Raw genomic sequence first — 144,179 nt, 5'->3', positions numbered from 1 at the left:
CCACTTTCTTTTTGTTATTTACAAAAGTATCAAGCAGTGAAACTCTCACTGTACCAAGCCTTTCTATAACTAGTATGTATGCCAGCTGAGCAACATTGAATAACAGCCTATGCTACCTTAATTATGCAAAATACAGTGCTGGGTACTGTGACCTGAAAGTGAGAATCATAATTACATAGGTCTTCATATAGGATGATGATATTATGCATTGTAAGACAAGGTTTTTATAAATCTTATTCATCACAAAGCATTCTGTTTCGACTGCAAAAGCTGAACTGTTCTCATTAACCATTTGTGCTAGATAGTTATTACTGTATGTTATTACCCTACCAGCTCTTCAAGGCAGAAATGGCACAGATGCTTTATTCTGTATTATAATAATCTTATCCTTCCAGACATCAAAATCAATCATTCATGTGTACTCTGGATGATTGCAACTGATTGACTCAGGCAGAGATTTTGAAAATGCACTCAGAAGCTCAGTCAAAAATAGATTTTGATGATATGTTGCTGTGTTATAAAGTACTTTTCACAGCTTTCAGGATGCAGTGCAAATACCTTAGAATAATACATATTCAAATCAACCATAAATACTCAAGCAATATTTACATTTCACCCTACAGATATGAAGCTGATTTATTTGAAAAAGTAAATAAATTACAAATTATCACTAGAAGAAGACCAAAATCCTTAACCAGAATTCACTCTGGCATTTATTATGGAATAGAATTTTACAGGATTGATTCACTGCAGTATGAATTACTATATGTATTAGGCCGAATTTGTTGGCTGATGCTGAAGACTGAACAGCATCTTGAGAATAGCTGGTATAGGGTTTCCATTCCCCACCCTCGTTGGCACATTCTGGCTTAAGAGCATGTGCTGCTTTTCATCCACTCTGCACTTTTGTATATGTAATGCAAATTCTGGTCCAAGTCTGATACAAATTTTCTGCCTCCTGTCCAGCCACTCTGATCTGCATTCTCTCAGTTGGCAAAAGGATTGGAAACAGTCTGTAGCACTCCAATCCTTGGGCTTCCCTAAAAGATGGTTTGGGGATTTATGTTTCTGAATGAAATAATATAGATTTTCTCCTGTGGTTCATGAAACAATTTTATTAGGATAATAGCATGAGCAGTGAATTTGCAAGAAGTAAGGTTTGCAAAAGTCTCATGTAACATAATACAGCAATGTACACCAAAAAACCACAGCACTAACACTGAAGATGTTAAGTGAGGTGAAACAATAAATCTCATTAAACATAAACACAAATGTTATATCTGTGGTCTTGTAGAAAACCATCTTTTCCCTTCTCCCTTTGGACCCCTGTCTAGCAATAGATACTATGCAAAGCTTGTGATACAAGATACCATACAAAGATCACGCTAAAACTACAGCTCCAGTGAAGCACAAGAATTTTAACATTACTGAACAACGTGAAGTGAATCAATTGGAAAACAAATGAAAACAAATTATTTCAGTACACTGATGGGATTATACATTTCCTTCCAGACTGATGCTGAGAAATGTTGACCTGTAAATTCTATTTGCCTTCACATTTAGATTTGTTTATGGTTTCACTGTACATAAAGTTTTTCACAAAGAGAAAGAAATACTGCAACTGCATCTTTTAAGAGTTTAAAGAGAAAACAGATTGCTGTGACATGGCTCTGAGCTGCCTTATTGCATTAGAGGGTTAGAATTTTGTACCCAAGGCCATGTGGGCAGAGCTGTGTTCATTTTAGGCTCCCTGTGGGCACTGGGTTTGTTACCTAATTATCCAGCCTCAGCAAGATCAGGAACAATGAAATGTACAATGAGATCAACTGTAAGGTCTTTAGGCAGGTAAACTCCCACCTGAAAGTCCCTTCAGATATAGGGCTATATTAATCTTCCATTGTTGTATATAGACAAAGATTAATATTTCTGCAGTATTTTTTCCTATCCCACACTCCCCTTGGTAATAGCATGTAATAACCTGTTTAAACTAGGAAAGGGCATCTTTTTAGTGTGGTTGTCTGAGGAAAAGAGCTTGTGTGTTTCGTGTCTCATTAAGGGGTGGTTTTGCTCTCCATTAGACATAAAAAAATTCCCCTAGTAGGGGTGAGGAAGCAGGGAAGAGATGAAGAGAAACAGAGACTGGAAACTGAGCTACTTCAGTTCTGTTGTGCACAGAATTACTTGCTTCTTGTGTTGTCATTGACAGATGGTCTTGATAGACACAGTTTTCATCCTGAATGAAATGACTGTAACACTTGTGCCTTTGAAGAGTTTATTAGAACTACATAACTGAAAAATACCTTTTCCTATGCCCCTCTGGGAGCTGAATTACTAAGGCTGTCATTGGACCATGTCCCTGGGTTTCTGCCCCTGAGACTTTCTACACCTCCAAATTGTACTGAAGCTCCTATGTTCTCCCCTTGGAGCTGTCAACACGCTCGAGGGCAGAGAGGTCCTGCAGAGGTACCTGGACAAACTGGAGAACTGGGCAATCACCAAGCGCATGAAGTTCAACAAGGGCAAGTGCCGGATTTTGCACATGGGACACGGCAACCCTGGCTGTACATACAGGCTGGGGGACGAGATGCTGGAAAGCAGCTCTGCGGAGAGGGATCTGGTGGTTCTGGTCCATGACAAGTTGAAAATGAGCCAGCAGTGTGCCCTGGCAGCCAGGAGGGCCACCCGTGTCCTGGGTGCATCCAGCCCAGCATGGCAAGCCGGGCAGGGAGGGGATTGTCCCGCTCTGCTCTGCACTGGTGCGGCCTCACCTGGAGCGCTGTGTGCAGTTCTGGGTGCCACGGGATAAAAGGGATATAAAGCTACTGGAGAGTGTCCAGAATAGGGACACGAAGCCGATGAAGGGTTTGGAGGGGAAGCCGTATGAGGAGTGGCTAAAGTCACTTGGTTTGTTCAGCCTGGAGGAGACTGAGGGGAGACCTCATGGCGGCTCCAGCTGCCTCACAAGGGGAGGAGGAGGGACAGGCACTGATCTCTTCTCTTTAGTGACCAATGGCAGAACCCGAGGGAATGTCAGGAAGATGTGCCAAGGGAAGTTTAGGTTGGACATTAGGAAAAGGTTCTTCCCCCAGAGGGTGGTGGACACTGGAACAGGCTCCCCAGGGAGGTGTCACGGCCCCAGGCCTGACAGTGTTCAAGAAGAGACTGGACAAGGCCTCAGACACATGGTGTGAACTGTGGGGTTGTCCTGTGCAGGGACAGGAGTTGGGCTCGATGATCCTCATGGGTCCCTTCCAACTCAGGACATTCTATGATTCTATGATTCCTCAGAAATTACAAGCTGAGGTGAAAGAAGAGTCACCACAGCATAAGTCAAAGCAAGATTATCTAGACCCCTAAGTCGATTTCTTACACCTCAGGGAAACAAACTGTTATGTGCAATTTGGGGGACAAGTGTCTACCTTTCTATCTGGCTGTGTCCCCACAATCTGCCTGGAATGGTTGATGTCCTATGAAACCCTGAGCCTCCTGTAAGAGAATTATTCAAACTTCACGTCTCATTTATGTACTCATCTTTTTACACAGCTTGCTTATTCAAGCAGTCACTAGGATTATGCAAAGTATAGTTCACTGAAGAAAGACACAGTCTTTAATCCTCTCTTATCATCTGTCATGGTCCAAGCCCTCTGGAGTTTCCTCAAAGTACTGTGTGACAACTGTTCTATGTGTCACCTCACAACCTATGCTTATCTGTCCCTGTGCAGTAAAAGCATATTTAGCACAGTCTGTAACAGTCACACCTTTCTGTAATGCTTACCACTGACATGCCAGGGCTCCCTATTCACAGCAGCTTTGCTGCTGCCAGTCACTGGCAGAAATATCACACTCGGGGAGAAAATACTTATTTCATTGCAAGGCAGCATGGAGAGATTATTTCTTGCTGGTTTGTATGACAATTCTCACTGCCTAAAACACTGTTACAACAGTGTTGGCTGTCTGAAAGGGACCTGTATGTCTTGCTTTAGCAATGTCCCTTATGAGTGACTGCGGAGACACAAAAGGTACTTAATTCAAAAACGATGACTGCTTGCACAACTCGCCCCATTCATTCCCAGCAAGGAGACCTCTGTGTTGTGGGCACTGCGCAGAGCATCTATGGCACTAAAGACACTTTCTTGTGCCACTCTGCAGACATTATGAAGAGGGGCCCCCAGGCACACCATGCCTGTCAAGATTCCTGCAGAGCAGGGTCCAGACAGGCTTTTCCCTCTTCTGCCCCACAGAGAGATAGGTCTGCTATGGCAGGCACTGCAGTGCTGCCGACTGTTCTGCTGTTACCTGGCATGCCACGTACAGCTAGTCAGTGGGTGCTTAGATCTGTCCCCTCACTTGGCATCATTCACCAGACATGGTCCCCACCTCCTGAGCAGACGCAGTGGTGTCTCCTGTTAGAGGAAAAACCTGGGAGGCCTTCAAATGGATGTTTTTAGACTACAAGAGACCTACACAAGCAGCATCTTTGAGTGAAAGAGACAGTTTCATAAGATGGTGACTCAAAAGTAGTTCTCCTCATTCCTCTGCTCTACAAGTACTCTGTCTCCCTCAGAAAAATAGCGTTATTAATGATACAAACTCATTATAGTCCACTTAGAAACATAGCAAGGCAGCCTTCCAACAATGCCACGAACAGTCGTCAGCTTTCAGTTGCATAGCAGGTCTGGCAAACCCCAATGATCCCCCACTCAAAAACACGGGAATTACTCAGTTCTTATTTGGGATACCATTCCCATGCAGTAATTCCCTGTCTGCAAGTACAAGATCTGTACAGAATACACAGAAAGGCAAATGGGACAGAATCAGTATGGGAAAAGTCATATACTACCTATAAAGAAGCAATAAATTACACTCTCGTCTTTATGGTAACTTTGGCTCAGTTCCTTGCCCATTGCAATGAAAGAAAACATCCCTTCAGCACATTACCACTCAGCCCCATTTTCTCTCTTACTTGTCTTCCCTTTTGACTGCGGATGCCATTAGGTTTGGTAGAGGTCCAAAGTACAGGACGGAACTCAAAGCTACCTCCACCTCCCAAGCTCAGCTGGGCCAGTGTTGTCTTTCTGGTGGAGGGAATGACGTGTCTAGTGACATGTATTGCGTTATAAGGAACACACAGTTTACTTACCAAACCCTCCAGTCAGTCCAGAGTGTGAGAGAGGGAAGCAATTAAATTGAATTGACTGCTCCATTAATTTCTTGTTATCCTAGCTCTGTTGAATGAAATGTGGGTGCTGATATTTGCTAACAAATGCACACTCAAAAATTATTTTTGCCAATATTTGCTAAAAATGTACATTCAAGAAATATCCTACCGCTATTAATTTATAGGTACCAGATAAAGCATTCATTTGTTCACAATGTAGATTATGAGAGCAAAGGTGTATATATAGATATGTTTGTGGTTTTTACAGGCATATAAGTAAATACAATATGTAAACGAACTACATTGCCCAACTTACTTATTGAATTGGATTTGTTTCATTTCACAAAAAAATGCAAATTGATAAGATTAGAACACAGGAGACAATTAACAATGGTAACAATTCAGAATAATAGCTAAGCCTTCTGCATATCTTCACAACACTGATGCCAGAGTGAGCATTTGATCGCTTTCAAATAGAACTGGCTCAAACCCACCAATCACTTGCACTCCAAGAAGATTAGCAGTCATATGTATTAAAAACAAACAAACAAACAAAAATTGTAAAAAAAAGTATATTAGGTTATGATTTAGATTTAGATTTAGATTTAGGTTTAGATTAGTCCAAGGAGCAAAGGTGTATACATAGGAAAAGCCAGAGGTGACCTCATGAAAACAAAATGCAAATTCTGCTCTTCATAAAATAACACAAAAATACTGTGTTAGCCAGCTAATTACCATTTCATTTTTTCCTGAAGTGTTTTCTCACTCAGATTGTCCATTTGTTCTCTTTAAGCTACTACTTCAAATCCATTCAATTATATGATTGCATTTGTAAGACATATAGTAGTGCAGTTGGCATTAAAGGGAAAATCATGTTCAGAACACAAGTTTTAATTAGATCTAAATATAGCATTATAGTGCCACTACTTATTTCAAAAGGCTTTTGAAAGGTTAATTGTCAACATAACACTGACGTGATTAAAGGGAATAAATATGTCACGTTGACTTGGCTCAGCAATAAACAGCTAAGTAAATCCTAAATTATTGCACTCACTCTAAATCAGCTTGGTTATAGAAAGCAGGTTCTTGAAACACTATGATGAAATTATCTGCTTCTGTGCCAGAGATCATGGTAATGTTGTCCTAGATAACTGGAATGCTATATGTCTGAACAAGCTGTCACTATATGAAGGTATTGCACTGATGTAACTAACAAAGCACTTGCTAGATCAAGAAATCCCAATAGTTTTGAGTTCTTTCTGAGGCATTTTGCTTACATGAGGACAAGTTACTCAATCTGCCACAGAGCTGAGCCCCAAAACTCTTGACAGTGTTTAATTCGGATGTGGGTGTTTTCTCACTGAACTCAACTAATTTTTCAAAGTAATGCTGGAATTATGCCTGGTGCTGCTGTGATGAGAGAAGCTGCTGTTTCCAAACACTCACATTAGCATCTGATTCTCTTCCCAGAAAGGAAGGGTTCTGGCAGTTCCAGATAGCTGGGATGTGACAGGTCTCAGGCTCTTGAGCTGGCACCGTGCTGGCTGCTGTGCCTAAACTGAGCACCCAAAACAAGGGAATGTGACTGTGGGTATACAGCCACCACCTCAGTAATAACAGGATTGTCCTAAGCATCTCTAGAATAAGGTTGATTTAAAGTATTGGTTCCCCTCAACTTAATGAGTGTGAAAATTTCTCCCGCCATTGGGACTGGTAGGAATTTCTGAAGCATGGAAGGCAGTCCTTCAGGTCCCCTTTGTGCAAGTGGAAGGAAAGAGGCACTTGCAGGTGGAACGCATTCCCAGCTGGAGGTGATGATCTCGTTCCCTGGACTACAAGGGGAACTTGGAAAAAAGACTAGATATTTCACTTGTGGATTGCTAAAGTCAGCTGAGATTACTGCCTTGTGGGTCTAACCGGGTCTAATGGGATTCTTCTAACTCATCTCATGAGCAGGCTGGTGTCAGATCAGCACACTCAGTTAGAGGTAGGCAATGCTCTCTGGTGTTCCTGTTGTTCCTCGCCGGTGCTCAGGAGGAGAGCAGGCACTCAGTAAGGCAACAGACTGACTACTGCTGCCACCCCAACATCTGCACTCGGGGATGCAGGTTCTCATTTCCCCAAGGGCCAAACGATGGCATGGACAAAAGCTCTCTTTCAAAAAACTCTGCACATGCTCTATATGGATTTGTAGCCGGAGTTTTTAACTTGGTCCTGCACTAAAAATAGTGAGGGCTTTGTGGGTTTTTTTAGGGTTTTTGTTTGTTTGTTTTCTGCATTCCAACGCAGCAGAAGGGAAGAGTTTTCTTCTAACTTCAGCACATTTCTAAATTCCTGGAGCAGGGGCCCCAGCATGTCTGAAAATACACTCCCCTCTTTCAAGGTATTGCTGCAAGACCAATCTAAAACTTGCAAAACAACTTCAACGATATCAGGTGCAACCTGTGTGGCACTGGGCTGTACCAGTACCTGAATGTGCTGTGACTGATACCAACATAAAACCGCTACATAAAAAGCTGCAACTTTTGCATATATAAATAAACACAAAGGCTCCAGAGCATCTGAGGGAAAAAATGGTTTTAAGAAATTTAAAAGTGGCCACACAGTACAAAATTAAAAGTTATGCTGTCTGCTGCTAAATGTAGGCCACCTTCTCCTGTCCAAGGAATATCTCCTCCCTAAAGGAATTATGTTTATCTGCTTCTAAAGATGCAAAGGAATGGGAATTTTCCTAGGGATACTCTGAAGGATGGAAAGGGAGTAAAAAAACCACTAGCTCACTTTGTGAGGAAGCACAAGCTTAGAGGGCTGGAGCTGCAGCTGATGACCACCAGCAGAGTCCACTGCTATCAGGGCAACCAGGGCATCTGCAGGACAGTGAAGGTGTCTGAGGTGGTCCTGGCTGATGAGAAGGAGATGCCCGAGACTGGATAAGAGGAGGCTGAGCAGGTACAAAACCTTACAAACTATCACTCCACATCCCACATTTTGCATTTGTCTTCTGGCCATTTGTCCAGCCCTTCCCTGAACCCACATGAAGTTTTAACACCTAATTACACTGTCTGATAATCTAAAAAGATAGTATGGGAAGGAGATTGAAGCAAAATCAGTACAAAAGGTCTAAGAACAAACTTTTACACAAACTGTAGCCATTTATGAGTAACATAAACAAAAACCAGTCAAGGGCAGAGATGAAGGCTTGCTGCAGCTTTACTTCAAGCATGTTAGCATTTAATAACATTTCCTGAATTATGCTTTTGTTATGCTTTTGCTATACTGTAATATGTAATGTGTCAAGCTCCATGAGTAATCCGCTGAGAGCCTCTTGTAATAATGTTCCCAAAGAATTTTTGAACATCGACTATTGCAAAACCTGATAGAAATGTAAGTCAAGGGAAGAAGGTAATTTATAAGCAAGCGGATTCGTCATTTCGTGCCACTCCACTTAACGGGGAAATGGGCATTTCAAAGACATAAAAGTGATAAGCAAAACCTTCCAGGAAGGATAAAAATAAAAAATAGAAAGTGACAAATTGCATTTAGACAGCACATGTAAACTGGAAACTGGAGAACTTGTTCAGGCCACTGGTTTGTTTCCAAGAACAAATCAGAAAAAAACATGTCCTATTATGGCAAGGAGCTAGTGTATATATTAATTTTAAAACATGAAAAAAAGAAACAAAGAGGTATGTAAAAGATGCAACTAAGGAAATTGAAATACTTCATCGAAAGTAAAGAATCAGAGGCAATGTCTACTTTAGCAAGCACTAGAGTGTAAGAGAAGTGGCCCAGCATGGCAGCAATCAATGCTTGTCTGATATAGCTGTACAAGATGGTACAGGGCTTTTACTTCAGATCAGATTTTATCCATCCCCCTGGCTGTGGACTGAAGTTGGCCAAAGGATCATCGCTTATTCAGACCCCGAGGTCTGTTAGGGGTATGGGTGCACTTGATGTGCAGTAGGAGCACAGCTTCTGGTTTAATATTCTTCAAAAGAATATTGGGTTTGCACACATCCTACCGTTCTACAAGCCAAATAAATCAACTCACAGCTGGGGCCAGCTGGAGGAATTCCCTGTATAACTTCAATGCTGTAACAAAGCAAAGTACAACATAGATGCAGCTATAGATGCCCATAACATGCTCCAGTAAATATTAAGTAATGTCTTGTATGACCTGCTTGTCTTTAAATCAGTCATTGTTCTCCTGGTTGAAAAGATTTAAAGGTTATTTACTGTGCATATCATCAGTTTTGTCTGTCACATTAAACTTTTTCCAGGCTGAAATTCCTGTCTCCACAATGTGTCATCAGCTTGGAAACAAAATCTGAAATGTGATCCATTTTTCCTGTTACTGATTCCACAAAGCAGATTCTTGTTTAACTTCCCCTGGGACACACCTGGAAAGCTGTTCTGCATTATCAAGATAATGAATGAACAAAATACAAAAATCTCAAATTCTAAGTAGAGCTCACAGAATTTCAGTTTCTTTGTTGGAGACAGTATTTCAAAGTGCAAATTTATGAGCTCCTTGTTCTTTTTTATGAATTTGGGATCAGAGTGTATTATTAGACTTGTGGAGTCAGGTTGCCTTTATTGTTCAATATATAGCTTTTGGGCTATTTTAGGTTTGTTGTAGTTTAGCCCCAGCCAACAACTAGGACCATGCAGCCACGTGCTCATCCTGCCCCACACCCACCTCCTGCAAGCGGAGTGGGGGAGACAATCAAAAGGGAAGGGGTAAACTCGTGGGTTGAGATAAGAAGAGGTAAGAGAGAGAGCAAAATGAGAGGATTATGGTGATTATAATAATAATAATAATGCACAGTGAAATGGCTCATGAACACTGGACCTGTACAGCCATTCCCAAAAGAGGGGAGATCTGGACAACAGTTCTCATTCAAACACAATCATGCTGAACAGCCAGTCCCAGAAGAAAATCACCCCAGTCTTGAACAGCTGATCCCAGAAAGAGGGCAAAAAGGCAAAAGGCAAAAAGGAGAACTGACAAGCTGGAAAAGTCAGCTCCAGCTACATCCAGAGCATGTGGGTACTCCCAGTGTAACCTTAAATGATTCATCAGGATGGGAAACCAAAAAATTCAGCTAGGGTTTTATTTGAATCAAGGAGCCTTGCTTATACAGGAAAATATGCCATGAGGAACCTGTGGGTACCTCTGAGGTAATCTTAGATCTTTTATTTTTAGTATTGTTTTGATTTGTTAATTTTCTTTTAATTCCTACATAGGTTGAAAAGCCCTAAAAATAACCACATTGGCATGAAATAATAGAAAACAAAGTTGAAGGTTCTCAAGAAGTCATTCAGTTCACAGAATCCAGTAGACACATACTACTTATACAGTTCTACCATGTTCTTTTAGTTTTCAGTGGTGCAGTTTCATAATGGAGTTTAAAAGAGACACAATAAACCCCAAAGTATACAGCATCTGAACAATGTGGATGTTCTGTATCATGAGAAGCCTTTTCCTTGACAAATATTCCCCTTCCTGCTGTTGTGAGAGAAGTATCTTAGATTCTGGTAAATTCCAGAGCCTCAAAACTAAATGCTACAAGACCTGTATTTGTTGACATGTGTACTACATATCCTGTCAGTTATGGCTGGGAAGGAGAAGACATCTACTGTGTTAAGTGCCTCATGGAGAAGAGGCGGTGGACAATCTGTAAAAGGATGTGGCTATTCAACATTTGAATACTATCCTCTCCATCATTTTTGACTGGCCTTGTCCATTCGCTCATGCTAAAATTTGGAAAGTTTTGAAAAATGCAGAGCTGCAACCTGTGACACAGACATATGCTTCCCTGTGCTGGTAAAATTTGTTAAAAAATAACCTTTGTTCACTTTTTAAACAAATAGTAAATGCCTCTGGTAGAGAAATTGTAAGATCAAAATCATAAAAAAATTGATGTACAGCACACATTGTGAAAATGACAAGAAACTCAAGTGCCGCCCAGCTGTGACTCTTTCTCCAGACTGTAATGCTTGGACAAAGTTAGTAAATAAGGAATAATTGCCAAGCTGCACTATATGCAACAGCTGCCTGTGTTCTGGACATCTTAAAGAGCAGGCTCAGGTGAGGGCAGAAAGGAGTCATGGTGTGCTAGGTCATTTTATTCCATGGTCCTGGAGATCTTTGTGTCCACCTTGCTGGGCCTCTCAGCAACTGAGTAATTCTTAGCAGTTGGGTATTCCTAACTTGCCCATAAAACAGAGCATGAAGAGAGGACCCAGCAACAGCTTTCAAGCCTTTCTCTGCAGCAGAACTCTAATGGGTTTGGAAGAGAACAGTTCCTCCTCTCTGAAATTCATGCCCGTAGAGACTTGTAGGGCTTGTGTCGTGGTTTAACCCCAGCTAGCAATACAACCACGATAGCTGCTCGCTCACCCTCTCCCACCCCATCCCCCCTCCCAAACAGGGGAGAAAATCAAAAGGGAAGGGAGAATCTTGGATTGAGATAAACGCAGTTTAATAAAATAACAAAATACTAATACACTACTAGTAAATATATATATATATATAAAATAGAAGTTCTGTCCACATCAGAGCAGCCAGTCCCAGCAAGCCGCACCTGGTCCTAAAGCGAATCCCAGAGAGACAAAAGAGAGGAAAAAGGCAGAAAGGACCAGAGGCCTCTGCAAAATGGCAAAGGGCCAGGCTAAGCGTCCCGACCAAAACTCCCCCGGCTGTGCCCCAGAGAGAGAGCCAGAAAAAATGGAAGAGCAAACCGGAAGGTCCCAGCTCTCCTTAAATACGAAGAATGATGCTAATGGGATGGAATACTCTTATTGATCAGCCTGGATGTCAGTCAAGCTCTGCCCCATCCATGCCCCGCTTCCTCGATGCCTCACATCTGTGGGCAGAGCACTCAGAGTGTCCTTGGCTCTCAGACCAGAGTAATTAAAAACATTAACTCTGTCCCAGGGTGTTATCTCTTGTTCTCAAACTAAGTCCAAATAATGAGCGTGCTAGCTATGAAAAAGAAAGGTTTCTAACTGCATGAAGAAAATTAACCCATTTTCAGTCAAACCAGCACAGTCTGTTACTTTTGCTGCTTCTTTCCAAAAGCATAAGAGACAAGATACTGTGAGCTTAGCTATGCTGTTCTATAGTGGCTCCTTCTCTGCTGCTGGAATCACTGCCATTCCTGAAGCTTCTGGATCCTTCCTCCCCAAAAAAACAATCTTGGATGGAAAGCAGCTGGTTCCAGGGAAACAGTGGTTGTCCTGACATTATCTGGTCTAGAAATAAAAAGTGTTTTGAATAACCAAATGTACTGGAGATACAGATTTACCCTTCCATTGAAGGAATGGGATGAGTGCAGTGCTTCATTAGGTTGCCTAAGGGCTCAAAGAGTCCCCATCAACTGCTTGGCCAATAATTCCCAGGAATGCAGGGTAGAGGCAGTGAGCAGATGAATCCTGAAGGCTCCTTCCAGCCCCTTTACCACACTATTCTCATGGCAACCAAGCATTCTCCACAGTGGAGTAGACCTGAAGATTTTGGTAATCTTTAGCAGATTATTCTTTGCTATTTGATTGTCACCAGAACTGTTGGTGCCACCATTAACACTGCTTCAGAACTTGCTGCTATTCCAAAATTTTCATCTGCTCCTATGCCAGAACTCTGGAATGCTTCAGAAACTCTCGGCAAAAGGTGTCATCATCAACATCACAGTGGCAACAGGAATCAGCATACTCAATTAGCCTGAATGTCCTGTATTTGTGTTCCTAATTTAATTGCCTTGCCACCTTTCCTGCAGCAGCTGTTAGCTGCAGCGAGGTCATCAGCTCTTTCATTAGTGCTGAATGGCAGCGAGAACTGGCAACATGCAAAGTCTACTCAGAACACCCAGTTTCCCAAGCGTCATTAATGCTTATTGGTATAGGTAGCACTGCTTTCCTACAGAGTCAGGCTGCCCTTCGGTGTGATTGGAACTGGGTTAGTAAATGACAATTCTTCAAACTACACTGATTCCAAATATGGGAAATTCAGTGAAAGACTACAGATACATAAAAAAACCTAGGGAGTTTAATGATATGCAACTTACTTTCTCAGCAACAGGAAAAAAAAGTCAGAGAAGATGTGCAAATCTGCAAAATGTCAAAGGTATTGGTAGTGGTCACTTCCGAAGCTTCTAATTAGCAATGTTAGAATTCAGTTGCCCATAAGGAATCCCTGAAAGAAGTGTAAAATGAACTAGTCAGCTCAATTAAAACATCTAAAGCAGCAGCATAGGCATGATAATTTAGAAGAAAACACTTATCTTCTCCAGACCAACTGAGCATTAATTGTCTAAATTGAGGTTTGCCATGGTTAGCAGGTGATTTATGAATTCTAATTGTTCCATATATAGACACAGAAACATATGCAGGATTAGAAAGATGGAACCATGGAAGTTCACAATTCTGATGCCCCCACAGGTTTTAGATATTTTATAAATATAGACTTTGCTGAAATGCTATATAGAAGAATAAGAATAGAAAGCAGATAAATCAGCATAACTGGTGCTGATCTGGTTGTGGCTATCCCTGGAAGATGTTACCGAATCCTGAAATTGCGGCCATAGTTTAACTGGTAAAGCCTGCATAAGGCAGCCCCTCCAGCAAAATAATCACCCCAGCTGCCTGCCAATCTCCAGATTTCATAACACGCTAAAGAACAAACAGTGTGCTTTCAACTAGATCAGCTTTCAGTCTAGTTCACCGCAGCTGCGAGAAAGGCAAGATTGCTTCTTTCAGCCCATGTATGCTGCCTCAGAGTATACAACAAAAATAAAACAGCTCAGCTCTCCAAAGCTATGTCAGACACTTCCAGCCGTGTTCTGCCTCCGTTTCTTAAGCCGAGTATCTGATGACTCATTGGGGAGAACCCTCATGGAAGGAAATACTCACTAACCTTCACAGAGAAGTAAGCTGTGGCCATCTTTGTCCTTTTTGCTTCAGTCCCCTACCCATTCCCTACTCCGTGGGGCTTACTCTAGGTTGCCAGTGTCTGTGGGGCATTCAGCGTCTGAGGCAGCTTGTAAAATCATTGGCAAAAGTGCAAAATGAGTGTAGCCAAGCTTGACGCCTTGATAAAGAGAAGCATGCAGGACAAACTTGAATAAAGATTTGGATATTGTTTTAACAGAAACACTGCTACTCCGCAATCAACCCAAAGGAGGTGCCTACTTACATTGATTTCTGTGCATTCTAGCTCTAGGTAGGGATCTTTACAGTTAGTAGCTACCTGGAAAAAAAAAAGCCAAAAAACCCCACAAAACCCCACAAAAACAGATTTTGTTTTCGTTTAAGAACATTTTTAGCCAGCACAAGTCACATTCCAAAACACATATCCTGTGTCATAAGGATGCTCAGGAATAAAGTTGAATTCCCCACCTAGTAAAATGCAAACACACACCACCACCACAAAACACCAAATTTTCCCAGGGTTAAAGTACTACTAATTTTTCTTTCTGTGACCATGAAAAAAACCCCAGTCTCATGGGTTCTCCAAGGAGAACACGAAACCTAACAGCAGTAATTATCTACTCAGTATTCAAGAACACTCTCAGAGACACTTGAGCTCTGGATACAGTGGCTTCCTAGCTGTTGTGTATGCCATGTTTACTCATCTCAGCTCCATTATTTTGATTGCGTATATATTTACCAGAAAGGGTGGCTATGAAAGAAGCTACCAATTTCTGCTCTTGATCTTTCTGTACTTCAAATAGAAGTAGCTCATGATTCTTGAAGACAAGTTGGCATGATTTATGGAGGGGAGGGCTAAATTATAGTGAGGTTGATGGTCTGAAAGATGTCCTCTGGGTGGTGGGGAGGAAGCATTTAAGTTTTAAATATTTGGGTTGTAAAAACGAAATACTTTCAGGAATTGTTTTCCCTTAGAGTCTCAATGGAGACCTAGCCAGGGCTATGATATGGAGCATACCAAGGAACTCAGACTGATCAAGTAAGCAAATGAGATCATTATTCACACTGTTTGCAACACGTCAGTTGTGCAATTTGTTGTTGTTTGATTAGTTTACATCCATTTAATTAAACTATCTGCAAGAAATACTGTCTGTGTGAATCACTCAACACTTTTGCTCCTTAACTAAATGCTGAATGAATCTTTCAGCAAAGGTATAACAGACAAGATTTCTGTTCCTGATATTTCTAACATTAGAAAGTGAAGCAGGAAAAAAGTCCAGGAAGTGCAGCTCACTCTCCAGCCATGAGGTCTTCCCTGTTTTGCACTTTGTTCTCTTAGGTTTTTGTTTGTTTGTTTGTTTTTAAAGACAACTGATAAACATTATTCTTCTTTGCAGATCATCTGTAGTGAAATAGCAGGTACATGCTGATCCAACTCCAGCTGAATCTGGACTGAGACCAGAGCACTACATTACTTTCTCTCTGGATAGCCACAAAGAATGGTATTTGGCATGACAAGACCAAGTGCCACATGCCAATTTTGTTGATTAACCTTTCCAAAGTAATTGATACACCAGTTCTTTCCAGCTATTTGATAAAAATGTTTTACTGTGTTTAGGTCAAGTTAAAGCCATGGGGTTTTAAAAATCACTTGGTTTCCTTAATCTCCAATACATTTAATTTCTGTGACAAAGGAGAGGAGAGGAGAGGAGGGGAGGGGAGGGGAGGGGAGTGGAGGGGAAGGGAGAAGGGAAGGGAAAGGAAGGGAAAAGGGAAGGGAAAAGGAAAGGAATGGAAAGGAACGAAAATGAAAATGAAAATGAAAATGAAAATGAAAATGAAAAGGAAAAGGAAAAGGAAAAGGAAGAGGAAGAGGAAGAGGAAAAGGAAGGGAAAGGAAGGGAAAGGAAAGGAAAGGGAAAAGAGAAAAGAGAAAAGAGAAAAGAGAAGAAAAGAGAAAAGAGAAGAAAAAAGAGAAGAGAAGAGAGAAAAGAAAAGTAAAGTAAAGTAAAGTAAAGTAAAGTAAAGAAAAGAAAAGAAAAGAGAAGAAAAGAAAAGAAAAGAAAAGAAAAGAAAAGAAAAGAAAAGAAAAGAAAAGAAAAGAAAAGAAAAGAAAAGAAAAGAAAAGAAAAGAAAAGAAAAGAAAAGAAAAGAAAAGAAAAGAAAAGAAAAAGACTGTGGGTAAAGGAAATACCAGGAGTTTTCTTCAGGGATCATGCTTATCAACTGTTCTTTGCCATCTGTTAATACTCTGCAAAGCAACTACACAAGTAATAGCCCCAGTGTTTGTAATACATTCAATGAACATGCAGGGAAACTAAATGCTGATACTGCTAGTCCTCCAAACCCTGTTATTACCAGGCTTGTACTTCTTTGCTGATTTTTTTCATGCATTTCTGTTCCACCTCTATGATGCCAAGAGAGAATGTAGGCTGCCAGAAGATGACATCAATCTTCTGGTAAGCTGTGGTATGACACCAGTAAAACATATGAAGAGGGGAAAATATACTTACAATGGCATTTTAATGTTTAGCAGCCAAAAAACAGAGGCAAAGAGGCAGGGAAGTCATCTCACTGTACTACAAAGCACTTGCTAGTTGCCAGACTAAATTCCTTAATGACATTCTTATTAAGTTCTTGCTGCCAAATGCTATTTGCTTTCACTGTCAGAACTGTCTGCATTAATAACGAGCAACTGCTTGGAAGCTACTTACATAAAGCATTGTTTTCATGTCACTGCCATAAACAGCATGTCTGGGTGAGGAGAAAGCACCTTGTGAATGAGTTCGTTGAACAGTCCCTTTTAAAGCACTGAGGCTGGGTTGGGGTTTCTATGGACACAGTCAGGCTGATCTGCACTACAGCATCTCAAGGATGAAGACCTCTAGACCTAATGTGCTCTTAATTTGAGCAATCTGATATCTTACTTTCATTATGTTTGCAACCGAGTTAACTCTGCTGTGAAGACAGGCTATCAGAAGTAGCTATGAGAGCAGTGAGCTGAGGCAGTCGCAGTGAGCTGAGGCAGTCACAGGAGACCCTCCACACAAATGTAAACACACTGAGTAAGCCAATGCCCTACTGTAATATGGTCCAAGAGGTCCCCTCTTGGCAGATGGGGAAGGGCTGCAATACATAAGTGAGCTTTCTGGGTAGTCTTGCAAAATCTTGCAAAATTTTCAGTACAGAACAAATAAACCAAAAGAAGATGTCTCTTTGCTTCCACACACTGCAGTTTCCATCTTTTTGCTTTTGTCTCAAATGTCTTGCTGCTTTTATCACCCCTGATCAACGCCAGCTCTATATACAGAACATATGAAAAATACATAATTTAGAGTGAATGTCTGACAGTAGTTTCTACTGTGGAGTTGATTTGCTTGCAGTAATCTGTTACTGTGATGGCGTGGTCTGTGTGAGCTCTGGATATTGCTGGGAAGTTGCTATCAGTAAAACTCTCTCTTTGTGAATAATCTTTTGTGTAAATGCAATCCACCAACTGTCAATGGATCACTAGTATCTCTTTTCCAGATACAGATTTAACTCTATGAGGCACTGTTTTTGAAAATGGCAATCTAGGCTTTTAAGAGTGACCAGCACATAGCATGTGTTAGAGTCCTTCTCAGCTGTACCAAGCTATTACTAAGAGCAAGTTTTAAGAAGTGGGAAAACCATGTAGTGGTAATGAGAATTTATAGGAGAGAAAAGCTATAGGAGAAGTCTGCAAACTTCTAAAAGGAGAGAACGGCAATCCCAACATGTGGTAGTCAAGGTCATACAGCAGTTGTGCAAATGGGTAGAAAAGAGCCTCGCTGGCTGAAATAAAGCCACAACTATTTACTTATCCACAGATATATAACCCACACTTGGCCTCCCAGCACATTGACTCCCATGTAGTTGTATCACCTGCCTGTTGTATTCACAAAGCGTAAAGAGAAGTCTGACTGAAAACTGCTTAGAGAAAAACACAGAGAAGAGATCTTGCATGAACTTCCAAACATCTTTGCATAGTGTATATGGGACAAACTTTCACACCTCCCAGGATTTGAGTTTACTGGAAAGGGGCACAATAACATTGCTTTGGTAAATCCAATAGCAGCAAAAATGCATCAATATTACAAATTGGAGCTTAACGTACATTTAAAGTTTTACTACTTTTAAGTATGGTGGTGAGAAGATGTACGATTTTTTTTCCAGGTTAGTTACTTATAGGTTCTGTGTATTTCATACAGTCCAGAATACATGCCTGAGCTTTTCATAATAAGTCAAATAGTAACATCACTGTACCACTGTGAGTACATCTCTGTGAGTGAGTGATAGGGAAAAACAGTAACTTTATTTCTGCCACAATTACAAAAGGAAAAATTGTCATGTATAGACAAGGTCTTAGCATGACTATTCTTTATCCTGCAAGGGGGCCCTCTTCACCTGTTAAACAGCTTTTCTTTCTTCAGGCAGTCATTGCACAGTATGATACTCAGGCTACAGCTAACAAACCATGCCTGCTGCCATGAATCTCCCTGTCAGGGAGCAGCAAGGTCCAGCTGCTCCATAAGGAAAAGGCAGCAGGGAGCCAAGCATGATGAAGCAGCTGGCAGACAGAGGCCATGCCAGCAAGGGCTGAGTTCCACAGTGTCCTGGTTTTGTTCAAAAACAAGTTTCTTTTAGTGAATTTCCCTGTCAGCTAAAGCCTTTTAAATAACTGCAGCGTTCCTGAAAGCTAGATACATGTTTTTGTAGACATAGCAATGGAATGTGAGGTCATTGATAAGGATGGATGCTCATCTCGCGAGAGCAGTGAACTGAAACAGGTGGCCAACTAAATATTCCATCCCATTCACGTGATACTTCATATAAAAGTGGGAGATCACGAGGATCTCGTCCCTTTTTCCTTATGGCCAACATTGGGAGAGGAGCTGGCGAGTTGTCCCCGCGAACTGAGGCCTAGTGACAGGCTGACTCCAGCTCCGGTTGGCTGCAGAGTCCAGTCCAGGACTTCAGGTGCCGGCCCTACATCTGCCGGAGCAGTTGCCAGGAGTTTCAAGATTGGTTTTGTATATTTTGTATTATTTTCTCTATTTTATTAGTAGCATTAGTAAAACATTTTTAATTTTTTCCAACTCTCTTCTCTCTGTCCTTCTTTCCCTCCCAATCGCCTGTCCTTAGTGGGAAGGGGGGAGAGGGAGGGGCAAACGGGTGAGGCAGGAGGAGAGGGGGTTAACAATACATCTGTCACGGTTTTATTGTCACCCCGCAATCAAACCACGACACGCAGTATCTGAGTGAGGTGACCTGAGAAAGTCCAGTGGCAGCAGTCAGCTTAGGTTGAGAGTCCAGATCACCAGACAAGACCATAGAGATAAAGCAGGACTGAGATCAAGTCATGGAGTCAAGCCAACAAGTCAGGATCAGGCTCTCGATCAAGTGTCCATGGTCGGGGATGGGCATGACTGTGGCACGACTGCAAGATAGCTCAGGTGGGGACAAGGGCAGGAGCCTCAACTTAAAAGCAACTTTGAAGGGAAGGAGTGTAGATCCCAAGGCATCTTCCAGCTCTTTCTTCACAAGAGCTCTTCTCACTGAGCTGACCTTGACTGCAGACAGCTAAGCTCTTGTCCCTAAGCCCAGGCAGGCAAACTCCCAGGAGAGGAGGAGGGATGTAGAGATGTGCTGATTCCCTCTGGACTTCCAACATCAGCACTCAATATGATGATGGTGGTGATGAGCTCTTGCAAGAAATGAGAGAAGAGCTGGAATTATATAGTATAACCCCCACGGGGGCTAATCCTTAGACGTCTGACCCCAAAGTTGAAGCTATTCCCCCATGCCTTGAGTTCTTACCGTAATATATGAGGAGAATCAGCTAACTCACAGTAAAATCTATTTGAACAATGAACTATAAAGTGTCTTCTGTGGTCCTGGTATTGGGTAAGCCATGTTTCCAGCAGATTCAGGACTTTCAAGGGGTCCTCCTACATCATACTAACTGTTTTGATATAATGCCGTAGGGCGGGTGAAGATTCCACTCACATTTTTCAGTTTATTAGATGCCACTCAATCCTGCAACACAAACAGTTATAGCTAAAGTGGGGTCACAACTAATATAACAGCTTTAAGACATGCTTACCTATGAAATGCAGATACAGCTTTTAGAAAATAAGATACAACTAGCATTCTGCAAATGAATTTTTCAGTGGAAAGTGCAAAAGACAAGGGCTTTCCAAAATTCGTGTTTGGTCATGGGATTACTGTCTGGAATTAATGTTTTAATGTTTAAACAACCAGAAAAAAATTTGCACAAAAGAGATGCATTTTCCCTTAAAACAGCCAAACAAATTCTGCTTCAGCGTTCATTGACCCTTTGTTATCAACCCCCAATCCACAGTTTAGTTTGGGACCTACACCAGTTCATCTGATCATTAAACATGTGGCTTAACACTGTGTTTATAACAAATCACTCTTATTGGTTCACTCTTTTGAAATTTATTTTCCTTAGTTTCTTTACTTTTAACTTGTACCTCAAGAAATTCAGCTGATTACTTGTATCAGGCTCTTTACTTGGCAGTGACTCACATTCATAAAAAACATGGTTTGTATGTGCAGCTCCCATCAAATTCACAGGGAGTAGTACAAAGATGGTTAAAAAGTGTATTCTGGAAGAGGGGCAACATATTAAATATCGATGTGTCTGACTGAATAGCAGCCCTTTAGCCACTGTCTTCCCTCTCCCTGGGTTCGCTTGCTCCTGCAGGACTGGAGGGAAACAGTGCTAACATAAATAAAAAATTATTTCTCTATCCAAACCAAACAGTTGGTAGGTAGATTATAAATAAGACCTTTCTTAATTTTATCAGATTGAAGTCAATTTATATAAACTACATAATCACTTCTGCTGATGGAAGAGATTTTACATAGCATTTATCCAGGTCTTATTTGGAAAACTGGATAGCCAGATGCTAATTACCCTATTTCCATTTCTAAATTATTGCCAAAGGAGGCTCAGCTATTGCAATCTAGCAGAGATCAACACCTCATCAGGCACAAGAGGCAATTAAACTACTGAAGTCTAAAAAAATGCAGGCATGAACGCTTTTACAGTGACTTGTATTCAATGTTCTAAAGGCTTTACTTACGTTCTTGAAATTGTCTGATCTGAAAACCGCGAAGATCCTCTCCTGCATGATGCTAATGGGAGTCCTGTATACATCAAAAGGATGAAAAAATTCCCCTAACACCCTCATTTCTAGTGATTGATTTCAAATAATAAACCTGAGAAGGTTCAAGGCAAAGTATTCAATAGGTAAATCAACAATCCGAGCTGTAGAGCAAGTGTGTGCCCTGGCTTCACTGCAGGGATGTATAAATTCTGCACTGGTTACTTTGTTATATTCAGAGCTCTACCTTTCCACACTGTCCACACTGTAATAAACCCATGTTCCCCTGAGGAGACACAGAGAATCACAAGGAGTCAGACTAGGAAAAAGGAACAGTCAGAAAGAGGGCTATATCCTTTAAGGGAAATAGTTATGGGAGGTCCACAGCCTGGCACGGGGTTTGTGTCAGTACCCCTGAACTCAGGGGACGTAAGAGAATTTAAGAAAGAGATGGGGAACCTGTTAGAGGATCCTCTAGGAGTATCTGAAAGGTTGGATCAATTTTTAGGTCCTAATGTATACACCTGGGAAGAATTGCAGGCAATTTTAAGCATACTCTTTACAGTGGAAGAAAGGGAGATGATTCGAAGAGCAAGGATGAGAGTTTGAGATCAGCAGCACCAGCAGGGTCCAGGCGCAGACATTAAGTGGCCGCTACAGCGACCCAATTGGGATAACCAAAATGTCGAACACAGAGCCCATATGGCTGACTTGCGGACTATGATTGTCCAGGGCATCAAGGAATCTGTCCCCCGAGGACAGAATATTAATAAAGCATTTAGAGAACACCAAAAGAAAGATGAAACCCCTACTGAGTGGTTAGAAAGGTTACGAAAAAACCTGCAGCTTTACTCGGGGCTAGATCCTGCTTCTCAGGTAGGGCAAGCCTTGTTAAAAACGCAGTTTGTAGCAAAATCATGGATAGATATAAGAAAGAAATTGGAAAAGTTAGAAGACTGGCAAGAATGAGGGTTAGATGAATTGTTAAGGGAAGCTCAGAAGGTGTACGTGAGGAGGGAAGAAGAAACTCAGAAGAGACAAGCCAAGATTTTGTCCGGGAGGAGCAGGGGGGTGCACTGCCCCGCACAGGGGGATGTGGTGCCGAGAGGCGAAGGGAAAGAACACAGGAAAGACCCCAGAGGGACCAGGGCGGCAGAAGAGATTTAAGACAAGTCGAGTGCTTTTACTGTCAAAAGAAGGGGCACATGAGGAGAAATTGTAGACAGCATATGCGAGATGAGCAAATGTTTAAAGAAGATTAGTGGGGTCAGGGGCCCTACTTGCTGGGGACTACTAAGAAAAAAGAGCCCTTGATAAAATTAAAACTAGGTCCCCAGCATCAAGAGATAGAGTTCCTTGTGGACTCTGGGGCAGAAAGACCCACTGTCCAAAGGGTGCCCCGAGGATGTCAACCGTCCTCGGAGAAATTACAAGTAATAGGAGCAAAAGGAGAACCCTTCCAAGTTCCAATAATAAAGGGGGTAGAAATAGAAACTCCATCTTGATTTGCAGTAGGATCCTTTTTATTAGTGCCTGAAGCAGAATACAATTTGCTTGGAAGAGATCTAATGATCGAATTAGGAATTAATTTAGAAATAAAGGAAAAAGAAATAGCGGTAAAATTGTGTGTTTTGACCACGGAAGATGAAACTAAAATTAATCCTGAAGTTTGGTATGTTCCGGAGTCAGTGGGACGATTAGACATTGCCCCTTTCAAGGTCACTATTAGAAATCCGGAAATTCCAATTAGAGTGAAGCAATATCCTATGTCACAAGAAGGCAGAAACGGATTGCAACCGATAATTGAAAGGTTGTTGCGACAAGGGTTATTAGAACCTTGCATGTCAGCCCATAACACCCCTATTCTACCCGTTAAAAAGCCAGACGGATCATACCGATTGGTACAGGACCTAAGAGAAGTAAATAAAAGAACCCTTACCCGATTCCCTGTTGTAGCTAACCCCTATGTATTATTAAGTCAGCTATCTCCCAACTCAAAATGGTATAGCGTGATAGATCTAAAAGATGCATTTTGGGCTTGCCCTTTAAAGGAAGAATGTAGAGATTATTTTGCTTTTGAATGGGAGAATCCTGACACCCATTGTAAGCAGCAACTAAGGTGGACGGTACTCCCACAGGGATTCACAGAATCACCGAATTTGTTTGGGCAGGCTTTAGAGCAAGTGTTAGAGGCTTTCGAATCAGATCCGGGGGTAACCCTATTACAGTATGTAGATGACTTGTTGTTAGCAGGGGAAAGTCAAGAAGTGGTCCGAAATGAGAGTATTAGGTTATTGAACTTTTTGAGTCTCAAGGGATTAAAGGTTTCAAAATCCAAGTTGCAATTTACGGAAGAAGAAGTAAAATATCTAGGACATTGGTTGAGCAAAGGGACAAAAAAATTAGATCCTGAGCGAGTGAAGGGTATCCTCTCGCTCCAAACACCTGAAAATAAAAGACAAGTAAGACAGTTATTAGGACTCGTAGGTTATTGCAGACACTGGATCGAGGACTATAGTAATAAAGTGAAGTTTTTGTATCAAAAGTTAGTGGGAGAAGGGCTAATGAAATGGAGTCCAGACGATGAGCAAAACTTAGAAAACTTAAAAACTGACCTGGTGAACACCCCAGTATTAAGTCTACCTGATATCAAAAGACCTTTCTATCTATTTGTAAATACTGAAGGGGGAACAGCATTCGGTATATTAACTCAGGATTGGGCAGGAAGGAAAAAACCTATAGGTTATCTGTTGAAACTACTAGACCCAGTTAGAAGGGGATGGCCCACTTGCTTGCAAGCTATAGTAGCCACAGCTCTCTTAGTCGAAGAAGCTAGAAAAATAACTTTGGGAGGAGAATTGAAGGTATATACGCCCCGTAATATACGGGGGGTCTTGCAACAAAAAGCAGACAAGTGGATTATGGATGCAAGACTACTGAAATATGAGGGCATCCTTATACATTCCCCCAAGTTAGAACTTGAGACTACAAGTTTGCAAAACCCGGCCCAATTCCTGTATGGGGAACCGAGTGAAAACCTAACCCATAATTGTGTACAATTAATAGAATATCAAACCAAAATTAGAGAAGATTTAGAGGAAGAAGAACTGCAGGATGGGGAAAAACTATTTGTAGATGGGTCATCTCAAGTAGTACATGGGAAGCGAAAATCAGGATATGCTATAATAGATGGCAAGACCCTAAAAGTAAGGGAATCAGGTCCTCTTAATGTGACCTGGTCAGCTCAGGCTTGTGAACTATATGCTGTATTGCGGGCTTTACAAATACTAAAAGATAAAATAGGAACTGTCTTTACCGATTCCAAATATGCCTATGGAGTAGTTCATACGTTTGGAAAAATCTGGGACGAACAAGGTTTAGTGAACTCCCAAGGGAAAGGACTCATACACGAAGCATTGATCAGGCAGACCTTAGAGGCTCTGAAAGGACCTATACAAATTGCGGTAGTACACATAAGGGGTCACCAAAAGGGGGTGTCGCCTCGAATAAGGGGAAACAACATAGCAGACGAAGAGGCAAAGAAGGCTGCTTTACTAGTACTAAAAGAGGCAGAACAAACGCAAATTAAAGTGAATCATACCATGATCTTTACCATCCAAGAAAAAGAAAAACTCAAGCAATTAGGGGTCACTGAAAAGGAAGGAAAATGGTTGTTATCGGATGGAAGGGAAGTTCTCCCGAAGGAGGCTGCATGGAGAATAATGAGAGAATTTCACAGGCAAACCCACTGAGGGGTACAGGCATTAGTGGACCAATTTGCGGCTAAATATATGTGTATAGGAATATATGATATAGCTAAGAAAATTGTTGGAGAGTGCCTCACATGCCAGAAAGTGAATAAGCAACAACTTAGAGAAAGAGTACATGGAGGGCGTGAGTTAGCAAAAAGACCCTTTGAGAAAATACAGATTGATTTTACTGAGCTTCCAAAAGCTGGGCGATATAAATACCTTCTAGTTCTGGTGGACCACTTGACTCATTTTGTAGAAGCCTTCCCAGTAGCTCGAGCCACAGCAAAAACTGTGGCCAAAACATTATTAGAAAATATTGTACCACGGTACAGAAACATAGCAGTAATTGACTCTGACAGGGGGCTCCATTTCACTTCAAAAGTTATTAAGGAGATTCTAGGTCCCTTAGGAACTAAGTGGGAATATCATATACCATGGCATCCTCAAAGCTCAGGGAGGGTAGAAAGAATGAATGGCGAAATTAAGAGACAGTTAACCAAATTAATAATTGAAACAAAAATGAGTTGGGTAAAATGTCTACCTTTGGCCCTATTAAATGTGAGAACACAACCCAGAACAGACACCGGAATTTCCCCTTTTGAGATGTTATATGGAATGCCGTATGACCTAGAAACACCTATCGAACACCTGAAGGCAGAGGAAAAAGTATTGCAGGAATATATTGTGGAACTTATGAAGAGAAGGCGGGAATTAATACAAAAAGGACTGATAGTACAAAGACCGCCTCTAGACATTGCAACACATAACATTAAACCGGGAGATAAAGTATTAATTAAAACTTGGAAAGAATGTTCTCTAACCCCCCGCTGGGAGGGGCCTTTTCTTGTCTTGCTTACCACAGATACTGCAGTCCGGACCGCTGAAAGGGGGTGGACTCACGCTGATCGAATTAAAGGATCTGTTCGGACCTCCGAGTGGCAAGTGACCAACAGCACTGATAACCTGAAGTTAACCCTGAAGAGGAGAACTGAGTAGATATGTAGTGATCGCAAAATTCATTGCGCTAATATGAAATGTGATTGTAACCCCTTTGTATGTTGTAAGTGTAAGGTCTGTGGGGAAAAGTGGTAGCAACACTGTCGGTACCAAAATACACCTAGTGGGGTGTGTGAAGGGTGTTATAGGAAAGAATGGAATCTAACCGAACAAGCCCTGGTCTTATTAGTAAAACTGGAAAAATTGAATATCAGTCCCTCGAGTAGTGGAAAATCTCCTCCCAAGGCCTACACCCAGAACTACAGTGTGTATATTCGAATGAACCTACCCAACCTGTTGCAGAAATTATCAAAATAGGGTGTAGGAAGAAGACTTTAGGAATAAACTGTAACGTGTGGTCTGTAAACGATAAGAACTGGGAGCAATTCAAAAGGAGGCAGTTAAAACGCCTAAATTTGAGAACCCCTGAAGAATACCCCTGCTGTCGAGAAGATGGTACACCCCGTTGCTCGCCGCAACCGAGTACACGGAGGAGACAGAGGAGTAAAATTGTGGGGAATGCTCATCTGGTGCCTCCTCAATTTGAGGTATGGGATTGCAAATCCATGCTCGAGGTGTTACCAAAGTGTTAGAATTGGCTCCCGCATAGAGCAAACCTTTAGAGTCCATACGCATGTAAACTCTCCATGTTATGATCAAAGGACTTTGCAAATATGTAAATTCGGTGGCAAAGAATATTGGGTAGGGAACAACCTAGGAAAAGGAGGAATTAAAAATGGCCTCCTCTGCCCGAGGTGGGAAGACGTACTATGTTTTACTAAAACCGGCATGTGGGGATATTCTGACTTTGGAGGTATGCAGAGCAGAACCAGAGAAGAGTTAGTCAAGAATGTCACGAAGGGAATAATCCCACAGAGCAAGGGACAAAAACCAGTAGGAAACTTGTACAAAGATATACAACAACTCTTACAAGACCACCCTATGCAGGAAATCAAGACTAATCTATTTTTAAATTTAATGGAAGAAATAGCTCAGGAATTAAATGTAACCTCCTGTTGGGTTTGCGGAGGAGTTGAGATGACAGAGCAATGGCCTTTGAGAGGAGAGTCACTAACTCCAGATCAACTACTCGAATGGAATAATACATATACTTCCAAAATAATGCGACCAGAGGGTTGGGCATTAACTAATGAAGTCATAGGGCAGTACTGTATCTCTCGGAAAAGTGAAAAATTCCTGAAATGGGCGGGAGAAACAGTTTGTAAAAATATACTGTATTGGAATGGTACCCGCAGTTGGTGGCCACACAAACTTCAAGGATATTGGTCCAAAAATTGTACAGATAATCGTCGTGTATGTTTTGTAAACGAAACCACCGACAACCCATATCGGGATGTAAATGACCTTAAAACGTTTTGGGAAGACCCAGGCCAAAATGACTCTGTTTGGAGTGCTCCTGACGGGTTATTTTGGATCTGTGGAAGGAAAGCCTATTCTAAGTTACCTAAAGATTGGAAGGGGACATGTTCTATTGGAATTATACAACCAGCCTTCTTCTTGCTCCCAAAAGAAAAAGGGAATAAAATATTGGGTAAACCTCTATACGAAACCTTGCAAAGAGCTAAGAGAGAATTCACAATTGGAGGTCAGCAAAATTGGAAAGATGAAGAGTGGCCAGCAGAACGGATAATTAACTATTACGACCCTGCCACTTGGGCCCAAGACGGTAGCTGGGGATATAGAACCCCCGTATATATGCTGAATCGAATAATAAGGCTACAAGCTGTAGTAGAGGCTATCACTAATTGCACTTCAAATGCTTTAAAGTTAATAGCCAGGGAATTATCTCAGACTCGAGCAGCAGTTTATCAAAACTGACTTGCTATTGATTACTTACTAGCAGAAGAAGGAGGGTTTTGTGGAAAATTTAATTCGTCTGAATGCTGTCTGGAAATTGATGATAATGGGGCTGCGATAATGGAAATCGCAGAAGACATAAAAAGAATAGCACATGTCCCAGTCCAGAAATGGAATTCTATTCTGAAAGATGATTGATGGAATACGATTTTTGGTGGAGCCTGGTGGAAACGGATAGGGTTTATGATCCTATGTGCAGCACTAGGGCTAATATTCTTACCCTGTATGATTCCATGCTTTATACGATTAATTCATTCAGTACTCCAAGGAATGCGAATTACTGCAATGCCTATAGATCCAGAGATGGTGAAAAACGGTAAAACCCATAAACTAATGGTAGTGACAGAAAACACACCAATAATCAACGGGGTTGCCGAAAAGGAAACCCCCATACTTTCTCTAGCCCGGGAGGCTATTGCACGGTTTGATCAACAAAATGATAAAAACAGAAAGGGGGGATTGTAATAAACCCATGTTGTAAATTTGTTAATCAAACCCGTACGTTATCTTGTGCAAACATTTATGAAACAGTACAATTGGGGATATGTATTGGAGTTGTGTGGGTGAGGTGAGCTGCGCGTGTGGGGCGTGGGGTCGCTGCCTGCGGTGTGGGGGGAAAATGTTGCCTCTGTCCCGCAACCACCAGAGAGCCTGAGGAGACCCCCCCCTGGCAACCAGACCCGAAGGCGCAGAGGACCTAGGGCTAAATTGTATCCACTTGGAAATCTACCTGGAGACCGGAAAGTTATAAAAGAGGGACTCTGGTGGGGTGGGGTGCGCGCCGTTGGTGGAGCTGAGAGTCCCTGGCCACCCAGCGCTGTTTTGCCTGTTTACTGCTTGCTTAATAAATTTTAATTGGATAATTAAAATTGGCACATGATTTGCGATCCTCGTTTATAACACACACTGTCCAGGGGCATAAAAAGGAAATGCATTTGAAGAAGGGAGTGTCCATGTGTTTGGGGAAAAATGAGCTTCTGAAAAGCTGAAGAGTAAAAAAATAAAAATCATCTCAAGCATACCCAAGGACAGGCTCAGTGATGAAAGTAGCATTTTGCAGGCAAAGTCATTGAAAATACAAATTAGAGGGTATAGAAAGCCATTATATCAAAAGACCTCCTAGCGCCTTCTCCCTCTCCTTTCAGCCTGAAATTCTCTTATTTGACTAATGAATAAGAATGGCCGCCTGAGTTTCCGAGACAAGTGGATCAACAGATGGGAAGGAAGCATTCGCAGGAGCAGTGAGCCATTTCATCCAAGCGTACAGAAAGCCTGACCAGACCCCTACCTCTAGCCAGACGTTGTATCCATGTCTGCAGTGCATGTCTGCGTACAAGCTCCAGCTGGAAAGCCCCATTCAAGACCACAGCACATGCTTTTGCAGCTCCTTTCTCTCAGTGGTCTAGTCACACCTACACACAGCGTGAAACATGCTGGGCTGTGATGCCTACACTAAAAAAAACAATCAATATCCCACACCCTTACAGGGCCCTTCTCCCCTCACTTGTTTTCACACATGTACTGGTTTTGGCTGGGACTGAGTCAGTTTTCTTCATAGTAGCTCATATGGTGCTGTGTTTCAGATTTGTGACCAAAACAGTGTTGATAACACAAGGATGCTTTAGTTATTGCTGAGCAGGGCTTGCGCAGCATCTAAGGCTTTTCTATTTCTCACGCTGCCCCACCAGTGAGTAGGCTGGGGGTACACAAGAAGTTCAGAGGGGACATAGACGGGACAGTTGACCCCAACTGATGAAAGGGATGTTGCAGACCATATGGCATTATGCTCAGCAATAAAAGCTGCAGGAAGAAGGAGAAAGGGGGTATATTTAGAGTGATGGCATTTGTCTTCCCAAGTAACTGTTATGAATGATGGAGCCTGACTTTGCTGGAGATGGTTGAATACCTGCCTGCTGATGGGAAGTAGTGAATGAATTCCTTATTTCTATTTGCTTATGTGCAACTTTTGCTTTACCTAATAAAGTGTCTTTATCTCAACCTATTAGTTTTTTCATTCTTACCTTTATGATCCTCTTCCCTGTCCCACAGGAGACGGAGTGAGCTAGTGGCTGCATGGCGCTGAGCTGCCTGACAGGGTTAACACACGACAATACACCAGATCTACATTTCTCTCTTACATAAACAGCCTTCCTTTTTACTCAATTTGCCCAACATCTTAGCTTAGTTGTATGTGGGGAAGATGAAAATTTAGGCCAGGTGTCCAAATCTCCTGACTATTGCCACTCCCTACTGCTTGACCACGGTGTCTCCAGGACCTGCACTTCATAGTCTCCAGCTGGAGCTGTGAGTGTTTGAACCCATAGGAGTCATCAAGACTGGCAGTGGGATGTACTCGATGGCATGTGATAGCTGCGAAATACAAAGATTTTTATGCCGTTGTATCAGCTGTTGCACTCTAATGGTGCTTTTATGTGTGGCCTGAGATCAAAACAGGAATTTGGTATTAGCGTGCCCTTCAGCTCCCAGTGAATGACATTGGTCCTAGAGATAGCATCTTAACTAATTGCAGGATGCAATATAGATAGCAACTCCTCCTAAAAAGAGAGGTTTATTTGTCCCTGGTAATAAACTGTGACTACTTCCCAGAGTGCATGGCCATGTTGAAGGGCATCAGAGGTCCTTAATAGCCGGGATTTTAATACAGTTCTTGTTCAAGCATAGCTATTTCTGTTTGGCGACCACACAGAGTACCTCAGCCCATAAACATAGGAGCACAGCCTTTCCTAAAGCTAGACGAATATGAAGGGTGCCACCTGTAAGAGTATTACAGACTTTATAGCCTCAGAAGATTAATTTAGGTGCTATAAACCATAAGCCTATATGGCTGTAAACATTGAAATAAATAATAAAGGTAGTCAGGAATGTGTTGTTGCAACTTCCTGTAGAAGTGCACACTAATCTCTAGAGAAAACTTGCTGATGTAGTCTTCAGTATGGTCATTTTCTTTGAAAACAAAACAAAACAAAACAAAAACCTAACCAACCAAACAAACAAAACCAGAAAACAATGCCTTTCAAACACTTTTTTTTTTAAGCGTCCATTGACATGTGAGAAAACCATACAAAAGACAGAGGAATGGCCTGACAGATGGTGTACAAAACTGTTTTTACTTGCACTACCTCTCCAGTTGGCTGGATTTGGCAGATGAAGGCTGCATGAGATGCATAAGTAATCGGGGTCTCTACATCCGAGTTCATTTTGGGTGAGAGTGGGTGGGCTGAGCCAAGGCACACTGCTCAAGTGCCATTCACGTGGATGACACCCTTCCTCCTTCTCTCCTCATACAGACAACCTCTTCTTTTCATTAACACCATGGAGTACTGGATGAGGGGAGAAAAAGGGATCAGAAATCTACCTTTTTGTCATCACCTGGTGTTGTTCTCAAACTTCTTTAGAGACACATGGATAATTACAGCTTCTGCTTCAAGATGTTTGGGCACAGCTTAGTTTCAACAGACTACTTTGTTTTCCTTTCTCCTTTCCATACTACTTTCCATCTTCTTCTGCAGATTTCTCTGTTACTGGGGCCCCATCCCCTTCTCCCAGGCAGCTGGCACTGAAGGCTTTCCTCTTGAGTTTTACTACTTTTTTACTACTCAAGAGTACTACTACTCTTGAGTTTTACTCCTCTTGAGTTTTAGTAACTTCAGGAACAAGAGCTAATTAAGCCTGGTTTCCAAAGAATTTTTGTCTTGTGATTGGACTGTTTCATATCTAATATATTGTGAGCTCTGATTGAAATTCCCATGGTCACAGTGTTCATATGTCTTCCTCCTGCATGGACTCTTTGCTGCTTAATAACACTTAAGCATTTTCCATCTGCCTACCACTAATAAATGTATAGGGAAATTAACATCTCTACGCTATTTCAGATGAAACGAGCAGGTGACTAAAAAATTACTGAGGGACCAGAGAGACAGGAGCAGAGGGAGAGACACAGAGAGACACAGGAATGTACACACACATTTATACAGGTATGTACCCCAGCTAAAAAAATCACAGCCATCCCCAGCACAGACATTAGGGCAAAATGTCTAGCAACAACTCATCTTACTGATATTCTTTTCAGGATACTAGTTTAAGCTAGCCTGGCATGAGACTAATTTTTCCATATCATCTATGTGGGCACATTTGCACTATTTGGAAGTGAATCCAGTACAAAAAGGTGGGGAAATGCTTCTGTATGTACTGTAGGCAAGCTCCTGAGCCATGTATTTGTTGAAATTACCAATAACTTAAATCAACATAATTATTTTCCTTTTAACAGGCACTAGAGTTTGAGAGCCTGTTCCTACCTAGTCAGCCTATAACAGGTGCACAAAAGGTTTCCAAACCTTTCTGATCTACAGCCTTCCCCAGACTTCAGATGTAAGTTTCCTGGTAATAGGATTACTTTTTTTTTTTTTTCAGAACCTTTTGCAGAATGCTTCAAAGCAGTCCACGTATTGAAACTTCAGGATCTAGGAATACCTCCCAGATGTAATTCAGGTGAATGTTCCAGCTTTATCTTCATTGCATTCCTTCCTCAATTCACCATTCACTTTGAAGTATTGTTTCTGTAGCTAAAAAGCTAGCAGTTACCAGCTAAAAAGCTGGTCGCATGAGCCAGTAAGGTCACACAGTATTGTCCAGGCTTGGCCTAATCAATTTAACTTAACTGCCTAGTTTGAAGCCTGTGATAAATGCAAATTTGCTCATTTGTAAAACCTTCCAATGGAAGCATTGGCATAACATGAAAAGATAAATTTCCAATAATTATTTTTGATCTAATAGTGCAAATGCTGTTCACGTTAGACCTTCATTCTCTTTTGTTGGTTGCTTTTAATAAGTACTGCAGCAATAAATCTTCAGTGCCAATGAGCGGCACAAGGTAAAAGTGTGCACATAAGAACTTTCATAATTTTTTCTATGAATAAGTTTCATACTCAAATGTTCACAGTGCTTTTACATGATTTGGAAATCTACAAGGTATCAGTTTCACCAGTAGAGAATTTATACTCTGCATAACAAGAATATTCAAGGGTTATTTTGTAAGATTTGGTTGGTTGGTTGTTGGGCTGCAACACAATTTCCAAACTCATTTAACTGGTATTCACTAGGGGAATTTAGAGTTTATGTAAGACCATAATTTAACTTTGGAACGCAGCAATGAAAGTTTATTTGGTTAAATCTCATTAGCTACTGGGAAACTTATCTGGAAATTCCTAATCCTCCTTACTTCAAAGCAGAAATTTGATACTGTAAATTACCTTGACCATAGGCTGTAATTCTAAAGCCTGTAATTGCAAAAGAGAGTAAGGTTACATAGAAGACTGTTCATTAGTGTCTTTACTCACGTGAATATTTCTATTGAGATAACTAAAGGCAATTTATACAAAGGCGGGCATGCGCCTGGTTTTGTATCTATTCGGCTGTATCCAGGAAAAGAACAAAAGCCCACAGCTAAGTAAAATATGTGGAACTGTGCTTTTGTTTGCCTTTTAAACACCAAATCACAGAATGTTTGAGGTTGGCAGGCACCCCTGGAGGTCATCTGGTTCAAACCTCCTGCTGAAGTTGGGCCACCTTGAGCCAGTTGCCTGGCACCATGACCACACTGCTTTTGAATATCTCCAAAGCTGGTGACTCCACAGCCTCCCCAGATGACCTGTGCCAGTGCCCTGCCACTCTCACCTTAAAAAAAAAGTGTTTCCTGATGTTCAGAGGGAACCTCCTGTGTTTTACTTCGTGCCCACTGTCTTGGGTCCTCTCACTGGGCACCACTGGAAAGAGCCTGGCTCCATCCTCTTTATACCTTTCCTTCAGGTATTTACACAAATGCATGAGATCCCTCCTGAGCCTTCTCTTCTCCAGGCTGAACAGTCCCAGCTCTTTCTCTTTTTCCTCATATGACAGATGTTCCCTTAATCATCTTAGCTGCCATTCACCATACTCTCTCCAGTATGTCCGTGTCGCTCTTGTACTGGTGAGCCCAGAACTGGACCCGGCACTCGCCAGTGCTGAGTAGAGAGGAAGGATCATTTCCCTCAACCTGCTGGCTGCACTCCTCCTAATGCAGTCCAAGATACCATTAGCCTTCTTCGCCACAGGGGTACATGGCTGGGTTTTGTTCAGCTTGGTGTCCAGGACTTCCAAGTCCTTTCCATCTGCTTGGCCCCCAGCATGTACTGGTGCCTGGGTTGTTCCTCCCCAGGTGCAGGACTTTGCACTACTCCTTGCTGAACTTAATGAGGGTCCTGTCAGGCCATTTCTCCAGCTTGTTGAGAGCTGGATGGCAGTACAACACTCTTGCATATCAAACACTCCTCCCACTTTGGTGTCATCTGCAAACTTGCTGAGGGTACACTCCACCCCATCATTCAGATGAGCCTACTACATGAGGCTCTTCTGTTTTCAGCTGTCCTAGATCCCTCTTCTTATCATAAGGTCATGGGCCATCACAGCTATGGACCACATAAATTTACTATTGCTTCTGTGTTGCATTTCCAGAAATGTGTGAGTGTACATGTTGTCTCTGTCATCCATCTAACTCTCTGACACTACAGCTAGGGAAATTTGTGGAAGAGGAATAACACCAAAGATCAGTAGGAATTTGTCCACTCTAAATACATTTCAACTGGGCTGTGATACAGACACTTCTCAGTAGTATCTTTCTATAAATTCAACTGTACAAGTTCTCTAACACCTTTAATGACTTTGTTTACTTTCTCCTTTATTGACAGCAGTAGAGCAGCTGAAGAGCACTAAGTCTTTTCTGCCTCAGAGGACAAATACACCAATAGATATATCTAGACTGCAGAGCAGATGTGCTCTCCAGCACCTTGGAGTCCTGCTCCTCTAGTTACCTAGCATCAGCCCCTTATTCTCCATTAAACTGATAATCCTCACATTCGCATAACACAGAGACATTATCACTGAGATGGCTTGCAAACCATCTGCCTGGGGCTTTCATGAGGAAAGGAGAAGCAGACCACAGCATACTGCTAAAATGGCTGAAGTCACATCTAGCAAGCATTACTGCAAGTAAAGACACAGACGAAAACAAGCTTTCCTGTTCCTAGTGCTGCAGTGGCTAGCACAGACTTCCAGCATAAGCCCCAAGTGGCTTTTTTTTCAACAAAGTGCAGTCCTCTCCCACTAATCACACGCATATTACATGCATATGCATCCCTGGCCCACCTTAAGATAGGTTTATTCCTTTTCACTTTTTGGGCCAATGATGTACAAGGAAACAGAAGCATATAGTTACAAATTCTTTGTATCATAATACAAAGAAGCCATGGGCTTCTTTGGTACTAATTCCAGCACAATCCAGACTGAATCCAACCCAAAGTAGATCCGAGTGCTCTAGGATAGAATGATGCCAATTAAAATATTCAAAGGGTTTGGGCAAACTATGAAATGTAAAACAGCAGCGAAAGAATAACTTACTTGCTGACCTAGCCTAATAAACTAGCGTCTTTGACGGATGGTAAAAAAAGTTTGAGGAACAGTGTTTTTAACTGCTCACAAGTTTTTATAATCTGTCATTTACCCACTATCTCTGCTATTTCATTCTGACCCAGTTACCAGAGAATCTTGCATCTGGCCTTCTGCACTTCTGGAATAGATGTGGCATCTTAAAGTCTTTTTCCAACTTTGAAAATGTACAGGGTTGTTCTCAGTTATCTCAGAGGAAAAATGCATCATGAAGGACAAGTACTTTATGTAGGTAATGCTAGCAGTCAATTTAGAAATATTGTTTGACTTTTTTTTTTAATCTAGTCAGCATATCAGTTGCAAGCCTGGAGCCTGAAGCAGCTTTTCTGAGTAGCATTGTGTTTTGAGTTTCTGCATGCTTGATGTAAAAAGGAGCCTCAACTTTTACATAATGAAATCTTGACACTGCTCCCACATGATACCTGCTGAAACTGGTTAACAAAATAGATGGACTGCACTGTAGTTTGAAATACAATTATTTCCTTATGTGTTATAATTTATTCTTTGCAAATAGCTAAATCGTTAAATGATTCACTGAATTTCTGCAAATCCGTATTTAAGTAGTCATTTTCGTATTATGCTTTGACACCTACTTGTTTGTTTGTTCACATTCACTGGATAATCTGTCTCTTAATTTGTATGTTTTCAAGGTCTGGGATTGTCTCAATTCTGCATTCATGTAATACGTAGGATAGTCATGACCCAGTTGTATTTGAAACTGTTTATTGCCATCACCATCCAAATAATAAATAATAACTGTCTGAAGAACTTAGCAGCTTTCTTTTTCATGTGAGATGTTGATATCAAGAGATTTGACTCTGTTCCCAGAACTGCATGTTCTCTTTTGTCTTATAAAAACACACTCAAACCCTCAAATTTCTAACTTGCCCTGAAAAGAAAGGCTGCTAGTTTTCACTTTGTGTGTGTGTGTGTGTGTGTGTGTGAGTTCCCTTCCCCACTCTAATCTGCTATAGAGTTCACAAAAAAAAAAAGATTCACATTCCAATATTTTTTGAAAACAAAACAAAACAAAACCAATCCACAACTATTTTCACACTTTGGCTATCTGTGCATACATGAATGGTATTAGTTTTTCAAGATGATCTAGGGCTTTTTATGACAGGATAGTTGTGCTTATGCAGTACAAGAGTGTTACTCAACAGAATCAACTGTAGATTTACTAGAGGAGGATCAAGCGACCAGAACAATTCCTCCCAGGTAAATATCACCAGCTATAGGATGCAGCTGAACAGCGAGGAAGGGCACGCATAGCTGCACAACTCTGTGTTCCTTTCTTGGCTACATTCAGCATTAACTAACTTAGACACCAAAGTTACAAGAGATGATAGTAGTGTGGTGGTAATGGCTTTTTAAAAATTATTTTCACATATTTTCAGTGCTTCGCAACTCATTTCCTTATACATCAGTTCTCTCTGCTCAGGTCTCAGTGCCCAAGGTCCGCTTCAGTCTCACAGCTCATATGGTGGTATGTCATCTTTTGCAGAAACATGACTAGGACAGAAAGATAAGATCTTCTCCACATAGCAGAAGAACCTCTCTCATGTAGCATCATGTGGAAACAGTGCAAATTATGGCAGTTTTTATTTTTCTTGATTCTGGAACTACAGCTGGGTAATTGCATTGTTCTGATCTGGTATCAAGGAAACATACATCATGGGGATGCTGTGACCTCTAACTTCATACTGGTAATTCAGGTAGATACACCTGCACATTTACATTTTTAATTATTAAAAAGTAATTTTTTAAAAGTACATCACTTAAACCCCACCATTGTTTTACAGGCTGTGGTTTAATTAAAAAAATCAAAATGCTTACATAAAGCACTTTGAGAACTGAAGTTGAAAACTGCAGTATGGAGGACAGGGCATATTGCCTGCAAACCAGCCCAGAGAGCATTGCCGTTAGCTAAAGTCACGCTCTCAGCCTGGCTAAAATAATTATCTGAAGGCAGATGGATGTCTGCTTCCTGATGTGTAGAGCATCCCAAAGAGTCAGCACTCAAAACTGTATCATCCTTCAGTCTTTTTGTTGGCACACTTAGCAGCCACTATGTACGAGAACCTCTGCTATTGGTGCCAGTCCTTGCCACACGGTTGTGAATGTGACCAGCTGTAGCCTGAATCATAGAATCATAGAATGTCCTGAGTTGGAAGGACTCACAAGGATCACTGGGTCCTGCTCTGCTCTGCACTGATGCGGCGTCACCTGGAGCACTGCGTGCAGTTCTGGGCGCCACGGGATAAAAAATGATATTAAGCTACTAGAGAATGTCCAGAAGAGGGCTACAAAGTTGGTGAAGGGTTTGGAGGGGAAGCCATATGAGGAGCAGCTAAAGCCACTTGTTTTGTTCAGCTTGGAGAACAGGAGACTAAAAGGAGACCTCGTCATGGTCTACAGCTTCCTCACAAGGGGAGGAGGAGGGGCAGGCGCCAAACTCTTCTCTTTAGTGACCAACAACAGAACCCGAGGGAATGGCAGGAAGATGTGCCAGGGGAGGTTTAGGTTGGACATTAGGAAAAGGTTCTTCCCCCAGAGGGTGGTGGACACTGGAACAGGCTCCCCAGGGAGGTGTCACGGCCCCAAGCCTGACAGTGTTCAAGCAGAGACTGGACAAGGCCCTCAGACACATGGTGTGAAATAAATGTCCCTGCTGTTGGCCATCATGTGCCTGGAGAACTTTGTAGAACTTATAAGGTACATGCCTGTACTTACAGTTGAGATATGAGGAACTCACACTCACCCCCCTGCAGTTAAGTTTGATGTTTTCTGGCTCACCTGGTGAGCGACATGGTCACAGCTGGCCCTGGTGTCATGCACAACAAACAGCTGGCCCTGCAGGGAGCACAGTTGTGCATGGGGCTTGAGTCTCCTCCACCATGAAGCTCCATAAAGCGTCCTGCTCCCTTGCCCTCCTTTTCCCACCTTCACGGATTGCAGCCTGTCTCAACATGTTTCTGCAGCAAAATTGGCCTGAACAGTGAGCGTGGTGCCAAGCAAGGTGCCTTATGCAGGCAGCTTGATCAAGTCACGGGTTGTGCAGCCTCGCTCAGGGCAGGGCAACAGTTAAGAATGCCTTGCCTGCCCCTAAAGGCTCGTGGAGTTGGAATTGTGCATGTGGATACCATTATGGAAAATCCTGATTGAAAACAATGGGAGTTTGAGGTGCAGGGAGGGAGTGTGCTTCTGTAATATTTTATAGCTTTCATGCAGCTCTGTTCAGCTATAGCTTTTTGACTGCCAAATTTACTCCGAGTATAAAACTCTGTTACTATTTGAATGATTACTCTGCAGACGAATTTGGTGCTAGATTGTGTTTTAAATTGTGATGTTTTTATTCCCTTTTCTCCGCATAGCTAAAAGCAGCAGAATAAACAGGCAAGTAAGGCATATCAAATACAAATCAAAGGAAACAGAAGTCAAGAGGAAAGGAGTGGCCTTAGAATCAAAGCACAGGGTTAGGAGTTAGGAAATTTCAATTCTCAAGGCTTCCTGAATAAAGTCACTTTGCCTCTCTTGGCCACAGAAGGATATTCTTAATGACTCTGAACAGCATCTTACTGCACTTATCCTTCCTAGACTCACACATTTGACTGACTTTAGTCCTTGTAATAAGGAGGAGTTGACTCCCATTAACTGTGTGGGCGTCTGTGTGACTGAGGTCCTAGCTTCTTCAGTGTAAACAAGCTGTATTTCTCTACTGAAATTAAACAATCGAATCTCATCATTTAATTCGGGAACACTTGTTCTCAAAGTCTGCTGTGGGAGACGAGTGTGAGAAAGAATATCCCTTAGAAACTATGTGAACACCATGCTACTCAGGGGGAAGGTTGGGTTGTGGAGGGAGATTTCACATTCAGTGAGTGGATTTTGCTGGTAGGAGAACATGTTTTCACACGTGAGGAAGGTGCCTACCATTCCGAGCAAATATCTATCTGCAGTTTGCAACAGCTGGCAAGGACTTCAGATGGAAGTTGCAGTAGAAGTGTAAACCATTTTAAAGCAGCTGCGAACTTGTTACCCTGAACAAATTCATAAACTATTACTTTGGGCAGAAAAAAAAAAAATCCCCAAATTTTTTATTTACTATTGCAAAGAGGTGTAGGCAGATAAGGAAAGCACATTTGGGACGAGGCAAACGGTGCTTTCAAAATACCAGACACTGAAGCACACAGCGTGACATGCATTTCGTCTGCGCGTGTGCCCATGTCCACCCGTCCATCCCACCAGGTCACCACCGAAGGGCCACCACGGCGGGAGGTGACAGGTGGCCACCGACACTGAAGCACCCTGAAAGACCAGCCCAGGGGCACGGCGAGGCTCCGGGCGCCCTTCCTTCCCCTCAGGCGGGCTGTGTGGAGCGTCCAGCCAAGAGCCCTTCGCTTATTGCGAGCAGAGGACGGACAGACCCCGCGGCAACACCGCCCCGCCTCGCCCCGCCGCCCGGCCCGGGCGCCGGGAGAGCACCCAGCCGCCAGGGGGCAGCGGCCCGCGCATGCGCCGCCGCCGCCCGCGTCTACGGCGGGAGACGGGAAGGGAAGGAAGGGAGGGAGGGAGGGAGGGGGAGCGGGCGCTGCTGCGCCTGCGCGGCCGTTCCCGGGCAGCCCGGGCGGGGGGAGCTGAGCCTGTTCGAGCGGCGGGTGCGCGGTGGCGTGGCCGTGCAGGCGCCCGGCGCTGCGTGCCGCTCCGCGCCGCTGGGCATGGTGAGCAAGGGGCCGCTGCTGCGCCTGCTGACCGCCATCAACCGGAGGAGGATGAAGCTGCTCATGGGGCTCGCTTTCGTCGCCTATGTCGCCTGTAAGTGAGCGGGGGTGGGGGCGGGTCTGGCCCGGCCATTCATTGCCCGCTGACCGGGCGCCCCCGGCCCCCCGTGCCCTCCGCCGGCCGGGAGAGGACGGGGCGGCGGCTCCTCCCGCGCCCCGTTGTGCTGCCCGGTTGCGAGGCGCCGCAGCGCGGCAGCTGCCGCCCCGGCGGGGAAGGGGGCTCCCCGCGTCTCTGGGCGGGGGGCCGAGGGGTTCCCTCCTTTCCCCGCGTCCCCGAAACTTTCCCAAGTCCGGCGGGCAGCCGGCTAAGCCGTGCCGGAGGGCGCCCGCGGGGCCGCCGGGCGGGCCGTGCTGTGGCGGGGACGCCTGTCAGGCGGTTCTCCCCTGCCCCGCCGTGAGGGCTGCGCGGTGCGGCCCCCCCGTGTCCCCTCGGCGGCCCGTGAGGGGGTGCTCGCAGTGCGGGCGGCTTCCCCTCGGTGCCCCGCGGGAAGGGGCTCTGGGGTCTCGGCTGGCAGGCGGCCTCCGGGCCGAGCCCCGGGCGGGCGGGCTGCGGAGGCGGCCGGGCTGCGGAGGCGGCCGGGCCGAGGGGCTGAGGGGGAGCGGTGCGAGCCAGACGTGGCTGAAGGAGTCAAGTATTTCCGCAGCCGCTCCTCAGGCCGCTCTCCGTGTTGACCTGGTGGCTGCGTGAGCCGAGCCTGCGAGGAAGTTTTCCAGGGCAGGCCTCGTGTTTGGGTTTTGTAAAATCCCCTGCTGTCCTTTTCGGGGCTAAATAAACGTTTGTTTGTTTGTTAGCTCAGCACGTAGCTGGAGTCTTAAGAGCCTGAAGAGAGGCACAGAGGTATTTGGGAAACTCGTAGAATAACCACTGACAGCGATGTTTATGACTTCAGTTATTTAGGTGTGAGCCAAATAGAGTCTCAGATTTATAACGTTGTGCTGTCAGCTCTCTTGCCTTTCTTGTCCAAATTTTTCTGTTGCGTTTTTCATATTCATTTTCCTTTATGTTAGCCTGTTCTGTTTTTAGACTTAAGTAGATTTTATGTCGACAGTACATCATGAGGAAGGATCCTTGAAGCCTTGTCAGCCTAGCTAGGGACAAGTGATTCTCATGAGGCATCAAAACACGTGTAGGTGAGCTAGCTTTGGGGGGGATGAGTGTCTGCATCAGATCTAGGATCCTTGCTTTGCATTTGGGAGGGTGGAGAGGTACAACTCAAGTAATTTGGGAACAGGAGTGGTGTTTCCTACCCTAGAAACGCAACATAGGAGTTCCCGTTATTGCCATATGTTACTCTGTTTGCAGGACCTCATTTAGATACTGCTGTTATCAGTGAAGTTACGTGCCAACTCCGACTCCTAGTACAGTTTGTTCAAGTGACTTCAGGTTCCATGCGTACTGAAGCAGGGACAGCTTAATGTCTGTTCTTATTTTGAAAGGGTTTGATATTTTGCCAGGAGTGATACTTAATTTTGAAAACAAAGTTAATAGGCTGCTGTGAATATACTGGAATTGAGTGGCAATTGACATGGGACCTGGCTGCTGATTAGATTCTATGGACAGTAGTTGGTGTTTGCTGTCTAGCTTTGTGGGTAAAAGTTGGCCTTAAGGAAGGGAAAAACTGCCATATGTTTTTTTGCTGCCTGGCCTGAAAGTCATGGAAGTCTTCTTAATGCTTGTTTCTGCTTATTCTTTGGGTTTCAGAAAAAAATGGAGATGGAGACTGCAGGCCAATGTGGCAAAAAGTAGCTTGAAAAGGGAATGGGTTGGTGTCTGGTGGGAGTATTTTTTTTTGCAGATCTAATATGTGCTTTTCGATCTTTTGACTCATGGTAAAAAGTAGTGGAATCATTAGTTATGGCTCTGGTGTCTCCAATTTGGTATGATATGCTAGTGGTCTAATAGATTCTAGAGAGGCTATTTTTTGTGTTCTTTTCTGTGGAAGTGATTATGATGCCATCCCCCTATCCTAAAAGTGTACTCCCTGCGATATTACTGAATCATCACTGTGCTCTGGTTGCAGCCAGATAATGCCAGACTAAAATAGCATAGAATCTGAGAAAACCGAGCTACTGGTGTAGGTGTATGTGCTGGCACTTCTTACATTCCTTCTTTCTCAAGTACTCTCCAAATGACTAAGTGTTTTCAGGCTGTGCACCTCCTTTCCATGGACTTCCATTCAGTGCTAGTACATGGGGAATTGGATTTGAAGCACATTATGTTACAGGGAATGAAATATTTGGTGTGTACGTTATTTTTTTTTATGAACTAGGAGATAGGACTTTCTTGACAGTGCCATTTTGTCAGTGTGTGAAACCTCGAGAGAATGTTTAGAGGAGTATCTTTTCTAAAAAGTCTTATTTCATAAAAGGCTTCTGCCTTTGAATACAAATTTGTTACAAATGTGCCTGAAGAACTTCTCCATGAGAGTTTGCAAACTAGAGGAAGAGCTTATTAGAAGTGGTTGAAAGGCTCTCAGCTATCTCACTCTCAAGAGTCATTGAGCAGCTCTCTTGGTCGTTTTCCCAGCACAAGGTGATGGCCAGGCTGGCTTAGGTCTCCCTGCTCCACATTTCCCACCAGCATCCACACGGACTTAACGTTTCCGTGCTGTGCACCAGGTAAAGAAACTGGTCTGGATCCCCTTTCCAGGTTGTAACAGTTTGGCAGTGTGGGTGTGCAGAGAGCTGTTTTGGCCCAGGTGAGGAGGTGGCGCAGTGAAGTGGGCATCTGGGAGTGCTGTTGGCAGCGTTGCCGTCACGAGCTTTGCAGGTCTGCAGTTAGTGTTTCATCTAAGGAATCTTGTTGACTTTGGTTAAACTACCACCATGACATGAGGTGCACAGTCAGGCTTATGTTAAAGATACCTGGAACTCCTTTTTCAGACTTAACTGGTTTCCCTAGTGGCACTTGGAGTAAGAAGTATTCTTACTTTACGTCTGGGTTTGAATTAAATTAATATTTGATGTCTCATTTCTGTAAATCTGATTTCTATTAATTTTGTAAAAATCGTTGTTCACTTGAAACAGTGTGTTATGCATAGCTTGTATATTTAAAAATAGAACCTCAAAGGAGCATTTCTATGCAGCAGGCAGTTAAAAGCTGTTGTAACTTAAGCAACTGTTTCTTTGCAAAACCAAAGTGAACAGAATTTAAGTAACAGGTAAATGTACGTTATCTGTAGGCTTTAGGGGAAGGGGTGATTTTGTTCCCCATCACTCAAGTGATGAATCTGGAGATAGTGCTGTCAAAATAACCCTGTAATCTGGTATAAAGCCACTCAATTTTTTTTTTTTAATATCTATTTTTCAGAATTAGCTTAGTTGACTCACTTGCTGTGCTATCTCCTGTGAACATTGCATGGCTATATTGTGCTACATATAATGGGAAGTCTTGCTCAAATGTTTAATTTTCATTACCCTTTTAAAGAGACAAAACCTCCTGCTACATCTTTTCTCTGATTTACTCCCCAGCAAGATGCTGCAGCAGTGCTAGCCAAAGGAGAGAGGAGGCATGTGGAGGTGGACTGAAACAAATCCTTTCAGTCACAGGCTGCACTTACATCATCTTGAAGCCGTTGTTCTTAAGCTGTGGTTTCACATGAGGTGATTATAAACACAAGTGAAGTGGATTTAATCTATTTTTGTTGTCTGTAATGAGAAATGTAGACAGATCATAAAACAGTAACCAATTAAATAGATACTGTAAAAAAAAAATAAAAAAAAATCACAAGATTAGTAACTTATGTGCAGGCTGAGAGTTGTGGGTTTTTTTGTTTGTTTGGTTGGTTTTTGTTAAGCCCACCTGTTTGTGGGTTGGTATGTCAGTACATAGATGCCTTAAACTCATTCCCTTTGAAGTTTTAAATGTTTATTCAGCTTTATATAGGCATACTGCAGTGCTTTAGTGAGGCTATCTTTGTAGAATCAAGACCTTATTTAAGTTGTTGGAAATAACACTTTAAAATCTTGCTGCCAGGATTTAAATACCAGAGTTTGTCAATCTGCATTGTTTGCTTTAATCTTGGTGCTACTGTAAATAATCTACTGATGTCTTTGTATAACAAGGGAGTTGCATGTTCTCAATAAAAATAAAGTAGGAGCTCTATTTCTAGTAAAGTAGAACAGTTCTCTTTGCTCAGTTGTAGATCAGATAGTTCTCAGGAAGTATGTCAGTAGCCTTGTTCCTTTTCCAAGGGAAAAAAGAATTAATAGCAGGGTGCTGTCCTGAGATCCAAGATTAAGACCTTGTAACCTGTGTAAGATAAATTATAGTACAGCTACTAAAACAACTTAAAACCAAAATGTCAAAATAATGGGGGGGGAAGTACATCCTGCAGCATAGTGGCTTGATTTCTCCCAGCATTGAGAGTTTCCATGGTTGTTGTCCTTTGTTTTACAAGGTTAGCCATTTGTTTTTGTCAGACTTCTGTCAGCCACGAAGAATGTAATGTGCTCTTCTCAGAATATCAAGGTGTGAGTAAGATTTTTGGTTTGAATCTTACCAGTCCCTTCCATGTTGCTTGTCTTGCACATGTTCAAAATGTAAGGTATAACCTTTGACTTTTCATAATAGAAAAGTAGCTGCAAAAAGTAGCTGTGAGTTTGGTCCTGTCCTATTGCTTCAGGCTGTCTGAAAGTTACTCAGCACTGCTGTGGGAGAATATTAGAAGTCTTCCTTCTCCAGCTGTTTTACAACTAGACAGCTGGATTGACTGGCCACGGAAGAGTTAGAAATGATTTGGTGTGACACCAGGCTCGCCTGCTTTTTGTGTTAGCATGCCATGGATTCTCCACCAAAAAAAAAACCCCAAACAAACAAAAACAATAACAACCAAAACAACAAAACCAAAATTGCTTGCTGGCTTTGTCCTGCAGAGCTACCTTTCATCTGTGGATTTATGCAAATGAGTTTACTGTCTTCAGCAGCTTCCAGTTCCCTGCTCGTCAGGCTTCCAACTAGCCATGGTCATGGAACTTATGACAATTTGTTCACGCTTCAGTTGAGTTTATCAGAAGTAGAGGGACTCCAACCCTGCTTCGCTAGCTGTGATGTTTTAAAACAATTCTTTGGCACCCTGAAGAAATTCACCCTTACAGTTCCCATCTTATCTCCATTTAATATTTGTCTTTAGTATTTGTCTTTAATATTTTATCTCCACTTATTATTTGTCTTACCTGTGGCATGTGCAGGAGGTGGTGCTGTAATCATTCTCTTCAAGGACATATACTCTTAGAGCTTTCCTCTTCTTGCTCCCCTATTTTTTTTGCAGTGGGGAAATCTTTCCCTATAATTTATATTGCTTGTGTCTTTTCTGTAAGGTGGGTCGACCAAAGCAGAGTTTAGTTGGAACTGATAGTTTTCAACTTTTGTGGACCCTAGGGAGGGAGAGATGGGGGTTACTGCACCAACTTACCTTTTTAAAAGGTAACTGGGAAAAGTGAGTTTGTTTTGGTCACAGTGCTGACCCTTGGAGCATGCTGTGAGTCTGCTGAAAGCAATCTTATCAGTCAACAAACTTTAAATGAACTGCTGAAAATAACCAATTTGAGTCATGACCCCTCATCTCATTGCCACCCTAATTTAAGTCATGTTACCTTGGGTGGCTGCTCAGTTTCTGGTGTTTGACATGCATGCCGGTGTGTCATCCTTACCTTGGGAGTGCAGAATATTCTCCACTTCTTTGAATTTCTTCAGAAATGTCCCAGAGTTCTGCCAGCTATGTCTGGGAAACAAAGGGAAGGTCAGGGGCTAATTTAAAGAAGACAATGCCCTCCCCCCGCTCCTTTTTTTTTTTTGGAGTGTTTTTTGTTGTTTGTTTGGGGTTTTTTTGTGTGTGTCATTTTGTTTTGGGTTGGTTTGATTTTTTTTTTTTAAAAGGTATTTAAAAGATCAGGGCTGCTGTCTACATCAGGGAGAGCATGGTTTGTATAAAACTGTGTATGATGTATTGCAGTTTTTGAGATAATAGTTCTGCTGCTTTCTCTGTCCTTCACTTGAAATAGGGAGATGTGTGGCCCTAACAGCAACACGTACAGGTCTGTTGGCTTAGAAGGTTTCTGTTGGTTTCTTTAACCTGCTGTGTTTCTTTAAAGCAAAGGGAGACAATGCTTTTCTCAACAAATTTTCTGCATTCAAATTAGCAGATCATGTTTATCTTGAGGTAGATGTCATTACATAGTTTTTCTCATCATCTGCTGCCGTTTAAGGAAAGTCAGGGTTTTCAGTTCTTTATTATTAAGTGAAAAGAGGACAGACACAGGGATGTTAGCAAGTTAGATTGCTTAGCCTTCAGATTGCCAGAGTAATTTTGACCCTATTCAGAATGTAATTATTACATAGTACTCCAGTAAGTCCTTCTGTTGTCTCCCTTGGGAACTCAAACCTTTTGTAGGCAGTCAACATATTTGTAAACCATCTTGTTGTTTCAGGCTAGTAAATTCAAAGCTAGAAAGTTTTACAAGGTCTAGGCCCACTCAAGCATATGTGGTGATGAAAATAGAAGATCTGTTTGGAACTTCGTAATTGTGATGGGTTATATGTGTTCCATTTTCTTGTAAATGTTGGATGTTTTTTCTGTTTGTAGTAACTAGTAACCTTGTGGCAGAATACAATGAATAGACAAAAATGGATGAATAGTGGTAAAGAATGTTAAGCTAAAGATACAAGGTAGGAAGGAGTACAAACACTGAACACAGAACTTTAAGAAAGGACTTAATGGAAGAGTTGCTAAGAATTTGCCATCTGGGAAACGAAGACCAGAGTTCAGCCATAAAGTGATGGTGCTAACTGAAATGTTAGAATAAGTATTCATGGTTGGCGTCCCATCCAGTATGAAGCTCCATTAAATCTTGTAAAGAAAGAAAATTTGCATAATATAGCTCACAGCTGTAGGAGTGTATACGTTTGCCATAGTTTAAGTGTATTTGTTCTTATGAGAAGGTACAAAAATGTTGTCCTAGTGAGTATGTTGCCTTTGTTTGCTAGGCGATGACTAGCTGATGGATTGACCTAGAGTGGTGCTGTTATCCAAGATGGAGAGAGAGCATCTTCCCCTTTAGAAAACACTGTATCCTGGTGTCTGGGGTACTTCCCATATGGGAAAAGCTACAGTTCTTATATGCTGCCTTTGATTGGGGGCAGGAACTTTACTCTTGAACAAGATGTCATTTCAGGAAATAAAACAGGAAGAACTGCTTGCCATACAGAAATCTGTATAGACATACTAGAGGAGTAGATTTTTTTTTTTTAAATATTCAAATTATTGTATGTTCCCCAAAGGCATAATCATAAACTTCACCCAGGAAGGTGATATTCTTTATTACAAAGTTATGATTAGTAATTGTATGTTGTTATCTCCACTAATACTGCAGCATACTCTCATCAGTATAATAATTTTCTAAAGCAAATGAACAAACTACTGGAATTACAGATAGGACACAATTGAAGGGGTTTTTTTTATTGTAGAATATAGGCTATAAAATGCAGTTTGAAATGCATTGGCCAAATCATAGAATGGTTTGAGTTGGAAGCAGCTGCAGTAAAGTCTCCCCAGAGCCTTCTCTTCTCCAGGCTGAGCAACCCCAACTCTCAACCTGTCCTCACAGCAGAGCTGTTCCAGCCCTCTGATCATTTCTGTGGCCTCCTCTGGCCCCTCTCCAACAGGTCCATGTCTTTCCTGTACTGAGGGCTCCAGAGCTGGATGCAGGACTCCAGGTGGGGTCTCACCAGAGCAGAGCAGGGGGGCAGAATCACCTCCCTCAACCTGCTGGCCACGCTCCTTTTGATGCAGCTCAGGATATGGTTGCCTTTCTGGGCTGCAAGCGCACATTGTCGGCTCATGTCCAAACTTTCATCCACCAATACCCCTAAGTCCTTCTCTGCAGGGCTGCTTTCAGTTCTTTCGTAACCCAGTCTGTACTGATACTGATGATTGCTCCAACCCATGTGCAGGACCTCGCACTTGGCCTTGTTGAGCTTCATGAGGTTCATATTTATCCACTCCTTAAGCCTGTCAGGGTCCCACTGTGTGGCATCTCTTCCCTCAATGCCACCCACTGAGCTTGGTGTCATCCACAAACTTGCTGAGGGTGCACTTGGTCCCACTGTCCATGTCATTACTAAAGATACTGAACAGTACTGGTCACAATAGAGACCCCTGAGGGACACCACTTGTCACTGATCTCCCTTTGGACATTGAGCCATCGACTGCAACTCTTTGAATGTGGCCACCCAACCAATTCCTTACCCATCGAACCCACCTCTCTCCAATTTAGCAACAAGAATGTTGTGTGGGAAATAATAGTTTGCTTTATATTATTAGATATCTAATTGAGATCTGCAAAATAATTAAATTAGGACTTCAATGTGTCTGTAATAATCAACTTTTTACGAACTCTCTTTGCCTGCTTTTCATTTTTGTCAAGCTTTCCTCTGGAGACAAAAAGCTTATTTTTACCAAGAGACTGAGCTGCTGAGTGACAATGGAGAGGCAGATTTAAGGGGAAAAAAACTCTTTTTGAATGACATTGTATCTCTGAAATAGGAGGTTTGGCTGAAGCAGTTCATTCTGGACGTTCAAAGCTTAAGGTTTTGATCTAGAAATTCAAGTTGCAATCATTTATCAGTTCATATGGTTCCTGCATGCTGTTTCTGTTGATAGTGAGATCTGTTTGAAACGAACATCATCTCATACTCTTTTTATTCTGAGGAGCAGAGGTTGTAAGGAGGGTGATACAGGGGAAAATTCCTGTATTTTCAGCTAAGTCTACTTAGACACAAGTTTGTGTAGAAGTTTCTTTAACTGAGTGTCTTGAAAATGCAAACAAAAGAAAATGGGAAAGAAAATTATTTTAAGAGAGATTACATCCATTTTGGTTGTAGTACAGTTGGATCTCTATGAGCGTCACAGTCTCACTTTTAAAAACAACTGTTTTAAAATGTATGTGATGCTGAAACTAATATTGTCACTAATCATTTCAGATTATGAGTGTTTATTACCATTGTGCCTTGTGATAATCTGTGATTTCATTTTAATGTCATTTGAAGAGAGCCAGAAATGAGAGATCATCCAGGGTAAAGGCACAGGCTTCCTTTGAGGTTCTGGTTTTTCCCACCTTCAGATAGCGATAGGGTTATTTTTCTGGTTCCCCAGCATGTTGTGGATGAGTTACTTAAGGCATGCAAGGGTCTCGGAGTAGTAATCTGTGTTTTATAGAAACCTACACAGTAAGTATTATTGCAGATGAGAGACTCAAAGGATGTTCAGGTGAAAACATACATCCTGTTCCTATATTGTGAGGATCTAGACGAATAACTTGCCTGCTATGAAGTACAGCCAAAGTCTGACTCTGATAGATAGGGAAGTGTCCATTTAATGGTGGGTGTTCAACAACAAATTGCTTGGGATTCCTGTTGTATTTTTAACCAATTTCTTGGTGGCGTGTGTTTTGTTTTGTTGTTGTTGTTTTAACAAGCCAATCCTGCCTGCAGGAGGTATCCAAAGGATAGTTCTTGGAATGCTGCCTTGCTGGAAGGAGCCCAGTCATCGTACTGCTCTGCATGCGGCATAATTTCAGAAACAATCTTCTCTAGGTAACTGAACAAACCTTTAAATTTCCAGGAATATAAATATATTCAGTAGAAAGGAAACCATTCTTTACTTGGCTGTGACTGATTTGTTGAAGGTAGTTTTGAGAAGTCTTGAAGAATCTATGATTTTACCATAAGTCTGTGCTTGCCAAATACGTGTAGCTTTATCTGTCAGATGCTGGAGGGAGAAGAAACAACAACAACAAAAGAACAATAAACCAAGCAAAAAAAAGGATTGGTGTTTTCTGAAAACCATGAGTGATTAATGTTTAGCTGGCAAAATGTAAATACCTCCTTAATAACAATACTGTGATTAAGACTTCAAGAAACAAATCTTATTTTTCTAAAAGTACAGCTCTTTATCGCTTTGTCCAAGGCACACGTCACTCTTCTCTGGAAGCTGTCATTTTAAAGTGTAATGTCTGTGGGAGTGATTAATGCCTCTGATGTATTTTTAATCTTCATGATACTTGCAATTAATCCTTGCAAAAACCCTACAATAAAAACAATTGTTGTCATTATTTTTTGGAAGGGATGCAGAGGGGAGAAAACATCCCAGAGCAGATAGAGTCAAAATAGGACTACCCCTTTCTCCTACAGAGCATTAAATTAGGCTTTCATGTGTCTCAGAACAATCCAGATATTCTGATCTCTTCCCTAATGGCAACTTATTATTACCCTAATCATCATTGGGTGAGGTTTACAAATAGTTTTTGAGAGAACAAGCAGAACCTCTACTACTTCTTCCTTGTACGTGAACATCTTAATTGTTTGTTACAAGTCATGCTTCTGTCTGTCTAGTCCAATTAATCATGAATTCTTCACTTGCACAGAGTTTCAGGAGATGGCAGGAAAACTCACTGTCCATGAATGCTCTCTAGTTGGATGAATAGCAAGTTCTTCACAGAGTATGTGGCTGGGGGGACGGGGGGGTGTGAGGGTGTTAAATCTCTAAGGTTTGAGAATTCGCATAAGGCTATTATCCTAGATAAATACTTTTTGACTTAAAAAATCTGGCTTTAGAGTTGGAATTTTTTTTTAATTGTGAGGTGCTCAGTTATGTTAGTGTTTGGTCAAATTGGGTCCATTAGGAGTTTGAAAACTCTGTGTAGTGCCTGATTCATGACCTTGCTGGTGTGGAAGCTTTTTTAACCATACAGGTCTGCAGCTTTTGGTGCCTGAACTTGGTGGACCTGTCAAAGGGCTTTATAGTACCTGTGAGGGTTTTCATCCTGGATTTAGACTTGTAATTCTACATTGTTCTGCTTGTGGATTTTGTCCCACTTGCCTTAATATGTTTCCGTCATTCAGAATAACTTTCCTGTCTGAATGTCAAACTGGCCTTGGCATAACCTTTAGGGCAAGGAAGTGACAAGTCAAGGAAATCCTCTGTTAAGCTGTAGTCATACTGCTGGTTCTGCAGGTGCGTAAGCCTGTTATATAAACGATTGTGTGATGTGCATTTAGAAAAACAAACAAAAAATCCACAATAACCTTAATTCCACTGGAGTGCAAAACCTTACCTCTAATTCCTTCAACCTTGATGCAAGCTGTATGTGAACACACAGTAGCCAGAGATCCTCCTTAGAATTGTGCATTCTGAATTCTTTGCGAGGGCAATTCAATCAAGAGGGTTTCTGCGACACCTCTCTGCATATGAGAGAGACTTCAGGGTTCTTCAAATCCGTCCATGTGGTATTTTCTGTCTGGTTCCTTTTGCAGTTTCATTCTTTTTTGCAGTGTAACAAAAATACGCTTCCTAGAAGTTTGATGGAAAGTCGTTGACTCCTGCAGAACCTGGATATCAATCATGGTGTTTCTAAAGTACATGAATGCCTTTCTGAGCTCCCCTTTCCCTGCTGTGGATACTGAGCACACACAGCATGTTTTCTGTGGGAAGCCGATTTCTTGTGCGCAATGTAGCTGCACTGTCTTCACTGCAGCAAAACTGGCAGAGTGGTATTTGTGGTGCAGCTGGCGACTCCTTTTTTTCATCAATTCCTCCTTCACCAACTAAGCCAGATGTTTCCTGCCACTGCATAAACAATGTGTTACATTATTTGTACGGGTTTCTGTAGTCCAGAAAAATAACTGATTTTAAGTATAGCTGAGTAATGTATAACTTGACAATTCTTTACCTGTAGTTGCCAGATTGCCATCATTCACTGGGAAAAAAATGGAGTTTTTCCATTAATGTTATCAAAAGTAATTCTAAAATCCTAGCCTGAGGGTAAATAACTTGAATTCAGCTTAGTGTTCAACACTGTGTCCCTTTTTTGCACTGAGAATTTACTTTACCTAATTAACATAAAACCCAGTGGTGTTTAAATTCAGTTGGATTTTACTGGTTATCTGTTCTGGTATAAAGCTTCCTTACCTTTTCCCCAGAAGACAACAGAGTTTTTGTGATACCACCATGATATCACAGTGCCCTCCTACAGTTTGCTTGATAGTCTGTTGTGAGTTCATTTGGGTTACTGTTTGAAGTACTCAGCGGTACTCAGTAGTTACACACGTTTCAGTAGCTGTGCCATCCCCTAAAGGGCGGAACAGCAGCTGTGTTACTGCATCCTCACTCCTGTCCTCGAGGTTCCTTTTCCTGGGTACCTTTCCTTTCTTCTCCTGTCAGGGAGGTGCCTGTGACTGCAGCAGCGTTTTTTGTTTTCATGCTTCTGTAGCACCTTGTTGTCCTCTTGAGATCGATAAGTAATAACCATGAAAATGTATGTGCAAAGCCTGAATCTAGGCAAAGTACTTCATTAGATGCTTGAGACCCAAAGCACAGCTTACAGAAACTGAGGGCACTTCAGAAGCTTTCTACATGTATGTTAACACTGCATATAACCTACTTCTCCCTCTGAAGATCCAGTGTAATTTGGATCCTTAGTTTGAGTCTTGTCTCTTAAAGAGCAATGACAGAATGATTTCTGTGGTGATATTCTGGGTATGTTTCCTGTGGTGTTTATTGTTGCAGAATCCCTTATGTAACTGTTCCCTATTAACCTTGTTTGTCTTGACGATCTGAAGTTGTCAGCTCTGTAGTGTAGCCTGGTTTATGGCTTCTTGGTTTTTTTTTTTCACTTTAAACTACATTCTGTGTCCTAGTTGAAAGTTAAAAGGAAAATCAGTGTTCTGATAGTCTTTGTGTAGTCACTTAACAGTTTCAAAAGATTTTTTTTTTTTAGTAGAAAATAAATTGAGCAGATGAATCTTTTTGCAAATACAGAGAAACAGCTGATATATGTTTGCTGTGCCATTTTATACTGCAGTTTGTCTTCCTTAGAACTTTTTTCCATAGAAACAATGTAATCAATGAGCCTTGTTTACTTAGTGAGGCATTTGGTTCTATTGCTTAGGTACCTTTTGTGTCTGCATAACAATTTATACATATTTAGAGAGAGAACACGTGTCCACAAGCACCTGCTACCTTTAATACAGGACTCTTGTGGCTCGTCTTTGGACTGGTGCAGCTGTCACCTGTAGTGGCCAGTCTTTTTACTCTTGTCAGTCTGCAGTTTCCAAATTGTGTGGTTCAGGTCTACAGGATTCCTTTCTTGCTCTTGCCATTTTTTTCAGTATCCCTAATAAACAAGTCCAGAGCTCTGATTTCTTTAATCTGGGTGCAGTGACGAATTGTAGTACAGAGAATTCTTGTATGTTTTGTTTATGTGATATAGTGTGGGGTTAATGACAGATAAGCATATCTGCTGACTTAGTGGTTAGATAATTCCAGGTGTGGACTGGAATAGTCTAGTCCTTTTTAATTGAATTTTATTTTCCTACTTTTTTATAGTCTCATGTAATCTCATCAGAATTCCTCCCATACTCTTAAACTGTGTGTTAGTCAATTGGTGTGTGTATATGTATCATGTATGTAACTTATTTAAATAATTTGTGGTGATTAACATACTTAATATTGTTTTAAATTCCTTCCGATGATAATAGGAAAAAATGACCTCACATACTATTATATGACACTGTAATGTTCTCTCTCTTCTTATTTCCAGCTGTATGGGGGAATTTCGTCAATATGAGGTAATGTATATAATTTTTGTTTAGAATATCCTTATCTAAAATAAAATTAACTTATCTTTCCCATCAACATGTATCACTGTATATAAAGTAGGTAGAAAACAGAACAGCAGCTCACTGTGTTGTTTGGATGGTTGCTAAGCAGCTGATAGTGGTTTTTACACAGAAGGTGTTCAGTCTCAAAAAGGGTTGTATGTCTGCTGCAAATCTCGCCCAGGATCTTAGTCACACTTCAGCATCTGCCTTTCTTTACACAAGTTCATATTCTGATTTTGTTTTTTTTCAGGCTAGTTGGTTGGCATAGCTGGACACATAGGCTTGGATTCTGTTTCTCTTCAGCACAGATCTGAGCATATCTCACTGACAATCCAGGCTTAAATATTGAAGACCAGCAGATCCTGGCTTGCCATAATTATGTTTCTGTACCTAAAATTGGAAATGTGGGTCTGAGGCTTTCTCCTCCTCCACAGTTAATTGGGAGAGAATCTGATGGTTTAACTACTGAAAAGCAAAAAAATCCTGCATTGTGCTAGAATTTTTGGCCTTAGAATAGGAAGGCATACTATCCATACGCAAAACATGCAGATTTTCACAGCATTCCTGCTTGCATGTGTGTGTTTGTCCTCTGGGAAAATTCACCAGAAAGACACAACTGAAAAAGAAAGCGAAGAGAATCTGGTGTGTTCCTACAACAGTGGAAACAGTGTGTTCCTACAACAAAGTCTTTATGCACAGAAGACAAAATATTTTGCTGTGTTCTTTTGTTAGTAAAGGGTTTTGGTACTCTGTTGGTACTCTGTTACCATTCTTAGCAGCACAGAGTAAAGAAAGTTTGAGGCAAAGTGAGATAAATAATGAATTTTCTGTGGGCTCTGATTCACCCAGGACAGCTTACCCTGGGATCTGTTCCTACCCCAAGTTGTCCACTTCTCCTGGAGTTTCCCACCCTTGCTACAAAGAGTTTTCAGCTGTTAGGCAAACAGCTGCTGAGCTGCTGCAGCTTCCAGATAGAGGTATCATTTAGATGACCATGTTAGCATGACCAGCAAACTGTGGCAGTTTAGCAGCTGTCACATGAGCAGCTGAGCATTTCCAAAGGAAGCACAAGAACCTCAGAGAGGGGTTCGAGGAGGGCAAGTGAACGTGGGATCTAGTGTATTTTTTCCCTGATAAGCTGTTCTTAAAAATTATGTAATCAGCTGCATCTGACTTCTTCTGTGAGGTGCCCATTACAGAGCTACCGAGGGGGAAGACTTTATTTATGAAGGTCTGATGTTTGTCCTCAGCCAATAAGTTTGTCTTTGTTAGGAGGAAGAGCTCATTAAAAACTAAACTGCACAGCACCAGTCCTTAAGTTCCAGGATTTGTGAATAAACAATTGTAGGAATCATTTTTGAGGGGTCGTTTGAATATTCTGAGAGGTTTTGCAAATTTTCCTTGCTCATTTAGCAGAGAGGAAGGCTATGTATTTCACAGATTTTTCACACAGCTTTTTGTAAATTTCCGTTATTTGGGAAAACACTTGAAAAATTCACGAGAATTACTTAATATTGCTTCCTTATAGTTAATTCATACTGTGTTAACTAGAGGGGTTTTATTTGCCACTGTTACAATAAATTACAATTTGTTTTGAAAAAATTGTTCAGGTTCTGTGTGTCTTAGTGTAGGAATTTACTGCACTGTTTACTGCTACAACAAAACGAATCTGGTCAAAAAGATTTTTGCCTCAGTAATAGACTAAACTGACTCTTTAGTAGGAGTTTTGCAGAGGGATATGAAGGGAGTCATTGCTCTAACAGTGTGGTATATATACATCTGCTTAACAAAGGATCTTCTGTTTCTCTAGGTGTAATGACTTCAGGTCCCAAGTAAAGGCGCTCTGTTTTATTTGAAAGAACTCCACTTTATGTTGGCTACCCATGAATCCTCTAGTATGCAAAAACTTACTACTGTAAGATAAATAATTCCCCTTTCAGGAGGTTTAAGTGAAAAAAGAAATTATGCAAACTTAAGGAAAATTGTTTAGACTAGATAGAGGAGGTAAAGTTTAAAAATACATATTCTACACTTGTAGAAGTGTACTCAAAGAACAAACACAACTAACTGAGATACTTTGCATAATTACATGCTGAATGAGACCACTCAGATTTGTGCAATTTCTTGGAGAATATGATGTTTTCACAAGTTACCTTTACATCCTTCATCCTTCAGTGTATAAGCTTGACTTCATTTCAAACAAGTAGCATTTGTGTGCTGAGTCAGTATTGCCCATCAGATGATTACTTAAGTTTTGGTATAAGATGGTTTTTTCCTTGATTTTATGAAAGTTCATAGTCAAAGCTAGACACATTTGCCCTTCTCTCTTTTTGGTTGAAATTACAGTTATAGTTGTGGCATCAAGGGAAAACACTTTTTTTTTAGCATGTTTGTAGCATGTTTGTAGCATGGAGACCCTAAAAAGATGTCTTAGGCATTTGCATAGTAAAGCTACACTCAAAACTATTTCTGCTGACCCTACTGTAGTGCAGTGATTAGACACTTTTCTATGATGAAGTTCATTTTCTCTGTACAATGAGTGTCATCTTTATTATCATCTCTCTTTCCTGTGGGCTTGGTTCAGTTTCTGCCAAACTTGGTGACAAGACTAGCTAATTTCAATGGGAATTGGGCCATCTGCTTTCATTTGCTCTGAGTATGTCTTTGAAATAATACTAACTTGGGATACTTTGAAGATAGTGTTTTAACAGGAGATGCATGATGCAAGTGCAGTGGACCAGCTGTTGCTTAGGTATGAATTATGTTTTTTCTTTTCTTGCCAACAGGTCTCTTCAAGAAAATGGGGATCAGAAGGTGGAAAGTAAAATAGAGGAGGTTAGTTTGCTAATAGTTGCAGTCTGTTTTGTTTTGAGGACTCATTTCACTCGTTTCATATTGAAAGGGTGTATTTAGTATCTCATTACTCTCCATTCCACTAAAACCATTCAAAGTGTTGGATTTCTGTCTGTACGTAAGTTTTTGAACTGTTTCTCATTACAGTGGAGTTTCTAACATAGATCTGTGACTCTTATTTAATTTTTTTCCCTCTAAACCTTTCTTGAAAGCAATAGCTCTACTGCCTGCTTTTGCAGAGACTGTGGTAGATTCCTCCTGAGCACTGGTTTTTTGTTACTAGATGGACATAAACAAATTCTTTCTTCTGTCACCCTTACAAAATGTTAAGTGTATACGTTTCATTAGAAACTTGAAACCTCCCCATAATGCTTTGCTTTGTTCTGAACTAATGAGCAAAAATAGCTGTGTTTGTGGTTGGGGATAGTGTGTTCTACCAATGCTTTAAGCACAAGTCTTGGCAATTTCTGGAGTAGGCATATAGGTATTGAACACACTGGTGGTTCGGAACTTCTGTACCAATACCTCTGAATTTCCGTTTCACTACAGTTTATTGTGAAATATTAAGAATGTGTGCAACAGATCTTTCTCCAGATGCTTTAGGCTTCCAGCCTAGTAACAATAAAACAAATAATTTAATAGATAACTAAAGCTGTTAAGGTCAATACCCCTTGTGTGGGTGTGTGACCATACTGGTCTAGTCTGGTGTACCCGGTGTCTTGTGTTCCAGCAGGTTTATATAGCAAGAGTTCCTCTGGACACAGCAAGAAGCCTTCTGAAATTGCTTAAAATAAATTGAAAGGTTGTGTTCTTAGTTCATGTCTTTTTCATACCTCTTTTTTTTTTTTTTTTCTGAAGAATCTGGTAAACATTGCAACAAGCGTTCTGAAAATCCCAGTTGTTTAACAATAGTCAAATGCATGAAAATCAGTGGGTAGATCAGAATTACTATAAGCTGTGAAAAGTTGCACATATCTGGATCTTGGTTTTAAAGCTTTAGTTGTACAGTATCTTGAACCATCAGAATAAGTAAACTTTCAAGAACTATTTGCTGCTTCATAGAGCTAAACGTTTAATGAATATAAATGACATTGCTGTATATCTTCTTAACATGAATACGCAACTTGTTTCAGTTCACGAAGTTCCCGAATTTTCTACCTCTAACCAGCAGTATTTGTACAAAACTAATTAATGGTAGTTGGTGATGTATTGCTATATAGTACCAGTTCAAGTGATAACTCTCCAGTAGCTTTCAACTATGACCCTAGATGGTAAATTTTGTGACAAGGTTTTTTGTAAACTTAAAAACAAGAGTTCAGAGACATGTTGAAATTTGACAGGACTGTTAGAAATTTGTGTCCTGTGATAACCTGAAACGGATGCTGACTGAAATGATTCTCTCCTTCAAAGCAGTGAAAATGCAAACAGCAGCTGTAGTAGGAACGCTATATTTTCTAACAAATTTCTTTTTATTAATATTTTTTAAAGCCTAGATATACTCTCAAATCATGATGTAAACCATATCTTAGATTTTTAAACATGATGTTTCTTTAAATTCATATACCACATTCTGAGAGAATTACAGCCTTTGCACTGGAGCCAATGCCTCTATTTCTGTGTCTGTGTAGTCTTAAGTGTGTGTGTCTGCTGTCCATTTAAATAGTTGAGGTTTACTGACTGTCCTATTTTGCTGTTGGTCAATAGAGATTGCTTTTGACAACCTCAGGCAAGCCACTTGTGACTTCACTTTGCCAAACATGAATCATAACATCAGATGTTCTTATCAACAAGGCTGTGGTACTCATAACCTTGAGGTGTTTTGTTTTCAGTGGTAAGCAAGGGGATTTCACACTGCCCTAGGTAACTTGATTTTTGGTGAAAAACGTTCAGTGACTTTTTGACAGAAAGGATTCTTTAAGAGACAAGTTTATTGGAGTGTCTTCAGTGAAGCTCTCCATAGGAGACTGTTTGCCATGATTTTTGCTCTGAAGTAACTTCCTATATGCATGTTTTGTGATGTGAACCTTGTTCTGTTCTTCAAAGATTAAATGTTATTCCTTTACTTTAGGCTGTTGCACCTCTAAGGGAGAAAATCAAAGATCTAGAAAAAAGGTATGTCTTTTTCACTAAATTTGGGAAGCAGTTAAAAGGCAGTTTTTGTTTGTATTGATCAATTCTGTAGTTGTAGACTTGAGATAAATGTTTTGTGTCTACAGTCAGTGCCTTTGGATTTTTATTGTATCTAAGTGAGGATGGGACCTTGGATGCTGGAAAACATTAATGCTTAAGGTATTCAGGTTGATTAATCCCACTAAAGTAAACTGGGAGGGCTGGATTTTTGTGAAGTTCGAATCCTGTGGAGGAATTTGCAGTTCTGAGTCCAGCTGGTGAATGGATTACCATGGTTTAGTAAGTCAAACTGAGATGTGTGCTAAAATGTATTAGTTTCAACTTCAGGATACTGAAAATATGTTTCACCTCACATTTCCCACACTTACGATCAGTTACCATGATTCAGCTAATGTGCAGTGATTTGCCTGTAAATCTTAGTCTGTGCATGTGCTTTGGATGAGCTCAAGTGATTCACTCCTCTCAGGATTTATAAGGGAATGTGATACCTTGGATTAAACTGGATGATGCAATTGAGCAAAAGCAGACAAGTTTTTTGATGGCCTGCAGTTATTAAATATGTGCTGTACTTCCACAAGCACCTTAAATTGTCAAAGTTGTTAGAAAAAGAAAAAAAAAATCCGAGCTTGATCCACTTACCCCTGGCTGCTTGTGTCTACCCTTCCACAATGTTTCCTCACTGTCGTGCCAGCAGAACCACTTGAGTGCTGCTCGTGAGTGAGCTGCATGGGGAAACCAGGCATTTCAGGCTCCTTGCAAATAACTCCCTCACTCCCCAGCCTGGTTCCCTTTCTGCCAGATCAGTTCTCCTGTCTGACTGTCCTCATGGGCAGATGCTTTTCATCACAAAATAAGGTCTGGAATAGGGGTGGGAATTGGCAGCTCTGACAAGGATACTGCTGCTTTTGACAGTGATACTGTTTCACAGGTGACACTGTCCGTATCGCAAACAAACAGCTAATCGAGAATGCTGCATTGCAAAGGGCCAAGTCTGGACTTAGCCAAGCAGTGCCAGTGAGCCTGGATGGTTATGTGTGGCGTACTGGTGGCTGTGTGCTGTTCCTCTGGAGAGGCGGGGGCAGGATCCCACTGCTCTCGGCCAGAGGTATGCTCAACACCCACAGTGTTTTGGTGTTTCGAGTTTTGGCTTGCCGGTGAGCCACTGCCCCTTCTTCTCCCACCTCTTCTGTGCCATAAAAAAAAAATAATCAGTTCTGGTTTTTTATAATTGATTTGAAAAATTCAGGGACCTGCCACATGCAGTTTGTTTCAGTGACAATACTGGTCTTATTGCTCACCTCTTAATATACACATGAACTTTGTGGATCGAATTAGGTGATGTATTTGCAACATGAAACAGATTGTGGATTGTGCATATGATACTGCCATCATACCAATTATAATGGTCAAATTACAGAGTAAGGATTTTGTGTTCAGGTGAAATGGTGTCCTGCCTCCGTTCAATTGACTTATTTTATCTTTATTGATAGCCCAGTATATCTTCAGCTGCAGTTGTTGGTAATTCAGGTATTTCCTTCTGCTATTCACAGAGGACCTTTCTGGAAGCGTATCCTGATTGGCCCTTTTTTATAATTGTTATATTTTTCCAAATGGGCAGTGAGTTGTTGGGTAGAACTGTTAAGTTAAAACTTCTTCCAGGAGCCATCTAAATGCTCTTTTCTTTTTGAGTAGAGTTTGCAGAGTATTGATGAGTCTTGCTTCAAATACCTAGCAATGAGAAGAAAGAATCAAAGTGGTTTTTTACTTTCACAAAATGTGAGCTTATGGGATATTACGGCCCATATCAAAATATGGGCTCTTATTGCTGTTGGGTTTTTCAAATAATGTAGCAATTTGCCTCTTCTGGTTCAACTGCATGTGGGTCATTGCAATTAATAATTTTTGAATTTTATATCTGTGTAAAGTGACAGTAAATTACTACTCACTGTCAGATACCTGAAGGCTGATCCTGTTTGCAAAGCTTACTCACCAGTGTCAAATGTTTTTGGTTTTTTTTTTAATACCTCATAAGCTGATAAAACCTGAACACAAGCCATCGTCATGCTTTTGGGGAAGCAGGGAAGACAAGAATTCCTTAATGCTAGTCTCATGACAAGAGATTGTTTAGCTGAAGCTAAAGTTGGAAAGCTTTTATTAATAATTTGCACAGCAAAGTCATTGTTGTGTATTAATCAACACAAGCATTAGGTCAAGATCACAGAATCACAGAATGTTAGGGATTGGACGGGACCTCGAAAGATCATCTAGTCCAATCCCCCCGCCAGAGCAGGAACACCTAGGTGAGGTTACACAGGAAGGTGTCCAGGCGGGTTTTGAATGTCTCCAGAGAAGGAGACTCCACAAGCTCCCTGGGCAGCCTGTTCCAGTGTTCCGTCACCCTCACTGAGAAGAAGTTTCTTCTCAAATTTAAGTGGAACCTCTTGTGTTCCAGCTTGAACCCATTACCCCTTGTCTTACTGTTGGTTGTCACCAAGAAGAGCCTGGCTCCATCCTCGTGACACCCACCCTTTATATATTTCTAAACATACATGAGGTCACCCCTCAGTCTCCTCCAAGCTAAAGAGACCCAGCTCCCTCAGCCTTTCCTCATAAGGGAGATGTTCCACTCCCTTAATCATCTTTGTTGCTCTGTGCTGGGCTCTCTCCAGCAGTTCCCTGTCCTTCCTGAACTGAGGGGCAAGATAAACTTACTGTTGTTGCCAAAAGATGAGCATTCAGCTGGATCAGTTCCAGACTCCTGCCCATTGCCTCTAAGCCAGCAGTGGTGCAATGGAAGGAGCAAAAATGGTTGGGAAGTCCCTTTGGCAGCAGTAGACTCCACGCTGAATTAATGTGACTTTAAAATAGTGGTCTTAAAAATGGAGGAGACTGACCTTTACCTTGCATCAAGTTATTTGGCGCTTTTTTTTTCTTAACTCTATTAACCTCTTGCTGTTATTGGTGGACTTGCCCTTCTCTCACAGGAAGGTTGTTTTACATGTCTGTGTTACACTTACACACTGCTGTTTCTCATTGCTTCGGCTTAAATCAAAGAAATACGGTTACTGTTAGTGACTCATGTAGTGATAAAAAGCAAGTGTAGGTAGTTTCTTATTTCAGTCATCCTGTATGCGTAACATTGGAAGATTCTGCTGCCATATTTCTCCTCTTCAGGAAACTCAAAACGGGCTTTCACTCAGGGACGGAAAGTTGACACAAGTACAGGAGCATCTGTGCTTTGCCTCTGAAGAATTTCTGTAGAGCCAGTACTGCAGGTTAGAAGCAGAGGAGGTGCTTCCAGATCAGAGATGTAGAGGCAGTTCAATCAGAGTCTGTTTGTGAGTAGAATGGAAAATGTCGATGTGAACTCTTGCCACATACAGCCCCTGCGTGTTACATCCAATTGTATCTCTAGCGTGTGGACTTACTGGAGGAATAGAGCAACCTGAGTTTGATTTCTGTCCAGTGTCACATTGATATTTAGTTAAGAAAAACCTGAGCTGTTAAAATATTGCCAATACTATAATGGTACTTATAGGAATAAATAAAATAAAATTCACACCACCTTTCACACCTTCTTTTGAAGGAGTTTGTTGCTAAATGCAGAATGCATGCTGGTAGGGAGAAAAAGAAGTGATATAAGTCTATGTCCATTAAATCATTTGAGGCTCTGAGCATCAGTTTTAAGCTTGAAAGAGCACCTAAGGTTTGTATATCACATAATTTTATTTTAGGATGGTTTAGTTTGAGTTCCTGTAAAGAAGGTGGTGCAAAAAAATATAAGTCAAAGTAGCTTGAAGACCATCAAAACAATGGCATTCTAGCTGAAGAAAATTAAGATTCACTTTCATACTGAATAAGCTCTCTGGTAAAAAATGTTGAAGTATCTTAGGAAGAGTTTCTTCGACATTCTGATTGTAAACTTTACATTGATTATTGTGAAACTTTAAGGACAATTAAATCTTTAAACTTCACATTGAAACTTTAAGGAGAATTGCTTGAAGTCAATGCGGTAAGTCAAGATAACTTGCTTTCTTTTCCAGAACTTGTTTGCTTTTTAAAACTTAAAAAAAAAGTTCATGTTTTATTGTTTTATTCTCTTGTGATGTCATGTCTGGCACCAGCAGAAGCTCCCAAAAGATAGAAACCAGGTGATTCATTTGAGAAAATCAATTAAGCAGAAATTTTAAAAGCACTTTTTGCAGATCAATTTTGCTATTTTTCACAGTGCTTTTACAATGCATAGGCATGTTCTTATGTTGGCCAAGATCCTTCTTCAGAAAAAAGGAGTAAACGTACCCTTAGTAGAACTTCAAAAATGGGAGGTTGTCAGAGTAGGTTTTCGTATTTCAAAGACAGATATGTGAAAGAAGAAGCAAGGCTGAAACTTAACACGGTTTTTCTTCTTTGTTTTGAAATGTTCTGTAGTTTCACCCAGAAATATCCACCAGTGAAATTTTTGTCAGAAAAGGATCGTAAAAGAATCCTGGTAAGTTGCTATTTACTTGGGGATTATTTTGGGGAAATAAAAAATGTTCTGTGGATTGTAATCAGTCTTGTAAGATTAACTAAAGACATAAGCAGGAATAAAGTGAATTACCTTGGATGTCGTATGTGTTGCACAGAGTTTAGAGTAGTGCTTCACTTACTCTGATGTTCTCAGACTCAGCATATTGATAGTAGACTTGGGCTCTGGTTTGGAGGTTTGGCTTGCCAATTAAGCTTCTGTTCTCTGCTTGCAGCATCTCAGGAGTGCATTGCCAAAGGGTCTTTGTATCTGCTCCCAGGTGGCTTAAACTTGCAGAGACTGGGAAACATTTTAGGCACATCTTGACAGAAAGCTCGTGTGACAGAATTAGACAAAATCTAGTCATAAGGCTAGAAAAGTAGCTACTCTGCAGCACTCTTCAGAAGGACCAGTTAATGAGGCTGAGAGAATGTTCATCTCTATTATCTTCTGTGTTGTTTTTGATATTTTGAACCATCACAGGTGATTCAAGGTGAAAGAGGAAGGAAGGTTAAGTCAGGACAAGGAGTCATCCAAGGCATTCTTAAATGTCAGCTTTCCGGTTTTGTCTACAAACACTTGAAGTTAGATGTGTCCTTATCTTTTTTTTGTTTCTCTTTGTCCTAGGGGAAAAAAATGTCCACACATTTTGAAGAGGCAGAGAAACTATAGCTACTTAAGATCTGTAAATACAGAATTTCTGCCTCTGTAGTAGAGAGCAGAGTCTGGGACAAATCCTTGCTAAAGTGCCTAACTTATCTGCTGTTTTGCTTTGCTTTGACTCTTCAAAATTTTGAAGAAAAACATTGAAAAGACACAATAAAAAAAAGCAAATTTTGTTTTTACCGCGTTGTTAGTAGTCTCCAATGCTATTGCAAAACTTTATAAAGAATGTTATGAAATTAGCTTAGTTCTTCGGTGTTATTCCCTCATTTTTGTGACAGTCTGAAGGAGATAGGCCTGTAGGCTTCCTGTTCCCTTGTTGAATATGGAAGGTACACTGAGGAAAATATCAGAGACAGGCTTAATTCTGAAAATTCCTAAATCATGTGCTCATGTGTCCAAGTGTAATAAAGTTACCTTAAAGTTACCTCATATTTTTTGTGTAAGCAAGAAGAAACTTTCAAAAAAAAGTATTGGTGGTGCAAGCTGTTAATAGGTTAGGAAACTCTTAATACTAACTTTGAAACTTTGCTTCTTAAAGATACTGGAAATTTTGATGAAGTCTGTTTCTTCCACAGTGATGGCAAATAGTTGGAATACGGGGTGTTTTCCAGTGACCTAGAGGTGAATAGCTATTTGGTGTCTGCATATTTTGTGGAGTTTGAATCAGTGAAGAAAAAGCTGACCAAAAGAATCAGCGAGTTGTTCAGTCGTTTCTTCTCCGTCATGGCTGGTGACTAGTTCAGTGGGAACTCAGATGGGCTTCCACAAGCCTCCTGCCCATATGGGCAGTTTCATTCTGTTATAATTGGATGTTGCTGTCGTAATCCTTCAGGGAAAATTTTATTTTGAGTAGCTGAAGTCAGTACTCATGTAGACTTTGCATGACATGTTGAAATTTCTTAGCAGTAAACACAAGACTTAGACTTCAGTAAAGCCTTTGACTCCGTATCCCACAGCATTCTTCTGGAGAAGCTGGCAGCTCCTGGCCTGGATGGGTGTACTCTGTGATGGATAAAGAACTGGCTGGATGGCCGGGCCCAAAGAGCTGTGGTGAATGGAGCCAAATCCAGTTTGCGGCTGGTCACGAGTGGTGTTCCCCAGGGCTCAGTATTGGGGCCAGTTCTGTTTAATTTCTTCATTGATGATCTGGATGAAGGGATTGAGTGCACCCTTAGTAAGTTTGCAGATGACACCAAATTGGGGGGGAGTGTTGATCAGCTGGAGGGTAGGAAGGCTCTACAGAGAGATCTGGACCCGCTGGATCATTGGGCTGAGGCCAATTGTATGAGGTTTAACAAAGCCAAGTGCCGGGTCCTGCACTTGGGTCACAACAACCCCAGGCAGCGCTACAGGCTCGGGGAAGAGCGGCTGGAAAGCTGCCTGGTGGAAAGGGATCTGAGGGTGTTGACTGACAGCTGGCTGAACATGAGCCAGCAGTGTGCCCAGGTGGTCAAGAAGGTCAACAGCATCTTGGCTTGTATCAGGAATAGTGTGGCCAGCAGGATTAGGGAAGGGATCGTGCCGCTGTACTTGGCACTGGTGAGGCCCCACTTTGAATCCTGTGTTCCGTTTTGGGCCTCTCATCATAAGAAGGACATAGAGGTGCTGGAGAGAGTTCAGAGAAGGGCAATGAAGCTGGTGAGGGGTCTGGAGCACAAGTCTGATGAGGAGCGGCTGAGGGAACTGGGGCTGTTTAGCCTCGAGAAAAGGAGACTGAGGGGAGACCTTCTTGCTCTCTGCAACTACCTGAAAGGAGATTGTAGCATGGAGGGGGTTGGTCTCTTCTCCCAAGTAACAAGTGATAGGACAAGAAGAAATGGCCTTGGGTTGCCCCAGGGGAGGTTTAGATTGGATATTAGGAAAAATTTCTTCCTGGAAAGGGTTGTCAGGCATTGGGACAGGCTGCCCAGGGAAGTGGTGGAGTCACCATCCCTGGAGGTGTTTAAAAGTTGTTTAGACGAGTTTCTTAGGGTCATGGTTTAGTGCTAGAGGTAGGTTATGGTTGGACTCGATGATCCTGAGGGTCTCTTCTAACCGAAATGATTCTATTATTCTAAAAATTGGCAAGCCAGGTGAGCTTTGGTAGTTGATTTGCTTCCTGTTTTATCGATACTTCTTCTTTTCCTGGAATCCTTTCTAAATCGTGATTTTTTTTTTTTAATTTTTATTTTTTTTTTCTCTGAATGCCATCTCCAGCTGCAACCTGGAGATGCCTACAGTGCTGACCTGATCAGATGACAATTCTAGCAGTTACTTTATATTACACTGCATCTGTTTGGAGGTACTTGCTAGTAGGGGTGGTATTTCAGCTGAGACGAGATACTCTGGTGCTTGCATTCAAAAGAGCTCAAGTCTTCATCCTGTTGTGCGTGATTGATCTACTTGCTCAGTTCTCTGATGTGACTTGGCCACAGGCTTTTGTATACAAGAGGAGGAACTCTGCTAATATTATGTATGATAGTGTTGGCGTAGGTTCAATCTGTTCTGTGGTTTTTGGGTTTGTTGTTTTTTTCTGAATTGAATATGATAGACTAATTAAAACATAAAATAGTTATTAAAATAATTCCATATGGGGCATAAGATGTCTTGAATCTGACTTCAGACAGCAGAAATTAAATTGTCTAGCAAATGAGTAAACCTTTAAGCGCCTCTAGTGGAGGAAATTACCAGTTATAGTTGTGCCTTATAGTAGATGCTGAAGTTAACAAGCACTGCTAAGTAATTAAATATTTTTATTAATGATGTCTTATTAAAGAATGTGCTCATGCTTCAATTCAGATATGGAGATAATTCACATACAGTATATGATTTTGTAGATTAATATGTCATTGCGATTTGCAGGAAGTCATATTTAGAAATGAAGTATATTGACTTTGTTTTTGTGAGGGATTACAGGAAGATTATACAGAGAGCTTCAGTGATAAATCATCTGTTTTAATGTAGCCTCAAGTAATAATAAAACAATTAATTTACACAGTTGTTTACTTTTCATGGGGAAATTCAGCTCCTTTTCCAATTAGTTCTTCATCTAATACCCACAGAAATGGTATGTTAATAAAGCTAACGTAAGTTTGTTGTAAAAACTACTTAGAGATTTAAAATAATTGGAAACTTCTTCCTAGACAAAATTGGTTTGTGCTTTTTTTAATTTTTTCTTTTTTTTTTGCTTGCGCGTAGCGTAGAAGAGTGCCTGTAAGCAGTGCTTGGTTTGGTTATGTTTTTTTCCAAAAGGGAGATGGGGAAGAAGACACCTTCTCTTAACTGCACCAAAGGCATATTGCAAATGTCGAGCTTGTCATCTCTAGAATCCTGGAAATAGAAGTAGCTACAGGGCATTTCCTTGGGCCTCAGTTGAAGGAATAGGTTCAGATCAGAAAACTTTGTCCTGGTCACCACAAAAAGGCAAAACCCTTGCAACATTCGGCAAGACTGCAGCTCGGTTCAAGTCAGGATAAATTTATGGCAGTAGGTTTTTCATGCAAATTATTTTTCCCTTGGTAAGTGGTAGCACCCGGCAAAGGGCTGTTCTCCCCCAGTTACTACCCTCCTTCTTTCCTTGTTCACAGCATTTTGCCAGAAACCTAAATCTCCTAAATCCTCCTTGTTCTTTAGATTTGTCAAGGAACTGAATCACATATTGAATCTGCTACAGGGAAGCCGTGACAAACCCAAAAGAATACTAAATAGGCCAACTAGATGGTTCTTTTATTAACTGGTACTTATGGTGTCTTTGACACACTAATGACTGTGATTTTTTAAGAAGAAAAACAAGTATGAGAATGCAAGAAGTGGACAGTAGACAGTCAAGTTTTTACAGAAGAAAACAGATTTCATTATATTTTTTTTTCTTTTCAGTTTTTGATAGATCTCTATTTGCCTTTGTGATTTCCCTGTTTTTTGGGTTTTTATGTGTGGGTTTTTTTTGTTTTGGTGGTTTGTGGGGGATTTTTTGTTTGCTCATTTTTAATATTTCTGCTCATCTGGCTTTTTTCAGTAGTGGATGGAGGAAGAGAGGGCAGGATAAATGCTTTGACTAGTCCTAAGGGAACTTCAGGCATCCACATCCTTCTCCAGACAGCACTTTGCCATTGTAGTACATCATCCATTCATTAGATTTGTGCTTGACAATTTCACCGTGTCCTTTTGATGTTTGGTTAGTTGTCGCTGCAGCCGAAGAATGGACATCAACACCTGAATCACTTTCAAAATGTGAATTTGATCATGCAGTCATATAATATAGCTGATGCCACACAGGGTTTCTACAAGTCCTTTAATTCTTTGCGTGATGATCTGTCATGTCTTTTTGTGTTCTTGAAAATAGCTTATAAAGTGCATGGAAAATAATTGCTTCCTAGATATGTCTGTCTGGATGTATCACACAACTTGCAGTTCTACTACTTACTGTGTTGGCTGCTTCAATACTGAGTTAGTGATTTTTTTGTTTGTTTGTTTGTTTGTCTACTGTTAAAGACTGAGGTCTAGAAAGGGAAAAAATGAGGAACTTCATTACTTCCACACCTGCAACGGAACAAGAGTAAAAGTTAATATCTTATTTCTGCTTATTTCTTTGCAGTAAAACATCATAAAGTTCCAAGACAGGCAACTGCTGGATGTTGGAGCTAATGGTATAAGAGGCTGAAAACAGAATGACAGGATGTGGGCTATAGACACATTAAAACGCAAAAGGAATAACTTCAGTTTTAGCAGATATTTCAGATGAGAGGTCTTGAAGACTTGCTTTCGTCTAAGAATACCCTTCCTTCCTTTTCTGAAGAGGGAAAGAATTTGTAGTACTTAGAACACTCAATATGTCTCCCATTTAAACCAGACAAAAGCTGGATTCGACATTTCTGATACTACAAAACTTACACAGAAACAACATGGCATTCTGTTGTCTTTTTTCTCAGAAATGGGAATCACAGACAATTCTCCTCTTACCTTTTTGGGTCCTTTTAGGCTTGGCTGTCGCATAAAAGGGCACAATCCAATTTGAAGGAAAAAAGGAAAATTATTTAATCTGAAAAGGAGATTTTGTTGATGTGAATGGTTAGCTGAACTTCTAGGCTGACAGCGATGAAATATGTCAAGCATCTCTCTTGAATTTTTAAATGCTGTAAATATTGCATTAAAAAAAATGAAGCATGGAAATGGAGTTGTTTCCCCTGGGGTAAGCAAAGATCTGAAAGCTACTGTTCTTCTGTCTTCATGTTTGTAGCCTTTGTCTGGTGTTTCTGTAAAAAGAAAAAGAAATTTATACCAACTGTCCTAACGCAGATAACTGGAGGAGCAGGGTTTGTGGGTTCTCATCTTACTGACAAACTAATGATGGATGGCCATGAGGTTACAGTTGTGGACAACTTCTTTACGGGCAGGAAAAGAAATGTGGAGCACTGGATTGGTCATGAGAACTTTGAACTGATAAATCATGATGTCGTTGAGCCCCTGTACATTGAAGGTGAGTAGTCTCTCCGTTGGTATATGCACTTCGTTGTGCTTTACCCTTATAAAGATGTATACCTGTAAAGAAATAAAATTTGTGCACTGATTTCTGGATTGGTCTGTCTAATACCTATATTCTTTGCTTATTATTAGCCTAATTTCTGTGACCAGTGTGGGGTGAGATCTTCAGAGCATTTTGAGTTCTTCCTTTCGGAGTGTACGGGAGGAAGGAAATCTTAGAAACTTCCTAATGTGACTAGTTTTGTGAGAAGACAAGGTGGCAATGGGTCAGTCTTTCTGTCCCATCCATTGTCCCACGTCCCTGTGCCTGCTCAGGCTTATACAGACAGAGTCTGTGGTCCAGATATGTCGTGAACTGAGAAGTTTAATTCAGGGCTACAGTTACCCTAGGTGGCTTATACCCTGCAACTGTGTACGGTCAGTTGAGAGGAGCATAATCTCTTCCAGCAGGCAGCTCAACTTTTTTTCTTTAGTTGCCTTGTGTGTCCTCTGTGGATAACGTTGCTCCTGATTTAGGTACAAACATTCCACAGCCTGTAGGATAGGAAAATAGCAGCACTGAATTTCCCCAGTTTAAAAAAAAGAAGCCAACAACAACAACAAAAAAATCTAAGCAAACAAAACCAATTATGCTTTGAAGAAATAGAAGTAACTCAACATCTAAACTATCATAAACCTCAAACTATTATGCCAAATTGTAAGACAGCATTAATACAGATGTATTTGAGAGATATATGCATTTATAGACTATTTTGGGAGTATGTAAGTAATATAGTGAATCAATGAAAACGTTACTCAAATTACACTACAGTACTGGTGGTTTTGGTCCATCCCTTTAAAACTGCATAGCAATGTAGCTGTAGCTGAAGTTGTATTTTTTTAATCCTTGATGAATTCTAATGGGTGGAATTTCACAGGGAAAATCTCTAGCAATCACATCTCTCGTATTATTGCTTGTGATGAATTTCTGACAACACGACTGGAACAGTCCTGCAAACGCTTGCTCCTTCTCTGCGCAGACGACGTCCTGGTTCAGCTACTGCCTGTTCTTTTACTTCAAACTTCTGCCTTCACTGGCAGGATAATGGGACTCGGATCTTATTAATTGGCTCCAGGTGCTGGTAGCTCATACTTCAGCCAGTTCAGTTTGTCAGCTTTTCTAATCTTTCCCCTGTGTTACCTTCTTTCTGACTGATTATGCCCGAGACCTTCTCGGAGAGTTATTGTTGCTAATACTGTGGAACAGTTACTAGGAACTAATGAATGGGAATTCTGAGATCCTTCGACTACCTCTCCCGTGTTTTATGTAATTAAGTCAGCAATTCCCCATTTTGTACTGACAACTAGTTATGACATGTTATTCAGTGGGCAGTTATTGAATGTCTTCCCGTCCTCCAACAGCATAAAATAAAGCTGGCACGGCTAAATAATAAAACAAAATTAACTTCAATGTAATAGTATAGGAACATGCTAAAATTTCGTATCAGTGCAGAGTTTATATTCCAACATAGGAAAGGGGGGCTGAGGAGGGAAGATGAGGCAATGAGGGATAGTTATAACAGATTAACAAGTTAGGCATATGGATCGATATTTCTTTGTCCCAGTTTCTTCTTTTTACTTTTAAATAGAAATCAGAATGACTATGAAGTCACGACAAAAGAAAGTTTGTATGTAAAGAACTTTGGTTTATTTGCTGTCCTGTTTAAACAAGGTCATATAAGGATGTTTGACACTTAAATTCCAGAGAGCGTGATCTCTGCTTTATTTCTGATCTAGAAAGAACAATGTTCCCACTTCTGATATGGAAAGTGAGTTTGGGCTCAAGATTTGTAGCTTTCACTAAGTTTCTTGATGCATTTTTTTTTTTCTTCTTAGCTTCACAGTGATGCTTTCACACAACCTGCCTTGTTTGAGTCATTATCTTTGATCCATGACATGAAGTGACACTCAGCATTCTTGGATTTTGATCTAGATTGGCCAGAAACAGTAATAAATCGCCTAGACACACATTTTATTGATTAGCCCTGGGGTAACTGTAGTTAACTGTAGTGCTGAATGACTTTCTTCTCCTCCACTAGAATTTCCTTTGCTTTAGTATTTGGAGATGTCAATAGAAAACTGACAAGAACGTACCTTTCACTTAGGGTTTTTCAAGCAGAATAACAAAGGCCCTGAATTTAATGGAATGAAAGTAGTTCAGAAATCTTGAAAGGCAGAAAATAGTAAAAAACAAAAACAAAAAAACCCAACCAAACAAACCTGAAAAGAAAATTTTAAAAACTTTGCATAATAGTTGTATTAAATGTTATTTTAAGTTGTACTTGACTTCTGTGGTTTTAAAGTAGTTGGAATTTTTAAAGATATTTTCATTTTAGCCTAATGCTTATATTGAGGTTTAATCTACTAATAAATGGGGTTTTTTTGATACAGGAAGACAATTTTCTGTTCTGAAGGGTGGTGTATGAAGAAAATAATTTCTTATTACTCATTTCTGTATTTTCACAAAAAGTATTAAAATCCACCTTTGTTTATTCTTTGCCTCTCATTCTCTACATTCTTTAAGATGACAAGCTCCTTAAGATGGTTACTTGAGAGCTCTGTGTCTCATGTTCCTGCAAACCATAGTGTTATGTCACACAGGTATTAGTTGGAGAACAGATGAGAAGAATGATAACATTTTACTAAACCCTGTTCTACAGTATCCCAGAATTTCTTAGTCTCCAAGTAATTTCACAGGGAACTTACAGCGCATACAAATACAGCTTCTAATTTTTTATCTGAGTGCCTTCAATATATTGGTTTTTTGGTTTTTGGGTTTTGTGGTTTTTTTTTTTTTCTTCAGTACTTCCATCCCAGATTTTCTCCCCCTAGTCTTCACTCCCTCTGCCAAATACTTCACACATTCAACTGGATGGTTTTAAATTGTACGATTAGGGAAAGTTATGGCAAGGCAGAACATAACATGTGCTGCTTAATTTTGTTTGTCCAGAGCCAAGTGCAGTGGCGCCTGGGTCTCTGGTGAAGCTCTCCAAAACTGCTCCAGCACGAGCAATGTGGTGAATCTTTATAGAGTTATTCTCGTTTGCCTTAGGTTACAGGCAGCATTTTTAACATCAGGAAAATGAATTTGTGTTTGTAGTCCTTTTTAGTTCAGTGCAATAGAAATGTCTCGCTTCACTGTGTCAGTTTCTCGGGCCTGACCTACAGTAATGGAATTGGCATAGCTGTTCTTTACAAGAAAAGTGTGTACGTTTAAGCCGTAGAAACCGGTTTGCACGCTTCTGATCAAAGCTTTTCTGCTTAGTACTTCCTGATTACCAAGTACAGTGATGGATGCAGGTGCTTACTGGACTTACTGACCCGATTAGTGCTTTTTGGTACTGTGACACATGTTGAAGGCTGAAATTGAAGATGAAGGTCTTTCCTTTATAGGAAGGAATGTAATTTCCTGTCATGGGAAAGGTGGTAGATTCTACCCTTACTATTCACTTAAGAAGCACACAGAACACGTGCAGTGATATGGCTAGAAAGTAAAGAGAGATGTTATGAAGGAAGGTAGTTTTATTGCAATATTTTGTAAAAGTGAGTGGTTATAGTGATCATACTTGTTTAGTGTTAAGAAAAACACAAGACCGAACATTTATGTCTGGATTTAGGTGTTACAGATTACATGTATACTAAATTATAGGGGGTTTTTTAGCTTTTCGTGTAGGAAAGGACACAACTGACGAATTTTAGATGCTGTTGACCTTGCAATATGTTACTAAAACTTTATTTATGTTGATCGGAGATTTCTGTATTTGTCACTGTGTACACAATGGCTTGAATATTTATGCCAGCGTCTATGTCTGACCTGTTTTGAAATGGATTTAAGGTTTTGCTCTTTTTCAGCAAAACTGTAAAAAGAAGAATTTTTTAAATGTTTCTTTATCACTGGTCTACCATCCTGTGCTGGGTAGACTTACTTGCTGCTCTGTTCACAGTGACTTACAGATTTCTGGCCCCTGATGTGAGTTACCTACAAAACTTGCAGAATTTTATTCTTACAATTTGTTCTTCTTTTAGGGTCCATACCTATCTACAAAAAGCTTTCCACAACCTTTCTCACGGTTATTTTCAATTAATTGCACTATGGCTTAATTACAAAGCTAGCTCATGGCTTCTTAGTGGGCACAATAAAATGTTGTAAACTTTTTTTTTCTTTAGGGGTGGAGGTCAATTGCAAGATGCATTTTTTTTTTTTTTTTTTTTTTCCCCCTATCCTCCAGTAGATGCTGTCCCAAGCACCCAAAGAGTTAATCCTCCAAAGAGCTGTAGCTAGGATAGCTTTCCACGGCTCTGGTTTGAGGAGAGTTTAAGTTGCGCACTGTCTTCAATAACTGCCAGCTTTGTGTTAGAGCACACGTGGTTGTCAGCCAAGCTGGGCAGGTGGCTTCGTGTGGCACGTCTGACTGGCCTGCTGAAATTCTGAGACCAAGAAAAAGTATGCGTTTTTTAGACCTGACAGTTAAAAGAGGGAAGGTGGATGGAGTAATAATTGGACTTGTCTCAAGATCCTTAGCTCGATGGCTCAAATGTGACCAGTTGGGGGTAAAAACTTGCCTTGCCACCCTTTTGAAATGTCCAACATTTTCTCTAAATGTTTTGAAAAACCAATGATGTTTATTCCTGGTCTAAAGCTCAATATTCTAAAGAACCCTTCCTAAGCAAGCGGTAAAAGTCCTGGAGCTGCCTCACTGCATGTCCCTTTGATCTAGAAGATGGCCATCTGACACTCGGCAAATGCCCCATCTTCCATCCTCTGCTAGTTCAGCTCTTGCTGAACCTTTTTATCACAGGGATCTATTTTCCTCTGTGCATATGGGAGGAAGTATGCTGTGGCAAACCAGCCTCAGACAGGCAAGGCCATGTCTGGCAAGGAAAACCTTTTTGTCTCAGCTCCTTCTCTGTTTCATTTGAAGCAATTGCCAGCTGGGAAACAAAAGGATGAAGAAGAACTAGGAGGAGAGTGCTTTATCTTTTTTTTTCTTTTTGGGTTTTTTTTTTTTTTTGACCACTGTCCATTACACGTAGCTTCTTGTTTATAAATAAATAAACTTGAAGATTTTAAGGAACCTTTGGGATTTTCTATTTTGTTTGCATTTGTTTCTAGCTAACTATTATACAGCCACTTAGATAATCACACGCCTACCCGTATCTTGATGCAGAGAAAGGAAAGGTAGTTTTTCGCCCTGCTCATCTGAATTGCCATGTGTAATTAAAGGAAGCATTCCTGTAGTGCCTTCTATATGTCAAAAATTCAGCAGGTATTTAAGAAACAGCAAAAATGGGGTGGATGGTGGTAGGAAGACAGGAAGGTGTTTATTTCTGCTTTGACAGACTAGAACCAAGCAGTAAGTTACTGACTGACCACAACGCTTTTGAACTGACATTTTCACTCTGCAAAAATTTCACCCACAGCTTATTGAAAACTAGATTTTGAAAGGGTTGTGAAGGAATGGGTAGAAAGAAACAGCATAAAACTCAGGTCAGAGTTCAGCTCTGCATTGGCTGCAGGTGGCTTTAGCTGTTGCATTGCTCATTTCTCTGAGCCACTGTGCTTGAATTACCTGCCGCAGCTGTCAGCAGCTTCTCTGAATATTTCTTCCATCAACTTCCACTCTACCCCTTTTCTCTGGTTTTGTGACAGTACCACGCTATGGGAAGGGGATGCTTACATTTGGATGCATAAGTTGAGGCAGTCATATATTTCGTTCCTATTTGTGGCTCATCTGTAGGAGGCAAGTCAAAGTTCAACATTCTGATTAAACTTTACCTCATGCCACTTCCATGCATTATTGCCCCAACACAAGAAACCCTGCAGAACAATTTGATTACATTTTATTCACTGCTGAAGCTTGCAACGTCAGGAGTGACCAAAACAAGGAGGAATTATCCCGTGCCACACTTCATCATACAGCACAATTAACTGGTTTTATGTTGCAGACGGAATCCTAGAAGTTCCATTTGCATTAGCAATGTGGGCAGGGCTTTGAGCCAAGCCTGAGCTGGGCGCTCGCCTCCAGCCCTTGCTGCGTCAGCGCATCTTTGGATACCAATTGCGCTGCTACTTCAGGTTGCCTTCTGTGAAAAGCTCTCTTTTGATGATGCACTGGGGTTGAGAGTGAATGGAAATAACAATTTCTGTTGATAAGAGAGCAAATAGCAGGGCAGCCTGCTACACGAAATTGTATTTCTCTGCACTTTTTAATGTGAGAATAAGTCATCACCTGTGTGACACATCTGCCAAGTTTCTATCTCTAGCTTTCTGGGCTGTTTTGACACCTTGTAGACAGCTGGTCGTCTCTGCTCTAGAGATTAACAGCTGTAGACCAAAGAGAAGCATGGCAACCTATAAGAAGTAGGTATATTTTGTGGCAATTGCTTGAGCATACTGACTGTCAAATATCGTTACTCTGTCAAGATGGTAAAACTTGGGGTGATGGAGTCACACAGGCCTTAGAAGCTGTTCCTGTTTATTGCCAGTAGTTAATTGTTCTATGTGATGAGGTTTGACTGGCAATAATTTCTCCTTGTTTTGGTCACTCTTAACAGTGTAAGTGTAAGCAGTGAATAAAATTCAATTATAAATTATTTTGCAATATTTTTTTGTGTTGGGCAATAATGCAAAGATGCAGCTTGAGGTACACTTTGACATGGCTCCTACAGAAGGGCCAGTGTGCACTCAGAGGAGCCATGAACTTGCCCAATGGATTTAACAATTGCAGTTGATCTAGAGAAACACGGCTATATATGCAAGTGCACTTCCCTAAGGATTCAGGAAAAAAGTTAAATATTTTATCTTGCCAACTTCACCAGTATTTTTAAAGCTTTATTATCAGAATGCATACTCATCTTAAAAAGGATGTAATTTTTTTTTCATTTGAAGGAGATGCTTGTGTTTTGAAGGCTTTTAACTATTTTAAAAATTTGGGTTGCTTAAAGGATTGTTAAAAATAGGTACTTTCCACATGGGTAGATAAAACCACTTATATCTGCTGTCACCCTAACCCAGGAGTGTCAAACTCATTTTCCCCAGGGGCCACAGCAGCCTCACAGTTGCCTTCAAAAGGCCAAATGTAATTTTAGGAGTGTATAATATCAATATAGAAGTAGTTACATTTATACACTCCTAAAATTATATTTGGCCCTTTGAAGGCAACTGCGAGGCTGATGTGGCCCCTGGGGAAAATGAGTTTGACACCCCTGCCCTAACCACTCTGCTTTTTTATATTAGAGAGCGGTCAGGAAGCAAAGGATTCTGTGATTGCTGTGTCAAACGAAGTTTGGGAACCAGAGAAGAAGGGAAGCCTTAACAGGAAACACAGTCCTCTAACATTTCAGTTTTCTCAGCTAGTAGGGAGCAGGTGATAACTTCATATTTGATTTTTTTTTTCCTACTAGTAGTATCGCATATACAGCCTGTTCTGTTTAAGTGTAGTTACATTTAAATGGAGAAAAAGGATAATCTGGGCACATTTGCGTGTTTGGGTTTTTGTTTTGTTTTTTGATTTGAAAGTCAAGGATGCTTTTACCCTGGTTTTGGCAGAAGGATTAATTTAAAACTGGGAAAAAAAGTTCATTGTCACAGATACTGTGAAAGTTGAACTGAGGGCTAACAATAATCAGTACATTGTCAAAATACGGTTTTATATTGTTCTCATTTGCTACTGTTTGTTACTTATTAACCACCTGAGAAAACGATTAAAAGAAACATTTGTTTGAGTGTACCATTTGACCAGTACTGTTCTGTTCTAGGGCAAGACAGCCTTTGTACCACACAATATTGTCTTCTGGCAGAACAGCAGCTGGCCTTGACTTTTCCAAGTTCATTCAGGTTTCAGTGCTGAGTCGTCTTAAAAAAAAATCAAGCTTCCCTTTTGTAACACAGAAGGAATTACTTCTCTTCTTCTATCCTGCTATTCTAATTCTTACATCACCTTTTGACTACTTTTCTTGGATGACCTTAGTAGGGGATTTGTTCTTTTTCTTTCTTCAGCATCACTGTGTCTCATTTGATCTTATGTTTAATTTTTTTTGGCATTCGCTTATCCTTATTCTGTTTTTTTAAGCAGTTCTGGCTAACTGTGATTCATGTTATACAGAAGACAGCCATTTTTATTTTTACAGTAGTTGTGTTATGAAAGGCTTGCAGGTTGAGGTTTGTTGAACATCAGATAATGCTTGTGAAAATGAGCATAGTTTTTATTGGTTTGTTTTTATTATAATTTAAGAATTTTTTTCCCCTCTAACCTTTGCATTCTTAAGCATTTTGAAACCTTGATATGCTGAAGCTGGTCTCACATTAGGGTTTGCCTAAGTTTTCCATGATTATCAATGTTAATCAACTAGGCTTGAGATTCTTTTAGGTGTCATATTTAAGACATTCTGGTGTACTGTATGGTTTATTGAGGGTTTTTTTTCAGTTGTTTAAATTTGCTGGGGTGAGCTGAGCTCTTTGAAGTTCTGAGGTATGGAGAAAGCAACTTTTCCCGGTGTGTTTTCCTTGTATCAAATACCATTTATGATACCTGTATGTGTCTTCCGAGCTACCTTGATAGAAGTGACTGCCATAGTTGTCCTGGAAATACACTATTTTATGAAAATGGATAAATAGCTGAAAATAATTAAGTAAGTCTGACTACTGGATGAATAGACAGCAAACCACAATTAATTTAGCTTAATATAGAAATAAACTGAAGTAGAAGAAGGTGGAGAAAAAGAAGCTCTGACTGATGATACATTTGGCCTTTGAACTTAAAATTTGTTACAACCTTTGTTCTTTTTTCTTTCTCTGTGCTCTTGCGCTAGGAATAATTATTAAATTAAGAGTCCTGGGGTTTGATCTAGCCTGTGCTCATGACAATGGCGTAACTGCTTAATTTTGTTGTAATCATCTCTGGTTTGCTGTTGTGTTGATCATGTCTTTCCTTTGGGTCTGTTTATGCTGCAGTCACAGAAATGCAGCAAATATAATTAGTTAAGACTGGGACTTGTACTACCTAGGCAGTCTGTTGCCAATACCCAAGCTACCTTATTTTAAATGAGGTTAGGCATCAGTACACCTTCATTGATTGTAAGGTACTGTCTAGTATGTTGGTTAATTATATTTCATAATTGGGGAGAGCACTGGGATCTCTATATTGGAGTTGTGGGTTTTTTTTCTTTAAGCTAAAATGCTGTATTATCCAAAGTACAGCACAGAACAAAGGCAATAGATAGGGGAAAAAGGACAAAAGTTGCATGCCCTTATCTTGGCGTGTATATGTTTAAAATACAAATATGATACTAATCCCATTAATATTTCATTGACAATTGGGTTACAAATAAAAATACCCAAGATGTTCCTCCTGGTATTAAAAAATGTTTCTGTCATCTTTACTTGGGATTCCATTTGAGAAAAGTATTCTGAAGCTGGTAGTCACTTAAAAACTTGAGAGTGATAAAATGTTGCATATATTTTTGCAGCTTGTAAACATCTCTGAAATACTCATAACTAAAATTTTTACAAGTGGAAAGTGTCAACACCTACACAGACTTCTGTGCCAATAGTGTTGATATATATTATGCTTTAGTTTTTATTGTACTAAAAATTAAGTCTTTCTTGGGGTTACAACAGGTTTGCATACATATCATCTGTAGGCAGCAGAGTAGAAGTGCTGAGTTCCAGTGCTAAGAAATGTAAAAAGAAGCACTTGTTTTTGACTCTAATGCTTTTCCATTTAATGTATTACATGGGAAAATAATAATGCTTTCTTTCCCTCCCCTCTCTGGTTTTCTGTAGTGGACCAGATCTATCATCTGGCATCTCCTGCTTCTCCTCCAAATTACATGTATAATCCTATAAAAACATTAAAGACCAACACTATTGGGACATTAAACATGCTAGGTAAGTGGAAATATTTTCTCTTACTTAACTTCGTTAGACATAATATAACCTGGACAGAGTTATTGGGGGGAGGATGAAGCAGATGAGTTGAACATTTTTAAAAGTAAATTTTTTAAGAAAAATAAGGGGTTTTTTTTCCCTCTTAGAAGACTTTTGTGCTTTTCGTTTAAATATATCTGCAGATGAACTCTGAGGATGTGCAAGCTCAGCTATCAAAGCGCAAGAACTTCATGCCCGTAACTTGGCTATGGAGTAATAACTGTGTGGTAATTATAGAAATCACAGAAACAATTAAGAGCATGGGATTCTGATAGCAAACTTGTGTCTGTGACCACACTTCCCACCTTGGTGACTGCACCCTCTTGTGCACACCTTGGCTAGCAAATTCTGCAAGAACATGTAATGTTTAGCTTCATGCTATATAATTACAAGGCAACATTTGCAGCTTTGTCTATGGGTTTCGATGCCAGGACTAGGCTTATGAAAAAGCGGCCTCAAGCCTTCGCTGCTTTTTCCTCTCATCTTTGATCCGTTTGCTGCAGCTTGAACTGGGTGTCAGTGATCTTAAGAGTTATTATGGGGCAAAAAAACCCCACTGGGCATTAGCTCAGCTGAGTTTCTCATTTGAGTGATACTCCAGTGAGTAGAATTCAGAGAATTAAGTGATTTAGAAGCTATTGAGGTACCAGACAGTTTTACGACATAGATTATAGATTTCTTTGATTAGCCATGCCAACTGGAAGGCAAGAAAGTCATTGAAATGGATTGCAAAATAGTTTTGAGTGATGGGTAGAATCATCAAAGCTGTTTAAAGGGGCATAATAAAGGGAAAATGATACATTTATTTTGTCCTATGACATGTTATTCTGTATGAGTTTATGCAGCTTATCTTTACGTTTGGGTGATCATGACATAGTGTGTTGTTTCAAGATCCTGATTTCATAACTGGAATGGTTTGTGCTTCCTTGGCCTTTATTTACGGTTTAATATATTGAGTTCTTGGATCTCATTTCAGTGTAAATTTTAGTCCCAGAAGCAAACATGTCACACATGTGGGCGCTACTCTGCTGTTTCTCAAGTCTTCTAGCTTGAGAGTGGGAGCTATGGATGTGATTTACAACTAGATTTATCTAGTGAGAGAAATGGAATTCTCTTTAAAAACATGTAAAATGGGATCACACTAAAGCAGTTAACGTCACTGACAGATTCTTGAACTTCATTTAATTATGTTCTGCTTTCCTTCTTGCCCAATATTTAGGGTTAGCCAAACGTGTTGGAGCACGGCTGCTGCTGGCCTCTACATCAGAGGTATATGGAGGTAAGAAGGAAAAAACAGTCTTTAGAACTCTTGAGATCTGTGTAAAAGGGTATTGACAAACCTTTTGTTGGATGATTGATAGATTTTCATCACTGTCTTAGCTCGATTTCTTTATCAGATGTACTTCTTATAGCTTAAGATGTGGGCCTTAGTACGTGCTCTAAATCTCTAGTCAGAGCAGTGGAAGGAGGCTCAGACTTTAATTTTCCTATATCGTAGTTTATGGCTCTTCTTTCAAAAGGCCTTGTGGGGGAATTTTCAGTGTTGAACTCTGATTAAAATCCAGATGCTGTAATAAAACCTGTGAAGAAAGATAATTTCAGTAGCAAATCTGCTTCTCTCTTCCTGATGTTCTTATGAATTGTATTATTAACATTTAGCAGTCGCCCCCATGTGTGCAGCACAGTGCAAGAGGCAAGGACACAACCTCCAAGCTGAGAAAACAGTGATTGTGCATGAATGCCATTGCAGTATCACTTAAAACAGAATATTGAGATATGGTGCCATATATCTCCTTCTTCCTTTTGTTGTTACTAAGAAGTGAAGTAGCAAGGACGTGACAGATAGAACCGCTAGCTGGATGAAGTGAGAATCTTTAGTATTCTACTTCCTTGGGTCCTTGGGTCCTTGACAGACCATGTGCCTACTAGAGAAACTTTCTGCTACTATTTAATTGGTAGTAGCACTATTGCCAGGTTAATGGAGATCTGCAGGCACAGTCACCCGCTCAACGTTACTAGTTGTGAGAGCCTAGGCTTTAAAAAACAAACAAACAAAAAACACCTCTGTAGCAAGATACAAAGCTTTGTGAGGGAAACGTGAAGAAGGACAAAGAACATACATCAAGGAGCACACTTCTGGTGGAATAACTTCAGTCAAGAAGATTCAAAGCACATACCCAAGCAAGAGATCCGCTAAGATGACCAGGCAACCAGATAAGCAGCTTGAGTATCCCTTGTCTTTGGTTATCCATGGTCAGGCTCCACAGATTAAAATGGTAGCCCCAAGGAGTCTACTGTAATTGAACAAACACTCTTAACACTCTTCTGGAACAGGGGACCAACAGGCAAGAAAATAAAAAAGTTCTGGAGCCTCATTGCTCTGCTGCACTCTGCTTGCTGAAGTAGATAACTTGAAACTCCCTCTATCAGGTTTTATTGTGTCAGTAAAAGCCAGTGGAAAGCAGCTGTTCACATCACACTCTGACTAACCAGACAAGGTCATTTTGCTGAGAAATAAAGGACAGAAAATATAGTCAGAAAATAGCTGTTTCCTCGGGAGTTCTCAAAGCAGTGTTGTACAGAGAGTTTCCAGGTGCTTCATAGGGCTGCCTCTGCCAGAAAGGGGACAAACTGAAGCGGCCTTCCAGATCACAGCACCTTCTGGGGCCCTTTTAAGAATACTATCGGATTTTACAATAATGAAAAACCTCTTTGCATTTACCGTTGCTCTGTGGCTCTCATATGGCAGGAATTCATCTGTAATCATGTCTGTGAGCAGCCTGAAAACTGGAAGGGTTAGTCAGAACTGACTGTTGAAGTTGTTTCAAAAATTAGCCTGTAACAACTTGAAAGTTTTGTAGTAACTTAAGCAAACTTCAGACCTGGTGAGAAGGATGGAGCAGCAGGGATAGCAAAGTTGGGGAAATGTAACAAAGTGATTGTGTTGTTTCAAGCAAATAAAGTGCACAGACACAGCTTCCTAGGGGATTTTTGGTTGGTTTTTGTTGGTGGTGATGGCTTGGGGGGGTGTTTTTCATTTTTTGTGGGTTTTTTTGTAATCAGGAACTTATGTTTGTCTAACCCGATTGTCTGTGTCCAGTGATAGCTAGTAAAAATGCTTAGGATAAAGCAGAAGAAACATAGCAAGTACATTGTAGCACATGACTCTACTCTTCTTTAAGAAATGCAGTACTTCTCCATTTTGTCCATTTTTCTTTCCTTGTTTCTTGTTTTGTAAAACTTGAAGATGCTTTATTTTTTTTTTCCAAATGCAGTAAAAAGTGCCGCCTTACATAATCTATTTCTTCTGAATTACTTTAGATAATAGTCTTAGTTGTGCCCTTGAGGTAGTCTTGTCTTTGCAGAGAAGAGTTGAATTTAACCTTCAGTTCTCACATACTTATAGGGGAAAGCAGATGATGGCAGCTGTTTGCTTGCACTCAGTTATCTTGCCTCACATCTTCCGTAACTGTCATTTTCATGGTTCTGTTGAATACACTTTTAAGGAATGGTGTTGAAACTTAGTATTTTTAAGTGTATAGTTCAGAGGGAAGCTGTTAAACTTTTTAACACCAATGATCTGCTGAAAGAGTCATTAAATATGGTCACCTTTTTGATAGAAAATCATTTAAGATGTTTTGTTTTGTTTCCTACATAGATCCTGAAGTTCACCCTCAAAATGAGGATTACTGGGGCCATGTGAATCCAATAGGTCCAAGAGCCTGCTATGATGAAGGAAAGCGAGTTGCAGAAACCATGTGCTATGCATACATGAAGCAGGTATTAAACTTGTATCAGATTCAATGGATTTTATGTAATTATGAAGGCCAAATGTATGGCAGAAATGGAATATCTGTATTTAGGGTTAGGAGGGCAAAAGAGAATGTCTTTAGTAGGAGAGTTCGTGCTGTAGTTGCAAAATCTGTTTTCTTTAGTGCAAAATTTTTATTGCTCCCACCTGCTGTGTTTTTCAGATGAGCAGTATTCCTCAAGAAAATGTGCTTTAGTCTCCTCAATAGACATATTATGTCTTTCAGTATCATAAATTATTTTTAGATTAAACTGGGGCGACTTAACTAATTTGGGATCTAGGTAACAGAGTTGTTTTAAGTTAGTCCTGTGCTGAGAAGTGCTTTGCTGAATAGGGCCTTTACTGATAAATGTGGAATGTTTAATGATCATAATTGAAATCGGAATATACAGGTAAAAATTAGGAAGTTCTTTAATGAGTACCCATATAGGACTGATGTATTTTAAATCACTTTAGAAGTGTCTTAAAGTATGTAGGTATAAATACAGCCCTTAACAATACATATGAATACTCAGCTATGTAGTGCACTTTTTCAGACAAACACAGCAACATAAGGATAAAAATGCAATTTAAAATATGTTTGTGAAATTATACATGCCAGTTTCTGTGGGTTTTGTAATCATCAAGTAGAAACTCATCATTAACTAACGCGGCATCAACTCTTTACCTGTATGTGAATCTTATTTAATTGCTGTTCAGCTAGTCTCTGGGAGACCATTCAATTAGAAGAAATGTGGCATACTGAAGAAAATCGTGCCACTATTTCTTGTTGCTTGCAGCCTTAATATCTAAAGGTATAAATCAAATATAGTATATTCTATAGACTTTTAAACCTTTAAATGATAAAATACTAAGTGCTTTCAAAAACCTTAAAAACAGAATTAAACTTAAGTGGTAAGACTTTAGGGATGGTATTTTAGTACAGAGGTTGTAGTAGTCTTCTCATCTCTTCAGCCAGACAGAGAAGTCAGAGGTTTCTGTCTCCTTTGTTCTCTATTAAATCATTTAAGGTCGAATATAGTGGTACTGCACTTTTACATCACAATGTCTTCTGTACCTTACTGTAGCAAAATATTTCTTGTGGGTCTGGAAACCCATTGACAATTGAATATTGTAGTTTTCTTGAGAAATTCTTGTGCTGTAGGATATTGCATTTTTTTGCAAGGTTGCAGTACCTATTACAGTATTCTTTTAGAAGGGCAAGACTGTAGGTCATTTGAAAATAACAGGCTGTATCTTAAAGCCACAGGATGAGTCCTGATACTATCCCATAAATTTTATGCAGGATTTGCAAAGGATAGTAAAGGTTTGTAAGGTGGAACTGCAGGTGCACACATAGATTAAGTGAAAACTCATGATGTAAATGAGCTCTCTGTCCCAGAGGCAAATCTGTGAGATATTTCTTGTACTGTATTACGGGCGAGTGAAGTTTGCCCAGGCTTGTCCCACATTCAGGTATATTCTGAAACACTAAGCTGTTTTTTTTCTTCAGAGGTTAGATGATACGCTGCTATTAGTGGAGGAAGCATTATCATTTGCTAGTGGAAAGGTCTGACTTCTGCTATGAAAATAAGTATTGTGCTTTTAAGACGGTTTTCAGACGGGAGTGACTTAGCCCAAAGCAACTTGATTTACAGGATTTCAGGCTAAAATATTTCCAAAATCTTCTCAGCTTCAATAAAAAGAAGCAACAACCAAACTTATTTCTGCATATTTTTTGTTATTTCTTATGAAGATTTCCATCAACATGCACATTGTGAGATACCTTAAATACCTAATCATATTTCCAAAATATATAAAATAAAAATTAACTTCTACGTTATACTTCCAGACAGTTCTTGAATCTAGTCAAAGATCATCGAATCATAGAATGGTTTGGGTCATTTAGTCCCAACTCCCCTGTCCTGGGCAGGGACACCTTCCACCAGATCAGGCTACTCAAAATCCCATCCAGCCTGGCCATAAACATTTCCAGGGATGGGGCATTTGCAGTTTGTCTGGGCAACCCGTTCCAGTGCCTCACCACCCCCATAGTGAAGAATTTCTTCCTTCTATCTAATCTAAATATACTCTCAGTTTAAAGCCATTATCTCTTGTCCTGTCCCTACATGCCTTTGTAAAAAGTCCCTCTCCAGCTTTCTTGTAGGGCCCTTTTATGTACTGGAAGGCTGCTGTAAGGTCCCCCCAGACCCTTCTGTTCTCCAGGCTGAACAACCCCAACTCTCAGCCTGTCCTCACAGCAGAGCTGTTCCAGCCCTCTGATCATTTTTGTGGCCTCCTCTGGCCCCTCTCCAACAGATCCATGTCTTTCCTGTACTGAGGGCTCCAGAGCTGGACACAGTGCTCCAGGCCTCACCAGAGCTGAGTAGAAGGGCAGAATCACCTCCCTTGATGTCCAAGTCACTCTTCTTTTGATGCAGCCCAGGACACAATTGGCTTTCTGGGCTGCAAGCGCACGTTCCCGGGTTATGTTGAGCTTCTCATCAACCAACATCCCCAAGTCCTTCTCCTCAGGACTTCTCTCAATCCTTTCTTCGCCCAGCCTGTAGTTGTGTTTGAGATTGCCTCAACCCACATGCAGGACCTTGCGTTTGGCCTTGTTCAACTTCCTGAGGTTCACACGGGCCCACCTCTCAAGCCTGTCAAGGTCCCTCTTTATTCAGAGTTGTCAGAGTTCCTCAGCAGCCTGTCCTGACCAAGACCTGTTTGATACCGTCTTTTGCTGGCAATGATATTTTTTCAATTATTTTGACCCTATGATTAAGCATTTCTTGACTTTATCTCCTCTTTACAAGTGATGTCTTTAAATAAGCCCAGCAGTACATGCATATCAAAAAGTCCAAGGGCAGTAGTAGCATTCAGAAATATATAAGCATCTGCCTGAAAGGAGGGATGGGGAGTGAAATATTTACTGGAGAAATGCAGGGCTCAAATTCAAAGCATGTACACAAGTTCATCTCAGCATATGTGAGGCACCTGAGTGTGTGGTTTGAGAAGATATTTGCTATAGGCTTTTGGGAGCAGCTCTCCCTCTGTAAATTCATGTGAGAACATAGGTCAGTCTTAGTGTGAGTGGAAGTACCACCTTCTGGAACTTTTCTCAAGCCATGGGAAGCTTTATTTCCTTGACCTGTTCAACTGGGAACTAGATTGCATCCTCTGATTCGGACTCTTCTTCAGAATTCCATTCTCTTCATCTCTTTTTCAGTGCTTGCTAGCATTCCTTTCTGGAAAGCCTTTTCCAGTTCACTTAATTGCCTTAACAAGATCACAGAATGGTTGGGGTTGGAAGGGACTTCTGGAGATCATCTGGTCCAACCGACCTGCTAAAGCAGGTTCAGTTGGAGTATATGCAAGGCTTAGTTTTGAAAACTCTCTGACTATAACACCTTGTTGATCTGTTTGCTTTCTCCATTCTCTGCTCTTATCTTTGTTACTGTTCTGCCTTTCCTTCCCTGTCCTTCCAAAGTGGTTTTTTTTTGCATGAACTTCATGTACAGGTGTGTGACTTGTTATAGAGGTGATAAGATTGCACAGCTAGTAATTTTCCTTTTCCACAAAACTTCTGTTTCAGTAGATGATGAATACCACCATTTTCCAAAACAAGCAGCATTTTCTAAATGCAAGTAAGATTTTCCTAGCCATATGAAGGTGGAGAAAACATCCAGTTGCGGGAGATGTAAAGAGGTGGGAGGGGAGTTTCAGCACATAGTATTGCATTGCGAATTTTGTGCTTTGTTCAGGAGTTGCCATTCTGTATGCATTTAATTCTTTGAAAAATTGTGGCTGGAATCATGGAGCTACCTGGAAATTCAAATATTCACCTACACTCCAACTCTGGCTTAATTTAAGTACTGGCCAGAATCTGACACTACCTTCACGGCAGGAATCTGGTATGTTTGCATAGGCATGTCATAAATACAAATACACAGCATTTTAAATGGTTAGCATATTAAGGGTGTTTTGTGAATTAGATTTAATTTCTTCTCTTATACCATTGATCTGTGAGGAAATTCTCCAGAGCTGAAGCAATGGTTCAGCTCACCATGGAATGTTGCAGGGAAATTTTTCATGTCCTTCCACTTTCTTAATCCTTTTTTTCATAACAACTGTGTGCCTCTGCAAGCTTCAGTGACAGTAAATGGGCTTAGCTGTGCATGATGTGATGTGATAGTTTTCAAATTGTCTCAGAATTGCTTAGACCTTCCAATTAAGAATTCCGTTGGGTGCCTTTCTAAGCACATAGGAATGAACTGAGTTATCATAATCAAATATTAAGTATAACCTTATTGAAGTGGAAAATGTTATGCTCTACATTATAGAATATACTATAACCAGGACTGCGAAGACTCAAGGTGCCTAAAAATCATAACAGGTAACAGAAGAAAGGGAAGATGTGCTATAGGTGAAGTTTATTATAAAAATGTGAGAGAATAACACATGCACACTGATGCTGAAATTTGTTAAAAATAGAAGTGCATTGCAGTTGCAACATGAAAATGATTTTCTATTTTATGTTGAGTTGTACTTTCCCCCTAATCTTTAATTCACAAATTGAATTGGTTTCAGTAATCATAAAAAGCCTTGATGTAAAATGTAGGGGTAATGAAAACTGTTGATTGAATTGCAACTGAAAAGGCACTGAATATTGAATAACCAGGTAGTTATGGAGGGAGTAATTAGATAGGAAAAAAATAGCTCTGTTGAATTAAAGCAGTTTGCTTTAATGTCTTTTGGGAGTTTATCCTATATTTTCTAATTACTGCTCGTTGTTTTCTTTCCTTGGTATTCAACATAGATTATTTTTAAGCATGCCACATTCTTTTTTGGTGTTGTCACATGAAGCTTTCTAGCAGTTTGCTTAAGAAAATATGCAGAATTGATGCTTTTAGTGGAAGAATGGAATTGACTCGTTTGTGGTTCTCACAGCAGAGGAGGGGAAGGGGAAGCAGAAGCATCGCATCTCCTCAGGACAGTTGCCAAAAGCCCAGGCAACAGTCCTTTAATGACACAGGTGGTGGTTACTGTTGGATGTATACCAAAGCTAAACTATAGTGGTAACAGCTACCATGGATCCCTTTAGCTTTCTAGGAGCCATGCAGAGGAGTTTCACATCCAGGAATATTAGTGAGGCGAAGGCTGGAGAGGGGAGTCTATAAGGCGGTACAGACAGTCACCTCAGGCACTGCCTGGGAGGCCCAGCTGAGATGCTGCTGCCCCTCTTGCTGCTGACTGAGAGGGCATTGGCAACCCTGAAGTACGGATGTCATCATCACAACTAGTGTCCCATCTGAGCTATGATATACCAAGTCAGTGAAATTCAGAAAGAAAAGAAAAAAAATTGTCCGCAATTCCTCTCCTATGTGACGTGTAAGAGGTAACACGCTCAAAGTTATATTAATATTCTCAATAAACGTGGCAGTTCCATTGAAAATTTCAAGTACTGTTTGTTTTTAGTCACTTTTATCTTCTTGATTAACTGGCTTCATTCAGAAGAGGAGACAAAGCTACTTTCAACCTTGTTGTATGTTGGACCTTCGGGGTTCACAAATAGGCTTTTATACTTTGGAAAAGAGAAACCACAGATAAAACCCTTCCCCATGGTTCCATAAAGTCTTGCAAACTGTAATCATTTAGGGATTAAATAATGCTTAGCTTTTGAAACTGGCTTGTCCCAGTTGTCCTCGTACAGTCCTTCTGATAGCCCTGCCGTTTTCTAAAACCTGCTGGTATATATTCTCTGTGCTGTTGGATTAATGGATCTGCACTGATCTGAGGCAGTATTATAAAAATGTAACCTGTTGTTTCACTGGGTTATTAGTAACAGGAGCCCTCCCGTAAGTGGAGAGTTTCATTATTTAAGTGTCTGTTTCTAAATTGTGTTGTTTTATCTGAGTTGTCAGAATTTCCTAATGCAAACACAGTGAGAATATAATAGGTTTTTTCTATCAGTGGAGGAACACTTTTTCCAAGTTACATGGAAGTAAAGCAGGAAAGAACTATCAGGCGTTCTGGGCCATATTGAGACATAATGGTTTTGCTAATGCTCTAGTACCTACTGTTTTTACATGCTCTGTGCTGTTAACAACTGCAAAATAACTTTGTACCATAGACAAGGTCACAAGACTGGATTGCAGTGATTGTCAAAGCCATGGACTAAACACAGGCAATTTCCCAGGAAAAGTCTGAATGCTTTCCATAGTCTCTGTGCTCTAGTTGTTTGTGGGTTTTGGTGGTGGTGGTGGTGGTTGGTTTTGTTGGGGTTTTTTGGTTGTTGTTTTGGGGGGTTTGTTTTTGTTTGGTGTGGTTTGTTTTTTCCTTGTGCTGTAAGAAATCCCTGATTTCCCTCAGGTAACTGGAGAACTTTGTTCTTGATATTGCTACACAGGAATACTTCAAACTCTTTTTGGAGATTGATTCACTTCACTAAGTTTATCTGATGTTTGAATAAGAATATACTCATAGCAGCATTCATCTCTTGATGCAAAGCGTGTGTTGTTTCTGGTGTTGTTTTCCATTTGGTACACCTCTTATCCTTGTCTGTAAGATGCACCCTCCTCATGCATCCACCTCATACAGTAGTGGTAAGGCATTTTCTTTCACCTGCATCTGTCATTGTTACACTAATTCATGGGTATAACTCTGCAGAACTCTCCATTATGCAGATGACTAAAATTAAATTGTTCGGAGTATATATTGTTGTTCGTTTGTGTGTGTTCCTGACCCTTATTGGAACCTTACTGGAAACTGTGATACAGTTTTCCTTCAGTGGACATTACAGCACTGGTTCTATTATCTGCCACCTCTTGTTCAGAAGCCATATTGTGTGGTAAAATAGTGAGATTAAAATCCCTGTCTGAAGGGAATATCCTAGTAATTTGGGCATAGATGCACTTAAGCGGGTACACATTGCTTCTCAATAGCAACGTCTTCTGTCAGAGTGCTGGTGGAAAAGAGCTGCGTCTGATTGCGTTGGCCACGTACAGTACATACAAGAGGTATGCAAGATGTAGAAATAGAACGTAGTTTTAGGAGAGAGGTATAAATAACAGTATGAAGAGACCTTAAAGAGATGCTTTAGCTTCTCTAGTCTAGGAAGTGTTGAACTATAAGCATAGTAGTATTTCAACCGTAAGAGAAGAGTACTGGAGGTGTGCCTTCGTTGTGTTTGGGTACCTGGACTATGCCAATAGTTGGATGATTGTGACTGTCCTTCCTAGCTTGTTTCAGGAGCTTTACTTCTTTGTGAAATTCATATCTTGGCATGAGTATTTTTGCAAAACAGTTTTAAAAAGCTGTTAGTAACCAAGAATTAATCTCATTTATATATAGTCAGCACGTATATGTAAAATACCTTGGACCAAGCCTCAGTGCAGGATATGGTAGCTTAAACACAGGTGAATCCTGGTGAACACTGCTAGTAATTCTGCTGTGATTACAGATCAGGGTTTGGGGAACAATTTTGAGAGTTAGTTAATGATCTCTGAAATACATGGGAAAGAATATGACTCAGTAAGAAAGTGACTCATAAAGCAAGAGATGCAGGCAACAATCATAGTAACTTTAGCTGAGACATTGATAAGGATTTGTATCGGGTCACAGTGATATCCATGCCTGGGCTTTCCCTGGCAGATTTTTTGTTTTGTTGGTGAATCCAGTTGTCTGCTGGAGGGCAGACAGTTGCAGCTTTCCCCTTCCTGATTTTCGGTGCAGAAAGGTCTCATTCGTGCTTGCTGTTCAGGTACATCCGCAGACTTTACAAAGGAGGAAACACTGTTGATTAATAAAACAAGCTTGCCCGATACCCTCATGAATTACAGCTACAGCATATGCTCAAGCTGTTTTGGTTAAAAGAACCTCTTGACATTTGAGTTGTATTCTGTATTGATCTGTTTTCTGACACAGTCAACACAAGGAGATATCTTCTCTTAAAAGGCTTATAAAACTAAAATATGTCTTTTTAAATTCAGATGTTATCACAATATCCTTGATATTTTGGTACTTTCTGGAGCAGGGATCTCTAGAACTAAGTGGCAAAGACTCATGTGGAAGACCATGGACAAGTCTGTTTTGCAGAGAAGACTGGATAACTAATGCTGCTTTTTGACTGAGAGCTACAGAATAGTCTCTGACTGTTTATTCAGAGGAGGTATCTCTAGAAGGCATAACAATTTTTATTGCATCTTTTCTGTCTTCCCTCTCTGTCTGTACAGACACAGTTTCTGTGTATGTGTCCATACTGGTAAATAATAGAGTGAGCTGAAGTGTTTTGATAGCCCACAATGCTGCATTTTATTAGCTTGCTCCTAGGCTCTGTTTTGGATTGCTCAAGGAACTTTCTTTCTGAATAATCTGCTATAGGAAGGTATAGTCTTAAACTATGAAGACAGAAGCCAGTTGATGACATTTGATCTTACTGTCAGGGATGAGTCTCAAGCTCCCTTTTCTTCAGCAGTATAAATGTGGGCCAAAGACATTTTTCCCCCTTCTCTATGGTATAGTAAAATATTGTACATTACTTACTGCCACAAATCTGGGGAAATAATTGCCTTTGTTAGTGGGAATATGTTGATATTCAGAGTAACAGAACATAACTAAGAGTATACCATAAGTCAGGGGTGTCAAACTCATTTTCACTGGGGGCCACATCAGCCTTGCGGTTGCCTTCGAAGGGCCAAGTGTAATTTTAGGATTCAGCCCACAGGCCTTGTGTTTGTCACTCGGTTATGTGCATTGCACTTCTTTATCACCCGCACTGTCTCATAACACAAAAGACATACTGGTTTTTCTCCTTGAAACACAAACATGTATTCACTTTCCCATCCGTCATTAAATTGCCTTCCTTCTGCATCAATCCTTCTCTTACTGGACATTTTGGGATTCAAATTGTTCCACCAAAGATGGTATGGTGTGCCACCTAAGAAGAAGACCAAGATGTCTGTTAGAACCAAGTTAAATAATACTCAGGCCCTCTCACACAGGCTCACCTTTTCTTCAAACCCGCTTCCCCATGAACAGCAGTCACTCTTTCTCCGTCAATTCTCCACCTCCATCTATCCTAGTAACAACCTCCTTATTCCCCCATCGCCAGTTCCTTGGACAGCAACATTATCCTTAATACTGTTCCCCAGCATGAACATTCTCCTCATTCTTCCATGGTGGAATAAAGAGAATGTTCTTTTGGGGGTGGACATGCCTACTGATACTCTTTTATCACCCTCCATGAGGAGCATTCTCCTTATTCCACCATCTCCCTCCCGGTAATTCTTGTCTGTCTTGTCTTTCAGTGCCCAAGGCAGTTACTAGTGTTGCTCACCAGTCTCACCTATTACTCTTCTCACACAGACTCGCCGCTCTCCTGTAGCTACGGCCGCAGCTCCCGCTGTTCTCCTGCTCCTGCAGTGCAACGCGGGTCACACACGCTGCAGGGTGACCAGCGCACTGGCAGGAGCCTGGGGACAAGGAGCTCGGCGCTGCCACCGTGTAGAAACAAAGCAGCAGGCCAGATAAAACAAGGTGGAGGGCCAGATTCAGCCTGTGGGCCATGTGTTTGACACCCATGCCATAAGTATTCATAGACAGTACAAAAAGGAGTAGAGAGTTATTCAACATGCAAAAAGGATCACTTCAAAGGAGATGCTCATGAAATGGCAAAGGGGACCTTAGGACAATTTTGAAGCTTACTGGCTCCAAAATCTCTTTGTCCGTGGAAGAGTTTCTTTTCAGAAGATAGTTCCCAGTTTTACAGGCACAAATGAAAATTCAGCTACAGAGAAAATAGATTTTCAAAGCAGTAGGCTGCAGAGGAAAGCTTTTCTAGATGATACTATGAATAAAAAATTACCCATTTAAAAAGACAACATTACACTGGGGGGCAGGGAATAAATAGAAAAGAGACGAACTACTGGATTCACTGTGGCTATGAGTAAGTGCCTGGAGAGAATGTGTTTTTCTTCTCTAGATCCCTTGCTGGTTTCCAGGCAATACTGGAAAACAAGGCGGCTGCTTTAGCTTGTGCAGTACAAGAGAGGCTTTTTGGTCAGCATTGTTTAATGAGTTATTTTAATATCTTGAGTACTAGCTTCCAAATGCCTCATTTTCTGTACTTGTTATTAATGGCAGTGTCTGGAAAGCCCACATGAAATACAATCCTTCCCTGAAGGAGTCAGTGTCCTTTTTAAGATAGAGTGCTGCGCAAGATGAAAGAACGAGAAACTCTATCAGAGTACATATTTGCAGATACAGTGAAGGCATTGAGAATGGCTCTGTAATGTAGATATGCTGCTGGAAGTGTATGTTTGACATGTTACTCTGCTGTGCTTTTTTAGCTAGCAGGATAAAATAAAGAAAGAATATGAAATAATAATGAAATAAAGAAAACAATGAAGAATATGTTCCCATCTGATGCATTTTGCATGGGAGGGGACTTCTGCTCTTTCCAGGGCCTCTCAGCAGGGGCAAGTGGATGTTGTGAGGTTATTTTTTTGGTTCTGTTGTGGTTGCACGCTTGTTGTGTAAGAAGAACCTAAGACTGTAGCTTTTTCTAACCTCCCTGGTTAATGTTAGCCTGCAGTTTAGTTGCAAATTAAAACAACATTTAATCATGGCAGCTAAAACCTTAGCTGAAGTTAAACACAACTGGGTGGTGTTTGGCCTTCTCCATACCAGGAAGTGTTGGGCTTTGTGTATACTACTTGGTGTTTCCCATTTCTCAACACCAAGGAATAGTAAAAGTGTTAAATGTGCCTTTTGCCTTTCATTCTCTCGTCTGTAAAAAGCTAATGCTATTGCTTTCCCATAACTTCTTTGAAGATTCATTTGTTCATGAATCAGTTGGAGACCCGAGAGAGATCAGGTATTCCTGCAAGTTTCTGTTGGACACAAAGCTACATTTATTTCCAAGAAGAATGTGTTTCCAGGTCTCTGCTGAGTCAAGTGTGTGTGAGCTGCAGCCTTCAGCCACAGACGTACCAGCAATACTTCTTCCATGCACACCCTTGTCTTCCAACAAAATGGCAGGCATTGGTCTAATCCTTAGTAAAAGGCATTGAAAATACGAGATGTTCTGTGTATACTCTGAAGGAATAACTGAATGTGTGCAACTCCAGAGCCTTGTGCTTGTTGCTTCAGGTGAATCAGCAGCACAAAGGTTGCTTCATACAAAGTGTGTTTGCCATGGCTGATACAAGGATGGCTTTTTCTGTGAGCGGGGAGTTATGAGGAGGATGCAAAGACCTGGGCTGAAGTTGACACCTTCCTCCTGCCTCGTGGCTATTGCTTTCATGTGGTAGCATCTATCTTTTTACAGCATACCGTGCTGTTCCGAACTCATCAGGAGCCAAGTGCATGCTTCAGCTTACAAAGGCCAAATATCTTCTTGTAGGCTTTGTCATTAACTGTGGCTTGTCCAGATGAGTAAGTATCAATAAACAGAAAATACCTAGGGAGAGCTTACTTGAGTTTGCAGTTTCCCAGTGTTAAAATGTTTTATCCAAACATTTTCTAATTTCACATATTTGTTGCATTTTGCTTTGAAGATTTGGGAAATGTCCTGCAGGAAGGACTTTTGGGAATGACAGAAGAGTTTATTGGAAAAAACTAAGCTGTTGAAGAGACCTGGATTGTAATGCATGCATTTACACAGCCTAATAAGTAGCAGGGAGCTGAGAAACCTCGTGACTGTGGTTTCAAAGGCACTTTATAGTATGGGTGAAGATACTTATCTGAAGTGCTCAATTTTTCTAATCTTTGGAAATGCTACTTTGGTATTATATCTGATGACTGTGAGACTTCACGTGTAGGCAAAAAAATGTAGATAAGTCCCAGGTGAAATAAGTTGTTGTTGGAAGGGTACTATTGAAAAACCTTAATGTTCTTGTTTGAGGAAAATGCGTGTGTGGAAATCATCAGCTGTTGTAGCTCTGATTTAGAATTTGCATTACAAATATTGCGAACTAGTATAAATTACCTTGCTGTGTGTTCTACAGTTTCCAGTAGCGTTGATTAGAGCTTAGAAGTGTTTCATGCTGAGAAAACAATGCTTGTTAAAGTTTTAAGAGGGATTCTTAAGAAAGCTTTTGGACAGGGGAGAGTTAATTCGCCCTTTTAGGAAGAAAAACACTCTTATTAAGGTAAGAACAATTCTTTTTTCTTGGCCTACAGGAAGGAGTTGAAGTCAGGGTCGCCAGAATATTCAATACCTTTGGTCCTCGCATGCATATGAACGATGGTAGAGTTGTCAGTAATTTTATCCTACAAGCTCTCCAAGGAGAACCACTAACAGTAAGTAATGACCTCTCAGTGACAAAGAGTCGTTTGCCTATATATCCTATCCTCATGTGCTATGAAAGAAGCTAGATTTTAGAAAACACTGAGGCTTCCCTCCCTCTGAAAGATCAAGTTTTTTCAATATATCAAGCTCAAGTGTATAGAATTATATATGCAAAGATACGCTCTGTTGACAGTATTGGAGTTGGAGTTGTTCAGCCTGGAGAAGAGAAGGCTCTGGGGAGACCTAATTGTGGCCTTTCAGTACTTAAAAGGGGCCTGTATGAAAGATGGGGACAGACTTTTTGGCAGGGCCTGTTGAGATAGGACAAGGGGCAATGGTTTTAAACTATAGGAGAGGAGTTTCAGGCTAGACATGAGGAAGAAATTTTTTACACTGAGGATGGTGAAACACTGGCCCAGGTTGCCCAGAGAGGTGGTCGATGCCCCATCCCTGGAGACATTCCAGGCCAGGCTGGACGGGGCTCTGAGCATCCTGATCTGGTTGCAGATGTCCCTGCTCATTGCAGGGGGATTGGACTAGATGATCTTTGAAGGTCCCTTCCAACCCAAACTATTACATGATTTCATGTATACCAGTTGTATTGTCTTTCCTGTCCCCTAGGAAAAAAAAATGCTTTATATTCTGTCCTTCCAAAAACCTTTTCTGTTGTAGCAGGTTGGTGGTAAGATATGTGTGTCTCTACTTAAATATGCCTACTGATAACTTCCAGAATTTAGATATTCGTGGTGTAGGGATTTTAGTACTGCACACAATTAAACTGTGAAAAAAAAATAAATCTGATACCATTCATGTACACTGTAGGTATGTTTTAATATCTGTTTTGAACTGCAACCACTAGCTTGCTCCAAAGTTCTAGCCACTAGAAATTATTCTACTTCCCATTTGCCCATATAGTAATATTTAGACAGTCATATGATTTTATTTTTGTTGTTCTGATTCCTTTAAATGCTTACAGTGCTATTTTTCTTGACAATTTTTTAGAGACCACTAACATTTGGTGGGTGGTCTCTTTGAAATTAGTTATCTGATGTTAATGAGCAAATAAAAATTGCTCATCACAACCACATCTTAGTATTCTGAGGTTTGCTTTAAATATTTGGCTCTCTTTTCTGACTGAGTGAATGCTGCAGCCTCTTTCAGTATTCCAGGAGAGGACAAAGTGTCACTCTGTCCTACATCCCTGAGAATGTTTCCTACGCCCAGAGTTCTAGTTAACAAAATGCTTAAGGTTATGTTTCCTGGAGACACGTCCAAGAGCAAAAAGACCTTCAAAGCACTGGTTCTTTGCCAAAGGCTCTGCAAGCACATCTTTTTCTGTTCCTGCAACACTGAGCTTGTGTCTCAGGTGTTTCTCCTTGGGACATTTTTCTAGAAGGGTGAGGAAAAGATAATTGGGCTGGAGAGGACTTTTTATGTTTATGTAATTCTTCTATTTTCATCTGGTTTTAGGTCTATGGACCTGGAACTCAGACGAGAGCTTTCCAGTATGTCAGGTAAGTGTTGTTTGTACTGTCTGATATTTATTTTACTTGCTGGTTCTTTGAGCTTGACCAGCTTTGTATGCATTTTAGTCAAAGAAATCATGTTCATTCTTAGGCCAGCTTTACTTTCAGAAGAAAGACAATGAAGTTTTTAAAAATACCAAGAAACAGAACATTAGTTGATTTAGGACTTTGAATGAAAATATTAATGTGTTCTTCCCTTCAAGGGACAGCAAGTAACGGGTAGGGAAATTTTTCATGCTACTTTCAGTCTGAGCAGTGTGTCAGCCCTTGCATTTCAATGCAGTACTGCCACCTCGTGTCTTCGGGGTGCTGTGGTCCGTGTGGGAGCTCTGCAGGCATGTGCCTCCTTTTGGGGGGAAGGAACCAGTTGAGAGGGAATTGCTGGAGCTAATATTTGCAGTGTAAGCAAGGCCAGAATGTGCTTTCACTATGAAAAAGTGAGTCTGTACCTCAGAATCTTTTGTTGTGTTGTGCTGGCTGCACTTCCGTGCCAGGCTTCTGGGTTGTTTTAATCATCCGCTGTCTGGAAATGTTCTCTCCCTCTGCTTAAAGTAATGACAGCAGTGATAGACATTAAGGAAACCCCATCAGTTCAAAGTAGCCACTCCTTTCCTGACTGAGAGTCATAATGAAAGGAATCTGGATTTGTATGTCGGGGGCAAAATGCTGAGTTTGCTGATAATCCAAAATAACTTTGGGTTATTTTGCTAGGGGGAGGTAACACCAAAATGCTGTGTTTTAACAAACTTGGTTTAAGAATTTCCGAAAGCGAGAAAACAGTTCAAACAACAAACTGCAAAGCAGGTGGTGGTGTCATGTGCATCTGTATTACAACCTAACTACTTTATTTGAAATGTGTTACAAATGGGCCTCTAAATATGCTTGCATAGTGGAGGGAAGAGGAAGTATTAATTTTTTAGTAACTTGATTTTTTTTTATGTTCTTTCAAATGCTCATATGAACTATAGCCAGTATGTCCCAAAGATAATCGCCCTTTCAAACTAACCTTTAGTTCAGTATATCTTACATTACAACAAGCACCTGAGAGCACATACACCCATTGCAATATACACTGTAAATCTAATTTCAGTATTGCTCAGCTGCTTGATCTGCTTTACTGGAGCTCTGAGGAGGCAGCTCTCTTTTTAGACAAGAATATTATTTATAGGCAAGTAGAAATTGCCTCAATCTGTTCTTCCCTTTTATATAGTGATCTTGTGAATGGGTTGGTGGCGTTGATGAACAGCAATGTCAGCAGTCCTGTCAACTTGGTGAGTACGACAGCTCTGCTCTACTGTTTATTGCGTAGTGACCAACATTACCTCTGTTTTCCTCCTCGTCACTGATGCCGATTTGTAGAAGAAATAAATGGAGTAGAAAAGCTCTTTCCATTTTGAATAATATATTCTTCCATGTATTTTTTTAACAAATAAGGAGATTAAGCCCCTAGATATTGAGATCTTGTAGATCCAAGAACAAGATAAATTTACTAGAGTTTCTCATTTGTTTTAGCAAAAAGATTTGTGGAACTAGAATATGAAAAAAAAATGAGCAGAGAGGGGCACACACAAAATACATCCAGGAAATTATGGTTAAAGCCTGATTTTAATGAAGAAAACACTGAAGGAATACTTAGCTCTAACTAATTAGAGATCACTTCATACTAGCCTTGATTAGAGGAAAATGGGAAGGTATTTGATTGTATAATTTTCTGATATTGATTAAGGTTGCTTAGAACTTTTCTCAGCAGTGGATATAAGAATAGAAAAAGGATGCATATGCCAGCTCATTTCTGTGTATGCCAACTTTTGCCAAATCATATATACAACACTTCAGGGAATTGTTCACTAGATTTTCCTTTTTTTACTGTGGCCACAAATTAATTTCTGTGTTTCTATCCAAATGCTTGTCTTTTTAAACCCCATCACGTTTCGTCTCCAGAAAACTCAGTGTTTAAATCTCTGTGCACCTAAATGTTCAGCTTTAGGTCAAACACAATATAGTAAAAAAGAGTTTTGCAACAAGGAAAGCTAGGAATGGAAGGAATTGAGTCTGATGATGGTGAGCTAGTGCTAACAGGAAGCTTTCTGAATTTGGTTTTGAGATGTTGATCAGGAGTTCATGTGCAAGCTGGTTAAAAAAATAGTTAAGAAAAGGAATACTGTATAGGAAAGCAAGTAACTTTATACATATTGATATATAAGCTGTAGTAAATGTGGAAGCAATTGATTGCAGCCAAATTATTTTGATTTCTCAACTTCAGATGAACAGAGAATTTAGCATACTTCTTCATTGTATTATCTGTCCTCAGCTCAGCAAAGTCCCTGGATCGAGATTTCAAACTGATGATGTGGTTGTGTGGGCTGCCAAGTGGCATATGCCTTCACTGTGAGTGAGGTGCATTTTGCCCATTCTTTACAGACTGATTTATTTTGGCACCTCCCTACATACATTGGATTAGCAAGGCAAATGTAATAGAGGGCAACTTTTCCAATGGGTATGAATCTTATCAAAGTTATATTTTTTCATCAAAGTAGGAATAAGGCATAATGCTTAGCTTTTTCAGAGTTTAACATGACCCTGTTAGAAGTGTCTCACGTCAGAAAGCTAGCCCGTCATAAGGTTTTCAGTTGTTATTGTAATGAATATATCTTCTATTTCTAGGGAAACCCAGAAGAGCACACTATCCTAGAATTTGCCCAGCTAATTAAAAAACTTGTTGGTGAGTATGATAAGTAATTCTTCGTAAAGCTTATGAAGTACTTATTGTCATTAGCTGATTATTACTTGATTATTGCGTGTAATATATGGATAATTTAGTAGGTCTTTGGATTTCTTAATAACTTTATCAAAGGCATTAGCTGTATCCTGATCACATAATTAAATATTATTAGGATAATCCAAACCCTCTCAGTTGTATGTAAAATATCGCATGAATTGTAGAAAGAATACATTCTTTCTATGTATCTGCAATCTATACCCATTATTTTATATAATAATTTTGAATTTTTTTTAGCGTTGTTTTGGCACAATGGAGTACCATGTTGGCTATTGACATCAGACTGGAGAGTATGGACAAAGAGGAATCTAAGTCCTTTTACAATGCGAAAGTGCTAACAGAATGACAGAATGGTTGAGGTTGGAAGGGACCCCTGGAGGTCATTTGGTCCAACCCTTCTGCTCAAGCAGGGCCACCTACGGCCAGCAGTGGCCCAGGACCATGTCCAGACAGCTTTTGAGTGTCTCCAAGGGTGGAGACTCCACAGCCCCCTTGGGCAACCTGTGCCAGTGCTGGGTCACCCTCACAGTAACAATGTGTTTCCTGGTGTTCAGAGGAAACCTCCTGTGCTTCAGTTTGTGCCCATTGCCTCTGGTTCTGTCACATGGCACCACTGAAAAGATCCTGGCTCCCTCTTCTTTACCCTCCTCATCAGGTATTTATACACAAGGATAAAATCCCCCTGAGCCTTCTCTTCTCCAGGCTGAACAGTCCCACCTCTCTCAGCCCGTCCTCACAGGAGAGGTACTTCAGTCCCTTCATCATCTCTGTGGCACTTTGTTGGATGCTCTCCAGTATGTCCATGTCTCTCTTGTACTGGGAAGCCCACGACTGGGCCCAGCACTCCAGATGTATCTCACCAGTGCTGAGTAGAGGGGAAAGATCATCTCCCTCAACTTGCTGAGAGCACTTCTCCCACTGGAGCCCAGGATACCTTTTTCCTTGTTTGTGGCAAGGACACATTGCTGGCTCATATTCAACTTGGTGTCCACCAGGACATCCAGGTCCATTCCTGCCAAGCTGTTTTCCAGCTGTTTGGCCCCCAGCCTGTACTGGTGCATGGGGCTGTTCCTCCTCAGGTACAGGACTTTGCATTTCTCCTTGTTGAACTTCTTGAGGTTCCTATCAGCCCATTTCTCCAGCCTCCTTTCTCAAGGTCCTTCTGGATGGCAGCACAGCCCTCTGGTGTATCATCAACTCTGTATTGACTCCTGGGGTACACGACTAGTTACCTGCCTCCAACTAGATTTCGTGCCACTGATCACCACCCTCTGGGCCTGGCCGTGCAGCCAGTTTTCAATCCACCTCATTGTCTGCTCAACCCTCAATAAGGATGTTATGGGAGACAGTGTCAAAAGCCTCACTGAGGTCAAGGTAGATGGTCTCCACTGCTCTGCCCTTGGCCACTGAGGCAGTCATTTCATTGTAGGTTATTAGACTGGTCAAACGTAACTTCGTTTTTGTGAATCCATGCTGAAATCTTTGTGAAATGCTTTGTGAATCAATGTCGCTGTGGGACAGCTGGTTCACCCAGCTGTTGCCAGCGGTGCAGCTGTGTCTGTGGAAATCATTTCAATGGTAGGATTATGACACAGAAAGCTGCAGAAAGACCTGGTACTCCAACAGGTAGGAAAGGTATAAATGCAAAGCATAGTGAATTGCAGATGATAATGCACCCTTCTCTTGTTTAACAGGCAGTGGGAGTGAAATCCAGTTTCTCTCAGAAGCACAGGATGACCCTCAGAAACGAAAACCTGACATCAGAAAAGCCAAGTTATTGCTTGGCTGGGAACCTGTGGTACGTACAGCTGTGTTACTGTTGGTATGTGCAAAAACACAGGGAGGTCGAGGGGGGCAGGGGAGGACCACATGACAAAGATATGTTTCAGTTACCAGAATTTCCGCTTAACATAGTCTCCAGGGCAGTTGTTTAGAAGTTTGGCTCTCGTATGTTGCCCCAGCTCACAATTCAAGAACTGCCTGTGCCATGCAGAAGAGCAGATTAGCATTTGTAATAGACTTAAGCAGAAAAAAGTGTTGTTAGGATAGGCATTTTAACTGGTTCACATGCATACTATGAAGTGTCTACCTTTCTGTAAGCCCGATGAATCCTTTGAAATATATGGTACGTAGTTATGGGAGCCGATGAGTTTGCTGTTGTTGCTGCAGTTCTTCCTGTTTTGCTGTTGTAACGTGCATTATGGAAGGAAAAAATTGCTTTTATTTAATTAAAATATTTTTTAGAAAATCTTTAGAGTAAGACTATCTTGTTACATCATTGTAACCAAAAAGTTTTTGTTTGGATTAATAGGGAGAAATGTAAGCAGCAGAAAAATCTGGGTTTTAGAGTTTGTTTAAACAGAAATATGTGAAACTCAAGCAAAACAGAGGCTAGCTAGAGAGAGATTACACTTTTATTATTATTGTTATTGTTGTTAGTAGTAGTAGTAGTAGTAGTATGGTGGACCAAAGTAAACCAGAATAAGAAGCCCTTATTTTGGAGTAGAAGTATCATATGTAAAGAAGTTCAGGGCTTGTTCTGTGTGTTGATAAGCTTGAAACACGCTCAGGGTTAGTCTAATGTCTCACCACCACCAAGAATGTCTGTCCACCTCTAAAGCTTTGTTACCAGCCATCTGAGGTGATGTCAGGATTGTTCTGCACAGCTAATATGCAAGAAATGCAAAATGCCCATGGTTGCTGTTTTTTCTGTTCCCAACCTTTTTGATGAAGTTAACTGCAAGTGTATAACCAGACATAGCTGATGATAAGAGCTGGTTTGTTCGGAGAGGTAAAGTCTACTTAATCCCCAGAAAGTGTGACTTTTCTTAGCCAGCTCCCCATTCTAGCTAGCACAGTAACTTTTTTTTTTAGATTTGCAGACAAAAATCTTTCCAGGAAGCATGTGAACCTATCTAGTAAATGTAACAGGAAAAGGTAGCTCTGAACCCCTTCTGAAAGGATTCATGGAGGCACCAGATATTAATAGACTGTGGTATGGGGACAGTGGCAAGTGTTAGAGTCACAAAACGTTTAAAACACTTGACTTTTATACTTCCGAACTTCTGTGTTCGGCACAGTCAGTACCAAATATTACTCTGAAGTAGCAGTTCAGCGTTGGTACATCAAGGCAAGTAGTTTTTGTGCTGCTGTTTTATCGTCCTGTATTGATGATGGGATCAGCAAGCATATCAGAGCTTGTGGCTCCTGAGAAAAGTAGGTAGTATTTCTGTTGTTCCTGTCTACAAATCCTAGTGTTTAAATATGGGCATAGAATATAAAGAATTGCAATTATTTGTACAGGATTTAAGAATACCAAATGAGATGCTGGGTGACAATTTGTATCCCTTTTTCTGTACATCAATGGAGCACTGAAGAAATAAAAACTAAAAAAAAAGCCCCACCACCTTTATACCTTTCTGTGGTATACACCATTCTGCAAGATTCTGCAAAAGAGGATCTTTAATCATTAAAAATGGAAGGGGCTTAAATTTCTGTGTGCTTATCTCTTTCAGTGTATTATGTATTGAAAGCAGAATTATGTAAGTCTGTTTTGACACTAAACAGACCAGTCATAACCATCTGATGAGATTTAAATTTGTTGGATTTTTTACTTAGTATGTCAGAAAATGTATCTGATGTTTAAAAGCTAACACACACATTAGCAGTGCAGAGATGTAACCAGTATGTGGTGCTGTTAATACTTACATTGGCTAAGAATTAGATTTCCTAGCAGTCTTTTGGTAGCTGTATTAAAAAAGATACTGTTGTGAAAATAGCTGATGTGAACTTAGAGTGATATGATTCTCTCCTCACTTTTGGGAACAGGTCCCCTTGGAGGAAGGTTTGAATAAAGCAATTCATTACTTCCGTAAAGAACTTGAGTATCAGGCAAACAATCAGTATATCCCCAAACCAAAACCCGCAAGGATGAAAAAAGGAAGAACAAGACATAACTGAAGACTGTTAGTTGGACAGGAGATTCTCTGCTTGACATTTGACAGATGTAATTTTTTTTTCTTGTTTATTTTGAGAGAGACTTTGAAACAGGTATCATGAAGAATAAACTGGAATTTCATTCTGAAGCTTGCTTTAAAGAAGTGGATGTGCCTAAAAATAACAAATATTCCCCTTCCCCTGCAAATCTTGCCTTGCACTTTTTAAATCTGTCTTTTTATGTAAAATAGAGTAGAAGCATCTTTTAGTATCTTCAAGTTTTATATCTTGCTGTGAGATCATTTTGTTGTGACTGTCATTGACAGTTTTATTTACTGGTTTCTTTGTGAAGCTGAAGATAAACACAAATGGGATGGAAAATGCCAATTTATTTATAAAGTGGGTACTATAAAATATGAGATGTTCTACTATGCATAAGAAAAAAGCTAGTGGTATTGTCAGGTGAGAGACACTGATACCTAAGTGAAGAGGAGTTTAAAAGAATTCTGTACGAGAGCTTTATGTATTGTTTAAAGGAGAGATTTTTTTCAAAGGTTTAGTTTTAGTTGTACACTTGAATTTGAGATATTTTCATTGATTACCATGGATAAGGGTATTTTTAATCACTACTACTGTGTTGTGCATACTCTGGGAATAAAGTTAATGTATTATTGGTTACAGTGGTTGAATATGCTATTTTAATAAAATATTGAAACTTCTGTTTATTAGTTTCAGGGTTTTACTATGGGCACATCTCTGGCACTACACATCTGTGCATTTATTGAATATTAATTAGAAAGTAACAGTCTGTAAATAATTGGCTCAAAGTTAATAACTCTGGTCTTTCATTGCTTGTCTCTTGATAGATACATAGGAAGGGCTGCAGGATGCCTGTTGAAACAGATCAGATAGAAACAACCTGAATTATTCCAATTCAGGTAGTTCATAGTAATGCGGGACGGTAACATTTGTTTTTTCAAAGAGTAGAGTCTAACTTCAGCCTCCCTAACAGAGGAAATGTTTCTGTTTTAAACAGTTAATGAATTGCCAGTAAATGCTTTCAACTTTGATAACTATGCGTGTCATCTTAACAACAAAAAAAAAAAACAAAAAACCCCACATATAAAATATCCAGGTCCCCTTATATTTAATAGCTCCCCTTTATTTTTAATACCAAAGACTGGATACCTAGGAGAGAAGACTGGTAGAGGGTTTTTAAAAGCTATTTGGGCTTAGTGCCACTCAAAATTGAAAATCCTAAATCTCATCAAGCAAAGTGACTTGACTTTGTCTCATTAAAACTTGATGTTTCATGAGCTTTGAGTGTCTTTATGTTGACGGTCAAAGCGGGAATTACCTGTGGCGACGACGTGACACCCGGACCCTGGGAGGACCCTGGGAGCAGGGTGGTATTTAGGCCCCCTGGTCCACCAGAGCCTCCTGGTGATGACAGGGCTTGGGGTCCCATCCAGCCCGCCTGGTCAAGTTCCCTCGGACCCCTGTGCTGTGTGCCCTGTCTGGGCTGGGTCTGCAGTTATCCTTTTAAGGCAAAACAGTTTCTTCCCTGCTCAGGTGTGCAGGTCTTGTTCCAGTGGAAATCTGCCGTGCAGCAAAGATGGGGAGCCAGGATTCATCTCCCTGTCTGGACTCCGAGGTGGAATTTAGGTATTAAACGTTGCCTCCATCTTTTCACAGCTGAGCAGCTTGTGCTCTGCTTTTTGTTTGAAGCCTTTTTCTAGGTACTTGATCTGAGCATTTATTCCATGTTAAGTTGCCTGAAAAGTACACCGTGGTGTGTGTGCTCCAAATGTGTCTGCGACCTGTTGTTACTGATACACTCAGAAAGCACAGCCTGTCCCTGTACTCAAAACCACTGGATGGATGTGAAAGTAGCACCCACTTCTTTAGTAGCTCTGTGTGAGAACTGTTAATCAGCTCTCAGAATGGTGTTTTCAACCCTTAAACTCTAGATTATATTTGGGGGAAGGTGTTCTTTCTCCTTATATTTTACTCCTCATGCAAATTGGGCACTGGGGTATGCCAGAGTATCTCTGAAGAGGTGGTGCACGAGGGTGTCTTTAGAGCAGGCACTGAGAAGAAATGGGAGCTGTGGGTGCCATCTGTTGCTTCCAAGGCTGTTTTCCATTTAATTCAGTGACTTCAGGGCAAAATACGTAAACTGTACTGGAACAAGCATACTTCTGGAGACTAGCACAAAATGTACATTTTCAAAAAAAAAATCCCTCAGGAAGGAAGTCTGAAGATTTGGATACTACAGATACGAATTTAAAAGCTTTTTAAGTTACTTCACAGCCTGACCTCCTTCATAAAAGGGGCAAATCAGAGAGAACGCAAATGGCTGGTACCGATACAACCCATCTGTGAGTGTGTGACATGCCTCCCATTGGGCCTGAGTGGCAGACTGTATTGATTTCCTATTTTCCTTGTACTGTTTCTGGCTTTTGTTTCAGAGGTTCCTGGTTTGGTCTCCATATTCTTTCTAAATAGCGTCTTCCAGAAACAGCAGCCGAGGCAGCTGTTGCCTTTTGTGTTTGAAGCCGGTGCTACCTGACCGGAAAGACATGAATTGTGGATGTTAAAACAGAGTCTGCTGACACTTACGATTGAAGGTCTGGAGTAATTCCAAGTTTGATCTGGTCTGAACTGAGATTTCCAGAAGGCAGATGAGGGTTTGCATGTTGGTGCTCTCTGCTCCCATCTGGGGTTACACAGCTTGGAAGGAGAAAGAAGGCGTCAGGTTTGCAGGGAACCACAGGTGAGAAACTGCTGCCTCTCCAGAAGAGGCACTTTTGATGGCAGGTGGTGGAACACAGCACTGAAAGCTTGGAAATGTTGGACTTGGGTGTAAATGAAGCCAAGCCACGTTCTCAGTACCATGCCTGAACAGAACGTGTTGTAGGGTTTTTTTTACCAGGAGATTTGAGAATTGGGATTTTCTGGTGTCACCCGGTCAGGCAGACAAGGTAAAACTGACATGACCAGGCTTGAAGTGCCTCTTGAGTCACAGCGATCTGCACGAATGGGCAGCTCAACCAGCATTAGGTGCAAGTCCTCCTCTCACAGCAGGGAATCTGGAATGCAGCAGAGGCCTGTGGTGAACTGGCCAGCTTGGTGCTGCCAAGTGACATCAGCCTTCTAGAAGGAGAGATGCACAAGGCATCCACTGCTGTGGTTGGATTCCTTGGACCCAACAAGGAGGACCGCTCTTGCTGCTGGAAGTTATCACGGTGTGAGGTCCACAGTTGGATATTTTTTTTTAATAGGTTGTACTTTTACTTAATTTCTGTATGTAGGCTGTTCAGAACCTTTGTAAACCACATGGCTGATCTACAGACAAGCTACACTGATGCTTTCAGACGTAATTTATTTTAAGTAGCTCCATGAATGCATAGTCTAGAGAAGCCTCATGTCTAGGTTAGAATTTTTGCTATGTGGGAAAATCGTGATCTGACAGTCTTCTTAACCTATATAGACTGGCATGTTTAGTAGCCAGTGAGCCCAGTACCTTCTGGGCATTTATGAATATCTCTTGGTCATCTGTTTTTTTTCAAGAAACTTTCATAAATGTAATATATGTGAAAAAACTTTTTGTCAGATAGTGTTGGAATTGAGTTTCAAAGTTGAGAGAAAGAAGCAAGGGAGGAGGTGGATGACACAAACACAGTTGCACAAATTTGTTAGCCTTGGAGAACAGGTTACAGAGGGCAGAACAGGGCTTTGATTAGTGTGATGGATTGAGCTAGTCCCCAGGCTTTTATTAGTAATGACGTTAATCCTATTTGAGGCCAATAAGTTCTTGAAGGTTGTTAGATGCTGATCAGAGACTTGTCCTTCCACAGGAAGAAAACGGTTTGTTAGTAGCAAGGGAAGTGTGTTCTCAACATTGCTGGCTCTAGCATCCATACATAGAATCATAGAACAGTTTGGGTTGGAAAGGACCTTCAAAGGTCACCTAGTCCAACCCCCCTGCAATGAGCAGGGACATCTGCAACTAGACCAGGTTGTTCAGAGCCCCGTCCAGCCTGGCCTGGAATGTCTCCAGGGATGGGGCATCTCCCACCTCCCTGGGCAACCTGCTCCAGTGTTTCACCACCCTCATTATAAAAAATTTCTCCCTCGTGTCTAGCCTGAACCTCCCCTCCTTTAGTTTAAAACCATCACCCCTTGTCCTTTCTCAACAGGCCCTGCTAAAAAGTCTGTGCTCATCTTTCATATAGGCCCCTTTTAAGTACCGAAAGGCCACGATGAGGTCTCCCTCTCCCCCTTAAATCAGCGGGAAGGCAGCCACCACAAATGTGTAGTTACTCTGTTGTGAACATTTCCCTGCACTTGGATCTCAAGTGGTAGGACAAGGGAATGCCAGACTTGGCAGTTCTGACTTCTTAGAGCTACCAGGAACAGCAGCAATAGCTCTGGACAAAAGCAGGGCTCCTTTTGTAAAGAAGGAGGTCCCTGAATGCAATTCGATGTCAGCAGGGAGGTTTTTTCTGAAATAACAATGTTTCTTACAAAAAACAAACTCTGGTTCTCTGTTCCTTTTCCAAGTCCCTTTCCTTCTCTCACTTGCTTATTCCATGATAGCAAACATGGCAACAACTTTTGGTCCACTTGTTTTGTTGCCATTTACAGCTAGGAACAAGCAACAGCTGGTTCATTCCATCTATGTTTTGCCTGGTTTCTGATGTGCTCGTCAGCAAGGAGGGGGATCCTCCACATACCTTGGTCCATGTCATGTCTGAAGCAGCTGGAGGGTCAAAAACATGAAGCCACAGGAAACTATGAGGTGGCGTTAAGTACCGCACTCTGGGCTTTGTCCACTTCACTGCAGAGAACGCTGCTTTGAGCTCAGAAGCCTAGATCTTCCATCTGGAAAACAGTCCTGGGGTAAAAGTTCCCAATCCCCCATCCCCAAAGTGTTTGTGTTACAAGTAGGAACTTCAAGGAAATGAAGGCAAAAAAAAAAAAAAAAAAAGAGGCTGCTGCCGAGGAACTGGATCTGGAGAGAGAGATGGGAGCGGCGGTGGAGTACAGCACCAGTACCTTCATGCTGTGGCAGAGGGGTTACCTTGCCGGTATTACCAGCAAACAAGGCAGGAGTGCCCCGTCAGTCCGACGGACGGACTCGCCTGGCTGACACCCGCAAACTGGGGGATGTGGCAGCATCGGATCTTGAAACATGAAGGGCTGGACCGTGGCCAAGCTGTTCCTGTTCTGTAGGGAGCCACAATGAACAACGGCCGCCCTTCTGTCTTGGTGGAGAGGTTATGTGATGTCAATGCCGGGGTGGCTGGGGATGATGATGGTGTCAAGTGCTCTGTGCTGTCTGCGCAGCAAAATGGAAAGGCTGGGAGGGGATGCAGAGTTTTTGTCTGCGTTTGGGGACATAAATATTCAAAGGAAGTCAACTTTCTAAATGTAATTAGCTTTGAAGAACTCCACACATATCTGAGAAACTTCTTCAATAGGCTTTCTCCTTTTGCCCAAACCTGTGATGGCCCATACCTGCTTGCTTTCTCTGTAGCTTGTTGCATGTACTTCTGCATCATCGCAACTGCTGCACTTCAAGTCAGATGCACCCCTCGGCAAGGAGGGTGCCCTCTCCTCAGAGATGATGTCTTGTGGTGGGTTGACCCCAGCCGGCAGCTACGTACCCACACAGCCACCAGTGGGACAGGAGAGAAAACAGGAAGAGCAAAAGTGAGCAAAATTGAGGGTTGAGGTAAGAGCAGTTTAATAAGTGAAGGAAAGATGGAAAAGTATCCAAGTGATGCAAAGGCTGCTCTACCATCGCCCCTAAGAAAAACTGATGCCCAGCCAGTCTCTGAGCAATGGCTGCCCTGGAAGACAAAACCCCTTGTTCCTTTTCCCAGCTTTTATTGCTGAGCAAGATGCTACATGGGATGGAATTGGTCAGTTTGGGTCAGCTGAACCACCCATGTCCCCTCCCAACCTCTCACCCACCCCTCACCTACCTGCCAGGGGGACAGTGTGGGAGACAGAGGTGGCCTTGATGCTGTGTGAGCTCTGTTCAGCAATAACTAAAATGCTGCGTTATCAATGCTGGTTGAGGCACAAATGTAAAACGCAGCACCATGCGTGTGTTACGAAGACAGTCAACTTTATCCCAGCCAGACCCAGTACATGGTGGGGAACTTCAGTGTGCAGCACAAAGTAATGGAAAAGATTTCTGCTTTTTTCTCTTAAGCCAATCCAGAAGAGAGAGATTGTAGTCTTTGTTGTGAGCCTGCAGGGCACAGAAGGCTGTTGGACTGAGTGAGCCTGCAGGAATGGACACAGCTTACCATAGCCTAAGGAAGGATGGTATTTATTTACAGAACTTTTAAAAATTATTCTTCCTAATTCAGGATATCTGAATTCCCCGTTGTTGTAAATTCTGGGAAAGGATGGAAATGGTTCAAACATTTCCAAATTCTGTGCACTTTTTGATAGAACACAAAATGGAAGTATTCTTCTAGGAATAGGTGTTTTCCAACTGTGCAAAAGAGTGTGTGCTTGACTCAGAATATGATTATTCTGTATTTGGAATAAAGGCTCTTCTACCGAGGCAACACACCAGTTTAAACTGATTAAACTGGCAAGGATTTTGAGAAGAGCAAGCACTCCAAAACCTAAGGGAAAGCAGACTTTTTTGGAGCACGTTAGGCAGGCACGTATCTGTGCGTGCAGAGGAGAAGTGACTGACACGTTTGCTCAATTTGGCTCCCTTGGCAAAAAGCCGTACCCCTGGAAGCGTTCCCGCAGGGACTGGGATTGTGCTGGGCTGCCTCTCCTGGACACGCGATGAGGGGTTTAAGTGAAAGACTAGGAAATACATTTAGAGTTCAGGATGAAGTGAGTGAAGTGTAAAAAACGGTGTTACCGTGACCCATGCTTTGGAAATTTCTTGTGAGCTTTAGGTGACAGGCAGCTGAAGCACCCATGCTGTCTCCTCTGGTTGCTGTAGTTTGCAGTACCCATTTCATCTCTCTTTATCCTGACTCTCCAGCTCCAAAGTCATGGAGCCAGCCAGCCTTCCTCACCTGCCCCTTCCCAGTCTGCTACACTTGTCCAGCAGCGCTTTCCCCCACCAAGCTCCTCCTGAAGCCCCTGACAGCTGAAATCTCCCTCCTTGACTCAGGTCTGCGTCAGGACTTTCTCTACAGTAACAAGAGAGAAGCGGCTACGTGGCCGATGTTGCCGTGGTAGAAAAGTTGGTTGTATTTTGGGGTTCTTAACACAAACAGCCGCACCAACCAACCTCCCGTTTATCCACTGCATTAACAAGTGCCCAGTCTCTGAGGTATTTTGATGCTCAGCTTAATGTGTATAGGTTCCAGTTTGAACTGGGGAGAGAGGAAACTTCACAGTCAGAAGTTATGTCTGGGGACTGTGTTGGATGCTATCTGATACTAACTCCATTTGAAATAGCTTATTTTATTATTTTTATTCCCCGCTTTGAGCTAGACTGCAAGCTTGCAGCTAAGTGGAAAGGACCCGAAGGGGAGTACTCATCAAAGACAACCTTTGGGTTATCGTGCCTGGGAGGGGTAGGGGCCACTCAGGTTTGATGCTCTGAATCTCAGCAATTACTTCTGAAGTCAGGTTCCTGCGCTGAGCCCTTTCCCTGGAGAATCCTTTCCTTTCACAGGCTTTGCAGGTAGGCCAGCTCCTCTGCGCTGAATTTAGCTTTTCTGAAGATCTGTGTCCCTGCCCCAACAGGACCTGTAGAACCTGTAGACATGCCAGGTCACACAAGTTTGGAGGGCTGTGCACAGTAGGTATGGGAACAGCAGAGGAGGCAACAAGGCGGCATTTGAGTTGAGAGGAATGTGTTTGTTGGGTGGTGGGGTTTTTTTATTTTTTTTTCTTTCCTCCCAAGAATAATTCGATTAGTTGACACAAATCTGAATGAGTAGGCACATCTGAAATGTATTGGCTTATATTATGTATTTTATATGCCAAACTGGATGATATAACGTAATTTTGCAATTGATGGTAGGAAAGCAAATGAAAAAAAAACTTTTAAAAGGAATCAGTAGTAATACAGTTGGAATGAAACTTGCTCTGGCACAGTCTACTAAATAATGGCAACCTGTTTGTTTTATCAAAAAAGCTTTTATTTCTATTACACTTTATATATAGTGTACTACTAAGTGAAGATAATTTTTTTTAAAAGTCATGTTGCTTTCTTCAAGGTCTGGCCGTTCCTTTACTCTTGCTGTTTTACATGAATAGAAGGAAAGCAGGGTCATTCTGCCTGAGGGAGGACTCAGCCTTGCCCAGTGCAGCTCTATAGGCAGCAGCTATAGGAGGATAAATGGCATTAGTAATCATCGTAGTTGACACCTGCTCCATGCCTGAAGGTGTGTGGATTTTGTGGGCCAATTGGTGAATCTTCATCGTAGTGGTGTTGGTAGTATCCACCATAGTATTCATTACGAGCACGCCCTAAGCTTGTCCAGTAGGAGATGTCATCTTCAAATTTCTGCCAGAAAAAAAAAAAGAAAAAAGAGAAAATACTTGTCTTCCAAGCTTGAGACTTTACAACAAAGAGAGTGAAACAGAAGTGGTGCAAGAGGTTCCTTTTGTCTCTTTCTGATATTCACATCCTTTGCGGATTTGTCAAAACAAAATCTTTGGATCTGAGAGGTTTTGTGACTTGTGCTATGGGATTATCAGGGTCCCAAGGGCAGGAATTGTCCTGCCCAGCCCCACCTGCAACCCCCACTCACACCTTCTGCCCACAGTAAAGCGCTTAAACCAAGAGCACCTTCAACTGAAGCATGCCCTGAGCACATTCAATATTTCTATTACCTTTTCAGTAGTGGACTATAAAAACATTTCAATGTTTTGTACTTAAAAATCTGAAGGTTTGGTTTTTTGTTGCCCCATTCCTTTAGTCATGATGTCCCTGGTAGCAAAGCGGGTGCAAGAGGCTTTGCTTTATGTCTGTGATTTTTCGTTCCCATTTTGCATGGATAGAAACGAATGTACAGTGCAGCCTTCTAGCTATGGAAATGTAATAAGTAATTCAATTCTGCTCACAACAGCAGAGGAAAAACAGCATGCAAGGATATCAAATACTTGCCAAGCCAAAGCCTTTCCATCTGAATGACTCTTTGGAAATATTTTTGGCTGAGATTTGAAAAAAAAAAAAAAGTTTTGCAAAATACACAATGGGTAAGTATGGCCCAAGCCCTTTGCTGGTACAAACAGTTATTTCATTGTTAAAACTGTGTCTTAATACTCAAGAAAACCTACTAAGTGGATTCATTGTATCCCACAACAGGCGTCATTTCAGTTTTTGAAACGTGTACAGGAACTCAAGAGAGGAATTCGTCTTATCTGCATGTTTGGTCCTTGTTACTTCCTAGAATTTTCCCCCAGTCTTCAGTTTCTGATGCATAAACCCAGTTTTTCTATTTTTCCTATTCCTATTGGGGGAAGGGGATATAGCCACGCTATTAAAAAGTCACTTTTGTCTGCATAAGGTCCAGTAGCAATAAAAAATGTATCCTTTGTTATTTCAATCCAAGAAAAGGATTATATTTTTAATTATTCCAGCTTCGAAAATGAGTGCATTCATCTTTTAAGCAATCCACATAGCATGAAGGTCCAAAATGTGCTCCAGCTTGCCTGTGCCAATGCAATCTCATTAAACGTATTCATGCAGCTGACACAAGCCAAGAATTCAACATCTACTACTATTTTTACCTCTTATTAACGCAGAAATTATTCTACATGTGGGACTGCAGCTAAAGGCACATTTTTCGCCCTATTTCAGCGTCTGTTTAGTAGAGCTTTTGTGCAGAGCTGGGAAGTCTTGATTCCACTCCACTATTTTCAAAAATTAACTGTTTTTAAAAAAATGTATTCTTCTTATTTGAAGGGCGGTGGGCTGCACACTCTGACAGAGTTTTCCACTCACATTTAGAGTTGAGGCACAGCTGCCAGTGCTCGCGATGGTCGGGAGCTGCTTGCCCCACGGAGTCACACGCCTGCATTAGGTACGTGACGTTAGTGCGATTTCACCGGGGAACGCTGATCACACCCAGCTTGGTGTGGATTTCTCAGCGTGTTTAAAAGCAGATTGATTAGGCTGAGGCTGCCAAATTAATTTTCTGAAATACAATTGGTTGCTGTGGGTCTGGCCACCTATTTCTCAAAGCAGACTTTGTTTTTAAGTCTGGTTGCAATTTACTAAGCTTAAAGTTCTGTAGCAGGCAAGAACTCCATGCAAGATTTTAACGTAATTTTTCTCTATTAAATTAATGCAGAAATCTCTAATAAATACAGACCTTACATTTCTGTGCAATATTTGCTACTTTAAAAAAATGAAATCACAGTGCCTGTGAAGAAAAACAGGGCGGCTTAAAAGCACAGAGTATCCTGAGTTGGAAAGGACCCACAAGGATCATCGATCCTCCTGTTCCTGCATATGACAACCCCGCAGGTCACACCATGTGTCTGAGGGCTTGTCCAGTCTCTGCTTGAACACTGTCAGGCTTGGGGCCGTGACACCTCCCTGGGGAGCCTGTTCCAGTGTCCAGCACCCTCTGGGGCAAGAACCTTTTCCTCATGTCCAACCCAAACCTCCCCTGGAACATCTTCCTGACACTCTCTCGTGTCCCAGGATTTGAGATCCTACGTCCTCCAGGCTTCTCCCTGGGTGCCCCTGTGGCTGTGCATCCACACTCACAGCTCCTCAGGCTGAAGCCTTCCCAGCCCTTGGAAGCCCAACACTCACCGCCTCATCGAATCCCAGGTAGAGGAACTGCTGGTACCACTGCTGGACGTCAGGCTGGCTCCGGTCCCACAGCTGGCGCCTCTGGCGTCTCAGGCTACTCAGGAACTCCTTAGCCACCGTTTCTTTCACTGATACCTCAGGCTTCACGGCAACAGGGGCTGAAATTAATTCCCCCCCCAAAAAGGCACACGAGCCTGAAGCACACTGTATGGAAAAATGCGTCTTGCATCATGCCACCACCTTCGTGCTTGGCGGCGCAACGCGTGCCGCAGCAGTAACAGTAATAAACTGAGGAATCAGCGATGTAATAGGATTTCTCAGTTACCCTCATGCTCTTGGATTTTATAAAAGCTGTTCTGAGCTCAAAGACATAAGCTAAGTAAGGAATTTAAATAAATAAACCCAAAGCGAAAGAGAATAAACATGCTGTGTTTGGGCTTTAAGGAGAGAACAGGAGGCTGGCCTCTGTGTGCAGCTGTGGCAGGAATGGGAATGAAGATGAGACACAAAGTTAAAAAGCCCAAAGCAGCTGGAGAAACACTGATAGCTCATTAGGATAAAGAAAGGCACACATAAAATATAGATCTTTGAATATGTTGTGTAGAAATGTAGCTTCTAAACAATGAGTGCTACTAAATGCCATGGATGCCTGAAAACATAAGCCCATCAGGCTTCCATAGCACACAGCTTGGTGGATGCAGAACGTCCTTGACCCGCCAGACCCAGATGTGCCGCCCAGCCTGCCCTGTGCCGAAGAGACAGGCAGTTTGCTGCGGCTGCTAGAGGAATTTATTATAGTGCCTCTGAAAGGTATGGCTGTGAGGACTGGCAAGCCCCCTGCTAGGCATGTAAATGATTTTCTCTTGCATGATATAACATGGTACAACGTTCGGTCTTCCTGTGGAACAAGAAGCATGTGTAGGAGTAAGAGGAATGTCTTGGCTTCAGAGGGTTCATTGTAATGAGGGTGAGACCAGGAACATGGGTGTGGATGGTGATTTTTGGAGGATGTGAAGGAAGCAGAAGGAGAATTCAGGTGGAGACGTGAAAATGACTGAGATAGGAGCCGGGCAGCCTCACAGGGGGAGGCAAAGGACTGCAGTGGGAAGGAGAGTCAAGAGGTAAAAGTGATCGATGAGTCGTTGCAGGTAGAGTGGGAAACAGCAGGCTGCCCTGCAGTGATGAGCTGGAAACTGATAACTCAGCATGCACTTGAGCTGGGTGTTATTACCGGGAAGTGGAACAGCTGAACAAATGTCATGTGAATGAACCTTGCACCAGGGATGCTGCCAGCAAGGGAACCAGTGTCGTGTACTTACTGCTCGCTTTAGCGCACAACTGGAAAAGGGGAGTGAGGCTGGAATAAAGAGGCTGCATATGCCCTCCCTCATCACAACAAGGCTTTGCAGTTCTTCCTGGTCTCGGCCACGGTGTCTGCACGCTCAAGAAGCCTCCCCCAGGTGGTTCCTCTCATGAGGGGACCTGAACAAACAAGCCAGCCGCCGGTGGGGTGCAGGGAGGGCAGGGAGGGCGGCTGGTGCAAGTGGGCTCTCCTAGCTGCATGGAAGTATTGCAGAATGGTGAGGCAGGGAACCTGCGTGCCAGGAAAACAGTCGTGGATGTGGCACACGTTTTTAGGGCTGACAAGAGGTGATGGGTGATGGCAGGGAAAACACAGGGAGAAATGAGGCAAGCTTGCAGAAAGAGGAAGTCCGCTCTGTTGGGGTTTAGACTGTTTGCCTCAGCTACAGAGCAGGCTGAGGGGAGGCAACCCAAACTTCTGGGGTGTTTCAGGCTGCCCCCCATCTGCTGCAATGCTGCTTGTCTCCGGCCAGCTCCATTTACAAACCGTTCCCTCAAACAGTGAGCCATTCGGTGCATCTGCCCACTGGCCCCTCAGCCATCATCTCTCCCAGAGAGAGAGCAGTCTTCCAAGAAGGAAACACATGTGGGGCCAAGAGGACAAAAAGAACAAGTCAAAGCATCACGAGCAAGCCTGGTTTGCACATTTTCTCCTCTGCACCTGAGCCAGCAGCATTTCCATGCATTGGAATTCCTTGGAAAAGCTTGTGACTTCCCAGAATAAACCAGATAAACGCCACGTCTGCCATGCACACAGTGGAAAAGGTAGGTGCTATACACTGCATGGAGCAAAACACAGGCATACTGCGTGAGGCTGGGAACCCTGGTTTTCAGCGGGAGCTGTGATAAGCAGAGCCCCCAGCATTGCCGGTACCGAGTCCCAAACGGACAGGCAGGCGCAGGCTCCATATGTGCAGGAGGTTTTGGTGTGGTACACAGTGAGAGCTCTGCCAGCTTTGAACCAGGTGCTTGTGTCCTGCTCCTCTGACTGCCCTCTTGGAGCTGAAGGTTGAATGACAGTGCATTGGCAGTTCTGACCGATAGCAACTGGCTCGAAGGAAAAATAAGGGAAAGCACTTCACTGTCTCTTTACTTACCTTCTCGTTTTTGAAGCATCAGTTTAAGCTTGTTTGCCCTTGAAACATCTAGAGAAGAAAAAATAAACCACACACATTTACTAAGAAGGAAATAACAAAAAAAACACGGAAAATATTTTTGTCATAGCTCCAGACCACCAGGCAAAAACTCTGCAGCAAGTTTCTCCCAGTGCCTCCCTTCACTCCTGTTTCCATGCTCGAGTGCAACACGCGCTGCAAAGAAGCTTCTGACACTCGCTGACATCCTCTCCCCAGCTTTCCTTGGTAAGGGAACACCAATACTGGTCATCTTCGCCAATTAAATTATATTTTTCAGCAGAGACTGCGGCCAGTACCTTGTCACATCGTCCAGGGTGGCACAATTACCCTGGAAAACCTTTGTCACTCGCTGAGGGGCAGGTTAACAACCAGATTGCTTCAGTTTTCTTCCCAAAGCCCGCCAAGGCTGTCGTCCTGCTGGAGCCCTTTCCCAGAAGGGATCCGAGGCTTTAGCCCAGGGCCGGGCCGTGCAACAGGAGACATGCAAGCGCTCGGCTGCTCCGAAATGCTTTGTTCAGTCGGAAAAGAAAAAAAAAAAAAAAAAAAAAAGCGCTTTTAAAAGAAGATGCTTAACTCGCAAAAGTTTTGGAGTGACCGAAAGCGTGCGGCCGCGGGGGACGCCAGGGGAAGGCTTTCGCCCACGAACACGGGTGATGCCAGGGGAAAGTTTGTTCGTTTGTTTGTTTTTTCCCAGGACGTGCCAGGTTATGTTTTCCCTCCCCGCGCCCCGTCCCGCGCGCGGGCGCTCACTCACCGGGGGCCGCGCAGAGCAGCGGGAGGAGGAGGAGGAGGAGGAAGAGGAGGGCGGCCCCGGGCAGGGCCCCGCGGGGGCACGGCGCTCGCATGGCGGCGGGGGGCGGCGGGCGCCGCGGAGACCCACCTGGGCGGGAGGAGACGGAGAGGATGAGGATGCAGACGGAGCCGGAGCGCAGGGAAGGGGCTCGCACGCCCGCCCCACGCCTCGCGTGCCCGCCCCACGCCGCGCCCCGGCCCGGCCCCACGGCGCGGGGTGGGGGGTGGCGGGGACGTGCCCGGGGGAGGGGGCCGGGGCAGCCGTGGCGCGATGCGGATCTGCGAACCACCCGCGTGGGGGAGACAGCGCTCCCGGCCCCCACCCCGTGCCGCCCCGGCCGCGGCATCCGTGGGCGGCCGTGGGCTTGTGCCCTTTGCGCCCGACCACGGAGCGAGGCGCGTTTCGGCAGGAGAAGGCGACGCTGCAGGCAGCGCTTTTGTTTTGTGGCTGCACATCAGCCAGCGCGACTGGTGAAGAGCTTTCAGCAACTCACGCAGGTTTTTCTTACAGAGGAATTTGAAAAAAAGAAATAGATACAGCATGTCGTTGAACATTACACACTAAGACAGTTTGTCAGTGGCCTGTAACGGCGGATGAAAATTGGGAGCTTGTCTTGGTGGGAAAACAAAATCAGAATGAACCAAAGGTGGCTTAATTCAGGGGTGTTTTCTCCCTCTCCTTCCCTCCCTCCCATCTCCCAAGTCCACAGAAAATCAGAATGTGTTTTAACTCATCAGCTTTAAAAAAATAATTTGGATTTCTTTTTCTAAATATAGACAGGTTTAGGTTATAGTAAGAACTCAGGCATCAAACGCCCAACTAACAAACTAAAAGTCCTTGCTCAGCAGGATCGTAACTATAGTGGTGCCTAAACTTGTGCTGCCTCTTCCTAATTCGAGTTTAAGCTCCAGTCAGTGAATTCACCTTCTCTCAGCTCCTTCCCCTGCAAATGCCAGAAACAGCCCAGATGAAGCCAAATTAAACCCCTGTCCTAGGACACAAACCTCTCCCCTCGCAGCAGAGACCCATGACACTCAGGAGACCAGTCTGGCGTCTCACGTCCTGCTGAAGCTGTGCCAGGGTACAGCGAGGAGCACAGGAGGGATTTAGGGCGAGGTGAGGATGAGCCAGGGAGAGCCAGGCTGTCTCTGTAACCTACTTGTGAGAAATCTGGCAAACGCCACTGCCCTGGCTCCCTGATCCAAGGATTGTTTCCAGATTGGTTGCAGCTGAAACATGAATATGTATATATATTCACGTATACATATATATATATACACACTGTATACACTGTATATCACGAGTGTCAAATTCATTTTCAGCAGGGGCCCCATCAGCCATGCGATTGCCTTCAAAGGGCCGAATGTAATTTTAGGACTGTGTAAATGCAGGAGTAGTTACATTTATACAGTCCTAAAATTACATTCGGCCCTTTGAAGGCAACCGCACAGCTGATGCAGCCTCCACTGAAAATGAGTTTGACATCCCTGCTGTATATATTATAAATGTATATAAATATGTATATTGAATACATATGTGTGTATATATATACAGATACACATGTGTATGGCAAGGGAGTTGTAGAGCTGTACAGTGGTGTGGCAGCTCCCTGAGATGAGGAGTCTGTCAGTGCTATTTCAGGCACAGCTAATTGTGGGTGTGGGACAAGACCCTACACTGTAAAACGCAGCAGCAGCAGCACAGGCTGGTCCCTCAGTGGTTCCCCAGCCCCAGCCTGAATGTTGCTTCAGGCGACCGCTCCTGGTTGCCCCATGCATCTTTCCCCTGGTGAAAAAAGTATGTGGAACTGCACCCAAAGCCATTCCCCACCTCCTTCTGTCTCCAGCCACCCTCAAGCTGATGCTCAGGCCTCTCTGCTCATCCCAGTTAAAGTGACGGTGGCAACAGCTTGAAAAAGTGATGCGGTCACTCCAGCCAAATTGTCCCTTGCTCTCTGCAGCCTTTGGGGGGGGCAGAGCAGGAGGGAGCAGCACCTTCCAGACCCCTGTGATGGAAGCACTCCCGTAGCAGACCAGTGTCCCAGCTCAACTCCCACGCAACTTTCCTTTTTGTCACTGCTTTTGAGTGTTTTTTCCCTATAGCGCCACGTTTCAAGAGTCAGCAGACTTGGCACCATTTGTTGGAGCAAATGCCCCTTCTTCTGAATCAATGCACTCTTTCTTCAACTTAACGTTGACAGCCTCTTTACTAAAACCGCCAGAGGTTTTTGGAAAGCTAGTTCCAGAATATAGCTGGAAGGGACAGAAGTGAAGAGCACATATGGAAGGCTACATGAAACGGCCATGATACTTTACAAAACCAAGGAAATAACTAGTGAGTATTTATTGTTTATTGCTATACTGGCAAAGGCAAAAGGTGTTTTGTTCAGCTGGTTGGTTTGTAACAAGCCTTGTATGGGAGCTGAGGCTCTGCAGAACTTCAGGTAATTGGTGCCTCTGGTCCAAGGGAACGCAAAGCACAAAACCTTCTCTGAATACCAAATATGTCACCGTGACTCAAGAAATTGCTGAGATAAAGTGCTATTTGGTGAAACCCAGAGATGGATTGACTCAAGTGCAAAGTTATTGTAGAAAATCATTGCTCTGGTGGTGGAAGAAATGATTGACAGAAGAATATAATGCTCAGGGTTAAACTGAGAGCAGCATCTTCCCAGAAGAGGTCACTTGCTCAGTTCAGGGTACAGAAGTTTTTGACACAAAGTAAAAAAGTTGTGTAAAAATATAACACCACTTATTTTCAAAGGCAGTGGTGAAAGGTGGCTGGTGTTTTTCCAGTAGCAATCTTTATTTCTGCTCCAGGTTGTTTTAAGGACTAAGGCAGTGTTGCACTGGTGTTGTGGTAAGACACTTTTTTTTTCTGCTGAGCTTGTGATTCCTACATTGTTGTTAGAAGTATTCACCTTCAAGTGAGTATCCACGTTTATTGACACGCCTGCGGTACTTGCTATTTGCCATGTAAAACCATAGCCACTCATGTGCAATTTGGCTACGGTGGTGTTTTCCTGGGCCCTCTCCATCAGCAGTGACATCACGGTCTTTAAAACATCCCTTTCTCCAGCATGGAGGGGTTTAAGGCTAATTTTAGGGCTTGGTTTGCCCCTGCTGGGAGCCCTCGGCTGCCCAGCACCTGCCAGGACTCTAGGTAAGCAAGTCTGTGCTAATGATGTCATTCGGTTAAATGTCTTTCATCACCAGTGCTGACAACGGTAGACTCTTGGTGTCAAAATTTTGTTGAAATACGTTAATTAATGTTGTCAGCAGGACTGTTCCCCAGACAGCTCTGGGATGAGGGATGGTGAGCAAGGCCCTTTCCACGCACAGTGTGAAATCCCGTCAAGCCCCTTAGCATAATGGGGACCACTAATTTAGGGGATGCCCACAGAAGGATAGCAGGATGGAGCTGGTGGGTTTTGTTGCTTCACCAGCGTGGGCCTGGACTATGGACTATGGTCTTCAAGTCTGAGACAGAAATTTGGGATCAATTCAACAGAAAACCACTCTGAGCCTGACCTTGAGAAAAAACAGGCAGCAGCCAGGCAACGAGCTCACTGGAGCTGGAGAAATCCTAATCGCTGAACCTGCTGCTGGCCAGTGTTGCCTTCGGAGCCTGTAGGAATCAAAGAATCATAGAATCATGTCCTGAGTTGGAAGGGACCCACAAGGATCATCGAGTCCAACTCCTGTCCCTGCACAGGACAACCCCAAAATCCACACCAAGTGTCTGAGGGCGTTGTGTGTGTTTTTTGAGGTGAGTAAAAAAGATCCTAGTTGATTTGTTAAATAGTTTTGCAAGTCATTGCATATTTGGTGACTGCTTGGGCAACCCTGTTTCAACTGTGTGATCTCTGAGTTTACACATAGTAGTTTTAAGCCCAGTGATGTCTACAACTACTCAAAGTGTCTTGGGCATGTGTGGCTGTCTAACTGATATGAACTAAACAGGGGAAAAAAAATCTCTGCCTCACGACATTACTGAATTTTTAAGTATTTGAGTTTTTCATTGCTATTCTACATTTCGTCTAAAATTTAGTACAGAGAGGTTCCTGAATAGCAGAGACACACCCCTGGTTTTGCCTCTTATCACAGTAGCTGCTGAGAGCACTGTGTTGTATTCATTAAAATGTAAGAGAGAGTGCCAGTAATGGCCATTCAAGGATAATCAGTAATTCAAAGTACAAAAAATAGTGTTAAAAAGATTGGTCTTGGTTTCTTCCCTTCTTCCTTTATTAAGCTTCATGTTTCTAAGTGTTTCAACACAATAATGTTCTCGAATATAGTGTAGATTAAATGCTTATGTAATCATAGGACTCCCAAAGCTGAACCTTCAAGGAAAAAACCTCACCAAATACAATGAGACTTATGATAAGTTAGTGAGACCTGGCATCAGCATAAGTTAGTAGCCAAATAGATAAACTGGACATCAGCCAGAGGTTGCAGGAGACGAGTCTTTTGCAATGAAGCGCCATGAAGATTTTAATGATCCTCTAAAACAACGCCTTTGTTCAAGAACATGGCAGCATTGAACAGTGGTCTCAACACCCAGGAAATGGTTACTTGCTGTTAATGAGATTTTTACAAAATCTTACAACCATATTGCCCTGGCCACCAGCTCAGGACAGAGGCACTTGGAACTCCAGGTTGTTTTCTGCATCCTGTTCCAAGAAAACCACAGGAGTCATGTTTTTCTTCCAAGCCTAAGGAAGAACATTTAAGTCATCAGACAGTTTCTTCCAAAATATTTTGAGTTTCATGCTACTTTTTCCACTACTCCAGGGTCCTCCTGATAGTGACAGGAGCAGCCTCAAATCCCAGGTTAAATACCTTTGTGTTAGAATAACCTTATTAGTTGCTGGCTGTGAGTCTCATTGGCCTCAGCACACGATTTGGGAAACCCTTGATCCATTGTGTCTCACTTGGCAGTACCATGACTTTGGTCCATGTGATTAATAAATATTAGTGTTTATTTTTCCATAGAAAATAGCTTAAAGTATGCTTGGTGTTGTGGTGTGGTTAGTTTGGTTCAGGTTTGGTTTTTGTTTGTTTTTTTTTTTTTCCTTGTGATTGGATACTGCTGATATCTTTTGCAGCTTCTGGCTGATCCTGTCAGATAAGAAATGGTGTCTGTTGGTCTGTCTGTCCTCCTCCCTTCACTAAATGACAGTACTTTGCTGCCCTCAATACAGAATTGACCTTATTGCTCTCATGATAAGCACATGAGAAGCAGGTTTGTTCAGCAGCATTATCTGAACATGACTGCTTCCCTTCAATAGAGGGATACATAATTTCTCTAAGAAATCCTTATCCCTTTTCTCTTCCACTGCCTCCAGTATATTTTTAGCATAAGCCTAGAAGTGTACGGCAAGTCTGCGAGTCAGGTCTAAGAGGAAGAGAGATGGAGAGGGACTGTAGTACACTAAAATGTCTCTTTTTACCACAGCCTGATTTCATTTGACTCATCTTTCTTTCGTTGCTGTCTCTCAGGACTCTTCCTTTTATGCTTCAAAACATTTTTTTCTGAACTCCTATTTCTGAGCTATTTTTGACTTGTTTTCATTCCCTTATTTTATTATTCACATCCAGAATGCACTTTAAAAAAAAAAACAAAACAACAAAAAACCTCCCAAAACCACCATGCACCAAAAAATCCCAACAAATCAGCTGCGACTACTCAAAGATTAGTAAATGCAAAGTCTTAAAAATCTTCATGTTAGCAATCTGATTTTAGCATCCCTCTTCCTACACATTATTACTGTCTTAATGGTTTGTACACGTTTTTGTTCTTCCCTCAAAACTCTGGACTTAGTGGGTGGATGGTTTTTTTAATGAAAAAAAATTAATGAAATTTAATGAAAAAAATCTACTCAACCCTGTGGCACATTGTGTTGCCAGTGACCACATACTGTTTATGGTGACAGAGCCTTTCCCTGAAGAGTGTCCCACCAGCTGCCTTGTCCCACCTGCCACGGTCTCTCCATCTTCCCAGTTCCCCAACCAAAGCCTGACCGCAAGATCATTATTTCCTCCCTCATTCGTCACCAGAAGGCTGGTTTGGGGACACAGTATCATCATGTCAGCAACAGCAAGACCAGGGGAAGCTGTGAGGAGTTTCTAGCAAGCCCAGCCACCTTCAGACCCTTGGGCACTGGAGGAATATGCCTCCCCTTGCCACCCACAGCCCTAAATCCCTTTGCAGAACAGCATACACGAGTCTTTTCCTTTGCAAAGAGCACCACTGGAGGAGCCAGCCTTTCCAATGCACAGTTCAACACCATGTGGTGAATCCAGAACAAACCGGAGGACTGCTGGAAAGCAGGTTGTGCTTCCCAAGACAGCTGCCTTACCCTTAGGAGCTGAAGTCAACGTGGTGGTTTGCTACCAACAAGAGGGGGAAACCTCTCTGCCTCCTGCTACCTGGTCCTTCCCTTGCTTACCAGCTCTGGCTCTAGTGCTTTTAGGAGCCGATTCAGCATGCTGAAACAGCAGAGTTGTAGTCAGGCTTGCTCTTACTGGGTTAGTTTTCTTCAGGACTAGTGAGCTGTGGTGGCTCAGGTAGCTGGTTTGCAGGAGTTGGGGCCAAATAAGAAGATGATGGGAGAATATGGCCAGAAGTGGGAATGGGGTGAAATTGATAAAACAGAACTTCTTCTCCTTTTTTCTGGATGAGGGTACTACACCAAACCCACCCTGAGGAATAGCTGGGGGTCGGGCCCATGTGATGCTCGGTAAGCACTGTCCCCTGAGCAGGTCACTGCAGAGAGAGGAATGATCTGATCCCATGCACCGCCATCATATCGCTTCCTCCTCCTGTCTTGTGTTTGAGGCTTTAGCAATGCCTGAAACTGGTCCCTGCAGACCAAACTGGTGTCTTCATGAGCCCTTAGCTATGACTTGGATGCCTGTTAAATGTAGGCATTCTCCGGAGTGGATTTCTGCCTGCACAGAGAAGTTTACTAGCACACCAAGTGTCCTTGCTGAGGTGCTGGAAACAGTGACAGGTTAGCTCTACCCAAAGTTGCCTTCCCTGTGCCTCAGTCCCCTCAGTCCCAGCAGCCTGCAGCGATGCAGGACAGCCTAGGCAACAGGGCAAGCCCTGCACATCTCCACTGCAGCCTCACCAGTGGGGACACAAGCCTCAGGGACCTGTAGGGACACAGCACTTGCTTACTGAGCACATGCTTTTAAACATTTTTTTTTTTTTTTTTTAATTTGAAATGGGGAAAAGTGGGTGCGTTTTCACAAGGAAGGAAAAAGGGCTGCATCTCAGACAGCTGCTGCCCCTCCTTGCTCAGTCTAAAGCCCCTGTTTCCAAGCAGGGGAGCTGGAACATCTCCTCAAGCCTGCCAGGTGCTTTTAGCATAAACAAAACAACCTGCTTTTCTCAGGCGGGTAGGAATCGCATGGCTTGAAATTTTCAGCATCACTGCCAGCCTGCCTGAGGCAGGCCCCCGGCACAGGAAAAGTCTGCCCAGACGGTCAGAACGCGGCAAAGTCATCAGCAGCAGACAGCAGGTGATTGCTGTCTCCTCGGCTCGAACACGAGCCTTTTGGAGCCTTAATAACGGGCGGCATGTCCCAGCTCGGAGGACGGTTCTAAGGTTATCAGAGCAGAAACCTCACTTGGATTCCTGACATTATCACGTGTGACCTTACACCTCTCTTGATCCTCTTCGTGGCCGCTTTCGCTGGCTCTGCTTTATATCTCTGCTTTCCAATTTCACCAATGCCCTGCCTGAGCCCTGCCTGTGAACAAGCCCATGCCTCTGTTCATTTGATGTCGGATTACCTTTCTGATTCACAGTTCGGTTTGTTTCCAGGCGAGCGCACTTTCTGTAGTCTCTCTGTGCTGCTGCTGAGTAAAAGATCGTGACATCTTCAATCTCCCCACGTGAAACCCACTGCACCCGCCTGTGCTTGGATGCCAGCGACTTCAAAAGGCGCGTGTGCCAACCTGGCAGTGCAATGGCTGTGGGACATGGAAATTTGAGTGGAGATTTTTTTTTGCCTGTTGTGATCATTTAGGCATCTGTCCTGCGAGTATTCATGTATTTTTAAACGTAAGAGCCCTACGGAATCCCGTTTATCACAAAAAGATTGAATCTCAGTCTCCTGCTGCTACGCCTGGATCTCGCAAAATGCCGTCGTACAGAAACGTGGCTCTCCTGGAAAGGCAGGCATATCACCCCCGGATCTTTGCTCTCCTGCGGTTGTGATCGGTGGGTGTTGGAGGGGACCACCCCAGGGCTCTGCCCCCAAAGCCTGGCACAGGGCCTGACCCAGGTCACAGCAGGGCCCATTAGCTCTGCCTGTGCTAATAGGGCTGCAGGACTTCTGAAATGAAGCTGGCTCTCCTTCATCCAAGCAGAAGAAACTGCCCACATGTATTCACGTAGACAGGTCTCTGAGGTCCCTGCTAGATCCTCTAGGCATCGGCATAATTGGTCTCATGCCCTGGAGCTCCTGCCAGTGGGGATGGCTGAAGCACAGAGGAGCTAATACGCTGCCATCCATCTCCAGCATGTTGTTTCCTCACCATCAAAAATGTCCCATTGAGCAAGACAGTAAGATAATTCAGATAATTCGGGTTTAGGCCAGACAAAATATACAGTTTAACCAGAAAGATAATCTGCTTCAGAAACAGGAATTCTGAAGCTGTAATTTTTGAAGGTGTGGTGAGCAATTTAATCTCTTGCTGCTACCAAAACCAACACAAAAGTATTTCACCTCCTCCTTTCTCAAGATCTGCCACTATAAACCTTTGTGTGAGACTTGTGTTTTTAAACAAGACTGCAGTGATTTTTGCTTCAAAGAACGATTCCCTGGTTTAACATCTATTCACAACCTGCACTGCAGACCTGTAGTATTCTTCCTAAGTGAAGGACGGTGACTGCCTTTATGTAATGTTACCACCTAATGGCCACAATGAAAAGATGCTTTCTCCTGGTAATTATCAGTAACGATGCAGTGGCTGTAATACACCTTAGCTGAACATTGCTGAGAGCTGGGGAGGACCTGAGCAGGGTAATTGTACAGGGATGCTCTGGTGACACTGATCTCTCTCTCTCTTTCCCATGTGTGTCGGGATTAGCAGTGTTTAGCTACACAGGAGCGAGCAAACATGCAGACAAACCTCTGAGGAATCCTTGTATCCTACAGAAACAGCAGGAGCATGGTAATGACTATGTGATAGAGCAGGAGAGGCTGCAGAGTAGCATAAGATTAGTCATTTTCACTCAAGTAGTAACTGGCCTAGGAATATCTTCTTAAAGACAGTCATTTAAACTTTTATTTTTTATGCTGATTAACAGAGATGCAGGGACAGCATGTGACACACGATATAACTTTACTGTTGGTAATCGCTTGTTAATCAGGGACAGTAAGATGTTTGCTGCCCGTTTTTCCAATGAAGAGAAAACTGGAGCAGCACAAATCAGGCATAATTTGAAGTATGCACCACCCGACGTGTGAACACACTTTTCAGAGACCTGGCCTGGCCCACTGCTGAGCAAATGTTGGGGACCTGGACAACAAGAATCCTGGTCCTGCTGATTCAAATCCAACACTTGTTCTTGGGTTCAGCCAAGTCAGCGTTTTATCCTTGACCATTTCATTAGAAAGTTTTGAAGTTTTGTTGTGTGGGTGGTTTGGGTTGCCCATTTCATGAGAACTACTGCTGCACTAAAGGAAAAGAGCAAAACATAACAAAAAACCCCACCACCCCAATACCAATATAACCAAATATCTGAGTCATTGCAAAGCCACTAAATATGCCTATAGAAAAGCTTTTCCATAGTACTGAACTTGCATGGCTTATGAATTATTTTGCAGTTAAAACAAGCCATACTGAAATGTTTGGAGGGGAAGGAGAGAACTGCACAGCAGAGAGAGGAGAGAAAGACACAGCAGAGACGGGGCTTTTTCTTTTTATCTGAACAAGAAGCATATGTTGTAAGGTGCACTTACAAATCTCCACTACTGACACCATTCCTATACAGTTCCCATCAAACCTACAGTCTCAATACATGAAACAATCAATCAGCCTCCCCCAGCGAGGGAGAGACCCTGCTGCCCAAGGCACTGATTGATTTCCCTGCAAACCCACAGCCAGCTCCAGGCTGCTAGGCTAAAAAAGGAACAGAGTAAAACAAAGGCTGACAAGAATACTTTCATTTTGGTTTCATTATGGACAAATTCCACCTCCTCTTATTTCAGCAGAGGTTTCTATCCCATAATCATCTCTGGTTTCCGCTTAAACATTGTGTATTTTGACTTAAAATAAGCTCTTGCACACAGAGAAGTAAACTCTTTTATGTAAATAAACAATACAAACCAGAAACACTGTTCAAAGATATAAGCACATTCTCTGCATAGCAGTACATTGGAAAAGATATCTGCCTTTTCCCTTCGCAGACTATGTGAGCAGCTTCAGGAATAAATTATCCAAAATGATCTGAGGCTGAGTTTGTGACAAGAATAATTACAGTTATGAAAGGTGTATATTTTGTTTACTAATACCTAAATTCTGCGCAGGGCTGATGCATGCGCAGCTAGCGAAGGAGTCTCCCTTCGGGAGCGCTTATAACCTAATAGGATGTGTAATGGGCTCAGAGAGTAACTCCAGAGGAAAAGTCTCAGATGGGTGTTAACAAGCACGTGAAAAATACAAGGCATTCTTCTTGGAATAACTTAAGAAGGACTGTCTTGGACTACATGGATCTCTCTTAATTAAGGGTAGATTTTTTTTCTTGCTAAAAGACAGTTTGCCACAAGTACTCTTTTTGATCCTGAAACATGAGTTTATACAAGGATGTCAGAGGATCTGAATTATGCAGGTGGTCAGCCCAGAGTGATGTCTTCTAGCCTTAAAATCAATGCATCTCTCTTGGATGTGAAAGGAAGGAAAAGACAGGTGGTAGCGCAGACTTTGTACATTTACAAATCCCCTCTGAAATTGATTGCTCCAGTTTTATACAAAAATGTCAGCTGAAGCCAACTTTCCTTCAACCTAACCGTTACCTTTTTCCCATCAATTGCACAGCAGTGGCTCCAGGCAATATCTGAAAAAGGACGAGGGCTGATGACAGAGCTGCGAGGAGCAGAGGGGCTGTGGGTAAGCAGCAGGGCAGGTAAAGGGTGGTAGCGGAACAGATCAGAAAGACCCAGGGGCAAGAGCAAGACCAGATTCTGCAAGGCCTTGACAAATTACATTTACTCCCTGAAGTCGAAGACTTGTGCCTCCTGCTGAGGATGAGAGCTGCATGGTAAGAACAGTCTCTGTAAGCAAAGCATTCACAAAGCGAAGTAACAAAGATGTGCGTTTTCCCATCGCGACATTGAGACCCAACCATCAGACTGGCTGAATGCCACAGGGATGGACTGACACAAGGGCTTATCCTTCCTATAACTGAAAATCCAGGTTTGATCCACACTCTGCTAACTGTTCAGTTCCAAACGCTTCAGCATCTTTTCTCCATAACCGTGCTAGGCAATCAATATTTTCAGGGGCCATTGACACAGCCTTAAAGGCATCTCATCTGTGTCTATCATTGGGGAGTTTCTCATCTCCTTATACCAAGGCATTAGCATTCACAGGGAATGAAACTGTATTGAAAAAAAGACATTGAGTATGAGACCTCTAAATAATACCCAAATGGATTTATTACAGAGTGTCAGTGTGTTGCAACTTCCAAATGAACATTTAGGAGACAAGCCCCAGAAAATATCAGACCTCGCACAGTTTCTTTCAGACAGCCCTTCTGTACGTCATTAAGTCTTGCCTATTTTAAGTCAAGTCAAACACAGCACGCAAACATTTCTGTATTTCAGCCTGTGTTAAATAAATGTGTTGTTCCTGTTGTTTTTTAATGATAGATGTTTCCCTTCGAATCTTCATGCACCAGCATAAGTCATTCCACTGTCAGCTTGAATGCAGATGAATAAACTGCAATGTTCAAACATGCATACCAGTGAACAGACCCCCTGCATGCCAAGCTTTTTTAAAACCATGTCAGTCCATCACCATCCCCTGCATTTGTTAAGGGACAGGCAATGTTTTTGCACTCTACTCTTATATTAAGAACTTCCCTAAGACAGCTAGATTTCTAAAAGTGCCTGGAGTCAGGCTTGTCCAGGTGAGCTTTCCTCTCTGTTGGGCATTTGTTTGAGGCCAAGAGTAGAGTTTGGCCTAGAATAGGACCTTGGCAGGTCTTGGTGAGAGTTCAGTTCAAAGAACCGAGAAGAAATCTGAGCCTGATTTAACCGCGTGCCTCCAAACAGCAAACCCCAAGCAGGCTGCCTTGCCCCAGGTCCCCCCCCCAGCCTGCCAGCACAGCATTTTTCTGCACCGCTGTGTCGGTGAGGGATGTGTCGAGTTGTCGCTTCTGACCATTCTTATCAGTCCAGCCAGCGGGATGCTGCAGCTGGGCTGGGACATGTGTGCCCTGGGGGCACCACAGCTACAACTGCATCGCTGCACCGGCAAAGTACCAAAGTACCTTCTGCAGACCTGGCTTAAGTCCTCAGGCTATCTGGACTACGAGCCAGTAAAAAACACTTTTAGGAGGGAGAGCAACCTAGCCTTTGCAAACATATTAACTGATGAATAGATTTGAGGATTAAAAGTATACTACAGCTGCTGCCTTCAGTGGGCTTTCAGGAATCACAGTGAAGCTGAGCTACTCAACATCAAGCTTGCTTTTGTTAAAACTGCTTTCCCTTTATTGCCCAAACATGGCATTCTTAATTGCACCCATAAATTATTTTCTTAGTCTTCTGGTATAGCAGCATGAAAGGCAAGTTTTGAAATGTAATCTGACAAATCAACAAAAGCACTTACACCATAAAACATCTGTGCTACAAACTGCAGCTTTCATTAAAGTAGTGATTTTTAGTTGTTTCTTCATTAGACAGCTGCAATAAAGAAAATATTAAGAAACAAACAATAGCATTACCAAGGACTCTGCTAATCTTCCTCTGTGTCCGCTCGCTGTCCTTTACTCTTAATATTTTTAGCCATTTCCTCCGCTATGGAGTGTGCATTCACACCCCCATGCACACACACACGCGTGTGCACAGACGGACAAAGAGCATCCTTCCAGCAAGAAATATACCCTGCATGAGGCTACAGACTGCTGAAGACTAAAACATTTCTTTATGACACCCCACAGTTGTTGTCAGGGCAGGAGTAAGATGCCACAGTAATTTTTTCTAGAGAACGCTGATATGTTTTTTGACATTCCTCCCCTTCCTCCAGCAAACAAATATTTTCAGTTTACCTTTGAAATAATATGCTTCCTGTCTCCTTCCCAAACTCCTGGCCAGAAGAAATGACCTTTCCTGCCACAGAACAAGTTTCTCTTTATTTCAGCATGTCTTGCCTCCTGCAAGCCAGGGCAAAAAGCGACCAAGGCTGTGAGCGCGGGAGCCGCGGGACTGCCAGGGATGCTGGGCGTGAAAGGCGCGTTTATTCTGCCTCTCCCAAATCCCAGCCCCTCGGCTTCAGGCGTCTGCCCAGCACTCCCCAGACCGAGTGCGGAGAATCACATTTCTGCTTCATCAGGCTGGCTGCCTGGAGAAAGATGATTAAAAGCAGATGTACCCGTGTTCTCATGTGAAAGGAATTTGGGCTTTTGTGTCAGCTGTACGACGAGTGACCGGCACGGAGGAGTATTTCAGCGCTCTTTAATTTGTTGCAGGTGCTGGGATCCAATATCCGATGGTGCAGCAGAGCTGGGACTCAGCATGTAGAAGGTGTGTGGAGGGATGTCACACCTTGGGTCAGCAGGAGGGCCAGAGGGAGAAGGTACGACCTGCAGGTTCACCCAACCGCAGGAAACAAGGCTCCATCTTGTAAAGACCCACATCCCTGATAAATGCCAACTATGTTCAAAACCTCCCACAGCTGCAGCAGCAAAACTTGGGGGAGGGGGAATGTCAGGAAGATGTGCCAGGGGAGTTTTAGGTTGGACGTTAGGAAAAGGTTCTTCCCCCAGAGGGTGCTGGACACTGGAACAGGCTCCCCAGGGAGGTGTCACGGCCCCAAGCCTGACAGTGTTCAAGCAGAGACTGGACAAGGCCCTCAGACACATGGTGTGACCTGTGGGGTTGTCCTGTGCAGGGACAGGAGTTGGACTCGATGATCCTTGTGGGTCCCTTCCAACTCAGGACATTCTATGATTTTATGTTTTACTCCTGGTGCAATGTTTCTTACCTCTTGTCATAGATAATCCAGGATGAATAAACTGGATTGCCATCAGCAATATCAAAATGATTTCTCTGAATCTGTAACTAGTCAGGGACAGACAACAGGTGTGGCATCTGCTTACAGAAAAACTCTGGTTTTCAATGGGACACCCCAGTAACATTGCAAATGGCCCAAGGGGATCAGAATCGGTTTAAATAAACTTTTGATGCATTTACAAGAATATTTTGGAGGCACATTATGTATTTCTAGTGCCAGAACAGCTAAAAGAAGATACATATCCAGGAGTGCAGTGGAAATGGATGCACCCATTGGATCATAACCCAGGATGTCTGGCCACATGGGGGTGAATATTCATGGCCATGGCACGTATCTGGACATAGAGTGGTGAAGCAGCCACATGCAGTTCTTAAGGGCCCAGATACTCCACACAAGCCTCACGTAAAGGCAACCAGCCACACATTCACATGCACGTAGGAGTACCGAGAGGCGAGACTGTATTTACTGCCACTGCTTGGAAGTAACATGATCATGCAGACCTCAAAAATACCACTATTGTTTACTGTGCAAACCCCTATTCTCCTAGTGTAGGCATGTAAACCAAAAGGAACAGGATGTGGAAGCCTCCAAAAGCTTTTTTTGTTCTTCATTGACACAACAGGAAACATCAGTGATTACTTGAAGAGATCCGCCCTCTTGGAAAACTAAAATTTAGGTTCAAGTTTGGTCCCTGAGGCTCTAGTGCGGTGAATGCTTTTCAACAGCAGGGATGGGTTAAGCAATCCCTGTCCTGCCTCTTCCCACACTGTTGTGTTTTCTCACAGTGATCCAGATCAGGCAAGTGGCCTTGGCTGCAAGTACCCCAAGGGAAAAAAGAAAAACAATCTCCCCATCACTTCAGCTGATCTCCTGATGCACCCTGTCGCTGAGTGAGCCACAGCACAGCGGACTGGAGGACACCAGGCAGGGATGAGGATCAAGCTATGTGAGACTGAGCCACCCAGATGACTTCTGACCATGACCACCCTCTCTTCTCCTCTTATCCCTTCCTGGAGCCGCTCTCATAGCTTACGCCACCTTGGCTCCAACAATGTGTCACTTTACCCAACCTGTTTAGCTCACTAAGCCAGCAGAAGACTAACACAGCAGCAACGGAGCCAGGCTGCTCTCCTAGATGGCTTTGTGAACCAAGTGCAGTGATGCACCCAATAAGTGTGTGACATGGGACCAGGGAGGACGTGGAAATGGGCAGCTGAGCTCAAGCAATGGGCTCTCCTTTGAACAGCAGCGAGAGGCAAGATCAAGCTGCCTGGTAGAACATTATCCCAAGTGAAAAAGAAGACTTAGGAAGCATTGCCACCCAGTGTGGCAGTGTAGCTGTGGCAGTGGCTAATGACAGTGAAATCAGGCAGACTGGATTAATCTCTGATTTAATTGTGGGGTGGCAGCAGTCAAACGATTCATGTTAATGACTGTGCAAACACATAGGGAGGCATGATGTCTCTTGCTCGTAGGTATTCCTTAAGAAGCTCTCATGACTCCTCTGCCTGCCTGGTTTGCTGGAAAATTAAGAAGCCTCTGCAGAGGTATCTGTTCAAAAGGCACTTGATGTCAACCCCTCCAGTATTTTGTCCTCAAAGGGCTTTAAAATCCCTGGCCCTTTCTCCTTCCCAAAGATCTTGTCCCTTATGAGTCATTTCCCTACAGCAGGTGAAGGGCTGCCAATCGGAGCAGTTTCAGGATAAAAATCCAGTCCTCGGGAGGGTTTTGGGCTGGGAGGAGGAGAGATGAATCTGTCACTGCTATTAGTCTTACAGCAATGGGAACAAAAAGGGACTCCAGGGGCTTGGTTGCTTTTTATCATCTTGCTAACTCCAACTTTTGCAGCAAGAAGATAGTGCATGTCTCTGCGTGTCTACAAGCATTAATCTTCATGGAGGTTTCTGTCTGTATGCAACTTGCTGGATCTTTAGAGACTGAAGCATGTGCCAAGGGGTTGCCCTCATGGTACCTTATGGCTGCATGCAAAAGACACCTACCTGGATGGCCCCACAGCTGGGGCTTCATGCGACTCTCCTCTGCTGTATGCACCCAGTTCGTGGAACCCTGACCCGTGCTGGCGAGGTGCCACAGAGCAGAGGATGCCGAGGGCACCCAGCCCTTTGCTGTGTAAGATAACTGGTTACACTGATGCGGCTGAAGGCCACCCATGGTGGAGCTTCACTGCTCCCTTCTCCCGGCTGCCATGTCCCACAGTACTGTCCCCCAGTCAGGAGAGCCTGATGGCACCTCAATGTGCCACGGCCAGGGGGTCAGTGAGACAGTTTGAGGGGGATAGCTACCTCAGGAAGACATTGCAGTGAAACTCATGAGTGAGAACAATCCCAGCGTATGGCCTGATCCAGGGTCCTTCTGTGGGCTGAGTTTCCCAAACTGGACATCTGGCACATGGATGATTCAACAAGACACCTGTCACCCTGGAGACATTCCAGGCCAGGCTGGATGGGGCTCTGAGCAACTTGATCTAGTTGCAGATGTCCCTGCTCATTGCAGGGAGGGGTGGACTAGATGAAGTTTAAAGGTCCCTTACAGCCCAAACTATTCTATGATTCTGTGAAACAGAAACACTGATAGGTAGCTACTCAAGGAGAAACCTTTCATCATACAGAAACCGAAATTTCAGCTAAGTGAAAATTCTGCATAAAAGGATTTTGTACACAGCCACCTTTTCATATAGTCTGTGACTGTAAGTCTGCATTTGTTATAATCAAAACTTTCTTGCATAGGTCCAGTATCCAGGAGAACAGCTCTTAAGACATCTCCCAGCTCAGAGGTACAAATCTTTAAACTCTACAACCAGTCGCTCAGATTTTTCCTTTTTAATAACTAACAAAATAACGATTATGAAAAAAGTCATGAGACAAATCAATTAAGACTCAGTGAGACTTTTGCCTCGGTAGATAGCCTTGTGTAAAGCCAGTAACTGGAGCAAAAAGCTACTTCTAGACAGATGCAAAGGGAAGAAAAAAAAACAAACGGAGGAGGCTGACGAGTCATTAGTCTGAATTACTAGAAAATGCACAGCAAACTGACAGGTAGCTTCCAGCAAATTTCTACATAAAGGTTTAGCAGAAACATCCCAACCAAAGCTCTGAGAGGAATTAGGAATTTCATTCCTGATCACTAAGAAAGGTTCAGACATTAGCCTGAGGAAGCTTTGATATTCAGAAATCTGACGATGCAACTGTGATGAGGAAATGTCAGCAGAAGGGGGCTGCTTTTAGCACCAGGGGAGACAGACAAGAAGAGAAAGAACACAAATCCTGTTCATGGAGATATTTTATTTCAGATTTCTTGACCCATATTATTTAAATAGCACGTCAGCCCAAATCAGAAAGAGAGACAGTTTCTTTTTTTCACATTTGCTGTTTTCCTTCTTGTTGACTGTAATAGCAGTAAACAAATCCTCCAGTTAACCACACAGTAACTAAACCAGCTATTTTGGAGAAATTCTTCCTGTTCTCCTGCAGACTCTGGCTCTTTTGGCTGTTGCCTCTGCCTCCTCACATTCCAGCCATGGCTCTGCTTATACATCTGTATTTCACAGTACCAGTAACTCAGGCTGAAACACATTTATACCTCTCTCCCTCACGCTAATGGACCGCACTATGAATGGCCCCTTCTGTAAGGACACGAGTGAGCTCTCAAAGCCGAGCAGTGTTTTGCTGAAGGCATCAGCACACAGGTACCCTGCTGCCAGCTTTATTCCATAAATAACTACAGCAGCGTTTTGGGGGGGTGAGGGCAAAAGTCTGCAGCACCCCCCGTCCCAGTTAAATGAGTGAATTCCACCAAAATCCTCCCCCGCTTCAGACTTCAATACTTGTCTAAAGCAGATGGCCCCATAAATAATACATCCTAGGAAACCTGATCAGCTACCTCTGGGATACGCTTGAGCTCCTCTCTCTCATAATATCATCGCTAGATTAGCTCTGGGAATTCTTTTAATTTAATCCTTTTAACAGGTCATGTGCGCAAGAAGCGGTGACAAAAAAATTAGATGCATTTGGTTGGGCTAAACCCTTGGTAGCCTGGAGCTAGCATATCTCTGCTTGCTGCTTTCAGGGACTTTCAGCGCCACATTCAGTTCCTGACCCCTCACTGCCCGAGCCTGAGGCAAGAGAGACCAGAACTGATGAGGATGAACACGGGGAGGCTGGGAAAGAGGGACCAGGGGACAGAGTATCTGAGCAGCATCGTCCCATGCAGCCAGAGGGCTCAGCAGGAAAAAACATCCTTTAGCAGGCAAGTGCTTGCTGCCTTGTCTGGGAGTGGAATATGTCATCTTTATTTTAGGATGTAAGACACAAATCCATAAATTCCCTTTTCTTTGTCTTTAGCACCCTCTGCTTTTTCAAATTACTGCATTTTAACAGGGGGTCAGGGAGGTCCCATAGGTTTTGTTCTCACCCTTACCCAATCCCACTCCAGGTATCTGGGCAGAAATACCGAGTATAATACCAGCGATGAGGTGGATCCTTCTTACAGTTACCCCTGTGGAGATGCCAACCTCAGGCCTTCCTGCTCTCCTCCTCCTCCTCCTCCTCTCCCTCCTCCTCCTCTCCCTCCCCTGCTACAGCCTGAGCTCCACATAAATTGGCAAAATTGGCATCAGGGCAGTCCCTGCTTGGCTGCTCAGGTCCTTTGCAAGCTGAATTTCATCTCTCCAGTGTCCAGTCTGCTGGGAAACATGTTTATAGCACTGCTCTGTGAACAGCTTCAACAAAATGACCCCAAGTATTAAAAAAAAACCCAAACCAAAACAACAACCCTCTGTTTTCTATTGTTAAGCTGTATGTTCCCAAGGCTGTATGTTCCCGAGTGCCGCCCAGTTTTATCTGCACAATTCAGGCAGCAGCAAACTGTGATGGAGAGTGTGGAGAAATGTGACTCTTCCGAACTATTTCCCTGCCAAGGAAATCTCATTGCAGACGTACACCCTGACACTGCACTCCAGGCACGTGTCTGATGCTCTTAGCATGGGTACCGCAAAACAGCCCCCTCCCCTCGACTTCTCCTGCCACTCATCCCCTCTCCTGGTTGCTCCAGGGAATGGACACAGCTGAAGCCCTGGCCAGGTTTGCGCTGCCTTCATTGCAGACATTTGCAAGGATGGATGTGCAGGATGAAGCCGGGGGAGGAAGCACGTCCATAGGTACAGGGGAGAGGGGCAAGTGCAGGGACTGCTTTTCATGTCTCCATGTCTGTGGAGCCACCATCTGGTCCCTGTGGTCACACAGGCTGCAGCGGGGAAGCTCAAAGACCCGTTTAAGGGTTTGGGAACTACTCTGTTTCTTTAAAAAGACGGGACCGGAAACAAAAAGCTGGGTTCTTATCTGAAAATGCCTGCAGGGTGCAAATATTTTAAAGTAGCACTGCTGAGACCGAATGGCTTTTAAATCATAACAAATCATATCTTGCATTTCTGTAATGCCTTTCATCCTATGTTCTCTTCACAAACATAAACACATGAAGTTCAACAAGACATCTGAGGAAGTATTGTGCTGTGTGGGAGCTTTCACATCCCAGTTCAGCAGAGAAGCAGACATGTGGGGTTGGCAGTGACCCGCCACCCCGTGTCAGACAGGATATCTGAGGCACCAGTTGGAACATGACCAAGATCTCCTGACCACCAGCCTTATGCACGAGTTAGGAGACATCTTTCCCTGGTAGCCCTGCAGATTTATTTGTCAAGAGACTGGCTCACAGCTCCAGAAAATAAAGTTTTGAGGGGGGGAGACTGCAGGGGACAAAGCAAAGTCAACTTTTCTAACTGTTTTGTTTTGAGTATTCAGTGTCTATCCAATGCACTGGAAATGCAGAGATGTCATCCCATTTAGGTTTCTGTCTTCTGCATGCCTGGTTGGTATCCTACTGGAAACCGATCATCAAGAGACACATTTACTGTGTGGCGAATCAGAATTTGTTATTATCACCACCCCATTAATTTCCACACACATCTGCTGGAGTACTTGTTTCTGCCTGTGTCTCACATTTATCTTCATCTAATCCACTTTTTACTGCCCTTGTCTTAGTGCCAGCAACTATCATGAGGCACTGTAAACACTTGTTAGTTAACCATTTGCAATCGTTAGCTCTTCAGACTCCACATTACACTAGTCGTTGGAGTTTAGCGAGTTTAAGTTCTGCAGTATCGCGATTATTTGACTACATTATGAAATAAGTCACAAGCAAACACCCCAAGCCAGTCCCAGTCCCCCAGGGGTGGGAGGGGAGAGGAAATTTGGGACTTTCAAAGAGATCCAGGAACTGAGCCGCCCAGTTCCACCTGGATGTCAGTGAGGCTGGGCTGTGCTCACCCCTGCCAGCTTCTTCTAGATAGCTCAGCCTAAATCCTTTGATAAGCAAATAAGTCAAGAGGTTTTGCACGTCCTAAGCCTTCTTCAGGTCCATCACCTGCCTAAACATGCCCCAGCAGCCCCTACCCTGCTGGCTGCTGCGGCCCCTCGGAGGCAGCAGGAAGGTGGGATGCTGCTGGCTGGTACGAAACCTCAGCCTCAGCAGCTTTTCATCTCCTGTCTTTCGGCCACTGTCCAAATAGGACACGTCCCCGGTGAAGGGGAAATGTTGCTGAAAAGACAACACATCCTGCTCTCAGACACGCCGGCTTCCTATCTGTGTCTCCTGCCTACAGGACACCTCAGGTTAAAATGTTTTCTGCTGAATCAAAAATAGTTTCTCCCATACTACCTGGCAGCCTCTTTTCCTCTGTCAAATGTAATTAGCTTCCCCTAATTAAAGGGCTGCAGCCAGGCTCAGCAGGAAGCTGGAGGAGCTCAGTCCTCAACAAGCAGCTTTTCGTTTCTGCTCAGCGCTCAGGCAGCCGAAAGGCAGGAAGCCCTCACCGATCTCCTCCGGGGCACCCCATGGTGTTGGCCATCTTCTCTTTGGAGACATCAGCACAGCCCAGGCTCCAGCAGCCAAGGAGGCTGTGCTGCTGCCAGGCAGGGGTGGGCACCCGTGGGACACCATGCTAGCAGGTGGTCTATGCTCAGCATGGCCAACACCTGTAGATGTTAGCCAAAGCTTTCTTCTGGTCTAGTTTCATACCTGGTAATGTGCTAAATAAAATGTAAAAGAGGTCTCGATATCATCTCGCAGCAGCAAGCGATTGCCTGGTGTGCTGTGATCTGTCCTATTCAGATTTATTGTGCCCATCTGGAGTTACATATCTTCTCTCTGCCTTCATCTGAAATACATACCTAGTAGTTGTACATTGACAGGAAAAAAATATCCCCCCAGAGTCCCCTGGGCGACTCCACGAACCCTGGAGGCAGGGAGGTTTGTTGCACCAATGGCCTTAACAGCTCTACCCAGATGCAGAGGGCTCCCCAGCCTCTCCGTGGAGCAAGAAAGGAGACAACAAATGGGAACCGTCATATTTTCATCTGCACAGCCATCTGCAGCAGGACAAGTGATATGCATGTGTCCATACCAGAATCTCCTCTGCCCCAGTTTCCCCTTTGCACCTGATCTCTCTCTTGCCTACTCACCCCTCCATGACTTTGTACACATTATGTGAAGTCGGTTTTGAAAGAGCAGCATTTTGTAAGTGATGTGCTATATAAACTTACAGAGGTGCCCAGTGTAGTCATGAATAGAGCCCACCTCCTTTCCCATTCAGGTACTCTGACATCCCATTAACTTTGAGAGTAGCAAATCACATCTTGTCTCAAGGCTGAATTCATCTGACTTCAATTTCTACCCGCCTGATCTTGTTATCCCCTTGTCTGCAACTTTATACCACCTCACCGTTCCCTTATCAGATTGATTTTTCTGTGTGTAAGAATATAAGTCACCACTCAGCTTCCTCCTTGGCAAGAAAGTCAGCCTGTCTACCTGAAGTCACCCCTGAGAAGGCTTGGTCTCCAGGCTGAGGGTCACCCTGACTGTCCTCCGCCAGACTCTCTCCAGTGTTTCCTCATCCTCCATGCGGTATGGACCCTATAGTGGGCATCTCACTCCTGAAGTGGTCTCATCCGTGCTTCACAGAGGCACAGCAACATGCCTGCTTCTGTTTGATGTCCCTCTTGTGCATCATTGCCCTGGGATGTTGTGTCAAGGAAGTTATTCATAAGCACTCTCACAGCTTCCTGAGACAGACTCTCCTGTTTTACAGGTAGTCCTTATATTTTCCAGGCGGCAATTTGCCTCTATTTTAGAAATATTTGAACGTGTTTTGGATGGTGATTATTAACGAGACATTATTCTTTCTCAGTAACCTGTCATTATCTCTATAGTTTCATCCACTAACTTTCCCACAGTGCATTTTATTTTACAGCACAAGTTGATCGTAACACTGACTAATTTGAGTAAAAGATGAAATTTTGCTGGTTAAAACTCTTGAATATGGGGTGTGTGTGGGGGTCTTTTGTTTTTGTTTTCCACAGGTCTTCCTGACTATAAATAAATATGGGTCTCTTCCTCTTCAAATCTGTTTCTGGTGGTGTCTTAGACTATAACGCTGGCTGTCATAATGATGCTTCAGGCTCTTGCAGTGTAGAAAACCAGAAGACTGTTGATCTCCATGCCAAAGGTAAATCCCAGTAGTTTATTTAGAAGCAATTTCACTTCTAAAGTTAAAGTTTAATTACTAAAGTACCTGAACATTCACCAGGTTAATTAGACAGGATCAGCAAAATCTCATTCAGATGTGGTGGTTTTTTTATTTCCATTTAGATATGGATCTGTTTCGGCTTCAATGGAGTCTTCTGTGAACCTTCGTATTCAAGTCAGCAAAAGTGCCTGCAGCCTTTTTTCTCTTCTCACTTGCTCTTTCATTTTTTTTTTTCAATTTTTTTTCAATTTTTTTTCAATTTTTTTTCAATTTTTGTCAGTGGTGATTACATAGTGGCACTCTGCTTCACTCCAAATGCGTAGTCCTGTCTGAAACTCACCGAAGCTGATGAAAGTCCTTCCATTGGTCTCAGAAGTCCCTACCTGAGGCTCATAATCTATGTATTACCTTGGCTGTAGGCATCTGAGGTATGTAAAGAATATAATCTCTTCCTATCATGTCTTCTTTTTTTCCAAACATACCATACAAGCTGTTAATGGAGCAAATGACATAGAAACATAATCTATATTCCTACAGGTTTTGTGGCTGTGCTTGCTGCTCCTTCCTTATCACCCAAAGCGATAAAGCCATGTTGGTGATAGCATAAGTGAGTTTAGTGGAAGTGATATATCGGGTTGCTAACAGAGAATTAAAACTTTTGGGCAGGGAGGGGGAACGAGCGGCAGGAGAACAGGAACTTTTCAGAAACAAGAGTCTGTTTTTTTATGCAAATGGTTGTATTAACGAAAATTAAGGGAACAATAACATAGTAACAACAATTTTGCTTGCAGAGCAGATGACAGCTTATCTGAGGAAAAAGGATTTCAAATTCTTCCTGAAATGTCATCTGCATTTCATTATCTCTCTGGTAACACCTAGTGTGTAGGATCTGTTCTTCACTCCTTGCTGTTAACTGATTAGGAATAAGTCTATAATTTTTCATTATGTGGAGAAAACTTGGAAGACTCCCGTAGTTGAACACAGAAAAAACAAACATACTTTTAGTGTTTCTTCATGAGAAAGAATAATTTTTTCCAAGAGCCAAATCAAAGTCCTAATGGGCTCAAAAGAAAGGCCTCACTGATTTCAATAGAGTTTGAACCAAGCTTTTGTTTAGTTTATTTTCCTGTCCTTACATTTATGAATTGTTATCTCATATTTGCATTGTGGTAGTACTCAAAAGCCCCAAACTCGTGGTCCCATCATGCTGAGCTCCAGATAAGCATCCATGAAGACATCAGGTTCTGCAAGTGAACGTGCACCTAATGGCTGCTGGAGCTTGTGAAACCGCAAATCCCCACAACTTGTCCTCGGTGGCCTCAGGCCTGGTGGCTTCCACTCTGCCAGGGCTGAGGAGAAAAGTCACATCTCCCAGCAGGGGCTCCTGTGGGGACCGTGACCACCAGCAACTCCTGAAGGTGACACCAACCTGCAGAGGGGAAGGTGGTCAGATGTCCAGTACCTGCAGCTACATGCTTGGTGAAACTGCACCTCAGCAGTTAATCAGTGACCTGACAAGTTTAAAATTAAGCTGGTGATTCAAAGTGTTGCTGAACGGCTTAGGAGGAAGTTCTGAGACCTGGCACCAATAATTTAGCAATGCTCTAGATTGAGAGATCATTGAGTTTCTGGGCACTGGTGCGTATGTACAGTGCCTATCTTCTGCGCCCACCAACTTCCTCACCAAGGACAAAATAAATCCATTATCACGACAGGTTCAACCTTATTTGGCTGGAGAGCCGTCTTTTTGGAGAAATTCTCCTTTTCCTTTAATTGATTGTTTTATTTTCTTCTCTAATGGTAGAGGAACTGTGAAACAGCCCTATCAAGGATTTCTAATTTTGATAAATTAATCGTCTCTGTGTAGAGTGATTGATCACAGGAGATGCTGGGAAACACACTTGCATGTTTCAGAATGTCTCAAATTCATTAGCTATTCCGCTTGAGCTACAAGTTAGTGAGCAAGATGAAAAAAACTCTTTGGAATAACTCTTTGAGGCTTCTGTGCTTTTAAATAGGCAGCTAACAATTTATCATTCCCCCCTTTTCAGTTGTTTGTTTTATTTTTCATATGAAAGAGAATGGAATCAACTTTTCTATTAAATAAAAAGATGAGGATAAAGTTCCCATTGCTAAATCAGGTCTGCCAGCATCTCCTTATCTCCACGTAACAATTGTTATTTTCTAAATATTCTGTTTCCCATTATCCTGTGAGTATTTAGTTGCTGCTTTTTCTATCAAGATTTCTCTAAGGCAGGCCTCTAAAATTGCTGTAGCAATGTTTTGCCTCGTATTTTCTTCTCTTGTTTGGCAGGCAGGGGTTGCTTCCTTGCTTACAATTCATTCCAGAAGCCAAACAGGGCTTATCACCACAGAACCAGCGTGGATCTTTCCTTCTCCTCTAGATCCTACATGGAGCTACCTTGACAAGACTGCACCATGGTCCCCTGTACTTACAATTTCAGAAAAGCCACCAGGATGCTCAGAGGAGCTGGAGGTGTGGTATGTCTGGTCTGTCATGGTTAAATGCTGCATTCAGACCATTTGGCCACACGAAGCCACGATGAAACCTTGAAGAGCTGTTTGGGTACCTCTGCCTCAGCCCTTGCGTGTACCCTGAACCATTTGCTCTCCAGCTCCCATGCCAGGATAATGCATCCTGACCAAGACAGTCATGCAGCCTTGCAGCTTCATTAAATGTCTGTGGAGTGAGGACGCTACTCACACAGCCTCTACACATCCACTGTCTGAGAGACTGTGCAATCCCACCCAGCGAAACAGATGTGATGCACAGATGAACAGACCTGAGGTGGTGGAGACAAGAAAGAAGAAAAACCAGAAGAAAAATAGGTGTGAAGGAGTCATCCCACAACAAGTTCAGCCAAATTCTGCAGCAAACCAGTACACTGAATAAGAAGGCGACTTGGTCTGCAAAATTGCAATGGCTGCCAAAAGTCTTCCCTGCTGGTTTTTGAACTTACATTGCACAATTAAATCATCCAAAGGCTTCAGGCAAGTTTGGGACTGTGATATGCAAAGGGATGCCATTGCTGCATGGAGAATGAGAAAGTCTTTCTATAAAAAATGCTTAAAAATATCTCAAGGGTGAGTTTTGAGAGGATGGGACCAGACCCTTTTCAGTGGTGCCAAATGATAGGATGAGGGGCAATAGGCACAGACAGGCACAGATCAAAGCATAGGAGGCTCCATCACATGAAGAGAAACTTCTTTGCTCTGAGGGTGCCAGAGCACTGGAACAGGCTGCCCAGAGAGGCTGTGGAGTCTCCTTCTCTGGAGACATTCAAAACCCGCCTGGACACATTCCTGTGTGATCTGCTCTGGGTGAACCTGCTTTAGCAGGTGGGTTGGACTAGATGATCTCCAGAGGTCCCTTCCAACCCCAACCATTCTGTGATTCTGGGAAAAAGGGCATTTGAGTACGGGATTCGAAGTCAAACAGCTTCAAATAACTGAAGGCTGTAGACTTCAGACAGTGGGCTGCTTCCCTCATCGCCTTCCTCTAGGTAACTCATAACTTCCAGAGCCCATTCTACTCCT

The 144,179-nt window shown here is 42.2% G+C and overlaps 2 protein-coding genes across 6 annotated transcripts; one reads left to right on the top strand and one right to left on the bottom strand.

Annotated features, from left to right (window-relative positions):
* Positions 1-39,993: 39,993 nt before the first annotated feature.
* On the top strand, positions 39,994-104,391 carry UXS1 (UDP-glucuronate decarboxylase 1). Of its 4 annotated transcripts, XM_065634280.1 has the most exons (15): positions 40,002-40,178; positions 53,741-53,768; positions 56,588-56,636; positions 58,723-58,766; positions 63,213-63,273; positions 69,232-69,412; positions 79,241-79,345; positions 80,604-80,663; positions 83,043-83,164; positions 95,358-95,477; positions 96,937-96,980; positions 98,203-98,263; positions 99,657-99,714; positions 101,466-101,569; positions 103,600-104,391. In XM_065634280.1, exons 1-15 carry the CDS (start codon positions 40,082-40,084, stop codon positions 103,729-103,731), a joined length of 1,266 nt encoding a protein of 421 aa, XP_065490352.1. In that variant the 5' UTR covers positions 40,002-40,081; the 3' UTR covers positions 103,732-104,391. The 4 variants fall into 4 exon arrangements, with proteins under 4 accessions (XP_065490376.1, XP_065490352.1, XP_065490367.1 ...); XM_065634304.1 differs by lacking the exon at positions 53,741-53,768 and having other exon boundaries at positions 39,994-40,178; XM_065634287.1 differs by lacking the exons at positions 40,002-40,178; positions 53,741-53,768; positions 56,588-56,636; positions 58,723-58,766; positions 63,213-63,273 and adding an exon at positions 68,895-69,124.
* A 7,454-nt stretch (positions 104,392-111,845) lies between these two features.
* Positions 111,846-131,261, bottom strand: ECRG4 (ECRG4 augurin precursor). 2 transcript variants are annotated; one of them, XM_065653371.1, is made up of 5 exons: positions 131,058-131,261; positions 117,728-117,853; positions 116,935-116,982; positions 114,476-114,633; positions 111,847-112,213 (listed from the first exon to the last, which is right to left on the bottom strand). In XM_065653371.1, exons 2-5 carry the CDS (start codon positions 117,816-117,818, stop codon positions 112,052-112,054), a joined length of 459 nt encoding a protein of 152 aa, XP_065509443.1. In that variant the 5' UTR covers positions 117,819-117,853; positions 131,058-131,261; the 3' UTR covers positions 111,847-112,051. The 2 variants fall into 2 exon arrangements, with proteins under 2 accessions (XP_065509447.1, XP_065509443.1); XM_065653375.1 differs by lacking the exon at positions 131,058-131,261 and having other exon boundaries at positions 111,846-112,213; positions 117,728-117,911.
* Between the last annotated feature and the right edge of the window lie 12,918 nt (positions 131,262-144,179).

The sequence above is a fragment of the Caloenas nicobarica genome, chromosome 1, assembly GCF_036013445.1.
Source record: "Caloenas nicobarica isolate bCalNic1 chromosome 1, bCalNic1.hap1, whole genome shotgun sequence".
NCBI classification, from domain to species: Eukaryota; Metazoa; Chordata; class Aves; order Columbiformes; family Columbidae; genus Caloenas; species Caloenas nicobarica.
This window is presented reverse-complemented; position numbering and strand designations above follow the sequence as displayed.

What these genes read in the sequence shown, in the direction of transcription:
- ECRG4 (XM_065653371.1), bottom strand. Translation starts at nt 117,818, where the DNA reads ATGCGAGCGCCGTGCCCCCGCGGGGCCCTGCCCGGGGCCGCCCTCCTC. An exon ending in GATGCTTCAAAAACGAGAAG is followed by an intron (nt 114,634 to 116,934) that starts GTAAGTAAAGAG and finishes AATTAATTTCAG; the next exon opens with CCCCTGTTGCCGTGAAGCCT. An exon ending in ACCTGGGATTCGATGAGGCG is followed by an intron (nt 112,214 to 114,475) that starts GTGAGTGTTGGG and finishes TTTTTCTGGCAG; the next exon opens with AAATTTGAAGATGACATCTC.
- UXS1 (XM_065634280.1), top strand. Translation starts at nt 40,082, where the DNA reads ATGGTGAGCAAGGGGCCGCTGCTGCGCCTGCTGACCGCCATCAACCGG. An exon ending in TGAGCCCCTGTACATTGAAG is followed by an intron (nt 69,413 to 79,240) that starts GTGAGTAGTCTC and finishes GGTTTTCTGTAG; the next exon opens with TGGACCAGATCTATCATCTG. An exon ending in GCTAATTAAAAAACTTGTTG is followed by an intron (nt 99,715 to 101,465) that starts GTGAGTATGATA and finishes CTTGTTTAACAG; the next exon opens with GCAGTGGGAGTGAAATCCAG.